At 38.1% G+C, this 131,897-nt stretch overlaps 3 protein-coding genes across 5 annotated transcripts; 1 reads left to right on the plus strand and 2 right to left on the minus strand.

Annotated features, from left to right (window-relative positions):
- Positions 1–28,599: 28,599 nt before the first annotated feature.
- PDCD6 (programmed cell death 6) lies at positions 28,600–58,006 on the minus strand. 2 transcript variants are annotated; one of them, XM_027869060.1, is made up of 6 exons: positions 57,809–58,006; positions 55,719–55,780; positions 40,583–40,627; positions 38,683–38,835; positions 32,674–32,783; positions 28,600–29,192 (listed from the first exon to the last, which is right to left on the minus strand). In XM_027869060.1, exons 1-6 carry the CDS (start codon positions 57,913–57,915, stop codon positions 29,094–29,096), a joined length of 576 nt encoding a protein of 191 aa, XP_027724861.1. In that variant the 5' UTR covers positions 57,916–58,006; the 3' UTR covers positions 28,600–29,093. The 2 variants fall into 2 exon arrangements, with proteins under 2 accessions (XP_027724861.1, XP_027724860.1); XM_027869059.1 differs by having other exon boundaries at positions 38,677–38,835; positions 57,809–58,004.
- Positions 58,007–61,765: 3,759 nt separating this feature from the next.
- On the minus strand, positions 61,766–102,698 carry SDHA (succinate dehydrogenase complex flavoprotein subunit A). Of its 2 annotated transcripts, none has more exons than XM_027868876.1 (15): positions 102,597–102,698; positions 90,899–90,985; positions 89,566–89,727; positions 88,842–88,985; positions 88,273–88,437; positions 85,112–85,260; positions 84,727–84,851; positions 81,222–81,390; positions 79,251–79,446; positions 78,053–78,224; positions 75,623–75,741; positions 73,129–73,240; positions 72,467–72,597; positions 64,211–64,324; positions 61,766–62,127 (listed from the first exon to the last, which is right to left on the minus strand). In XM_027868876.1, the coding sequence occupies exons 1-15, from the start codon at positions 102,657–102,659 to the stop codon at positions 62,041–62,043; spliced, it is 1,995 nt and encodes a 664-aa protein (XP_027724677.1). In that variant the 5' UTR covers positions 102,660–102,698; the 3' UTR covers positions 61,766–62,040. The 2 variants fall into 2 exon arrangements, with proteins under 2 accessions (XP_027724677.1, XP_027724676.1); XM_027868875.1 differs by having other exon boundaries at positions 90,899–90,988.
- CCDC127 (coiled-coil domain containing 127) lies at positions 102,658–118,850 on the plus strand. The gene is given in 6 exon segments (XM_027868877.1): positions 102,658–102,702; positions 102,705–102,797; positions 102,799–102,903; positions 102,906–103,015; positions 111,502–111,632; positions 115,369–118,850. Coding segments are annotated over 6 exon segments (1,146 nt in total). The 3' UTR covers positions 116,031–118,850.
- The last annotated feature ends 13,047 nt before the right edge of the window (positions 118,851–131,897 follow it).

Here is a 131,897-nt window from a genome sequence, read left to right on the forward strand (position 1 = left end):
GTGCTATTACTGAGTCAAAGGACATGTGCAGTTTAACGACTTCTATGTCATTGTTCCAAATTGCTTTCTGGAATAGCTGGACCAATTCACAATTCCACTAATGGCACTTTAACATACCAGTTTTCCCCCAGACCTTCCAGCATTTGTCATTTACAAAGTCAATTTGGGAGGACTGAAGTACTTCTAGCTATTGGGATAAATGAGATGATTTTGGAAGAAATCGGATGCTATATAGGAAATATGTTGGGCTTGGTTGAAAGAATTAGACACACCTCTGGGCTTAAATATATCAAAGAAAGGATTCTAGCAACAAGATAAGTCAAGCTCTACTTGTGCCTTGAGAAGACAGACCCTGCAGTGGACAGAGCACTGGCCCTGGAGTCAGGAGGACCTGAGTGCAAATCCTGCCTCAGACACTTGACACTTAACTAGCTGTGTGGCCCTGAACAAGTCACTTAACCCCATTTCCTAGCCGAGAGAGAGAGAGAGAGAGAGAGAGAGAGAGAGAGAGAGAGAGAGAGAAGACAGACCATTTGCACTATATCAAAAGGGAGAACAGAACCCAGAGGGAATATCACATGTCCCTACCTCCTTTTACCAGAAGATCATTTTGTGAACCTTGAAATGCTGAAGTCTAAGACTTCCAGCAGAAGCTGGTAGCAACGTCCCAGGGACAGCAGGGACCCAAGGACAAACTAGATACAATGAGCAAAAGCAGCTTCGATGTGTGTGACCCCTTTGCAATGGAAAGAAAACCATCTATGGACTTTACAAAGGGAGAAACAATCAGCTGCTCTCTAGGTACCCAACCTGCCACTGTGAGTAGGGGTTGGGAGAGTGAGCCCAACAAACGGGCTTCGAATGTTACCTCATTCAATCTTCAGAACAACCCAGTGAAATAGATGTTATTATTATCCCCATTTTACAGATGAGGAAACTGAAGCTCAGAGCAATTGAATGACTTGCCTGGGGTCACATGACTAGTAAGTATCTCAGGTAGGATTTGAACCCAGGTCCACTTGACTTAGAGTCCAGAGCTCTATCTACTAAACCACAAGGCGCAAAATGAATTGAGGCTTATGAAAAACGTGTTTTTTAAAAAGTGCTATTTTAGTTCTGTTCAGATCAAGAATAATAAGGTCTAGGCTCATTTAAAGGGTCCATATATTTCTCAGCAGGCTGTACTACCTACCATAACTTCTCCATTATGCCTCTTCATTTCTAATCAGCTTTCATTACATCACGCCCCAATGACAGGTACCTTCCTCTTCTCCCTGCTTCCAATTAGAATGTAAGTTCCTTGAGGACAGGGACTATCTTTTTTTATATTTGTATTTTCAGTGTTTAGCACACTGCCTTGCACATCTAAGAGCTAAGTAAATACTTCTGATCAATTAACGAAAGAGCAAAAGATTGTCTAATTTTAATCTGTCACAGAAACAAAGTAGAACTATTCAATTCCCATTCTGTCTTCATCTCCTTTTAAAGGAGGATTCTATTCAACCTGGAAAGGGTAGGATAAATACTATCAAAAGGCACTTGAAGCCTGAGGTATGTGATAAGTCATGAAGAAAGCATCCATCTTCTTATTTTCCTTTCAAGTCTTGTTTCAAAGCATTCCCTTTCTTACACACTCTGTAGCATTCAAATTTGCCTTCTAGCTGTACCCTTTACATAACACTCCATCTCCTGTCCCTCTGCCTTACTACAAGTGGTCTCTGGCTATGCTATATGCTATTTTACAAATATGATAAAGATTTTATTTTTTCACCTGGAAAATTTTATTTTTATAGAAGAAAGAAGTTAAGGTTGCAATTATATTTCTATTACTGGCTGGATGATCTATTAGTATTCCAGATTATCCTTGGGAATTGAAAAAACAAGAGTATATATTATTATTTGTGGATAACCATAGGCAGTGGAGCATAAAATATCAGCAACAGACATAGGTGGCCCACTCTAAAGGGGGCATTATAAACTTCTAGAAGTCAGGGGCCATGTCTTATTTATCTTTAACTTCCCCACAAAACCTAGTACAGCGCTCTGCACATAGTAAGAACTCAATAAATATTTGCTAAATCAATGAACCAGAAACTAAGGTGCTGTGGCATAATGAAAAGACTATTGGAGTGGGAGTTACCAGATTTGAATTTTAGCTCCAATTGCACTCATAAGCTGTGATATTTACAGATTCTAAGAGTTGGAAGGGGCCCCAGAGGCCATTTTGTCCAACCTATACCTGAATAGCAAAGTCCTCTACAGATTCTTGAAAAGTAGCTAGGTCTTCTGCTGAAAGACCTCCAGAGATGGGGAATCATCCTCAGCCATCCCATTACACTCTTAAACAGCTCCATTTCCCCTCCTTTTATAATCTGAGATGAATGATTATGTCTGACCCACCCTGCTCAGTCTTCTCTTCTCTGGAATAAACATCTCTGGTTCCTTAAATCAATAATCCTATGAAGTAGTTCAAATTCAGAGTGTTAGCTTTGAAGAGATAGAAGGAAGGAAGGAAGGAATGAACAAAGGAACGAAGGACAAGGGAGGAAAAAAGGAGGGAAGAGGAAAGAGGAAGGAAAGAAGGAGGAAAGAAGGAAGGAATCTAGAAAGGGGGAAGAAAAGAAGGAAAGAGTAGAATAAAGCTGAAGTCTGGGCTTGGTGAAGGATAAGCCATTTCAATCATAGATTACTAATGTTGATCAGATTTCTTCTCTTTCTCCACCTCCTTCTTCTTTGTACATAAGGAAGTAGGAGGAAAAGAAGATAAATTATAAGGGGTTATGAGGGAGGGAAATACACTATTAGCAATTAAAACAGCAAATATGAATGGAATGTGAACTCGCCCATAAAATGGAGGACAGTAGAATGAATTAGAAAGCAGAATCCAACAATATATTGTTTATGAGAGACACACTTGAAACATGAAGATTCACAAAGAGTTAGAACAAAGAGCTGCAACAAAATTTATTATGCTTCAAATGAATTTAAAAAGCAAGCATGACAATCTCAGATAAGAAATATACATGGCTAAAAGAAATAAACAAGGAAATTGCATAATCCTTAAAGGCAGTATAGACAATGAAATTCTATCAGTATTTAATATACATGCATACATATATGTGTATATGTATTCTCTATAGCCATTAAATGACATAGTATTTAAGTAATTGAAGGAAAAATTACTCAAGTTACCAAAATAGTCAGTTAAACTGTAATAGTTGGGGATTTCAGTGTGTCCCTTTCAGACCTAGACAAATCTAACAAAAAAATAAATTAAAAGGATGGTAAAAAACCTGAATATAACTTTTAAAAAGTTGGATATGATAGATTATTAGCGATTGTGGAACAGAAAATTAAAGGAAATATCTACATATCTATATATCATAGAGATATAAATGTATTATATATTATACATATGAACAGCTAAGATAAAGGGGCTATATATGTACATATGAACAGCTATATAGGGGCATCTAGGTAGCACAGTGGATAGAGTGCCAGACCTGGAGTCAGGAAGACTCATCTTCATGAGTTCAAATTCAGCTTCAGACACTTATCAGCTGTGTGACCCTGGGCAAATCACTTTACCATTTTTGCCTCAGTTCCCTCAACTGTAAAATGAGCTGGAGAAGGAAATGGCAGTATCTTCACCAAGAAAATCCCAAATGGGGTCATGAAGAGTTAGACATGACTGAAAATGACTCCACAACAACAAATAGATAGTTTTATCTATCTATTGATCTATCTATCATATACATACACACACATACACACACACCTATCTGTATCTATATCTATCTATCTTAACTGTGGTTGGCAAGAGAATAGGGACAGGTTATCAGATGTGTGATTTCTTCAGTGTAGAGAACACTTGAGTGAGGAAACTCCTTTCATCAGTGCAGATTTGCATCTTCTGTGCAACTTACATTCTTCGAGAGTTGCCCAGAACAGAGACATCAGACTTAAGGTCCAGGGGATGCATGCTACCCACAACACTTCCAAAGTATAGCTTGAACCAGATTAAAAAGTAATTGGAGGGGCAGCTAGGTGGCACAGTGGATAGAGCACCAACCCTGGATTCAGGAGGACCTGAGTTCAAATGTGGCCTCAGACACATAACACTTACTAGTGACCCTGGGCAAGTCACTTAACCCCATTGCCTATCCAAAAAAAGAAAAAAGAAAAGTGATTGGAAAATATTTAACAAAACAAAAATACAATAAAACATTGATAACATTAATATATAGTTTTCTAAATCAATATGCAGCCTCAGGGATCCTTATGTCCAGTATAATGGTCTCTGTTTCTCTTTGAATTTGACACCACAGGCCTAGAGGATTAAGAGGTAGACTGAGTCTAGAGTCACAAAGCCAGTATGTGTCAGAGGAAAAACGGGAAACAAGGTCTTCCTGGCTTCAGGATCTGTTCTTCATGCTGCCTGTCTTGTGTGCATAACATCCTGACAAAAATTGTGTGCTGGGGCATAAAAGGCTCAAAAAGAAATGTAGAAATGTGGAAATATTAAACAGATTCTTTATTGCTTATGCTGTTGTCGTTGTACAGCCACTTCCAGTCATGCCCGACTCTCTGTGACCCCATTTGGGGTTTTCTTGGCAAAGATACTGGAGTAGTTTGCCATTTCCTTCTCCAGATCATTTTACAGATGAGGAAACTGAGACAAACAGGGTTAAGTGCTAAGTTATTGACTAAAAGCAATAAAAATTTTAATCAATAAGAAGTCTTTGAAGAAAGGAATCAAACTTAAGTGAAGAATCCTAAAGAATTGGTAGTTCAAAGAGCAAATCATAAAAGAAATACATAATTTCATTTAAGAAAATGACAAGAAGAAAACATTGCAAAATTTTTGGGAATAAAGTTAAAACAGTCCTTAGGGGAAAAACATTTTCTATCTCTAACCAACAAAAGAGGAACAAAAGAGGAAAAGAGAATCATCAACAGAAGACGAAAGACTGAATCAATGAATTGAGCAAAAATTTAGAAAAGTGGTAAATCAAAAAACAACTAAACACAACAATGGAATTTCTGAAAATCAAAGAAGAAAGAAATAAAATTAAAAACATAAAGAATTGAATTTATTAATAAAGCTGGAAGCTGTTTTTTTTCCAGAAAAAAATAGAGAAACTGTTAGCTAATCTAATTTTAAAAAAAGGAAAATCAAATTGCTAATCTAAAAAGTGAAATATAAGAATTCACAAAAAGGAAGAGGAAATAAAGAAATAAAGTTGTATGAAAATGTTTGTCTAATTGCATGATAACAAAACCAATCATTAAAAAAAGATGACTATTAAAAAACTACCCATTTTAACAAAACAAAAAAAATTTAAATGTAAATAACTGAATCAGAAAAAAAACTGAATGAGACATAAAGGAACTCCCAAAGAAATCAATACCAGATGGATTTATAGTTAAATTCTATTAAACTTTCAATGAATATTGAATTCCAATATTAAGCAATTTGGAAAAAATAAGGAAAGAAGGAATCCTACCAAACTTGTTCTTTAAGACAAATATAGTAACTGATGCCCAAATCAGGGATAAATAAAGCAGAAAAAGTAAACTACAAGACCAATAACTCTAATGAATATGGACTACAAAGCAGAAATAGTGAAAACTATTTGGTACGGATAAAAAAATAGGAAAGTTGATCAGCAAAAGAAATTAGATACATGAGACCCAGAAGCAATCAAGTTACCTGCATAGAGATGAAAAGTGAACCTCTGGCAGCTGATGACATCACCAAGGGCCGGAATGTGGAGAGAAAAGACAAAATGGCTAATGACAGAGCCTTAAGGAAGACTTAGAAGGGACAAAACCACAGAAGCCAAAGGAAGACAGCGTCCAGGAAAATGTTGTGGTCAATAGTGGTAAAAACAGAAAAAGTCAAAAAGGATGAAGATTTAGAAAAGGCCATTTAGCAGTTCAGAGATTATTATTATTATCTTGGAAAGAGCAGTTTCAGCCAAGTGAAGGTAGTTGGAAGCCAGACGGGAAAGAATGAAGAAGAGAGGAGGAGGTAAAGAACATAGAGTTTGATGGTAAGGGAGAGAGTAGCTTTAGGACATTAACATGGGGGATCAGAAGAGTCGGGTGAAGATTTTTTAAGAATGGGGGGGAGGGGGATCTGGACAAATCTGTAGCTGGTGATGAAAGCTGGTGGATAAAGAGAGACTGAAGCTGGAAGTGAGGAAGCTGAGTGGTGTAACAGTAGAGTACCAGGCCTGGAGTCAGGAAGACCTAAGTTTAAATCTGGCCTCAGATACTTAGTAGCCCTGGGTGAGTCACGTTTGCCTCAGTTTCCTCAACTGTAAAATGGAAATAATAACAATACCTATCTCTCAGTGTTGTTATGTGGATCAAATGAAATAATATTTATAAAGCACTTAGCATTGTACCGGGTACGTAGTAAGCACCATATAAATGTTAGTTATTAATGATATTATTATTCTTATTAAGAAAGAAAGGGAATGACCAAAGGAGCAAACTCCTACAGGAGATTTTAGGTGGTAGAATCAAGAATACAACTGGAGGTGCTATCCATAATCAGAAGGCCCGATTTTTCATCATAAACTAGTGAAAAGGAAGGGGATGGGGGAGGGGGGCAGGGATAATAAAGATGGGATTTTAAATTAGATTTAGATTTAAAGGGAAAGTGGAATCTGTAACAATAGTGTCTACTTTCCTGGTAAAGTAAAAAGTTAGGTTCTCTGATACTGTTAGAGTAAAAAGTGGTCTCAAGAGTGGTATGTTGTTCAGTGGTTTCAGGTGTGTCCAACTCTTCCAGACTCCACCTGGGATTTTCTTGACAAAGATACTGGAGTGGTTTGCCATCTCCTTCTCCAGCTTTTACATATGAGGAAACTGAAGCATATAGGGTTAAGTGACTTACCCAGGGTCATACAGCTAATAAGTGTCTGAGGCCAGATTTGAACTCAGGTCTTTCTGAATTAACCCGCAGGGTTGTTGTGACACTCAAATTGTGATTATGGATGGAAAGTATTTTGAAGACTAACATGTGCTATAAACGTCATCTATTTTTACCATCGTGTTTTCATGCATATAAATCATTTTCCCAATTACATTGTAAGTTCCTTGAAGGCAGGGAGTGTCTTGTAATTTTTGGTATGCTCCACAATGCCTAACATAATGCCCTGCACGTAGTAAGTACCAAAAGAAAATTATTTATTTATGTTATTACAAAGGGAACGTGTGACCATTCACAAGAGTGCTTGTTTTTCATTAACTCCTAAAAGGTTTACCGGACTAGCAACCAGGCTGCCATATCTAGGTGAGCCACTAGGTGGTGCTCCAGATTCTAATCTAAGCTATCAATTTGTGTAACTGCTGGCATGAGTGTGAACTTCAAGTTTCAAGTTAAGTCCTAAGTCCTTTTTCAGTCTTCCTGCACATGCATTAATGGGACCTGTTCAGTCCTCCTAACTCCCAGTCTGTCCTCATGCTGCTGTACTGCCTACGTGGACTTTTAATTAATCTAAGGGTATTACATCAAAATTCCTCATTCTCTTGGCTTTTTTTGTCCCCATTCATAGAGGATTTTAGTTTCTTCCCCTTATCAGGATGACCTAGAAATTACTCTTCACTCACATATAGATTAATATACATTCTACCGGGGCAGCTAGGTGGCACAGTTGATAGAGCACCCTCCCTGGAGTCAAGAGGACCCAAGTTCAAATCCAGCCTCAGACACATAACACTCTAGCTGTGCAACTCTAGGCAAGTCAATTAACCCCAATAGCATCACCGCCAAAAAAAAAAACAAACAACATGCATTTTACTACAATGAAGTGAAAGTACAAAAAAGCACAAATTTTAAATCTTCCAAGTGGCTGAACACAGCCACACCAGGTAAGGCTGTTTTTTGGTTTTTTGTTTTTTTTTGTTTTGTTTTACCATCTCTACCCCCTCCCCCCATCCTGCTTACGTGTCTGGTTTTCACCTGAACCCCTTTTGATGGAAGTCCCATTTAGTGAAGGTAGTTGGCACACTGGATAGAGTGCTGGGTCTGGAGTGAGGAGGACCTGAATTCAAATTCGGCCTCAGATACTAGCTGTGTGACCCTGGGCAAGTCATTTAACCCTGTTTGCCTCAGTTTCCTCATCTGAAAAATGAGCGAGAGAAGGAAATGGCAAACCACTCCAGTATCCAGTATGCCAAGAAAATCTCAAAATGGGGTCACAGAGAGTTGGATATGACTGAAATGACAGAACAACATCTACTGAACCATTTTCAAAGTCTCATGAGAAAAGGAGAAAAGTGCATCATCACCATTCTCCTCCTTGAAAAGTTATGTTTCAGAAATCCTGTGCAGTTTCGGGATGAATCCTCAGCATGCCAACTCTAATCCTCAGAGATTCCCTGTTAGATCCTCATGTGGTTGACTACCTTCTCCTGAAGCTGGGTTCCCAATCTTGATCCATTGAACCCACAGCCAGTGAGGTCAAATGCCCAAAGGGCTGCTGCAATCATAAGGAAAGCAGCTTTCTTGTAGCCATATGCATGACCACCCTCTGAAGGGATGCTGCCAACTTAAGTTAAGAGATAGTTTGGCGAAGTGGAAAGAACACTGAGTTCGGAGTCAGAGGACCCAAATTTGAATCCCAGCTCTGCCACTTATTCCTGTGTGACATTGGGCAAGTTATTTCATCTCCTTAAGCCCCAATTTCTTCATCTCTAAAATGAATATTGTTGAGTAATACTCCAGGGTAATTTGCATGACTTTGGAACTGATAATCAGGGTCAGGATTTGAGTAGAGATCAACTTACTTAACCCAACTCAAATATCTCATTGCATGGAGGGAATTGGGCCTGGGACAAGCATAGGTAGTCAAACAGGCAGACTTGACCTAGCTGTAGATCTGAATCATAAAAGAGGTGAAATAGCCCCTAGGGCATAGGCTTTCACCACATAGGTATGTATGTGGTCTGTCCTTCCATTTTCAGTGAGGATGGAGGACTTCACCAGTCATGTCTTGACTTGCTTGTGAATTGGATCTAAGTGAGGCCAGCCAGCACAAATGCCGCTGGTATATCCCCAGCAAGGAAGAGGCCACACAAGCTACCTTTCTGTGGCAAAACAGCAGGCCACAGCAGAAGTTACGGCCACCACCATTAGGAAGAAAGCAATTCAGTAGATTGACATCAGCAGACTAAGAAATGCTATCAGCAGCTCTGCAAGGAAACAGCAAATTGCAGCAGGGTGTTCCAGCTGGATCGCAGCCCTGGCACGAGGAGCTGGAGGACTATGAGTGTTCCCTTCTCCCATCAGTGGCATAGAAACCTATGGGAGCATGGACCCTCTGGGTACATGGAGGGAATTCCTTAGTCATTCTAAGCAATTAAGGCCGTTTCTTTGATTTAATATGATCTCTGATTTGATCAGGAGAAAGGAAAACATCACTGGGAGTTTGTGAGCTGTTGGTTTTAATAGGTGCCCACGTAAATCATGCCTTAGACCCAGCTGTCATTTTCATAGACCCACATATGAAGGATGCCTAGACTACTTCTACATACATTTGTTGAGGACTTAGTATGTGCAAGACATGGCAGGCACTGTGAAGATGCAAAGACCTAGACTTTTCTCTCAGTGCAATCTTGTAGGGAATATAAGACACACACACACACACACACACACACACACACACACACACACACCACACTGCAAGGAAGCGTAGGATAAGTGGCACAAGGGAGGGATAATCCAGTGCTGTTGAAGGTCAGAAGGAAGAGACATTACTCCAAACTGGGGTAGTCATGGAGGATTTGGCATTTGAGGTGCTATGTAGACATAGTCAGAAACACATCATTTCAAATCCTGCCTTAGACGCTTAGCAGCTATATGTCCCTGGGCAAGTAAGTCAATCTCTCTCAGCCTTATCTTCCTTATCTGTAAAATGGGGATAACATATAATATTATATATTAATATTATATTAATTATATATTAATATTATATAACAATATATAACGTGAGGAGTGATAATTACAATAATAATAATAGCTAGCATTTATACAGTGCTTACTATGTGTGAGGCACTGTGCTAAATATTATCTCATTTGATTCTCACAACAGCCCGGAGAAGCTCTGTTATTATCCTCATTTTGCAGTCAAGGAAACTGAGGCAAACAGAGGTGAAATGACTTACTTGCCCAAGGTCACATAACTAGTAAGGACTCAAGGTTGGATTTGAACTCGTGTCTTCCTGACTCCAGGCCCAATGCTCTATCCACTGTGCCACCTAGCTGCCCAATGAGATACATGTGAAATACTCTGAAAACCTTAAGGCACTATATATACATTTTAGCCATTATCATTATTAAAGGATGCATAGTTTTTGTTGTTTTAAAAATATATTTATTGATATCTTTTCATTTTTATATTATCTACATTTCCCATTATAATGCTCCTTCCTCTCTGTCCCATAAAACCATCCCTTATTGTAAAGGATAAAAAAGAAAATAAAAACAGTTCAGCAAAGTCTCTGCAAAGAAGGGGGCAGGATCTTCTCATATCTCCACTCTGTGGTAAGATTTGGTCATAATTTCACAGTATTAAGATAGATTTGTTGTTCTTTCCCTTTGTTGTAGTCATTTATTTATTGTTTTCCTGGTTTCACCTACTTCACTTTGCATTTGATCCTATTAAGTCTACCCCTGCTTTTTTTTATTCATTCAGGATAGTAATATTCCATTACATTCAGGGACCGCATGCTAGGTTGCCCAGTGGTTAGAGCACCAGGACTGGAATCAGGAACACCTGAATTCAAATCTAGATGCAGATACTTCCTAGCTGTGTGACCCCAGACATGTCATTTAAACCTTGTTTGCCTTGGTTTCATCATCTGCAAAATGGGGATAATAATGGTACCTACCTCCAAGAGCTGTTATGAGGATCAAATAAGGTAATAATTATAAAATATTTAGCACAGTGCATGGCACAGAGTAAGCACTACATAAATATTATCACAACTTGTTTAGCCATTCCCCAATCTTTGGGCATATAATTTGCTTCTAGTCTTTGCTACTACAAAGAGTGGTGCTATAAATATTGTGGTGTATGTGGGCCTTTCCTTTCATCGTTAATATTCTTGGAAGTAAATGCCTAGAAGTGGAATCTCTAAGTCACTGAATGTTAGAGTCACTTTCTTAGCAATGTGTGCCAGATTTCAATAAGCAGGAATGGGTTGTCAGAAAATGACATGGGAGGTGGGGGGGCAGCTAGGTGGCGCAGTGGATAGAGTACCGGCCCTGAAGTCAGGAGGACCTGAGTTCAAATTTGACCTCAGACCAGATACTTGACACTTACTAGCTGTGTAACCCTGGGCAAGTCACTTAACCCCAATTGCCTGAAAATTAAAAAAAAAAATTAAAAAAAAAAAGAAAATGACATCAGCAAAGGTACCAAGGCAAAAGAGTGTGGTTTGTGTTTGGGGAATGACAAATAATCCCATGTGGCTTAAGTTTGATGTATATGAAGGGGAATAGTGAAAGGAAGTTGGAAAAAATCATAAAACTGTGCTGCCTGAGTCTACTATAAATTTATGTTGTGTAATTTCAACTGGTCCCTCACTGCTGCAAGGCAAGTTTTTTAAATACCTCTCTAATTAATTTATTATCCCACTCACCACAGAGGCTTTTCCAAATCTTTTTATCTCTCCTCAAACCTTCCATGGCTCCCCTTTACAACACCCTCTCAGCTGAGAACCTTGTCTCATATTTCACCGAAAACATTGAGGCCATTCACCATGAGCTCCCTCTTTTCCATTCCTCCTAATCTCACATCCCCCAGCTGTCGTCTGCCACTGTTGCCACCTTCATCCCTATCTCACAAGGTGACCCTTCTCCTTGTCGAGGCAAACCCCTCTACCCGCACAAGTGATACCGCTACATCTTCCCTTCAGATTGCTTCCTTTGTTATCACTATTCCCTTGCTTATCTTCCATCTCAATAACAAAGTCAATAAACATGTATTAAGTACCAACTATGTTTCAGATACTGTACTAAGTCTTGGGGATACAAATATGAAGAAAGACAGCCCCTGTCCTCAAGGAGCTTACAATCTAATGGGAGAAGACAACACACAAAAAGAAATTGAAGGGGGATGGAGAAAGCACTCAATGCATGAGCACTGGGGAGAAATCAGAGAAGTCCTAAAGCAGTGCAACCAGGTGGGAAGTGAGGAAATGTGCATCCTGAGCCCCTCTCCTCCAATAGTGTTTTTGGTGTTCAAGATTCCACCCTCTAAACCAGGGGTGGGGAACCTGCGGCCTCGAGGCCACATGTGGCCTTCTAGTCCTTGGATATAGCCTTTCGACTGAGTCCAAGTCTTATGGAACAAATCCTTCTATTAAGGGGATTTGTTCTGGTTTCAGTCAAAGGGCTGCACTTGAGGACCTAGAGGGCCTCGAAGATGCAGGTTCCCCATCCCTGCAGTCTAAACAAAAGAGCAGAGGGTAATGATGAGGTATTGTGACATTTTAAAAGTTTGAGAGACATAATTTCTGGGCAATTTAATTATTTTATTAGTAAGGCTAGCGTGTTATTAATAAAAGAAGCCAGTGGCATTCTTGAATGACAAAGACCTCTCACGGAGGTGGGTTCACAGTTTATATGCCCTTAGAAAAATAGATGTTCATGAGGGTGGCAATTAACTCTGATTGGTTAGCAATTAATGAGAAAATTAGTATTACAATGAGATGTGAGCTCATTTTAATGAGGGGCTTGGGGGTATTATTTGGATCACTCAAGTCTTGGTTAAAGAGACTTATCAATAAACATATCAAAGAGGGAATTCACTTCTACCCCAGACTTCTCTGACCAAACACAATGAACAGGAATTCACCAATTCTCTCAGCCTGGTTGGGTAAGTCTTTGCCTAAGACTTCCCATACTGGTTGATTTCTGGATAAGGAAGTTGCAAAGAGGAAAAACTTTGGTTCTGATTCAATAGTTAGTTATTAATAGGAGAGAAACAATCCTTTCTCTCAGTATGAGTACCAAGGCTAATCCCATCTTGTAGGATGATAAGGCTTTCCCAATAATGAGCTTCCTGACACATGGTGGAGAAGTCAGGGGATTTCTTCCTATCTACTGTTTGCTCCCCTGCCTACAAACATACCTGTGTCTCCCAAATCCACAGAACACCCTCATTTGATCCATCCACCCTGCTAGTTTTTATCCCATCTCTTCTCCCTTTTATGGCTAAACTCCTTGAGAAGTCCATCTACAATAGGCATCTCCATTTCCTTTCCTCTCTGTCTCTTCTTGACTCTACAGGCTGGCTTCCGACCTCTTCATTTGACCAAAACTGCTCTCTCCAGGGTTCCAAAGATCTCCTAAATGCCATATCGAGTGTCCTTTTCCTAATCCTCATTTTCCTTAACCTCTCTGAAGCCTCTTCTTTGTGATCTTCCCTTTTCTCTAGATTTTTGGGACACCACTCTCTTTTGGCTCTCCTCCTACCTCTCTGACCACTCCTTCTCTTTTGCTGAAGCCTCATCCTGATCATACCCTTTAACAGAACATGTCCCTGAGAGTTCTGTCCTGCTCTTTTCTTCTCTCTCTATACTACTTTACTTGATGATCTCATCAACTCCCATGGATTTAGTTACCATCTCTACACTGATGATTCTCAGATGTATTTATCCAGCCCTAACCTCTCTTCTGACTTCCAGTCTCCCATCCCCAAGATCATCATCAACATCTTAAGCTCAACACATCCCAGACTGAACTTGTTATCTTTCTTCACCACTATCCTCCCAAGCACCTAGGCTGGCAATCTCAGTATCATCAGCTCCTCCCATTTTCACCCCTACCACCCCACATCCAAGCTGTTACCAAGGCTTGTCAACTTAACCTTCATAACATCTCTCATACATGCCCGTTCTCTCACCTAACGTTGCCACCAATTTTGTACAGCACTCATCCCCTTACATCTGGACTATTGCAACAGCTTTGCCGGGTGGTCTTCCTTCCACAATTCTCTCCCCCCCCAGTCCGTGCTAAACTGTCAAAGTTATCTTCCTAAAGGTAGGTCTGACCATGTCATACACCCCTTACTCAATAATCCAATAGCTCCCTATCACCTCCAAGAACAAATAGAAATTCTTTGTTTGTGAACAGGCAGACTTTAGAAAAACCTAGAAAGACTTGTATGCTTTGATGCTGAATGAAATGAACAGAACCAGGAGAACGTTGTACACAGTAACAGCCGTGTCATGCAATGACTGATATTGATAGACAACCCCTCTCAGCAAAACAAGGATCTAAGACATCTCCAAAGGCCTCATGATGGAAAATGCTATCCACATCCAAAGAAAGAACTATGGAGTTTGAATACAGATTGAAGCATACTATTTGCTATTATTTTTCTTCTGTTGTATTTTGTTTCCTCTTTCTGGTGGTTCCTCCTATTGGTTCTAATTCTTGCTTACAACATGACTAATATGAAAATATGTTTAACAGGAATGTATATGTATAGCCTATATCAGATTGCATGCCGTCTAGGGGAGGGAGATGGAGGGAGAGGGAGAAAAATTTAAAACTCAAAAGCTTATGGAAGTGATTGTTCATAAATCAAAATAAATTAATTTTGAAAAATTTTTTTAAAAAAAGAAATTCTCTGCTTGGAGCTCAAAGCTATTCATAACCTGACCCTTACCCTCTTCCTCCTTTCTAGTCTTACATCTTATATTATTGTTGTTTAGTGGACTAGTCATGTCCAACTCTTCTTGACCCCATTTGGGGTTTTCTTAGCAAAGATAGTGGAATGGTTTGCCATTTCCTTCTCCAGCTCATTTTCTATGTGAGGAAACTGAGGCAAACAGAGTTATGTGATTTGCCCAGGTGTCTGCCTGTGGTCCTCCTGACTCCAGGGCTGGCACTCTATCCACTGTGCCACCTAGCTGTCCTTATACTTTATATACCCCTACATAATCTACAATCAGTGACACTGGCATCCTTGCTGTTTTCCCCCAACTACAGGCATTTTCACTGGCCCCCATTCCTGGAACTCTCTTCCTTCTCATCTTTACCTCTTGGCTTCCCTGTTTTCCTTCAAAGTCCCAGCTAAAATCCCACCTTCTGATTTTAGTAAAACATGGAAAGACTTACATGAAATAATGAAGAATGAAATTAATAGAACCAAGAGAACATTGTGCACAATAACAGGATTACTGTTTGAAGAATAACTGAATGACTAAGTTATTCTGAGTATTATAAATCCTTAAATCAACTACAAAGTGATGTGGTTTAGGGGTACTAGGACCCCAAAATCACAACATGCAGGTCCTGCCCAAAAGAATTCAACCCAAGCCTTCTTTCAGCCAAAGACAAGATTAATTGGCTTATTGGGCAGACTCTTAAGGTATCTGAACATTAGTAAGCTATTGGCTAGATTTTAAGAATCTGAGCAGTGGCTAGATATACTGGCCAGATTATAAGAATCCCAGCAGTGGCTAGATTTTAGGAATCTGAGCATCTTAATGGAGATAAGGTGGACCTTATATACAGAAAGACTGTGGGAGGGACCTAGGAGTGGACAGTAAACTGGGGTGAACAGAACTCCTGGACCTGGACCTTGTGGCCAAGGGAGAATGGAGTTTAGCTAGGATTAAGGGTGGGAAATGGCCAGTGGCCACATAAGGAGGTAAAACAAAGGAAGGCCAGGCTAGATTAACAGAACTGGGAGACTGGGTGTAGCCACAATGAAAGGCCAGTTGATGGGATTATAGCCTCAGGTGAATGCCAAAGATTTGGCCATGAAAGAAAGTCCAGGGTTTTTCCTTTCTGGGATCTAGATCCCAAAGGACCTATGAGAGAAGATGCTATGTACCTCTAGAGAATGATCTGATAAATCTCAGTGTACATAGTATGGTTTTACACACACACACACACACACACACACACACACACACACAGGGTTTGTGTCAAATGATGGCCTTCTCTAGTTGGAGTGCAGTAGAAGGGAGGCAGTTCAGAATTTAAAATGTAACAAAAATAAATTAAATTTAAAAATAAATAAATAAAATCCCACCTTCTGTGAAAAGCCTTTCCCAACCCCCTCAATTGCTTCTCTGTTAACTTTCTCTACTTTATCCTGTATAAAACTGGTTTGTACATAGATTTTTCATGTAATCTCCTCCATTAGATCTTGAACTTCTTGAGAGCAATCATTTACCTTTCCTTGTATCCCCAGGACTTAGCACAGAAATTGGCACTGAGAAGAATGATTATTAATAACCTTTAGGGAGATCCAGAGTTTGCCCCTTTTTTCTAAAGACCATTAGGTCTTTTAGAGGTTTTTAGCCTCTGAAGGAGAAGGATAGGACTGATGATACCAGATAGAATTAACATTCTCCTCAATCTAAATATTGTTACCCCACCCAACCTTACAAAGAATTTAATCTAAAGTGAAATTCCCAGTTCATTATCTTCTGCTCTGATGTGGATTGGGGGGGGGGGGGGATATGGATTCCTTGTCTACATTTCTCAGTGGCTGGGGGTGATTTAGAGGTAAAAGACATGACCAAAGTTACATCCCTGGTCCTTCATTAGAATAGATCAACTTCTCATTGTAAGATTCATTCTTTCTCATTACTTGTTAACCAGTCAGCGTTGATTGCCACCCTCAGGAACAACCACTGTTCCAAGGGCATATGAACTTTGAGCCCATCACCATGATTGATCTTTGGCATTCAGGACTGTCACTGACCGTTTTGTTAATAAAATGCTAGCATTATTAATAAAATGATTAATTACCCAGAAATTATGTCTCTCAACATAGGGGAGAGGGAAGGGGTTGTGAAACTGCCTGTAGTTGAGAGATAGGGAGTCTTATTCAAGAAACAGCAAGGATGACAGTGATTGTAGGTTAAGTAAGGATATATAAGGGTATATAAAGTGTGAGTGCACTAGGTGGCACAGTGGATATGCCACAGCACTCATTAAGTGCTTAATAAATATTTATTGACTGATTGAGTAAAGAGAGATAAAACCAGGAAGGCAGTTTGGGGTCAAAGATTTTTAATAGCAGCACAAGGAATTTGGACATTACTGGGGTGGCAATGTCTCAGAACCACTTAAGTTTCTTTCTGTTTTGGTTTTGTTTTAGCAAGAATTGAAGTGTGGAAAGTGGCCTTTTAGGATTTCTCTATGGGCAGTACACAGAATGGATTGAAAGGGGTAGTGAGACTACTCTGGAGGCATTATACTAAATGACCTCTAGATTAATCCTTTTGGATTCTGATTCTGATATCTAGTATTATCTTTCCCACTTTCCCACTCAGGTGTGTCATCTGGAAATCTTACTTGCACATTGTGGAAGAAGGATACTCCATGCCCCCTATCCACCCCACTCCTTTTAGAAATATTAAGAAATCAATGTTCTTATTATTCTAATAGGAAGACTTTGGACGCACCTGAATGAAATAAGTTGTTTTTTTTTTTAATTACTTAATCATATGCAAGGGAGAGTGTATCCTGAAATCTTCTTGTAACATCCTTTTCAAAGGTCTAACCAGCTTCCGAAGAGAAACTAAGTGAAAGTTCAGAGAACTCAGATCCTAGCAAAGACAGAACTACCCTGGGAGCTAGGTGCTGTCATTATCCTCATTTTCCAGGTGAGAAAACGGAGGCAAACAGAGGTTGAGTAACTTATCCAGGGTGAAACTACTGTTGAATCTCCCTCTATGCTGAGATGGGCTTATGAATATTCAGACTGTGAACTCCATGAAAGCAGGGACTGTGTTTTTTTTATCTTTCTTTGTGTCCCCAGCGCTAAACGCTGTGGCTGGCACATAGAAGATAAAAAAAACAACTTTTTCACCATACAGATCCCTTAATGGCTTCGTCCTAACCAGGGAGAAGCTTTTTCTGTATTTTTGACTTTTGTTTACATGACCTCTCAGCAGTCAAGGAATGGAGAAGTTCCTTCTTGGCATTCTTTTCCCCCCAGATGGAGTTCTGTGGTTTCATCTGCATGCAATGATGGTTTAATTAATTAACAGCTTCTGCCCAGGTTTTCCTTAAGCAACCCTAGCCACTGGCTTGAGTTCTGTACTAGGTTACAGTCAGAAAGGTGAGCGCCAGGCTGACTCAACACTGTGGCATCTCTAGTCTTTACCCCTCATGGAGGCAAATGGACCTCAGTTGGAAGCCATTACCCACTCCCCTCCCACCCAGCCGCCACAATTTCTCTGTTCTCACTCACCCCTCAATACAGAATTTCTACACATGGCCTTGAAGCATTATCCTTCACAGCAGAAGAGAAGCTCAAACAGAAAGCTGATTTTTATCACTATATTCACTATTTTCTTTTACTGTGGTATTTTATATAACTAATCACTTCAAGTGGGGTTGAGCAGTGCTAATTATTTATTTTCTTGTTTAAAAAGTGACTTGGAAGAGAGGGTGAACTTCCTTTCAATTCAATGATTCAATTCCATTCAATTCAATAATAAACAAATATTTATTACTCATGTACTACGTGCAAGGCACTCTGCTAAGTTTAAAATAAGCTAAAGATGAATGAGTCTCACTCTTTGCTCTCTAGGTATTTACAATTGTTAGGGAAGAAATATCTCCTTTTTTGAGTTCATGTGGTAGGTAAAAGCTGCTGAAATAGTTCTACCATGATGCAAAAATTATAGAGGCAAAAACTTAGGTTTTATTATACTTTAACTCATATTCAGAGAGGTAGAAAAATAATCCATGAACCCTAATTAGGATTCTAATAAGGCTTCTTATAGATAAAATTATATCAGAGTGACAGAGGAAAAAAATTCTTTTACATATTGCCATCTTATACATTTTCTTATACCATAAAAATTTTTTTTAAAAGACAGATTAATAATCCCATGCTTCTTTCAATATCATAAAAGTTAAATAAATTTAGTTAAGTAAAGTCATAATCTCATACATCCCCTAAAGAAAGAAACCTAGTTAGACTCTATAGATAAACTAAGTCAGATTACAGATTAAATTACATTTAGAGGGTTCACAAATAAGCCAATTGAGGGGCAAGATTTGCGTGTCACCAAGATAATTGAGAAAATAAGGTGCCAGGGAAATTCTTCCTTACACAGTTAGCTAGGGGAGATAACAATAAATCACTTTGCGGAGCTCAAACTTCCCTATGATTTTTATCAGAGAAATGTCAAACAGTCTTCCCTTAACACTATTATTCCATGAGTCAGGTTTTGGTCAGGTGAAGTTAATATTAACAGAAGATAGACTTTCAGTTAACCAAAAGTTGCAGAAGGAATGACACTGCACCCAAAATAATAAAATTTAATAAAAGAAAATAAAAAATTCCCATAACACAACCTAGTAGGGGAAGATAAATTCTGGAGAGTTACATACAACTAAAATACGAAATAAAATATGGCAATTTCTTAGGAGAAACACAAAGAGCTAGGAGAGGTAGGAGGAAGCAGAGATTGCTTCTAGCTAGGGCAGGGGAAAGGGCAAAGAGGGCATTGAAATAGTGCATAAAAGAGTCAGCATAATACGATAAAACAAACTGAAACATCATGAAATCATAAATTCTTAGAGTTGAAGAAGATCTTAAAGGTGATTCCCTCTCCCTCCTCCCCCTTTTACAAAAGAGAAAATTGAGATCTAAAAAGGCTCAGTGACCTGCCCCAGGTCACAGCAAGTTAGTGGCAGAATTAGTACTAAAACCCAGGTCTCTTGACTCTGTATTATGATTCTTCACTTCGGAAAGAAAACTGAGAGGTGATAAAATCAGTCTATAAAGTGAAGAAATAGTATGGTTAGGGGTAATGAGACCATATTCATCAAAATATGGAAAACTATATTACAATGCTTGTTGATGGATTGACTCATTGGGTTTAGTCATTCAACAAATTCCAAGTGCATCTAACTACCACATCTCTCCATCTTGGCCCCAAGAAAGTGATATGAATCTTTCTTAAATGCTTTACTGAAATCTACATATTCTCTGTCTAGAGTAGGAGTTCTCAACCTTTATTGTGTCATGGACCCCTTTGGCAGTCTGGTGAAACCTACAGACTCCTTCTCAGAATGTTTTTAAATGCACAAAATAAAATAGGATTACAAATGAAACTAATTACACTGTAATAGTTACAGACACACAAAAAAAACCAACCCAAAACAAAAAAAATAACCCAGTCCTGTTTCCCAGGTTTAGTTTAGAGCAGAAGCTCTAAAAGTACGGTCCAGGAGCCCCTGAATGTCCCTAAGACCTTTTCAGGAAGTGTGCAGAGTTAATTAATTGCAAGTATCAAAGAAAGCCTTTCTTTAGTGCATTCTCTACCAATGGTTGAGGAATAATAAATCAAATAGCAACACTATTAATTAAAATAGAATACCAAATAAATATCAAAAGAAATGTATTCTTCCTCTCCCTACCCCTGCCCCGCAACACAGGGCTGTATAATCCCATATTGTGAGAGGGATCACACATAACAACATAATAAACAACTCATGCCTCTAAGATTGCAAGCTAATGGAAAACCTCAAGGTTCCTACTCCCAGCAACCAACTGAGCCTCCCTACTGCTACACTCTTGTTAGCTGCTTTTTCTTTCTGTCTTTGGCACCTAGTAACAAGTACCATGAAAATCACCTAGGAGCTTTGGCAAGCCCTAAGGGGGGGACAGGAAGTTGCTGACAGATTTTGCCCTCTATTCCTGCCCATTAGACACAGATTTTAATCCCCTTTATAATTAGAACAGGAGGGCAATATTTGTCATTTGAAAGAGGTGATGAATGAAAAGTCCGAGAGAGAATTTCTGGATAATTGATAATCAAATTATCAATTTGATCAATTATCAATCAAAATATCAATCAAATTATTAATTAGGCTAACAAATAATCAATAAATTGAGGTCAATAGTCTCTCTTATAATCAAAGACTCTACATGGAGGTCACTGAATGATTAAACACCTTTGGAAAAGGAGTTGACCCTGACAGGTAAAAATAAACTTCTGATTGGTTAACAATGAGAGAATGAATATTATAATGAGAAGTAGACTTTTTCTAATGAGAGGCTGGGGGACCTGACTCTGATAATGTCAACACTCCAGGATCATTCTGCCTCCAGCAATCTATACAAAAGAATCTATTCACCCAGTCTATTTAAGTTGAACAATGATGGGGTTATAGTAAGAATTCCACCTAGTCTGGGCAGGGTGGTAGTGTAGTTGTTTGGCCTTAGTTTTTGACATCAGGACTATATTTAGGCTATGACATCAGGAAAGTGATGTCATGATTTGTAAGTGAACTGGATTTAAGTGAGGGTGGGCTGTGCAAAATCACCAGCCTCACTTTCTCCTCCAGAGCCATCTGGGTCCACTGGCAAGATATAGATCAGGATGATTGGAGATGGCCCCAATCTGGGTAGGGTGAATTTTTGGGCAAGGTCAGAAATGTCCTTGAGAGACTGAGCTTTGAATGAGAAAGCAAAAAGTGGATAGTTGGGTACTGTATAAAATTGGTTATTAATACAAAAAGAAAATGATCGTTTTTCTCAGAGGAAAATTTAAAACAAGTCAAATCCTATTGTAGGGAGACAGTATTTTTTTTTCACTGACCAAATTATAGCTCCAAATCATTCAAGCTTTGCTGCTGACAGATAAGTATATTAAATGAGGTCTAGGCAGATGAGTGGCAAACAATGACTTTGCATCCTTAGGTCACCTTTTGTCCGGGCTTAAATTCATTTGCAGCTAAATCCCAGAAGACCTTGGGAGGAGATAAAAGTGACAGATCATAAGTTAGGTAGCTTTCTCTGACTTAAGGCTTTGATCTCCAGCCCATACACAGGGGTGAAAATGAAAGGGGATTAAGAGGATTTTGGTGCTACATTTTGGCCAGTCAGTGAAAAACTTTTTTCCTTACACTACTTTACACAAAGTAGACACCTCCAGCATTTGTTTCAAGAGTTGTTAAAGCAAGAAAATGTGAATAGGGTTAAGAAGCTTCAAAAAGGAATTTTTAAAACTATTAATTTTTATTATCTAGAGCTCAGGGCCATTCCTCAGTAACTTTTGGTTAACTGGAAGCCTGTCTTCTCTTAATATTAATCCCACCTGATCAAAACCTGATTTGTGGAATAATAATAGTGTTAAGGGAATATTATTGGCATTCCTGAGATAAGAAACTAAATGAGAGGAAGAATGGAACACAGCATCTTTACAATCTCCCAAATATATTTTATTTGTGTAAAGATTTCCCTGATACCAATCTTCATGACATGTAAGTCCTTTCCTCTCAAATAGCCCATTGTAACTCTTCTAAAATGTAGCCTTGTAGTTTTGTAAGTGTAGGATTTTGCAAACTGTTTAATCTGTAACCTGACTTAGTTTACTTAAAGAGTTTGTTTAACTAGAGGGATGTATGAGATTATGATTTTGCTTAACTAAGTTTGTTTAACTTTCATGACTTTTGAAGGAATCATGAAATTGTTTTTCTTTAAGTTTTACAATCTAAGAGGAATGTTTATTGTTGTTCAGTTGTGTCTGCCTCTTCGTGACTTTGTATGGGGTTTTGTTGGCAAAGATACTGGAGTGGTTTGCCATTTCCTATTCCAGCTTATTTTGCAGAGGCAAACTGAGGCAAACAGGGTTAAGTGACTTGCCCAGGGTCACAGAGCTAGTATCTGAAGCCAATTTGAACTCGGAAAGAGAATCTTCATGACTTCAGGCCTGGCACTCTATGCACTATGGCGCCACCTAGCGGCCCAAAGCTACAACTATTTATTATTAATGCACTTAATAAATGCCTCGTGACTGTTTGACTCATAGGGTGCGGTCATTCAACCACTTCCAAATACATCTAACTACCACAATTCTCCATCTTGGCCCCAAGAATATGATATGAATTTTTCTTAAATGCTTTATTGAAATTTACATATTCTCTGTCTAGAGCAGGAGTTCTTAACCTTTATTGTGTCTTGGACCCTTTTGGCAGTTTGGCGAAACCTACAGACCCCTTCTCAGAATGTTTTTAAATGTACAAAATAAAATAGGATTACAAAGGAAACCAATTACATTGAAATAGTTATCAAAATAGTTTAAAAAACCAAACCAAAACAAAACTATTCATGGTTCCCAGGCTGAGAACCCTTGGTTTTGAGTAGAGGTCCTAAAAGTGTGGTCCAGGAGCCCCTGAGGGTCCTTAAGACCCTTTCAGGAGGTCTGCAAAGCCAACACTGTTATCATAATAATACTAAGGTGTTTTAATTTCTAATACAGTACATATCAATAGATATGACACACATTAACAAAAGATTTTTGGGTTTTCCAAGTATATCATCTGCAAAAAAAATTAGCCTGAATTTTGCTGTTTATTCCCTTAATTTCTTTCTCATCTTAATGCAGGTAACATTTCTAGTGCAATATCAAATTAAAGTGAAGAAAAAAGACATCTTTACTTCACTTTTGAAGTTATTGAAAAAACTTCCAGTGTTTTTTCAGTACAAATAATGCTATTAGTTGTTAATAAATACTTTTGATCATATTAAGGAAGGATGATCTTAAACTTGTAATTTTGTTTGTTTTTGGCATTTGTAACAAAATGAGTGCTCAAAAGAATTTTGTACATCTTTTAATGTAATCATGTTTTTGGTAATTAATGATAGTTGTTTGCTTCTCTAACAGTCTCTAAAAATCTAGTAATCCTTTCAAAAATAAAAATAAATTTATTCTAGCTTGACTTATTTTTGATTAAGCCATGTTGGCTCTTAATAATCTTAATGTTTCCCTTTCTAGTTTAAAAAATTCCTTTAAAAATGTGTCCTAAAATGTTTCAGAAATTGAACATTGTTCTCAGGGCACTCAAACTGTAATTGAAGAAGACAACATATATAAAATGGTTCAGATTCAGGGTAAATGGAAAGGCCAATAGTCTTTTGGATGCACAAATTTATTTGTTGAATTGCTGGTATAAATCCAACTTGGTCATAATGAACAATTTTTTTGTATGTAGTGGTGTTGTCTTTGCTAAACTCTTTGCAATATATTCATACAATAAAATCACAGGTCCAATCCTTATACCTAACAGTATTCTTCATTAACAAACAAAAACAAAAACAAAAACACAAACCGATATGAGCAGGGCATTTGACATTAAAACTTGTTTAAAAAAAATAAGATAAGTAATTACAAATAGCAAGAAAAAAGTCAGCAACAAAATCAGTGCTTACATGCTTCTAGGGGTAGACAATTATTGGTTTTCAAAACTTTCATCTTGCTTGAGGGTCATTGTGAAAATGAAAGAACGTCTATAGAACATCACACTTCAAAGGAAGAAACAAGCATTTATTCTTAATCTCCTACTAAAGGATAAGGGCAGCAAAATGACTCATAAACAGAGTGCTGGGCCTGGAGTCAGGAAGACCTGAGATCAGATCTGGCCTCAGAGACTTATTAGCTGTGTGACTGAGCAAGTCACTTAACCCTGTTTGCCTTGGTTTCCTCATCTGTAAAAACAGAAGGAAATGGCAAACCATTCTAGTATCTTTGCCAAGAAAACCCCAAATGGGGTCATGATACAGCTGAAACAACTGAACAACTAAGCTTAAGCAAATATTATCTCATTTAATCTTCACAACAATCCTGGGGGATAGGTACTATTGTACTATTGTTATCTGCATTAGTCAAATAGCTGTAGTAAATGTCTGAGGTCAAATTTGAACTCAGGTCTTCCTGACTCTAGGCCCATAGACTAGAATTCATGTTGATTCATTAGTGAGTTGGCAATTTGGGATTGTGACAGCAGAGGAAGCCCTTTTAGGCTGGCACATTTAGAAGGGAAACATCGAGAGGATCCAGACATATAGTCCTACCTGGCTTAGGGTTGAGAGTATTCTGGGCTATGGTCTTTTCTTTTGTCATGCCTGTGCTGCATGGAAGAACAGGCAGTAGTTAATGGAAGGGAGATTAAGGTGGGAGGGAGGAGTCAGATCCTGCTCATGAAGTTGCAATGCCCTAGGAGACTGTATTACCCAATAGGAGTATTTGGACACAATAGGGAGATGTACCATAGGGAAATATGATGGATTTAATACAACTATTGCTCTTCTTATCCAAAGTAAATTTAAAGAAGAGCAATAGTTGTATTAAATCCATCATATTTCTCATTAATCTGATGTCATTTTCATTTTTTAAATAATAGTGTATTTTGTATTTCCTTAAGATTTCACCTTTATAGTCCACAGCCCACAATTTTAAACCTACCTCACTAGGGTAGGGATCCCCTTCTCAAATAGCATGGTGTAAGCTGAAAAACTTGTCACCTACTTTTTTCAGTTGTACTTTGACCAATAAGTTATATTAACTAATGTTCATTAGATGTATCTCTTGAAAAGGTCCCTCCCCACTTCCCCCATTTTCATCTTCCCAGTATAAATCATTGAGTATTACATGCAAGACAATAAGTGCTGTAAAAGTTTTTGGTTTTAATTATTTATTTTTTTGGCTATAGGTCAGAGATCCTCTTCTATCCACAAAAGCACCCTCCTTTGGAAAGGGTCTATAGTCTTCTGGTCTTCTTTTCCCACATTTTGAGAAAGATCAGTTAACCATCACAAGATAATGGAAGACAATTCTTGACCAAATTACTAAGGTATTGGATGACAGAATCAGCATCTAAAAAGATCTCAGCAAGATGGAACAGTGGGTCAAAACAAGGTGATTGATGTAAAGTTCAATTACACAAGCACAAGAATCAGGTCTAACAAAATTAAGTCATTAAAAAAAAAAAATCATGGAATCTGTTAGTAAGGACCTCCCAAGAGTTCAACCTATACCCAAGTAGGAATACCCTTTACAAATGCCTAATACTCCATCCCCCAAATTTGCAAATGACAACAAGCTGGGAAGTAGTTCATAGCTAAACAAATTTAATGACCCTAATTAGAATTTAAAAGGATTGATAGGCTTTCAACCTTTGCCTGAATCTGAGAATAAATGAATATACACATACATGCATTCACACACACAGACACACACACACACACACACAGTCATACATTTGGAATCTTTCAAAAATTTTCTCAACAGAGGGGTGACTAGACAACAATTGATCTTCAAAAGATCTGGTGACATTAGAGGGCTCCAAGCTCAATGATTCAACAGCATGATATGACTGCTAGAAAAGCTAAGATAATATTAGGTTCCATTAAGAGAAATAGTGACCAGGATTAACAGAAAGGATAGTCTTGTTATATCCTACCTTAGTCCACATCTGAAGTGTGTTTTCAGTTCTAGACACATACTTAAAGGACATAAATAAGCTGGAGGGCAGGTAACCAAATTGGCGAATAAACATTGGTTAAATGGACTGGGGATATTTATCTTGGAGAAGTAAGACTTGGCAAGGGTTGTGGACATCATTAAGTTATATGAAGGGCAGTCTGAGAGATTAGACTTGTTTTGATTGGCCCCAGATAGTAAAACTCTGAACAATGGGTAGAAATATAGGCAAACAGAGGCTTAACTTAAGAAACAATTTCCTAACAATTAAAACTGCCCAAAAGTGGAATGGGCTGCTTTGGCGGCTATGTTGAGGGTATTTGTCCAGGGACAAAGTATCGTCTTAGGTCCCTTTTAACTGAGGCTCTGTGAAAGTAGCTCCAGAAGGCTGAACTAGGTCACATACAAGTTATAAGGCAGATTCACTCAATTTGAGAACTTTCCAATGAGCAGAGCTATTCAACAATGGAAAGAGCTCCCTCATGAAGTAGCAATTTCTCTTGAGACTCAAGCATTCTCATAAAGTCTAAGTAATCAGGGGGAGGTTAGGGATTTTGTAGAAGGGATATGATCTGGGTGTAAGGTTGGATTAGAAGCCTTCTGATGTTCACTTCTGCCTAATGATTCTGTTAAATAGAATATGTACAATCTGAATGTTTAAAGTATGAATGAATGTGAGATGAAGAATTACTTATTTGAAATATTACAGATCTTAAAAAGCCCCATATATCCCAAAATATTCATAGCAATGCTTTTAGTAGTTTAAAAACAAAACAAAACAAAAACTAAAGAAAACAGGTTATTGAGTAGGGAACAGCTGAATATACTCTTAAGTGTTATTACAATATTGTTATGCTAAGTGAAATGACAAATATGACTGCAGAAAATGGCTATAGACTTGCATAAACTGATACTAACTTAGGGACCAGAAGTACAACATACCCAATGATGATGATGTACACAATGATCAACCTGGGTTGTTGGGAACAGATGATGAAATGCAGTTCCTTCCCTTTGGTAGAGAGGGAGAATGTTGCAGATATTGGCAATGAAGTCATTACTGTGACTGGTTCTGCTTAACAGATTTTCTTTCTTAAAAATGAGGGTTCAAGGAGGAAGAATTGGAGTAGGGGAATGGAGCAAAAGCATTTTTGTTGTTTAGTTGTTTCAGTTATGTCTGACTCTTCATGACCCCTTTTGACGTTTTCTTGGCAAAGATACTGGAGTGGTTTGCCATTTCCTTCTCCAGCTCATTTTACAGATGGAGAAACTGAAGCAAACAGGATTTAAGTGACTTGTTCAGCGTCACACAGCTAGTGTTTGAGGCCAAATTTGAACTCGGGTCCTAGTGACTTCAGGCCTGGTGCTCTACTCACTCAACCACCTCGCCTAAGTGCTTCACAAATATCATCTCATTTGATTCTCACAATAGCTCTGGGAAGTAGGTGCCATTATTATTTCCATTTTACAGTTGTGGAAACTAAGGCATACACAGGTTAAGCCCAGGATCAGACAGCTAGTGTGCGAGGCTGAATTTGACCTTAGGTCTTCCTGATTCTAGTCCTAGCACTCTATCTGCAGCAGGTGAGGTGATATCTACAAATATCTTGTTAAAACAAAAGGCATCAATAACATTTGGGGGGGGGGGTTAGGCAATGGGGTTAAGTGACTTGCCCAGGGTCACACAGCTAGTAAGTGTTACATGTCTGAGGAAAGACTTGAACTCGAGTTCTCCTGAATCCAGGGCTGGTGCTCTATTCACTGCATCACCTAGCTGCCTCCTAACATTTTTAAAAGTTTTAAAAAAACCCCACATATGTTCAAATTTTGTGAATTTTCGGAAATGACAAAAGATTTAGATCATGAAGCGTACAGACTGCCATGCGTTCCTACAGATCCTTCTCTAGAAGTTGCATTCATCATACAGCTAAAGCCATCTTTGCTACTAGGGCCCCCTAATCACATGTCAACAACAGCTTATACTTATTTCATAGAGTAAAAGTAAAAATATGGAAGCATGGTGTTTTACAAAAAAGTCATGCTGGTTACAAACACAGAAATTATAGTCTGATGCTTCAAATTATAAGAGTGTTCTACATCTCTACTCTCCCAGCTTTCATCACTGAATACGATTTGGTTGTGGGAGTCAATAACCCTGACCAGGCATGCCAGGAAACCTCTGTCCATGTAAAGCTATGCCTCTGAACAGCCCATAACAGCATCTCTGAAGCAGTGATAATGTCACTGAATATGGCAGAGAGAGTCTGCCTATCCATTTTTTTTTTCAATTTTCTATGATTCAAAAGGTGTGGAAATAGTGGAAAAACATGAGTCTGTACCATTTCCTTTATTGCTTACATTACATATTAAAATGGATACAATAAACCCCTTTAAAAAAGTAAGGCACATGAAAAGCCTTATGTGCAAGTTCCATACTATTTAAAATTCTGATTAATTAGTAGAAGCATTCTGACAAGAGGAATGGAGACATCTACAAAAGATATGATGCATTTTTCATGCAGGATACCTGAAGCAAAGTTACACATATTCTATTTCATGGCACAAATGACCACAAACTAAATCCATTTTTGCATATGGAGAGCTACATGGCTATAGTTACTAGGGTATAATATTAATTAGCCTTTTCACATATATACAGTTAGGATTTTGAAACATAAACATATCAATTGTATAAAATCTGGGAGGAAGACAATCTTGAATTGCATCAGCTTTCTTTTTCATGATGTAACGAGATAAGGGATTTGGCATTTCCAGTCTTTTTTTTCCATAACAGTCCCATTGATAACCTCAAAAGGTGAGTGTTATACAATACTGAAGACCATGGAAAGATACTGTTCATAAGACACTTGAATCCAGCCATCCTGATCGGTATCATAGCGCCGAAATATATCTGTCAACCTCTGAAAGAGAAAACAGATAATGAGATCATGTTATTTACTAACCCAATTGAGGAGATTTGGGCACAGTGTAAAGAGCACTGGCCTTGAGCATCAGAAGACCCCAGTTTCAAGAAGTGGCTATGCTGCTTGCTTAGGCATTTCTCAATTTAAGTCTTAGTTTCTTTAGTAGGAAATTAAAAGGAATACTTGCATTACTTGCCTCACCAGGTTGTTATGAAAATCAAGTAAGAGAATGTGCCCATAAAGCACTCCAAGAACAGGAAAGTATTCATTAAGCGCTTATTATGGGCTTAAGCAGCCGCTACTGCTACTGTGACAGACACCTGAGTCCATTCAGGCCTTAAGTAAACTGGAACCCATGAAAGGTCTGGAAATCAACCCATCTAGTCAGAGATCCTCCAACCCAGGGTCAAGAAATCTCTGGCCTTTAAGAATTTTATCCTGTTAGCAGGAGATCTGTATGAAGTAAAATATTCTCATTTATGTCCACTGTAATGACACCATATAAGGAGAGTATATACCTATGGATTATGAAACAACAAGGGTTTCAGAAGAATCCTAACTGCGAGTGACTCAAAAGGACATGGAAACACACCTGGCATGGCTAGGCTGAGTGCACCGATTGCCAAAGAGGACTACTGTGGAATCAGTAACACATGGCAGCAGCTCTTAAAATACGGTCCAGCATCCCCAAGGTCAAAACTATTTTCATAAGAGTAAGATGTTTTAAATTCTAATATGGTAAACCAGGATGGATGAACAAAAGCTCTTGAGGGTAAGGGGAGGTGTGGGAATCCTTAACAATATTGGAAGGAGTAAAGAGGTCCTAACACTAAAAAGTTTTTGAACTGCTGATACGAAGCATCTATCATCATGGACATGGCAAAGGAGATGGGTTTTCTGGGTAGCAAAATACCGAAGGAACTAGAGAAAGGCCTCTTTTGTCCTGGTGTTGTCTATGGACAAAGAACATGGACAAGAAGGCACAGATGAGCCTAAATCTTCACAAGGTCTTCCTCAGTGGAGGAAGTGCCCAAATTAGATAACAGACCTACTAAAGGCAGTAAAGAAACAATGGACTTCAGGAACGATATCCTATTAGGTCACAAAAATCTGTTTATGGGCTTCTTCTTCCCTCTCTTCCTTCTCACCTCTCAACTTCCTTCTCTCTTTTTAACAGGCCATAATACGGGTTTGTTAGGTTAATTAACTTTAAAGCTTTACATGAATGTTTTTTGGGTTTTTTTTTTAGACAATTAGGGTTGACTTGCCCAGGGTCACACAGCTAGTAAGTGTCAAGTGTTTGGTCTGAGGCCAGATTTGAACTCAGGTCCTCCTGACTTCAGGGCTGGTGCAGTGTGCACTGTGCCACCTAGCTGGCGCTACATGCATGTTTTTATTGAAAGATGAGTGGTGTGTTTTCTATTTCTCCTCAAAAAGGGGCACACTCCTATCTCCTCCTGCCAAAAAAAAATTCTTTTAAAAAAAATTTATGTGATATTATCCTCAACTGATTGTATTTTCCTGTGGGCTCCAACACACAGCCCTTGCAGATTCTTCCAGAAAAAGATTAGTCAGTTTCTAGATGAACTGGTGGCCAGGACTACACTTTGGAGTCAGGGAAGTCTAGCTAAGTTAACTTGCCCTGAATCCAATATAACAGATACAAGTGGCTTCAGGAATCCCTCATGGGATCCCAGATTGGTAGAATAGCTGTACTACCACGGTCTCTCAGTGGTCAGAACATCCTCATTCAGGAACATCTGTAATTTATTTTTACAGGTGAGAAGTGAGTAGATAAGCTGTCTAAGGATACTAGTCTTCCATCACATGATTTTCAGTCAAGTGCTCAGAGGAGCTTAAGAGTACAATACGTTACCTCATTTTTTGTAATTCAACTTTTTTTGCTAAGACACTTCATAGCACATCTCATAAAACACATTCAAGAAACAATAATTCAACATTAAAAGAACCTTATAATGCAGAAAACAGGCAGGTCAGATCCCTTTCATTTGGCAGACAAAGTTAAAAAAAAAATCTGATTCCATAAGTCACTGGTAGCAACAAAGAGAATAACACAAGTTATTTTTTAGCGTATACACCCCTCACTTATGTGTTAACCTTTAGTAAGGAGGGGAGATAGGTAATGAGCATTTATTAAGCACCAACTCTGTGCCAGGGCACTGTGCTAAGCCATACAAACATTATCTCATTTAATAACATAGTTGGATATACAACAGATTCTCACTTTTCATGGATTCTGCACTTGCAAAATAGTTCACATGCTAAAATTTATTTGTAACCCCAAAATCAGTACTTGCAGCACTTTGCTTTATTCATGGACATGCAGAAGTGTAAGTTGCCCAGCTGAGGTCAAGTAAGTCTGATGTTTTGTCTTCTCGATTCAACTCTTGTACTGTAAACAAGTGCTCTTTCTGTGGTATTAGTGCCATGTTTTTTGCAATTTTGTCCTTATTGCTGGTGATTTTGTTGTACAAAATGGCCCCCAAGAGTGGTGCTTTAGTGCTGTCTAGTATTCCTAACCACAAGAAGGCTATGATGTGTCTTACAGAGAAATGTGTGTTAGATAAGCTTTGAGCAGGTGTGAGTTATAGTGCTGCTGAGCTTAGTATTAATGAATCAACAATGCAGTACATCCAGAAAAAGAAAGAGGAAATTCACTGATCTGTACATGAGGCCATGCCAGAGAGTGCTAGTGAACATTGTGTAACCTGAGGCTCACAGGAACCTAACCCAGTATTTCCCCTGGGAGCAATGGTTCAATATTGGATAATTCAGTGTCTGTGGTGACTTTATAGAGCATTAACTACAGCAAATGATGAAAATCAACTGTATGTACACATATATATGTGTTCACAATTGTATATGTTCACTCCTACACACACCCACACCCACTTTTTTTAGCCAATTCTAGAAATTTTCAGTTTTAATAACCTACAATTTCAGGTGGGAATATGCAACTAACACTGAAAGATACATTAAAAAAATCCTCATGGTGTATTGGTTTATAACTTGATCTCAGAGGAGACAAGCACTGTAGTAGCTGCGTTAGCCTGTATATCTTTATTTAAAAAGTAATTTGTAGAACTGAATACTTCACAAAGAAGTTGAAGGGTGGTCTATAAGTTACTGAGAAGTCTTATCTTCCATGAATTGTTTCCACTGAAGCTCAAATTCCAAGACTGGCTTTATCCCTACATTTCTTTCCTAAATTTCAAGTATCCCAATATGGTTTCAAGTCTTCATTGTGCATTTCTTACATTATTAATAGTCTCTTTACAGTCAATACTAAGTAATCAATAAAATATTTCACAAATAAATTGCATAAAAATTCACTATTGCTTTTTTACTTTTCTTCACTTATGCATTTAACACTTCTATGAATGTAACTATAATTCATTTGTGTATGTATGAAAGCATGTATTATGTATATATACATGTAAAGTTTCTCCTTAATTACCTGTAAAACAATGCAGCCTTGAATGAAATCATCAAAAGCAATCTGTCCTCTTCCCTGTCTGTCAAATTTTCGGATAAGGATATCATGAAATTGGTCAGATAACCGATAACCTTAAAGAAGAGAAAATAAAATAAGCAGAGTACCAGGAAAAGTTTAAATTAGATATGTTAATCTTTTCTAAAATCACTAATTTTCTACACTCAAAAAAAATCTCCAAAGGAAAAAAAAAACCTCCCAAACCAAAAACAACCCCACAACCAAATCAATCTCCACACCCAACTTTGAACAAACAAAAAGAAACAAGTTTTGCTGAGTTGGGTGGAGGATAAAATTGTTTTTGTGTTTATTATACATGTGACCATAAAAGGGCCTAGGGGCAGAAAGGTAAACTAATGAATGAAATCATCAACCTGTGATATCATTGGAATGGCAATTACAAACTCTGAGGTTTTGAAACTACTTCTTTATTTATCAAATCTGTAATTCTTTGACACAAATTCAAATCCTGGAAAAGTTAGTGGTTAAAAAAAATCTTCCCAGAGTAGAGAGGAAAAATGAATCAATTATTCTCTGCAGAAAACCAATGGGAATAACTTCATTCCAATTACTGATGTCAATTTACTCATCCAGGCACTAGATGGTGCTATCGTAGATTAAAAAAAGAAAAGAAAAGAAAAGAAAAGAAAAGAAATTTTAAAAAAAGCCAAACACAGGCATGCTAGCTGAACTGGAAAGTGAACCCGGGAAATATGAGAAGGCAAGATAAAAATAGCCTTCTGTTTAATATACACATCAAAAAAATACTGATTAGTCTCCAGACGCAGATGCTGATATAATTTAAGTAGCTATCAAATCATGGGTTGTCCTAGTATAATTATGACTCTAAAGATGGGCTCTGCAAATTTATGAAGCCCAAACCAAATACAAAGCAAAAATTTTTTCAAGAATCTGGTTGAAGCAACTGAATCCCTCCCCCCAAAAAAGTAAAGATAAACTAAAATTAATAAAATTTTGATAAGAAGAAAGGCTAATCAGAATGCTTCATATACTTCCAACAATCGTCAGGGACAAACAAAAAATTGAGGAACGCTGATTTAGTTGCTGATTTTTAAAATTATGGTTTGACAAGAGTTACCAGTCACAGCTATGGCTGAAGCCTAGAATGTAAGCTAGGATGCACTGAATATATCTTCTGATATTAGAAAATCAGCTCTTAAAACAGTCAAGATGAGTATACTTGTAGCCAGCCATACCTTGGATAAAGGCCTGAGAACTGTATCTTTAAGAGAGAAAAAGCATCTTACCTATTTTTCCCTTTTTTAAACTTTTATTTCCACTATGTACATTACCGTTGTACTCTTACTTATTCAGAAGACAAGCTCCAGATGCCAAAATATTTGCATTTGACTTTCAGGTTCATGGGAATCTTTGCAAGGATAAGTTATACCTATTGTCTGAGTGAATTTCACAGTTAATTACCTATATGATTAGCATAATCACATCACTGATAAAGTATTAAACATGCAAAGAAAAATATTTATATAATACCTCCAACAAGAACTCAAAGCACTTTACTATTTCCGACAGCAGGTTCAGCCTACTGCCTTGTACATAATGTGAACTCAATGAACATCTGCTGACTGACAACTATCTTGAAGCTTGTCCATTTCTCCATAAGGTAGCTAGAGATAATAATGCTGTACTTTCAAAATCAGAACACAAATACCAAAAAAATGTGGCACATTAAACCACGTAACAGAAGCAGGAGAATGAAGCTGATTTCTCCCATGTTCATCCAGAGGTCAGAGAGATCAGCCTCACCATATTTAATGTCCTACATACTTCCTACTTAGGCAGCAGGTGATTGTAGTGAGACATACTGTACCATTTGCTTACTTGGAGAAATTAAGATCCCCCTCCAACACACATCTACTAATGCTAAATCCATATAGCTAAAGTACAGCCCTGACCGCGTCATTCCCATGCTCAAGAAGCTCTTACAGCTCCCTCGCAACTCTAGATAAAAGAAAAACTCTGGTATATAAAGTCCTTTACCATGTGGCTCCCACTTATCTTTCTAAACTGATTTCAAATTATTCCCCTTCTTACAATTACATTCTAGTCAGACTGGCCTCTATCTTCTGTTCCTCATGCACAATAATCTATGTCTTGGCTCCAAGTCCTTAACCAGGCTACCTCCCACGCCTGCAATGCACTTTCTCATCTTCACCTCTTAGAATTCCCAAATTTCTTCAATGCTCATTTCAAGGTCAGCATCCTACAAGAAACCTTTTCTTATCGTACGCCATAAGTATCTCTCCCAGTACCCATATATCTAGGTATTTATATGTTATCCTGGATAAGAAAGAGAAAGAGGCATGTGAGTACTTCAGCTCATTCCTATTCAAGTATCTATGACTGTGTTCCCACTTTGCTCCTCCTCCAGTATGAATAACTGAGAAACAGAAAGATAGATTCTTTTCAAACTAGAAGTTGGGAAAATGAACAAGGAACACAAAAGCTACTGAGGAAATATGCACAGAATTCAGTTATGTAATAACTAATGACAGAAATAGGAAAGATCTGTACTTTGAGACTTCCATCATGAAATTAGCCAGATCAGCCTGGCTGCATTTATGTGAGTGCTAGATATGTAGTAAAATCACTTCCCTTGACCTGTACCAGTGGGGGTTGTTGTTTGTCTTTCATTCCCGAAGAGGACCATAACCATCAGGGAGGTGATGCCATGACATGCACTTGAATTGGATTTAAGTGAGGGAGGGCTGTGCAAGGTCACCAGCCTCACTTTCTCCTCTGGAACCATCTGGGTCTAAATGCCAGATAGAGATCAGGGCTGGAGAAGCCCTGGATGCAGTGGGAGACGTTGGCCTTGGACAAGCTCTTTAACAGGCTTCAGTTTGACTGAGGCAATGCCTAATCAGAGATCAAGCCTAGGTAAAAAATGACGCGAAGAACAGCCTCTCTTACCTAGTCAAAAAAAAAAAAAATCAACCTGAGAGGAAGACCTTCAGCTCAGGGCTTCTGGCCAAAACAGAAACAACTGTTATTTACATTCAGTATGAGCTAATCAGGGCCCAAACAGTGACCAAGCAGGGCTTGGCCTGGGACCGATTGCTGGCCAATCAATGAGAGCCAGGGTGATTTGGTTTTAAGGCATGGTCCTTAAGAAGGAAATCTAGTCCATAAACCCCAAGATATCTTGCAAGGTTTCAGCAATCAAAATTTATATTCCTTTGGGCAGAGCACCTGTAGGTAAGGGTATGATACCCTATGTGGACAGAGGGAAGGGAAAGGGAGAGGGAGAGAGAAAGAGACACAGAGAGAGAGAGAGAGAGAGAGAGAGAGAAGGGAAGGGGAGAGGGAAGGGAGAAAGAGGGAAGGGGGAAGGGAAAGAGGAGGGAGGGAGAGAGGAAGAGAGAGAGAGAGGAAGGGAAGGGGAGAGGGAAGGGAGAGAGAGGGAAGGGGGGGAGAGAGGGTGAGAGACAGGGAGGGAGAGGGAGGGAGAGGGAGAGAGGGGGAGAGAGAGAGAGAGAGAGAGAGTGAGTCAGAGTCAGAAATAAAGAGGGGCGGCTGGAAGTGAAGTTGCTGCCCCCTCAGCTTCCCCGTGCAAAGAATAGGGATAATGAAATTTGTATTCTCTACCTGATAGGGTCCTTATGGGGAAAGCATTAGAACACTACATAAATGGGAGATATTATTGTCAAGACAGGTATAAAATAGAAAATATAAGAGGAGCTCCTGGAGAGCTAGGACTGATTTTGCCTTTCTTTGTATATTTAGCACTTAAGCATGCTGCCTGGCACATAGGAGGTGTTTAATAAATGCTTGTCGACTAATCCTTATTTAATTTAAGTTTCTTGCTATAATAAAATCAAATATGGTCTTCTAATAAGTTTTCTTTATTTATGGACAGAGAAAATAATTTTTCTTAAGCACCAAAGCTGAAGATGCTCATAACTAAGTTAGAATTTCCATTTCCTTCTAATTACAAAAAATCAAATAGCTTTTAAAGAATTCAAGTGTGAAAGGTAAAATAATCAGGAACTCTCCTTTCAAAAAATGGGGAGATTATTGAAATTTCTTAGTTTCTAAAAACACTTTCTATATTTGGGGGGAAGGAATAGGAAATGGGAAGAACAGACTTAGAATAACCAAAAACAAAGGTTCAAACAAGAATTTTTTTTTTTAAAAGCAAAAAAGTACACAACAATTCAGGTTTCAGTGAAAACTACCACTTCAAAGATTCCCACAACGTGAATCAGGCCTACCTGCAACCTGGTGACCAAAAGAATGCTAACTTAACCAGTACACTCTCCCTGGTTAGTCATCTACACATAAAATTTTCAGTAACGTCCGTAGCTTTGTGGCATGTAGGTAAACATTCAGTGAAGCCAGAGGGATGGACAATGATAACTGATGTGGTACATTAATAATTCAGTTAGACTTTAGTCTGAAGCTGCCTCTCAAATAATGCTTACATTAAGGACCGCTGGCCTAGCACTTTTCTCCCTGATCTTTCTCAGAGCATCATGTTCTCTAGCAGTGTGCTTCTCCTCACAAACCCAGTTCCTTCTGCTCGCTTCTCCTGACCAGCATGGGAATGAATTATCGCTGCTTTTGCTAAAGCTCTTGCCAGGCCAAGGCCACCAGGAGGACACTGTCCCTAAGGGCTCCAGTCCTTTCCAGTCCCTAGACTAATTTAAGTTGCCTTAAAAGGCCACTGATCAAAAGCTTACTACATTTAAAGTGCCATGCTAAGTGTGGGAATACAGAGATAAGACATGCCCTCAAAGAGTTTGCATTCAAATGTTTTGTTGGTCACTGCAGCCCGGTTGGCCAAGCACTTCCATGTGTTCTCTTTCTCTTCTAGTCCCCACCAGACAAATCTAGTTCCATTTTAAGGCCCCTGATTCTCATGTGGAGATTCCGTGGCTGAGTCCCCCAGAATGAGATGAAAAGTGCCCCTCACTCCAACTGAGGCATGCATGCACCAGGCCAGTTTAGCCCTCTCACCCCAACCTCTATCTGTTTCTGTTTTGTATAAACGAATAAATATCAATGCTACACACCTACATTTAATACCCAGCAGCTAGAATATTTAATTTTACTTGAACTCATCTTTATTATTTTTCTAACAACATTTATGAAAAGCTTTTAAACTATATACGTTTTCCTAACATAGAGCATGATGAACTGCGCATTAGATTACAAATTGCATCCTTGTAAATTTTTTAAATTTAAAAAACAAACTGAGATATGCCATCTTGCCACTAAAAAACTTTGGGCAAGTCGTTAATTCTTGGTTTCTTCATCCAAAAAACTCCATCTCCTCCCTAGCTAACTCACAGATGTATGAAACTGCTTAAAGCTTATAAAGCACTTTGAATCATCCAGGAAAGGTACTATGTAAGTATTTTTCTCAGAGCAATTCAAAACCAAAATTCTTTTAAGACACTCAAGATTGACATACATATATACACAAATGTATGTATGTATGTATTTAAGTAAGTGCGAGATGTTCTTGAGAATGGGAAAGAACAAAAGTTCTTTACTTCTTATTTTTAAAAATAATTTTATTTACTAACAAGTAAGCCCTGACAATTCAGAAAAGTTTTACCTAGTTAGTTTTCTAGTATGTATTTTAAATGGCACCACAAAACTAGATTCCAATTCAACCTCAGATTGGTTGCCTACAATTTTCTTTTTATTCCTTTGTTTCAAATTGTTTACAAAGCCACCATTCTCAATTTCATTTAATCACTCAACTTCACAACAAATGAAAACTTTGTATAGCCCTTATCTCATTTTGGACAAAACTGTATCACAGTAACTTATATCTCATCTCAAGATAATGTCTGGAATGTAAATAAACAAAAATTTAAATGAATTTGAAATTAAAGCCCCAAAGTCAACAACAACAACAACAAAATGCTAGTAGGTTCCAAAATGAAATATGCTATACAATAAGAGTAAATGAATTACCAAAACCTGATAACGCTAGCTTTAGTTCATTTTTGTCAATCATTCCAGAGTTGTCTCTGTCATATGTCCGGAAGACATTCTGCCAATCTGTGATATACTTCCAAACTCCAGTGAATTCACTAAAGTTCACTCCTGCTTTGTTTTCTCGGTCAAACATCGCTAAACCAAAAGGGAAAAAGCCACAACAACAATATGTTAACAAACATCATACCAGAACATGTTCATACTGCAACAGAATCAGTTAGGTTGTGTTAAGGTCAGTCTAAAAGGGAAGTTCATGATTACCAATAATTTCAGTCTCCTAAGACCAATCTTTCAGAGAGAGAGAGTGAGAGATGTGTTGAGGTGACCACATCTTTGTTCTGCTAGCAGAAGAACATGGTACTTAACAGGTTGAGATTATGTGCTTGATTCCTAGATAGGTTGGTTAACTTTGAATAGAAGAAAAATTGTGTTCCCTGGCGGCTGGCCCAAACTTCTATCAGTTATAAATATGTACGCTTAACCATAAGAAAAAAAGGAGTGAATGAACATACATAGCTCAGGATACACATACTACCTCCACAACCCCTTGGAGGATCAACTTGAGGGCAGAGACTATCTTTTGCCTTTCTTTTCATTCTCACTGCTTAGCAACAGTGCCTAACACATAGTAAGTGCTTAATTAAATGCTTTTTGACTGACTCAATATTCATGTCCTCCTAGAAGAGGGTTAATACCGTAAAAATCAAATGCAGGATATAGTTCCCATTAGAAGGAAGCCTTTCTTCTGCTCCTACAGCAGCTTCTGTAGATATCCTACAGAGACATAAAAACCCTCATCTACAGTCTCTATGTGTGCAGAGCATTAGAAAATGGCCCAAGACCACACAGATAACTGCCATCCTAGCTAGTGTCTTTATATATAGCACTCCTTGTTGGGGAATCACAATAATCCTGTGAGGTTGATAAGAGAACAAATTCTATACCCACTTTACAGATGAGAAAACAGAGACTCTAAGATCTGTCTGAGGTCATCCATCTACAATGTGGCAAAGCTAGCAGCTGAATGCAGATTTTCTGACTCAAAGTTCAGTGAGTGTTCTTTCTAATTTTGGTGATGTCACAATTACACACACCACTATGTACTTGTGCCTCAAAGTACAATGGAAAAAAAACAACAACAGACAGTGAGTCAGGATGCTTGGATTCTAGTCCTGGCTTTGTAACTAACTCCGTGTGACCTCTGTCAAGTCATTTGCTTTCTATAAGACTTTTCTGATTTGTAAAATTGGGGGGCGGGTACGGGGGAAGAGTGGAGATGTGTGTGAATATATTTCTTAGGGTTGGGGTACCTTCTAGCTCTAAAAATCTAAGGCACAAAAATCAAAGATATGATTACAAATAGGCACAGAATAATCAATCAATCGGCACTGTTTATACTTCCCTGCCCTCTTCTACTTGGGGAGATACTGTATATTCACAAATAGAGATACAGGACATACACAAATAAATAAAATGTGAATTTTGAAGGGGGAAAGGATCTTAACTGGGAGCATCAGGAAAGGTCTCTTGAAGAGGTGACACAAAGGGACTTTTAAAGGGAGTTGGCGATTCAAACTATAGCGTTTATTTAGGGGACTGTGAAGGCGAGCACTTCCAGATGGGGGACAGCCTATGCTGGGAGGTGGGAAATAACCATGGTAACTGACCAGATTTGGGTTGAGGTGTGCATGTATGTGACGGTTGAAGAAGTCAAGTTGATCTTTCCTTATTGTCAGTAGAAATAGGGACATCAGGAAAAATGGATGTAAGGAGAAAAGATGAGCTCAATTTTAGACATGCTTCTTTAGCCTTGGGGACATGGCAGATAGCTGAACTCGTATACAAATGAATTATCATATGATGAGGCACAATTTTTACTTACATATGATTGATCTGACAGTCACAGGATTAAACGGAGTCCATGTGCCTAAAACAAACAAAACAGTTTGGACTAAACACGATGAAAAATCATTTTTACAGGAAACAGGTGGAATATTAGCCAACTCAGATCTACAATTTACAAGATCTAAGACACTGACTTCATTAACTTTTGAGCTAAAATAAGATGACAGGACAACTTACCAAGTTAAAATGTGCAATCTTCTTCTCAATATATCTTAACCATTTACCACCAGGACTGTTTTTTGAGCGAATTATGTCCCTTTGTATTTTTATATTGACCAGAAACAAAAACATTTTTTAAAGGGCAGGAGGGGAGAGATTCCTACAGTTACTTTTATGGGCAAATCCATCTAAAACTGTTTCAGGAAATTATTTGATTTGCACATACTCCTCAGTTGTAGGAAGTTATATGAGATAAAATCATCTAAGATTGTTATATCTTGATTTCCAGTTTTCAACAAAATTACTGGCCTACAAAACATTTACTATTGGGGCAGCTAGGTGGCACAGCGGATAGAGCCCCAGCCCTATATTCAGGAGGACCTGAGTTCAAATCCGGCCTCAGACACATAACACTTACTAGCTATGTGACCCTGGGCAAGTCACTTAACCCCACTGTCTAACCCCCCCCCCAAAGAACAAACAAACAAAAACATTTACTATCAAAAGATCCTTACTCATTAACATCTATCAACTTTAAAATTGAGCCCTCCTCAATTCTTACTTCTTCTAGGGACAACAGGTATTTTTTCCCTCTGTTACCCAGTCTCTACCTTTAAACTGCTGAGAGAAGCTGTGCTGAGGGTCAAAGAAGTTGGCTAGGCTGGGTTATATATTCTAAAATAAATCTGTGATGATGTCTATGTGGATACTCCACCCAATGTTATAAATCCCAATTTATCCACACTTGCTCATTCTGTTCAGCTCTTGCCCATGTCTCCTCGTGAACCGCCCACAACATACCAGGGCTTGGGGTAGGGTGACTTATTCATTCTCTTGAAAGTCAACAGGACAGAACCTCCTTCATCTCATCCACTGCTCTCACTGACTGACACACCTATTTCTGCTAGGACATTTCTGTGATCTCATTTTACTCCACTTCTAGTACACAATTCTTTTTTATTTTTGTAACACCCTAACAGCCTATTTCACACTCACATTGCATCTCTTCATTGTTTTTTATTTGACTTGCAATTCTAATCCCTTGGAAACTAAACTGTTTCATGATTTTAAGTCATATGTCACCTTTGGAAGAATATTGTTTAAAAAGATGGGCTTTCGTTTTGGGGAAAAAAACTTGACAGTTACTAAAAATATTCTCCAAGACCATTCAGGGCATCCTCTTTCTTCTAACTCAATTTTGGACCCAGCTTATTGTCTCACAAGATCTGTCCAAGGATTATGTGCTGACTGACCAGGTTTATGGGCTGTCTGGCCACCTAGATAATGTCATCTGAACAATGAACATGTTTTACCCGTTTGTCTTTTCCACTGTGGATAACTCAGCCAACTTCTTTTAAGTGATCATTCTCATTCAGGAGAATCTCTGCTGTCACAGGATTTGATGTTATTAACAACAAGCAGGAAAGCCCAAAGGCCTTTATCACATAAAGGCATTCACTCCTCTATTTTTGTTTGTTTAGCTTTTTTCTTTCAAAAAAAATTTTTTAACACCCACACCCACCCACCAATTACATGTTAAACAATTTTTAAATATTTGTTTTTTCTTAAGTTGAGTTCCAAATTTTATTCCTCTCTCCATTCCTTCCCCCCTTCCTGAGAGGGTGAGTAATCAGATATAGGTTAAATATGTGCAATCATGTAAAACATTTTCATATTAAGTCATTTAATACAAGACGACTTGAATAAAAGAAAAAGTATGAAAGAAAGTGAAAAACAGCATGCTTCAGATTGTATTCAATCAATATCAGTTCTTTATCTGGAGGCAAATAGTATGCTTCCTCATTAATCCTTTGGGATTGTCTTGAATCATTTATATTGCTGAGAATAGCTAAGTCACTCACCGTTCTTCATCAAACAAGACTGCTGTTACTGTGTAAAATGTTCTGGTTCTGTTCACTTCATTTTGCATCAGTTCATGTAAGTCTATGCAGGTTTTTCTGAAATTATCCTGCTTGTCATTTCTTATAGTACTATAATATTCCATTACAATCATATACCACAGCTTGTTTAGCAAGCATTAGAAAAGGTTTCATTTAGGAAGTAGTATTTGAGTTGAGCTAGGAAGGCAACTACAGATTTTAAGGCAAAGGTTAAGGAAGGAGTGCATTCCAAGCACAGGGCACTAGCATGGAATGGAGACGGGAGATGGAAGGTTGTTTGTGTGTGAGGATCAGAGAGAAGGCCAGTTTGGTAGCTTGAAGAGTATGTGCAGAACTTTTTATCTCTTTTCCATTTCTCAGTACCAGTCCTATTTTGTATAAATAGGACAAGAGGAAGCCATTTGATTTGTATGCCTTATCTTTTTCTCAAAAGCAGACCATTATTTTAAATTGTTCTGATTCTTAGGAAATTTCTCTTATACTAAGCTTGAATTTGCCTCTTTCGTGACCTGTTGTTCCCAGTTGTGGTTTGGGGCTAAATAAAACAAGACTCAACCCTCTTCCACAAGAGGGTCCTTCAAATACTTGAAGACAGTTATAATATGCCTGTTGTAGTTAGTCTTCTTTTCTCTATGCAAGCCATCCTTAGTTCCTCTACTAATCCTTACTTGACATTATTTTGAGGCCTTTCACCATCCTGCGTTTTTCAGCTTATCAAAGTCCTTCCCAAAATGTTATGCCCAGAAGTGAACAGAGTATACCAAATGCAGTCTGACTAAAGTACAGTGAGGCTTTTGCTGATATACTTCTCAATGCAGTAGTCAAAAAACTGAATTAACTTTCTTGGCTACATCACACTGTTGAATCACTGCCTTTGAAGTCCCCAAATCTTGTTATATGAGTTGCATTCTTTTGTCTCTATTCAACTTGTAATTGTGAAGTTGAGTTTTTGAACAAATGTAGTACTTTAGTCTATATTTACTGTCACCTTGTCTGAAGTCACGACTGCCACCCCTGCTTTTAAAACTTCATCTAAGGCATAATAAAATTCTGCTTCACTCCCATTTTAACTCCGTGTTTCTTTCAAAAATGAATTCACAACAAATGAAGAAATAAAAGCTTTTGCTCAACTACACACTAATAAAAACAACTTAAAAGAAATAGATTAATATTTACAAAACTATGAACTGTCCAGATTAACAGAACAAGAAATAGAGAATTTAAGTGATTTGATCTCAGGGAAAAGAATAAGCCACAGACGAACACCCAAAGGAAAAAAAAAAACCACAAACAAATAAAACCCTCTGGGATTAACTGGATGGACTGACAAGTGGATTTTATCAATCATTCAAAGAATAAGTACACATACCATTAAAATAGCAAAAGAACAGATTCTCCCATTCCCTCTTCCCTATGTATTTATTTTTTGCTAAAAAGACTGACTTATATAAAAAATACAGGCTTGATTTGATATTAAGGAAACTATAAACAGAATCAACCAAATCATTTAGAAGAAAAAACAGTATGACTCTATCAATAGACGCAAAAAGTTTTTGGAAATATAACACCCATTTCTATTAAAAAAGAAAACAAAACCAAACACATACACACAATAAAAACAAAAAACCTAAACACCTGAAAACATAGGAATAAATGATCTTTTCCTTTAGTTTCATAAGTATTATCTACCTAAAATTAAATGTCAGCATTATATGAAATGGGGATATACTAGAGTCCTTTTCAAAAAGACCAGGGGGTAAACAAGGATCTCCCTTATGATCATTATTATTTAATAAAGTTCTAGAAATGCCAATTATAGCAATAAAACAAGAAAAGAAACCAAGAGAATAAGCATAGGCAAAGAACAAAGAAAGTTATTGATTTCTGCATAAGATATGGTGTTTACTTAGAGAAGCCTAGAGAGTCAATTAAAAATTAAATGAAATAATAAATTCAGCAAAATTGCAAGATATAAAATAAATCCACAAAAATTATCAGCCCTTCTATAACTTATTAACAAAATCCAGGAAAAAGAGATAGAAAGAGAAATTCCATTTAAAATAACCACAAAACGTACAAAATACTTGGGAGTCCATCCTACCAACACACACACACACAGAAGAACCACAAGAATATAATTACAAAACACTGTTTACAAAAATATAGACATAAATAATTGGAGAAATATTAACTGCTCATGACTGAGTCAACCTAATAAAAAGGACAATACTACATAAATTTACTATTTAGTGCTGTACTAATCAAATTACCAAATAATGATTTTATAGAACTAGAAAAAACAAACATCAAATAAAATCCATCTGGAGAAACAAAAAGTCAAAAACACTCAAGGGAAATAGAGAAAAAAAAGTGGGAAGGAAGCCTAGCAGTACCAGATCTCAAATTATAATACAAAATAGCAATGAAAATGCTTTGGTTAAATCATTTAAAAAATAGCGACTGATCAGTGGAACAGATTAGGTACACAACATACAGAAGCAAATAAATCTAGTAATCCAGTGTTTGGTAAACCCAAAGATTATAGCTACAGGAATACGAACTCAAAGGGAGAGAATTTGGAACCCAAAGTTTTAAAAACAACTGTTAAAAATTGTTTTTACATGCAACTGGGAAATAAGATACACAAGCAATGGGGTATAGAAATCCTGCCTTACAAGAAAATAGAAGGGGAAGGGGAAAACAGAAGGGGGGGGAAGATTAGGGGAAGGAATATTCAGAATGAATGCTGTCGGGGTGGGGGGAGGGGCGAGATGGGGAGAAAATTTAGAACTCAAAATTTTGTGGAAGTGAATGCTGAAAACTAAAAATAAATAAATTAAGGGATAAGAACTCACTATTCGACAAAGATCAATGAAAAGCAATTTGGCAGAAAATAGGTCTTGACCAATATCTTAAATCATATACCAAAATAATATGTTCACTTAACTCTAATTCAGTTCATAATTCTTTTCAGGTTTCTTTAAATTCTTTCCTTTTGTCTTGACTCAGATACATGACTCAGACATAAATATTGACAGCACAAATTGGAGGAATAAAGAAAAAACTATCTTTCATATCTATGGAAAAGGGTCAAAGCTCATGACCAAACAATAGCTAGAGATCACAGAAGGTAAAATGGACAGTTACAATGACATAAAATTTTAAGTTTTTGCATAAACAAAATAAATATAGTTAAAATGATCAAGTTAACAGTTAAATGGCCAGAAAAAAATCTTTGCAGCAATCTTCTCCAATAAAGATTTCATTTCCAAGATAAATAAGAAAGTGAGTAAGAACTACTCCTCAATTGAGAAAGAGTCAAAGGATTTGTATGAACAGGTAGTTTTTAAAGGAAGACATTAAAACTATCTGCAAACATGTGGGAAAAAAATAATCTAAATCACTAATAATCAGAGCAATGCAAACTAAAGCAACTCTGATGTTTCACCTCACATACCTATCAGAATGGAAATGAAATCAAATTCTGTAATTTAAAAATCAGGACACCTGTTCTCTAATCTGGTGGTCCCTTTCCCACTGTTCACAATCTTTCAAAGAGATTGACAGTGACTTAGTAATCAAAATGAGTAGTTATTTAATCCAGTACATGAGGCTATATAGTTCATTTGGGCCTGGTGACATGAGCCCACCAAAAGCAGTTGGGTGACTTATTAAATCTCTACTTATACTGGATCTCAATCCAGAACTCTATCAGAAGTTACTGTTCATCTCTTCCCAGTCTCTTTGAGGAGCAGCTAGGTGGCATAAGTGGATAGAGCAACAGCCCTGGATTCAGGAGGACCTGAGTTCAAATCTGACCTCAGACACATAACACTTATTAGCTGTGTGACCTTGGGCAAGTCACTTAACCCCACTGCCTAGACAAAAAAAAAAAAAAAAAGATTGCTCTCTTTGGCAGAAAAACATGAAGGAAAATAAAGAGTTCAACATTGTTCAAGCCTTTTCTCTATCCTTCATCACTGTTCAATCTAGTCCAAGCAGCAGTCTGATTCCTTCTTTCATACTTTTCTCCAAATAGATTTTTAAAAAACTCTTTTTGTTATCCTTAACTTTTCTGATATTACTCCAAGAGGAAGAAGACATGATTTTCTTGATTCTGTTACCTGCTTTTTCTTCTACCTCTCAATACATTTCTTTTTTTTTTTTTCCCTCCCCACTATGAAACAGAGGTAGCAGAAAAAGCGTTATAATACCTCAGATAATGGAAATCACCATCCCAGTTTATAACACAGAAGAGAGCTCACTTAGTGAACAGGGAACCAGGGAGTCTGGTTTTCCAGGATTGTTCTTCCATGGAGGTTCCAGGAAGCCTGGCATGAAGTAGATTAGTGCTTTCTCTTCTGTCTTTCATCTAGGAGGTAGGGAAATAGAGGTGGGAGATGGGAGTTAGTTGGATGTCTTGATTCTGAAAGGATTGCAGCTCCAGGAACAAAGGTGTTTCTCCTAGGGATTTCATCCCATCTATGGCAGATGAAGGGTTGAGAGGTATGGAAGAGCAGAGAGAGGGTGAGGGAGCCCAAACCTCCACAAGCATGCTCAAGCCCCTAGTTTCATGGTTCTGCTAGCATCTAGAACTGCTACTTCCTCTTGAATGGGCATTGCTGCTGGCAGGGTGAAGGGCATGGGGGATGTTTCTGCTGTTACTGCTGTGTGGGCATGGCTCAGGGCACCTAAGAAGACATGGTTCAAGTTGGGTTCTCTGGGCATCAGTTTCTTCATCTCAGAAATGATGTGTTTGTACTAGATGGCCTCCAGGACCTTTTTCAGCTAGAAGCTATGATCTTATGGTCCAGATTCTTAAAAAATGTTTGTTGAAAGAATGAATGAGCATAAAAAAACGAAATTCAAGTTGGTTGCTGAGTTTCTTTTAAATTTCTGCAATAGCTTCTTTAGACAACTCCCCCCTTTCTTCCTCCTTGTAATTATTTGTCTACAGAATTTTATTACAGATGCTTTTCATCCCTTTATGCTGAATTCCTCAAAATAATTTTAGCCTATGCAGTCTTACCTAAACCCATTCTGAATGTCTTGAAATCTGGTCTCTTAAAATTTAAAAATGAATGTCAGATTATGTTTTCCTCTCAGATCCAGAACATACTTTCCCCTAGTTGGTTCCTTTACCTTTTGAAGGTTCCTATCATTAAGGGAAATTATTATTAGCAGCTCTGCTTTGGGCAGCAACAGAACTCTAAAAGATAACTAGAAAATAGGAAATCACCCATTGTTACCATAACATGATCCACTGTAAGCTTGTGATCTCATTTTCTAACTCATTTATTTCTTCTTTCTCTCTAGTCGGTCTGTAGTATGCCCCAATGATAATACTGTTTCTGCCTCCACTGATCGTCACACCTAAATGTTTTTTCCACTTTGTTTCCCATACTTTGCCTTTTGAATTTCCTTATCTGCATATATCTTCCTAGTATACAATGCCACTCTGTTCTTTTTTTACCTACTCCTTTTTCTTCTGAATATGGCACATATATTTCTAAAGCCAAATTCCAGGCAAAGATTTCAGTCTATCAATTTCAAATGATACCTATGACATCATATTTGCTTGAGTTGGGATGTTTGGCTCCTCTAGCTTGACCACATTTCTAACATTTGCATATTAATAACCCCAAGTCATGGGTTTTTACTACTGGCTCCTTTCTTTTTTTCTTTTTTCTTGTTAACTTCTAGGAACCTACACTACTATTCTAAGTATATAGTAGCTATTCTTTACGTACCTTGGTGGCAGTTTTCTGCTTCTCCTCCTGTTTACTTTTCAATTTAAAGTCCTTTTGACTACATTTGAAAGACCCCAAACAAATCCATCATTCCCAGCCTTTATTAGGCAGCCTCTTTCTCTGACAAAGAATATATCATTCCCGTCTTTTAAGTTACAGTTTAGACATACCAAGCTCATTCTCCGATACAATCCTATCACCCAGCTGGTCACTTCCCACATTATCTTCTCCTTTCTGAGATCTTGTCTTCAGTTGAGAGCAGTGATGAGAACACAGCCTGTATGCTGAGGGTCTTCAGTGTCTAATCTTCAGCAATGCTGTCCAGGTTCTTTTTGACAGCATCATTTGTTCCTACATGACTCACCATAAGTCAGTATGAATAAATGAAGAAAATATGTTTAAAATGCTTCCTATGTACAAAGCACTCTGGATACAGATATTAAGGCAGTACCTGCTCTCAAGGAGTTCACTTTCTAACTCACAGGGAAGCTTTCAATTGCAAGTCAGTGGAAAGGACCTTTGATCCTTAGGCAGATGGTAACGTGTCTTCTTTAGTGTCATTTCCAATAAAAGGATGGCAGTAGTCATCTGGTTTGACAAGCCTTGAGAGATTCTCTTGAACATCTTGGCTATATAACCAGGAAGACAGAACTCTTTATTACTCTTATGAGGCCAGCAAATTGGTATGTTAGTATACTCTGAGCAGGGGATTCACTAACCACTATTATTCATCTTCTCTTCTTCTGACCCTTAGGGAATGATTTCATACTTGTGAGCACCTATGATGTATAAGCTTTTGCTTCTTCAATGTCTAGCTCTTTCTCCTTCAAGTACCTTATAACTGGTCTCATATTTATTATTTTTTTTTCCTAATTTAGCAAATATTTTGAACTGTGCTTGAGCAAGTAGAGGGTCTGATGGTATAGTCAACTGATGACTGCCACATTAACAATAGCTGTTTTGTGTTGATACAGACATGATTATTTTCATTTTTTCTGATGTTTATTTGTGCTAGCCATATCTTGCATTTTCCACTTCCTACTTGACAAAAGTATTCATGTTACGTAGGTGGAACGCATCTGTGTAGTCCATAACATTCAGCTTTTTGAAATTTCTTAGTCACAAGCCATATTTTACATCATATTTCTCACCATCTTCTTCTATGCCACTTTTACATTGAAGCCATCAAGTATATATTGATTTCATCTAATATTTTCATAAAATTTCTCTTCTTCATTTTCTTTAACAAATGCCAGCTACCCATAATACAATTAGAAAAACCATACATTTCCAACACTATTGTTTTCTATCATTTTTCATTGAAAACATATACATTTCTGCTATATTATAAGTGCCTTACAGGCTGGGGAACTAAAAACCATTTGTAACCCTCTTACTAGGCAAAACAACTACCTTATAAATGAACTTTGGGAGCACAATTAGTGGTTGGATAATATATATAAATCAATTTCTTCAGACTATTCTCCTAGTCTCAATGTTATCTCAAGGGACTAGGGTAAAAAAAGAAATAGTATCCCTTGAATATAAATCAGGTGTTTTTCTGAAAATGCTGGGCTAAAAAGATTTTTTTTTTTTTGGCCTACAGACACAACATTGATGTGTCTGTCCATGTAGCCCTTCTTTGAAAAAGTTCAGATATGGAGTCTGAATGCAGTGTGAAGCATACTATTTTTAACTTCATTTTGTTTGTTTTTTCTTTTGGTTTGTTCTTTCACAACCTAATTTTGCATGATTCCACATGTATAATCGATATCAAATTGCTTACTGTCTCAAGGAAGTGAAAGGAGAAGGAGGGAGGGAGAAAATTTGGAACTCAAAATTTAAAAAAAAAAAAGTTAAAAAAATTTCCTTTACATGTAACTGGGAAAAAAAGAAAAAAAAAATTTTTAAAAGGAAAAATTTCAGCTAGTCAATGTTTACCTATTTTTTAAAACTAGATTTTTAAAAACTATTTAATTCTTACCTAAAATAAGTCCTTGCTGTATACTTCATTTTCAAAGGAGAAAAACCCTGGAGATTGGGAAGTGTTAAGTATTGTCCTTATCAGAGGTCACTTTCATGTAAATATCCACATATGCTGGAAATTTCTATTTTTGTTGCTGAAGATTTCATTATACTGTAATAGATGGATTTTAAAGAAATATTCAACTGGAATGCAAATATAAGCAAAAGATTACTGGTGATCCCTTTCAAAGTTATTATGGTATTCAATGAAACTATTCATTTTTATGTACTTCTACTGATCTAAACTGTACCTAAACTGACACATGAATGAATTTATAAGTGTACCTTTAAGAATCAGGAATGAATGAGATAAACATCTTCATTCTTCTTTTTAAAAATGGAACTTGGCTGGTCATGATGTGCCTCTCAACTACAGCGAAAATGACAATTCCCCACATTTCACTGGCTATATGGTTACAGTCTCCAAGTCTGAATGTTTTCCTTTCCAGAAATGGAAACTAATCTCAAAGGCATTACCTTTAACTTAGTGGCTTACTTCTTTTCCCTTCAGTCACATAAACAACCTAATTCAAAATCAGGAATTTGGCATGTTAATACTTATTCCCCTAAGCAATCCTCACAGACATTGCTCAACTGAACTCCCTACCCCTCTAATCAATACAGACTTTGTTTCATTTTCTCATTATATGGTTGGGATTCCAGATTTGAATACTAATTACTTATCTTCCATTTTATGTGAGGTAAGATAGATTGACTAAAGAGGAAGGTTTTTAAAATCAGGAATTTTCTCTGCATCTTTAGTTCAAGACTTTATTTTCACAAATTACTATGGCTAAAAAATTCTATCAGTTGAACTCTTAGTCAAACTCTTAGTGATGATCTCTGAATATTGCTAGGGTGGTCCCTGAAAACAAACACTGCCAGATCCACACTGCAAGTTGTTCCAACTTCATAGATCTTGCCCGGGCTTATGATATTCTGGCAGAGCCTCTGAGAACAATTCCACAACAGGGCACCAGAGTCAGACCAGAATAGAGGCCTAATTCCATTAGCAATTAAGTTAAGCTAAATCCTAGTCTTTTTTTTTTTGCATCCATTATGAAGGGGAAGTTGGCATTGTAACTCTTCAAATGGGAGAAGATAATAAGCTCTCATTAACAGGTAACTTATGAACTCTGAATCTCCCTCTATTTCAATTTAGCCTTTAGAAGTGGGCCTTACACTACTACACAGCATAGGGACCACAAGCAATAATGTAGGAAAGAGACAAATGGTGTAACAACGTGTGCCAGATGGAGTGAATGCAAGAATATATAAGAATATATTGAGAGAAGGTTCTACATATGTCCCAGGTTTCATTCATTTCTTTTTATGATGGGATCTTCTGAAGAGGAGAAACCATCTCTTAATATAAAACACAATGGGCCAATCCACAAGTAATCAATAAAGTTAAATAGTAATTTTAAAAAATTAAGGCAGCAAATCACTAAAATGCCCCCTAAAATTATATGTTTTATTTACTATTATGGAAAGCTATAGGATGATCAGAAAAAAAAATCAGTTTAAAAGAATAATTTTTCCCCTCATCTTAATGTTAAATTCCTCATTATCATAATGTTAAATACAAAAGGGTTAAGTAAAAATTCCTAAACTCTTGGAATAGCTTACAATAAATCTTTTTTAATGGAAAGCAAGTGAACAGTCTTCTTTTGTCTTTCTTTATACCGACTGACCTCATCTTTCCTCACAGTCATTTTTAGTAAACTTTTCTATGGAAACAAGTCTTATAAAAGGGCCAGTGTATATTAGTATGAGTTCACATAAATTATTCAGGATTGCTGTAACCAGATTTAACAGGGAAGTACACACAGTCCCACACATTTAATAACAGTAAGTGAGCATAACTAGGTTATGTTACTTTTAAAACTACAAGTTTCCACTGAATCAACAAGGAATCGACCTAAGTCAATTGTATTGAAATGTACTAATAATATCGATTTTGGTACGAGAGTCCTCAGTCAACAGGCATCTGTAGCAAGGATTGCAATCACACTTAATATAGAGATGGAAGAGAAGAGAATGTGATGTGGGAAGAAGTATGAGAACAGAACAGAATTTGACTCTGTGGCTACTGGACCAGTTGGTTTGAGACACCTAACTTCGTGTAATTTAAGCTCTGATGGTCCTAATACAGATCAATTCTTGTGAAAATATAAATCAACTGAGACCTAATGAAAGAGTATCAACTAATCAATTCAAAATAATCACAAATATTGGGAAAGTCTCTCAGTACCAAAGTCCCTAGGAACATTACCTTTGTATAGGTATTGACCGCATAATGTCTAGATATATTGTGCACAGGAACCAGGGCTAGCTTGCCATCTTACCAAACATTCAACAGATGATATTGAAAAATGATCCCCCTTTGCTTTGAACTTCAGATAACATTAAAGATAGTTTCCAAAATATAGAGGTCAATTTTTTTGTACCCGTATGATCATTACTTTTCCCATAACTACTGATATCAGTTACATTATAAGCAAAATGGACCAGAATTAATGATAAGTGGGTTATAAGGAATAAAGAAAAGAAGAATCAACAGGCAGTAACGTTCTGGGGATCAGTGATAGAATTTTAACTTGAAAATGTACTGAGGAAGAAAAAAAAAACTTATGCAGGAACAAGTTACGCACAAGTTGATTTTCTAAGAACTGACATGAAAATATAAGACCAAGACCCATTCCCCAAATAATAAATGGTCAAAAGACATGAACAAATAGTTTCCAAAAGAAAAACTGCAAAATAACAGCCATATTAATGACTGTTCCATATCACTAAAGCACTAGAGACATGCAAATCAAAACAATTCTGTACCCAGTAATTTAGCAAAAATGACAATCAGACCTCCAAGTCTCTTTTAGGCCATTTCTAGACCAAGTCGTCCTGCTTATATCTCCAATCAGGCCACCCTCATTAACCCCTCCCTCCAGAATCATTGAGTCACTCTGCCCCTGGGACCCTGCACCCTGATGAGCTCCTGTCTTATGTTTCCTGGAACCAGGATTTCCTGGCTCTTCCCAGTCATTCCTTTAGATCATGTCCTTTACACCTGCCTATACTCTTCCTTCTTTCCCTTTTAGCTCAAATTTCCCCCTTAGAATGTAAGTTCCTTGAGGGTGGGGATTGTATTGTCTGCTTGTATTTGTATTCCCAAGTATGTAACACAACTCCTGGTACATGCTAAGTGCAAAATAAGTACTTTTCCCCTTAATTTTTTCATTCATGTTGCAAGAGCTGTGGAAATGTATGAATTAGTCTAACCATTCATTCTGATAAACAATTCAGAATTATGTTAAGTAACTGAAATGTCTATATCTTCTGATTCAAAGATCCCACTACTCATAACCCTCCAGGAAGTAAAAGATAGAAAGGATCTAATATACACCAAAATATTTATAGCAGCATTTTCTGTAGTAGCAAAGACCTGCGATCAAAGTATTTGTTGTTTGACTCTTTGTGACCTCATTTGAGGTTTTCTTGGCAAAGATACCACGGTGGTTTGCCATTTTCTTCTCCAGCTCATTTTACAAATGAGGAAACTGAGGCAAATAGGGTTAAGTGACTTGCCCAGGATCACACAGCTATCTAATGAACCACCTAGTTACTCTGAAATCAAAGTAGAAGCCCATTAATTGGGGAATGGCTAAACAAACAGTGGTGCATGAATGTGATGGATTATTGTGCTGTGATTAATAATGATTATGAAGAATGAAGAGAAGCATGGAAAGACTTTTATGTGCTGATGCAAAGTATGCAAAACTGGGAAAACACAAAAACAAAAGAATGAAATAGTATTGTGTATTTATATATGACTATAAATAACTGGCCCTTAAGAAAAAGAAAAAATATACTTTCCCCCCTCCTTTGCAGAGTTAGAAGACTAAGGCTGTGTAATATTGAATATATTGCCAAACTAGGCTAATACTTTGGTTAATTTTGGTGAACTGTTTCCCCCCTGCTTTCTTTTCTATTTTTTTGCAACAAGGAATGGTTTTCTGGAAAGAGAAAGAAGAATATATTTGGAAATAAAAGTGATGTAAAAACAAAAGGTTATCACTAATTTTTTAAATGAAAAAAAAATCATATACATCTGGTAGTTCTCCTATCTTTAATACAAATAAAAATGTCATGAGGACCACCATTGTAACTACTATGTTAATATAAGTTGTCAGTCACCTCTCATCAAGGGAAGAAATCTTTCAACTCTAGAAAATTTCAAACTGAATCAAAGCTTAACTGGCACACCTTCAAATGAAAGGCCTCCATAATAATAGTGAATAGGTTGAAATGCATGTATAAGAGACTGGTCAGTTAGTGAAATAAAATTTCTCCAACTAGACTTACTACTTAGGAGTTTAACTGCTACCTGATTAATAACTACTGTCCTTGAAGAGGTTCAGAATAAGAAGCTGGAACCTCATATGAAAATAAATGGAAACAAGACAAAACCGGACCTATAAGAATGAATTACATATGGAAACCCCAACAGTAGTTTTATTCTTCTTATCCTAGATTAATAAGAGTCCCCAAAATGACTGTACCTGATTAGGAACCCACTCTCAATATCATCTGATATCCCCAATCATTTCTGTAGGAACTTAACCCTGGAGCTTCAGCAGTTTCCAGAGCAACCAAGTTCCCTTAAATGGGCCACATCGATGTCCTCCAAAACCTTCAACAACTTGCTCCACCAACGTTACTTGAGAATCCCATTGGTTCCTTCTGTGGCCTGATCAAAATCTCTTAAGAGTCCCTAAACATCAGGGCCTACATAATCTTTTTGGCTCTAAGATTTGTTTCTGCAGTTAAACGCCTTACTTTTCCCTTAAAATTTAAATATACTAACAATTTTTCCAAATACTTCCCAATTTTTGTACATCTAGTACTTAACTAGGTGAACAGACTACAACTGCATTTATTAGGTGTGTTTACTATATGTCAAGCACTATGCTGAACAATGGAGAAAAATACACAAAAATAAGACAATTCCTGTTCTTGAGTAGCTCACACTCTAATAGTGGAAGACTATGCCTATAGGCATTACATAAATGACACAACTAAAGTATCTCAAAATGGAGACCATTATAGTAATCAAGAAACTGTCACCAATTCCAATCAATCCCAAAATTATCTGCACAATATACTTTGGTTTTCTCAACTCCTTTTCACTTGGAAAATAAAACTAAGAAAAAGACATACCAGAGAAAAAGTTAAGCTTGCAGTTTAAAAATCTCACTACCTACTAAGTCACACTTACCATTGGATAATGCTTGTTGAAGTTCATTGTCAGATATTACTCCACTCCTGTCTTTATCAACCCTATGAAATAATTGAAATATGTTACAGTGATGATTAAAAATTAAAGAAATATAACAGAATTGCTTTATACTGCCAAAGACAATTAAGTTCTTAAGTTATATAAGTTTATTTTTCTTCAGAATATAAGTTCAAGTCTTCAATTCTAGCACATTCCCACTAAAGTTTATTTAGCTTTCCTATTTCAAATTATTTATCAGACTACCTTCTCCCACCTTTTCCACTCTGTCCTGGTCTTTGCCAATATATTTCTCAAAAGAAGACCATATTCTCTTTGGCTACCTCAGAAGCAAAAATATATAACTATATCTGTATATCTATACACACAGGTAAATAAATAAAAAATTCATTCAGATGTGGTGGCACAGGCCCTATAATCCCAGCTACCACGAAGCAGATTCTTAAATTTAGGAGTTCTAAATTGCAGGGGACTATGCAAATCATGTGTCTATACAGCGTTACTAACAAGAGGCCCAAGAAAGAAAGGAAGGTCAAAGATCACATGCTGGATGAGTCCTGAGATCATCTGGACAATAGTACCTTTACTCCAGCCTGAGTGAGATGGGGAGACCTAGTCTTTAAATAAAGAGAAAGAGAAAAAGAGAGTGAAAGAGAGAGAGAGAGAGAGAGAGAGAGAGAGAGAGAGAGAGAGAGAGAAAGAGAGAGAGAGAGAGAGAGAGAGAGAGAGAACTGTATTTCAAGTTCTTTTGTTGGTTTCTAGCCACTATACTTTCTAAATCACAGACCACTTCACACCTACCACAATCTCCTTTTCCAAACCCTAATTTAAAAAATCCTCACTTTCAGACAAGGAGTAATTCAGTGACAACTACTCCCTTAAGATTTCCCTCCTGAAGACAAGGGGAAGCATTCCCCACACCAAGAAAATAGAAAAATGATGAAAGCCACCAACCAAAGCTGTTTCTCTATTTTTTTTCCTAGATCTCAGGCATATAGTTCTAATCATTACAGAAAAGCAAGGTTTTCTTCTTCTAAATTTAGCATTCTCCAGGTTCTGCACTGACTCTCGGCCAAGTTACACACAACTGAGAAGAGGACCTGGTGCAGTGGAAAAATCTGAAGTGAGAGGATCTGAGTAAATCCAGACTCTGCCTTTTATACTACCTTTGTGACCTCTATGGCTTTAGATTCCTCATCTATCAAATTAAGAGTTATCAGACTGGGTCATCTCTAAAATGCATTCCAGCTCTACAATCCAACGATCTGGAAATATCACAGCACGTGAAGATTTGGGGTTGAAATCACAGACACACAGGGCAGTCAATACTTGAGTTGGAGGCAAAGGTGCTGAACTTAAGAGTTTAGAGGAGCTGAATTAAAATGTACACCATTAGTGACCTTGGGCAAGGCACTCTAACTGCTCTGGGCCTCAGCTTCCTCACCTGTAAAATGAGGGGGTTGGGCTAGGTGGCCTCAGAGGCCACTTCCATCTCTTAATCTAGGGCACTATGGCCTGTGGGCACTGGACCGGCTCTCGTGAGTCCAGTGTGAGGCCGGGAAGAGGGAAAGCTGAGACGCCAAGGATTGGAGGGCTCCGCTCTCTCCTACACTGCACTCAATCCCGCACGCGTGTACTGTGTGCACTGCGTGTGTTACGTGTAAGGGGGCACACGCAGAGCTCTAGGGGGTGGCAGGGGACACGAAGTTTGGACGAGGCACAGGTTCCTGTCCCTGCCCCCCAAGGACGGCTAGCGCAGGGTAGCCCGGAGGTGGGTTTGAATCCCAGCTCTGCCACTCAAACTGCGTGCCAGCCTCGCTGGGTCTCAGTTTCCTCATCTGTAACACGAAGAGGGCTGGGTCAGGAGTCACCCCCTAGGATCCCGTGCTTGAGGCGGGTGCCGAGGAAGGGGGGCAGAGAAGCGGTGCTGCGGCCCCGGGGGGACCGCAGCCGAGGCAGGACCCCCGGCCCCAGCCGCCTCTCCGTCCAGCCCGGGCTGGGGGTGGGGGCGGACCCTCCCGGGAGCTCGTGGGAAGAGGGGAAACCCGGGGCAGGGGCCAGCGCATCCTCACCGCTGAAAGACGTTCCACAGGAAACTCTGGTCCGGGAGGGAGGCGGCAGCGGCAGGCCCGGGGCCAGAGCCGCCGCCGGGGGCCGTCCGGTAGTGGTAGGTGGCCATGGGCCGGTCGAAGGAAGGGTAAGACGACAGCAGCGGAGCGCGAACTGGAGAGAATGGCTCAGCGGGGTTCCTTCACTTCCGCTTTCTTCAACGGGGGCGGAGGAGCCGGAAGAAAGAAAGGCCACTTCCGGGGTAATAGCCACCTCCAGGAAGAGGGGCGGGCGGTACGTCACATGACCAAGCATCGCCAGTCTCCTCGCGAGGGCCGCGTTGCCTGGCAACGTAATGGCACTAGGCTGGAGAGGCGGCCCAGCCCGGGGGAAAGGAAGTCCTCGAAGACCCCAGGCCCAGGAAGCCTCGGCGAGGCGGGGTAGGAGGCGGCCTCGGTCTCCCTGGCCCCGGGTGGGCGCGGCAGGGCGCGTCTTGCTCTATGAAAGACCGCTTTTTTCGAGTCTTGGGGATCCGAGTCTGGAGCCAGATACTCCAGGATCGAGTTCCGGCTCTTCTTTGGCCTTCCCCTCCCCAGGCCTCAGTTTCCCGGCCTGTTACAGAAGGCCGGGAGGGAAGTGGGGGGTGGTGATCAAGACCCCATATTGGGTTGTGACCCGAAGTTTTAAGAAGCGTTGAAGGGGTCCAGAGTGGAAAAAGTTTAAGAAGCCCCGGTTTTTAGGTGATCTCTAAGGCCCCCCAACCAAGCCCTGACCTTGACCTGACCTCTGCTAAGCAAAGCCCCCACTTTTAGAAAGCCACCTCCCAGGCTTATAGAAAAGGGAGTTCAAGGTTGAGGAAGGACAAGGGCCAAGTGTTCATTCGCTGTGGACAGGGAGGCCCTTCCTGTGGCCCCCACCCCTGATGGAGGGTGTTGTACCCTCTCTTGCAGTCTGGTTAAGTAACTCTGCTGGAATTTACTCATAAATAAATGTTTTCTGGGGGGCTATTTATTTTGATCCCCAGCCTGGTAGGCTATCTGGTAAGGAGGGAGAAACCTGAAATACAGGTCAAGTGATTCACCCAAGGTTACACAGCTACAGGCAAATAACCTAGGTTTAGAACCTGTTTTCTGACTTCTAGGAAGCAGTATGCACCTTCCTACCAACCCAAACATGTACTAAGAAGTCTTATGAATCTTTTACCCCAGGAGCCAGTTTTACCTATTGGTAAAATGCAAAGGCAGTGAGTTTTCCGGTTAGATGTGGATTCAGGTCAAGCTTTTGACACTTCCTGGATGTGACCCTGAATAAGCTTGATCTCTCAAAGCTCTCAGAAGCTAAGACCGGAACTTGTGGAGAAGTCAACCAGCATTAGTGGGAGGAGTTTCTCCACCTAGGAGTATTCTGTTCAGTGAAATTAATTCTTATCCCTAACATGCAGATGTAGAACCAAATTAGATGAATGTAAATTGCAAACCTTAAAGTGCAATGTTAATGTCATCTCTTATTCCACCATACTGCACAGCAATTCCAAGTCATCTGACCTGGCTGTGCAGAATGTCCTATTAAACTTTAGATGCTTTAGAGCCTGGCTCTGGAGGAGAGTTGAGAAAATTCTCAAAGATTGGAGGATAACAGGTGTAGAATACTGCATATAGTGTTATTTATATGTTGGCTAGTTTTAATGAATCTTTTATTTCTTTTATTGTCTTGTGGCATAGCTTGCAAGAGAGAGGGGAGGGAAGGCAAACTATCCTGGGAAATAAAGGTAATGTAAAAACAAAGTTATAAATAAAGATTAAAAAACAAATAAAAAAATTTGTTTATTTTAAAAAACAAATTAAGCTTTCAGGTATGCCTAATAGTGGACATGCAAGATAAGTTTTTAGCAGCCTCTGAAAGATTAAAAGTGAAAATTAAGGGGTATATGTGGGGAGAAGAGGGTGCTTAATGGCCATACAAATGCAAACCAAACAAAATATGGAAATGACACTCTTGAAACCCCCATTTTTATAGGGTCATAGAATTTTGTGCTGATGAGTCCAAACCAGGTCCTGGGACTCCAAATCCAGTGCTTTTACCGTAGGGCCAATGCACCAAAATTCCCTGGGGCTCTTTTTGCCAGATAACTTATTGATTCATAGCTATTAGTGCCAAAAGAGGAGTGATGGTAGAGTTACTCTTCACTGGAAGTAGAGGTTTCATCACCTAGGAATGTCTTTCTCTTGCTGGGTATCACCTCATCATTGTACCATCCTAGTTCAAAAGCTGCTTCTTGGGAAACTTAAAAAATCTAACCCTTCTTTTAATGTCTAGGTTAACTTCTAGTTATAATCCAGTCCAAAAACAAGATTACCAAGTGGCACAGTAGAAAAAGTCTGCATTGTGTCAGAGGATGAGCTAGAAGATCTTCAAGATCTCTCTGTAGGATTCTGTAATTTTAAGAACTAAACAAAATGTAAAAATAGGTATTTTTTTGTTCCTTTTGTATTCACTTAAGAGGAACTAATATGCAATTTTTCAAATGGACCTGCAGCGCTCCCTATATTGTGGAGTAACTATACTTTCTTTTTATAGTCATTCTCTGCTTGCCATTTGTAACTTCTTTCAGGCCACCTGACAGTTTTGCTAAAAATGAACCATGATCATTGGACTGGTGTTTCTAATCATTAGGAGCTGTGTTTGAGTGAATCTTTCTGAGTCCTTCTCTTTGCCATCTTCACAATTTAGCTCACCAAACTATGTTGCTCTCAGAGTGCTCAGCTGACATCCATCCTTTGCAAATATCTAACCTAAGGGAATTATGTTACAGTAAGTACAGCTATTGTGTTGATAGATGGGCTGTATACCTAGACTTCACTGTCGGTGAACCTACCTTTCCATTTAATTTTGAGTATTATTCACAATACAGACCTTCTCGTGTACTTGATTTGGCACACACTTTTAACACCTATGTGCCATTTGAATGTTTACAAAGCATTTTCCTCACAACTGTTGTTAATTAGATTAATAAGGACTTCTTTATATTAGAGGCAAAAAAACAGAGGCTGAGTATTTAGTGACTTGCCAAAGGTCTCACAGAAGTGGGGGAGCCAAGACTCAAAACTGAGATGGTCTCTCTCTCCAAATGTAGTGCTCTTTCCAGTACTAACATGAAGTAAAACAATTTCCTGTTACAATTTAAGGCTTTTAAACTGTAGTCAGTAGATACTCTGTTTCAAGTTTCTAGTATCTGGATAATCTTTGGGGAAACTTGCAAGCAGGTGCCTCATTCCCTTCTCTATGACTGTCAACATACTCTGCCATCCTTGAGCTTAATGCTCTTTCTGCTTGTCATATTCCCTACCCCAGCCCAATACACCCTAGTGAACTCCAAGCTTTGGAGATATTAAGTTGAGAAACCTCAGCTTTTAAGATTGCAAGTAACATCTAGCCAGAAGGTTATGGCAGGAAAAATTTCTTGGCAAGGGAGGTGTTTTTTCTCTTAAGAGTAAAGTGGAAAGTTACCTCTTTTGAACTGGAGGAAAAATGCAAAAGTCTGAGAAGTTTTTGTATTCTCAACATAGATACTCTATGTCAGCATTCTCAGAGGGATGGAGGTGGATCCTGTGGGGAATGACTAAAGTAGCAGCTTGTGAAAGAAGGCAATCATAGAAACAGTTCTGTGAGTCCAAGTACCAAGGGCTGGCAGCTGTCCTCAAGTACCAGAGCTTATTGACTTGGGACACTTGCCTTTACCTTTAACAAAACAAAAGTACTGAAGGTTGCAGTTATTTTTCATCTGCAGTAAGGAAGCAAAATTCACTTTTATTTAAAATTTAACATTACTGTGTTTCTGAATTTCAATGTGATATTATAATCACAAGGTTACCATACTATCTATATACATTGAACAGAAAGATATGCCTAATAGGAGACATGCAAGATTATTTTAAGCAGCTTCTGAAAGATTAAAGAATGAAAGAATTTAAGATTAAAGATTAAAACTTTAATACGTTTTATTTAAGATACATGCTTGATTTTATCACTTCAAAAAATAAAGCATAGGAAAGCTTAATATTTCCTAGTTTCAGTTTTACAGATGAGCCATTAGTCATTAGACAGATAATAATTTGAGTCAATCACAAGTACTGTTTTTTATACCTGACAAATTAACAGAATTTTTTAAAAAGACCACTATGCTACATACATATACCAGACTCGATGAGGCATTATTATACACAATTACACAAACTGATCTATAAAGCTAGTGAACTCAATAAGAGCGAATAGCAGGTGGAACTGTGGCACAATCAGCTTCATTTAAAGTTTTGTCGATTACAGGCCTATATTCCAAAGAAACCTAAAAAAAGAAGAATGAGACATCAGCTTAGACTCCATACCATATACTATCCATTTCATTAAAAATTTTTAACAAGTTTCTAAAAAGAGGTCTTCCAGTTATGAATCTCCAAACGATTCTTGCCTTCATAATCAATTCTGACAAGTATTAACAGAATTATCAATTAGTTATATGGAATGCAAAAGATGCCCAATAAATATCTGTTAATTGACCAATAGTGAAGAAATTCCATTCAGCTTTCACAGACTGTTTATCTATATAATGAACATTTCCCACACAACTACTCTTCAACATTCAGTTTTTTCTGTATTCAACTGCTATTGATTGAATTATATGTTACAGGAGCCTCGAGTAATGATATCTTGTAAGGATAATGCCGAATAACATTCTCTTATCACTATTTTTGCTGAATGTCTGATTTAAAAAAGAGATTCCATATGAAATTCTTCTATTAAAATCCTACACTTACACCTTCATCATGGTGGAGATGACCCCAGGTTCCTGAAATCAAGGTTAGTAAATCTCAACTTCTGGCAAATTCAACAGAGTTGGAAAGACTTGTGAGAAAAGACCAGCAATGGGCCCAAATTACGAATGGCCCATCAATGTCTGGAGAGTCTGTTCCCCAGAAAGTTGGCCACCAAGTAACGGACATTTTTGGACAAGGCAACTCATGAGGGTCGTTTATTAAAGAATGGAGGAGCTTTGATCTGCATGGGTGTGGAAAACATCTGGAGTACTGAAGCAATTTTAAATTCTGGCAGATTACACCCAAACACACTGAAATGTAACTGAGCTTTAATCTTCTAAAATTGTTGGCATTGGATGAAAAATCCAACTTAATACAGGCTTAATGGATGAGATATACTGTTGATGATAGGCAATCAATAAACATCTATTAAGCACTGATTATGTGCCAGATACTGTTAGTAGGCACTAGAGATACCTTTCTAAGACAATTTTCATTATATGTGTGTGCATGTGCATGTATAATCACAATTTTATAAGAAAAACCTAAAAGTTTCCTTAACATAAAATATCTCATTCTAAAATTTAGAATAGAATAAGGGGGCTACAAAGGATCCAAGGTCATCTAGTCCCTCATTCTACAGGTGAAGAAATGGCATTCCCAAATGATGAAATGACAGGTCCCACAACTAGTTAGTGGCAGGTCCAGGACCTGAATACCAAAATCCCCGATGTTACACCACACTGCTCAACGATAATTCACAAATTTTTCAATAGTATTTTGTTATCCCTAGCCCATTGGGAACTGATGAGCAATGGATCATAGGCTCTGGGATTGAGCCCCCAGCTAGACATATGACTCCAAGTGAGTCACTTAAAATCTCTAGGCCTAAGTTTCCTCATTAGATAACACTGGTCCAATAAACCCCACAGGGTGATTATGAAGAAATATTTGGCCAACTTTAAAGTGTTAGGTAAATGTGAGTAGTAGTTGTTATGTTTGTGATAGGAATTCATTCTCCAATTTTTTTCTTCAACATTTTTAAAGTATTTTAATCTATACAGTTAAAAAGTTACATAACCCCTCGGGGCTAACATAGTTATTTTCCCTCACACACTTGCCAATACATATTAATATTGGAGAGCACAAAACATTTTCAAAAGGTTTTAAGTCAAACTAACCAAGTATGATTTAATTATAAAAATCCCACCCTGGACAGAAAGTTAGGAAGAAAGTATTTCACTTTGATACAGAAAGCTAATTAGAGAGGCTACAGGGCTGACAGAAACCGTAACTATTTATCATATGACTTTCTTTAGTGCTTGATTGTAAATACAACTCTATAGAATCAAGTATGCAAGCTGTTTTCTGTAGCAAAACTTTATAATACAACTCAAAATATTTTTATTTCTCCCTCAAGTAGAACTGATAGCTAGGCATCTGTTTGTTTGTTTGTTTTTTAAAGGACTATGAATTATATTCCAAATCCTTGCTAATTGTGATACATCAACATTTATTAGGTCCCTACACTTGATATTAGAGAATGGGAATGGAAAATTACTCAGAAGTCCTAAAGGAAAGGGTAAAACATTAGCAGAGTAAATTATCACATACCTTTCCTGTCTCGATATCCACATAAGAAAGTGTGTGCTTTCTCCAATGTTCTTCAAATGGTTTCTTTTGTTGTCCCTCAATTGGCTTAGAATAATCATACTCATCAATCCTTACCTAAAGATATGAAAACATTATTTCCAGAAAATATCTTCATTCACTATAAGCTAATTTAATATTCTTCTTTCTTTGGAATAATTAACAAAAAATAAACCTGATAAAACTAAGAATATACAAGACATTAATTTGAATATAGGTCATGCTTTCCCTCCAAATCTGACCTGCTATACAAAACCTCAAAAGGAGTCTATCTATAATCATGATGGATGGTAATAAAGATGACATATTGTAGTATGCTTGGGGAAAAAGAGAACAATGAAAATTTAAGGATAAGAACAGTGATGACAGAAATGAATAAAATCTTATTTGAATTGAAAGGTAAAAAATGTCATAGTAATTTTCAAATGTGGTAATTGTCATGGAATGCCCCATGTTAGCACAGTCCTGAACATACAGTAGGTGCTTAATAATTGCTTGTTGATCAATCACCATGAAAGCTATCATATAAATAAACATACCCCACAGCATATTTCTGGCTTTTATTTGGAAATAGAGGTACTTTCAGCGATTCCAAATTTAAATATTAATATTCTCTCAGTGTTCCCACACAGCTATGAGTCATGGGATACCACTATTTTCAGTGAATCAAATTGCTGGTGATACAAAGGGCAAAGACATATGGTAGATGTGAATAGGCTCTAGCAGTGTTAACTTGTTACTGAGTTATGTTAGTTGTGTTAACTTGTGGCATAAAATACATCATTAACAAAATTTGTGACTGAAAAGAGATGGGTTAGCCATATAGTGAGAATGAGGCATAACATGTATTTCACCCACGGGCTGCCATGGTATTTATAAAATATTAAAACGCTTTAACCTTTTTTTTGTGTGTCACAGATCCCCTGAGTAGTCTGATGAAGCCTAAAGAACTCTTCTCAGAATGTTTTAAAATACATAGAATAAAATTTATAAGATTACAAAGGAAAACAACTAAATTCAAACACAGTTGTTTAAATATTTAAAAACAGGATTAAAAGGATATCTGTTTTCAAAGAACCAGGGGGTAGCAGCATGCAGTGAATTGTGTGTATAACTTATAAAGGATTTACTGAAACACATGGACAAATATAAAACCATGAGAAGGCATGAAGCAGTGGAAAGGGTGGGTTACAAGCTGCACTGATAGAGGAATTACTCAAAATGAGATCACAAATCCATCTAAATGTGATAATTTCATTTATTTTTCAGTGCATAACTATCTTTTCCTATTAAAGAAATCTGATTTTAGGGGCACAATCTATATTTAGAATACACGAATATTCAAAAGTTCTACTCTGAGAATCTGTCGTGTCAATAGCAGTCCATATTCAACTGAAAACATGACACTGATACATACTGACCATTCCCCAAAAGATATTTAATTAATTTAGTTATTTCCAAACGACTAAAAAGGCTCAACTTTAGTCTCATTATCGAAAAGAAAGCCAAGTATGAAAAAGAATACTCTCTGATCTGGGGACACTGGCCTTCTTGTTTCTAGCACCTGACACTCCATTCTCTGGCCTCTAAGTATTTTTGACGGCTGTACCCCAGGCCTGGAGCTCTCCTCCCTCCTCAGCTCCACCTCCTAGCTTTGCTGGCTTCTTTCAAGTCTCAGCTTCTTTGAGAAGCCATTCCCAGTCCTGCTTTTTTAAGTGTCAGAGCAAGAATTCAAACTCATAAACTTTGATCCTAAAATCAGTGCTCTTCCACTATACTATAAATTTTGGCATGGGACAAGACGTTTGATAATTGTTCAATGATGAAGGGAATCAGCAAACAACGTAGAATGTAACTGGTAGCTAGATTACGTTCAAGCCTGTGGTACTAAAGGTGTTCAGATTTAGGAAATATGGCAGGAGCTCTGTGCAAAAGTCAAGCTACAGACAGGGTTTAACAGAATGAGTGGGGAAAAGGTCCTACCTCTGAAACAATACAGAACAAGTCTGCTTTCGAGAGAGTCTAATGTTTATGACATTTACCATGTTTCTCCTTAGTCTTCTCCTGTCAAGTGTATTTAGAAAACTATTAAAGTGGGGACCAGATCTTAATTCTCTTTATGTCTTCTCTCCCCAAGCCCTGTGCCCCACACCTCACTCCCATCAGCACTCAGCATAGTGCTTTGCATTTACTAAGGGCTTAAATAAATGGTTACTGGCTGAATGAAAAACAGAATAAGCTGCCTTTGGTGGTAGTGAACTGATGATTACTTAATGTATTTCAGCAGAGGCTGACTACCTGCCCTAAATGCTACAGCAATGATGACAGGAGTGAGATGGTAAAGTAGATGACGCTTAGGACTCCTTCAACTCTAAATTTTATGGTTGTATGACAGCCACTCTGAGTGATGTAAGAAACTCTTATGAATGCTTCCCCCAAGACATTATGAGGCATTATTATAAGTCTCCCTTCCTGTAATATTTGTAGTTTGTGTGTGGAAGTGCACAAGGTACATTCTGGAGATTGAACTGAGTTGCAATAGTTTCATTTAGTCCTACAAATCTTGAAATGTTAGTGAAAGAATCTGAGAACCATAGTTTGAATTATTCTGCCCTTTTATGTCACTAATCTTCTATTACTTGCACTAAGTCAAAGGTCAACCTCACCTTTAAACAAATAAAACACTTCTTGCAATTTTGTTTGTATCTGTTTGGAACATTCTTTCTTTATAAAAGAGTGCAAAGATAAATTTTAGTCTAGCCATCTTTTAATGATTAGCCACTTTCTAATGGTCATTAATTCTCTGTTAATTAATTAATTCTCAGGCTGAATTGATGAGTTTTCACTGTAGAATTAAATCCATTTTAATTTCTACTTAACAGATATGACATCACAACCTGGCTTTTTCTGTTGATGGTTCCAGATCAGTGTTGGCCAATAAGAATAATAATAGGCTATACTGTAGCACACATAAGCACTTCAGAGAAAAGATGAGAAAGAGATGATGAAAGCGAAACTAGTCAAATTTAAGGAATATAGACAATCTGGTTTTTGTGTGTATTTTTTTTTAAAGAGGAGTTATAAAATGGTCATGCCATTTTTTAAAACAACTTAGAATTATGCAAAAAAGTTCACAGCCTACATGTAGCCCAGAGATTCCATAACTAAGCATATATCCCAATTAGGTCAAAGAAAGATAGAAAGGTCCCTTATAAACAAAAATATATGTGGCATCACTGTAAAACAGGAATAATAACAGCATCTACCTTGCAGAATTGTTATAAAGAGAAAATGAGATATTTGTAAAGCTCTTTGCAAAAACTTAAAGCTCAATATAAATGCTATTATTATTATTAGCCAATCCAAATGATCATTTTTTATCTACTTACACATTATAAAAATTTAAAGTATAATAGTACCCAGTGGCTCTTTTCCTTTGCTGTTACCATCAAAGGTTTGGGGATCTTTCTTATAGCAACAGAAATTAGAGGTATTACAGGGAGGGAAGATTATAGTAATATTCTATTAAATGTTTAAGGTTCAGTCAGGATGGACAACAAAAATTGCCAGCAATAGGAACTAATGATATGTTCTGATGGATAAAATGTTTCCATCGCAATCCATCCTTCTCCTCTCAGCATGTGTTAAACACCTACTATATTGCCAGGTTCTGCTAGTCACTGGGACTACAAATATAATGGATGAAACAACTATTACTGGCAAGGCAAGGGGACAAGTATATATACAAATACATAAAGGAGATAAAAAGAAGAAATACAAATGCATACAAAATAATTAAATAGAAGTGTGTGTGTATATATAAAAATATACACACACATAACATATATACACATATATGTTATGTGTGTGTGTGTACATGCTTCACATAATTTCACTCTTCAGAGGCAATACTTTAATATAACCAAATCAGCTAAGTTGTTTTCTTAGCCTATTATTTCCTGTTGCCTGCTCACCCTGGAATATCCCTGTACAAGTCCTGCCTCCAGCCCCTTTTCCCATTGGTAAGTTCCTCCAGGAGACCCCATTTTGTGCAAGGGTCCAGGCTACATTACCTCCATTTTCTTCCAGGCCCTTTTCCTCACTTTTTGGACTTCAATTATCCTGTGGCCCTGCCCCTTTTCAATTCCTTTTTATGTGTTGTCTTCCCCCATAAAATATAAGCTTGAGGGCAGACTGTCTTTCTTTTTGCCTGTAATTCTATCTCTAGCGCTTAGCACAGTGCCTGACATAAAATAAGGACTTAATAAATCCTTTTTTCCTTCATTTCTTCTCTGACTTCTGTTCTAACAATGCTGTGGGACAGGTGAAGAGGGGAAACAATGTCCTAAATCAACTAATCTATTCAAAGAAATTGACATCCTTTAGAGAAGTCCTATTTCAGTACAGCCTCATGGCTGTACATAAACTTGAAACTGAATTTTAAATCTATGCTATCAGAGTACAAACTCTGACAACTTTTATCAGTCTAGAAGGGTTTGAAGTATAGGCCAAACAAAAGTGCTCATCACCAGAAGGCTGATCACAACAAAGTGTGAAAGAATAAAAATACAAAATGGCCCTTAGTTCTTTGGTCCCTTTCTGTCTCTATCATGACAGTGGAGGAATGGCTGGCAGAAAAAGGTGAAGAGATTACTAAGAATCAGTTTTTATGGGTAACTATTGGTACCCTAAATGTGAGATGTTTGTTAACAGGTTGACACATTAATAGATGAACTGATTTGTTTCAATGCTGATGTTTTTATTATAAAGAAAAACTAAGTTGCAGCTAAATGGAAGGGTAGCTCACAAATTCCTTTCAGAGATGAATAAAAGAATTGATGGAACTGTTTTATTAATTTTGAACCCGAGGAAACAAAAAATAGCATTTAATGGGATATTTGTTCATCCTGCCTTGTCATACACATGAAAGATACAGGCAAAGAGACCAACTTAAAGATAATTGCAGCTTCTGAACCAACAATCTGGTACAAGAGATGAAGAAGCAGAAACATTTCTACAAAGACCTCACTTGGATAGACAGTCAATAAGTTGGTCCATTAATACATGTGGTTAAAACAGGCAATAAAGATGAATTAAAAACCTGATATAGAGTTGAGAAGAAAATAGCCTGAACTGCATCTGGGAAGTTATGCAGTGTTCCCAATGCTCCCAAGTTACTCCCCAAAAGCCCATCTTTTTTGACACAACTATTCTCTCTGTAATGCTAAATGATATCATGAAAAACTATGATCTTGGGGGCAGCTAGGTGGTGCAATGGATAGAACACTGGCCCTGGAGTCAGGAGGACCTGAGTTCAAATGTGACCTCAGACCAGACACTTGACACTTACTAGCTGTGTGACCCTGGGCAAGTCACTTAACTCTAACTGCCTCACAAAACCCCCCCCAAAAAACTATGATCTCTGAAGATACCACTTACACATGATCCAAAGAACAATGAAAAGATACATGAAGGGTTCAAATAAGCTCCAGTTATCAATAATGATTTAAATGCAAGAGAATGGTGTTAAAAAACATGATGGACAGATATGATTGTCAAACAATGTAAATACAAATGAGAAATCATACAAGGGCAGCTTGAGTGTTGCACTGGCATCCATAAAATATTAAAAGGTGGAAGGTGAAGGCTTCCAATGAATCTTAAAACTGACATGATCTCCAATCCAGCAAAACTGAGTATAATCCTTCAGGGTAAAAAACGGTCATTCAATGAAATAGGGGACTTTCAAGGATTCCTAAGGAAAAGACCAGACCTGAACATAAAATCTGACTTTCAAATACAAGACTCAAGTGAAAGATGTAAGAGGTAAACAGGAAAGAGAAATCATAAGAGACTTATTAAGGTTGAACTATTTACATTCTTGCAGGGAAAGATGATATTTGTAACTCATGAGTCCTTTGTCAGTATTAGGGTAGTGGGAGGGAAAAAAATTATATGTATGTATAGATAAATAGATAGATGAAGGGGTGATGTCTGGAAAATAAAATTAAGGGATGAGAGAGGATTATACTGGGAGAAGGAGAAAGGGAGAAGTAGAATGGAGTAAATTATCTCACATGAAACAGACAAGAAAAGGCTTTTACAGTGGAGGGGCAATGGGGGAAGGTGAGAGGGAATGAATGAATCTTATTCTCACAGGATTAGGCTTACGGAGAGAATAACATACACAATGGGGTATGGAAATCTTTCTTACCCTACCCAAAAATAAGGGGGGAAGGGGACAAGAGAACAGGGGGTTGATAGAGAGGAGGGCAGATTGGGGGAGGGGATAATCAGAAGCAAACACTTCTGAGGACAGACAGGGTCAAAAGAGAGACTAGAATAAATGGGGGGTAGGATAGGACGAAGGGAAATATATTTAGTTTTTCACAACACGACTACTATGGAAGTGTTTTGCATGACTACACATCTACAGTCTGTATCGAGATGCCTGCCTTTTCAATGAGGGTGAGTGGGGAGGGAGGAAGGGAGAAAATCTGTAACCCAAAGTTTTAAAAACACATGTTAATTAAAAAAAAAAAAAGATGTTTAGTTTCTTATAATCTAGCCACTGCTCAGATTCCTAAAATCTAGCCACTGCTTAGATTCTTATAATCTAGCCAATAAGCCAACAGCTCTTACTAATGTTCAGATTCCTTAAGAGTCTGCCCAATATGATGGATGTTCTAATAAACCTTGTCTTGGCTGAAAAAAAAAAAACAACAACAAAAAACTGACACGATACCAAAAAACCAGGAAGTCTAGCCTCCTTATCCAAAAGCCTCCAGGTCTTGCTACCTTCCCCTTCCCTCCAAAGTAATTCATAGCAACCTGTAGCTCAGGAACCAGACAGCTAATAAAAATAAAATTTCCCAAATCACCAACATATTTGGAAAAATAAATTTTATTTTTATTTACTTAACACTATGTAGGTATTTAGAGTTATCATATATAAGTACTAAACTAAAAAGCCATACAAGTCAAGACTTCTAAGTGGACAGGAACTCATACATATACTACAGTTACAAATGAAGAGAATATATACTAGCAATGCAGTTGGCTAGGACATACTTGTCACATGAAATTACTGAATCTCAAGACTTGGATGAGACCTCAGAAGTCAACTACTTCAATCTCTATCAGAACAAGATTTCCCAATGTAACATACATGTTATAATATTATTCATCAGAAATTTTATATAGAGCACAAAAGAAGCCTGTAGTTTATGGCACATTTTGCCTAGTGGAAAGTTACTGAAGCACTAAGACCTGCTGCCACCATCTGGACACATACAGTCTTGAACTGTGATTGTAAAACTGAAATTTTTTTAGGTCCCTTGTAGCTATAAATTTCTTAGATTAGATATTATGTAACCCAGTGGCTTCATTTTTTACAGATGAGGAAACTGATGCCTAAGGGCACTCAGCATCTTCCACAAAGTCAGTCACACAAGTAGTAGAAGAGCCAGGATTCAAAACCAGGTGTTCTGTCGTTAAATCCAGTGCCCATCTGCATTTCATGAAAGCAGTATTCTGCTCTCTAATTTACCCTCAAATAAGGAGGAGGGATATGACATGATTATTTGGATTCTGATCTTTTATCATCCTTAGTGCCTTACTGAACTTACTGTCACTGGCCAGGATGAAAAGAAATAAGCAGGCTGTACCTTTAATTTTGACCCTTTAAGGGTCGAAAGGAAGGAAGCAAGCAAGCAAGGAAAGGCACAAGGAAATAAACATGTATTAAGTGCCTACCATGTTCCATGTATTATAGTATGTGCTTTTACAAATATTATCTTATTTAATCCTCAAAACAAATCTTGGAGTAGGTGCTATTATTACCCCCATTTTACAGTTAAGGAAACTGAGGCAGTCAGAATTAAGTGACTTGTCCATATTCACACAGTTATTAAGTTTCTGAGGCTGAATTTGAATTCAGGTCTTCCTCACTCCAGGCCCAGTAAACTGCTATTTAGCTTCTTCTAAGGGAGGCAGGGTAAAGTGGGTAAGGGTAAAGTGAGTTATGCCTAGATTTTATTGAAAAAAAGCAACTGCTACTTCAAAGCAGAAAAAAATGGCAGTAGGCAGTAGTGGCATGGAATTTCAAGGAAAAACTGAGATTCTCCTTAAAATGCTAACGGAGGGATAGAATAAGGAAAGGTAAAATATCCACGTAAATGTGATATGCAGATCACTTAAAATAACAGAAACAAACTGTACCTTGTAGTCTTCTCTGGCATGAGCTCCACGTGACTCTTTACGGGCCTCAGCACCATAAATAGTTTGCAGAGCACACAACATTAGATTCTGCAATTCCAAGGTCTCCACCAAATCAGTATTCCACACTATTCCTAAAAGCCACAATGGGATTTCAGAAAACATTCTATTTTCATCAGTCAATAAACATTTATTAAGTGCCTACTATGTGGCAGGCACTGTGCTAAGAGCTTAGAGATACTAAAAAGAGGCAAAAGACAGTACCGGCGCTCAAGAAACTCACAATCTAACGTTGGAGACAACAAGCAAACATCTTCAGAAAATTCTGATCTATTTCAGATTTAAGTATTAAAACACCCTAGGCTCCTCCACCATTTGGGCCAGTGTACTTGACGGCCTACAAGTAGTAGATGGACAATATGATTCAATAGTTTGTGGACAGCTAGAAGGCAGCTTCATACACCCCTCACTTTTTAGTAAGGTGGAAAAGTACCATCTATCTCTACTATACTCAGGAGTCAGTCACATTTCTTTATGTAATAAATATAAAGACAAGAGCATCTAGCATATTTTAAGATGATATAAACAATGATCTCCATTAAGTCAGTCCTCTTTGTGATCTAAGTAGTCTAAATCCTGTGAAACAGGAATTTAAAACCCCTTACCTCTGTCAAATGTCTTCAGATGCTTCAAGTCACCGTAGAGCTGGCTTAATTTCTGGCAGCCTTCCTGTAATATACTTCCGACACGGAACACAGCTGCGTGACTCTGCATGGACTGTGGACCAAAGGAATGCTACCGTTAAACACCCTAAAAACATCTTAACATCCACACTGCGGATGAAGGAGGTGACCTACAAGCGTGAAATCATCATGCATTCTATGGTTTTTTCCTCAACCAAAAGTTTGTTTTTTCTTGTTGTGGATACCTCTACCTTGATTAAACACAAAAGTACTAGTTAGTCAGGGTGCTCATGGGTATGTCTTCTCAATTAAAAGAAAATGCAGGTTTTGGGTAGTTTTTTTTTTAAGTTTCTAAATGTTCACCAAGCTATATAAATACAGTCTCCACAGGAAGCTTCTGTGTACAATGACTTGCCTTTCAGGAGTTGGGGTGAGTGTGTGTGTGTGTTTGGAGAAATATCACAGAAGTATTTAGGAATAACTGGGTGATTATTAGTGTTGCTAGCCTTTCTGTTGCCATATGCATGACTATAAAATCAGAAATTGATTTTGCCATGTGTTTAGTGGAAAGCCAAACTCATGATTTTATCGTCATACCTTGCAAATCAGCCCAGTATGGCTATATATAGGAAGTCAGGTGGGGCAGTGAATAGAGCACTGAGCTTGGAAATGAGGAAGACACATCTTTCATGAACATGAATCTGGTCTCTGACACTTACTAGCTGTGTGACCCTGGGCAAGTCACTTCACACTGTGTGCTCCAGCTTCCTCATCTATAAAATTATCTAGAGAAGGAAATGGCAAACCACTCCATTATTTTTGCCAACAAAACCCCAAATGGGGTCATGGACAGTTGCATACGATTCAAATGACTGAATAACAATAACAACAACAAAAACAACAACAATAAAACAGTTATGTATGCTTTAGATGTAAGCTACGTGCCCCATTACCTCTTACTATATACTCAACCTTATTCAGAGCAGCCCTATTATTCCCCGACTACAGTCCAAACTGACCGGCCTCTCTCTTAGCCCATTCCATTATGCCCTTTGCACCCTGACTCTACTCTCAATAAAATGACCTATATCTTTTTACTCCACAGACTATTATGCCTAAGAGGATATTAGAAATTCTCTTACCAAATCTCTTCATTTTATAGATGAAAGAAACTGAGGCTGAGAAAAGCTAAGTATGCAAGGCCAATATAGCTAGCAAATGGCAAGTCACAACTAGTACCTAGCTTTTTTGATTCCAAGCCCAGCAATCTACACAAGACAGCACCTCTTTGCTTTAACAAAAAGCTGGCTTTGTCCTGAGGATGTCATATCCCTCATAACTGTCTCTACTGGTGTCCATTCTTTCCTCTAACTGACAGGGCCAGGAAGAAGAGATGACATGACTACAAGGTTTGATTTATTTCTGACATTAAGATACCTGTGAACCACATTTAAATATTTTCCATTCCTTTGTTCACCTTTCTCAAATTATTTTCAATAGTCAGGCTTTCCTGACCTTTCCTCTTCCACCATGCCTAAAAATCCTTATTACTAAAAAAACAAAAAAACAAAAATTCATGAGATCTGTTCATACCATTTTCCCCCCAACTTTGTCACTATCATCTGCTGACCTTCAGGTCAGTATCCCACCTTCTTCAATATTTCGTGAGTCTCCTCTATTCATTGTATGTTCCCACCGCTACCACCACCATCACCACCATCATCAATATTCATGTTTGATGACCCCTCTAATACTGAAACTGTACTTTTCAGAACCCAAACTTTAACTTTCTAATCACTACCTTTTACTTCTATCAGTTTCTCACTCACACTAAATGGCTACTTTCGCTCCTTGGGGACCCTTCACTATTGTCTCATGACATCTTCTCAACACTCACTTCACTTGCTACCTTATCTAATCTCGTCTTAATGGCCTGACACTTCAATGGTTAACTAGCCAGTACTTTAAAATCCCTGACCTCTCCCCTCTTTCTTCCCTAAAGCTGATGTTTTGTCTTTGGTCTCCTAATCTTCACTCTTCAATAACCTCCATCACCGAGTTGGCTGCTTCTACTTCTGGGCAATTGGATGCAATCACAGGAAGTGAAGAAAATGAGCCAATCTGAACAGCCATCAATTTAGGAGGCAAAATTTTAGCTGAGCTCTCACTGATACTTGAGAATATTTCTATTATTGATTCTATTTCCTAATCTTCAGAGTGATTATTGTAAGCCTCATCCTCTCTTCTTCATCCTCTTCTCTACACCTACGGATGACAGCCCATTTCACTCCTCTGTTCTGTTCCTCATATATATGCACAGTAATGAACACACATAGAGCTAATCAACAGATTACAGGTAAATGATGTATATGAAAAATACTTCTCTATTACTACCATACTGTGGGTAATATGTATTCAACAAACACTTTTATTGGATTCACTGAACAGCCAATTACCACAGTGTGAAGGCTCTTACCTTTTGCATGTTGAGCCTCAGCTCTGATGTTCTTATGTTTCCAGAAGCAAATCTTAATTTGTCAAGATTTGCAACAGATTCTTCCCCAGCATTTGATTTAATTTGAGGGACTTTATCACCTATTAAAAAAAAATTTGGCTTTAACCTTTGAAATATAGGCATTCACAAAATTTTGAAGAAAACGGCATTAAAGTATCTAGCATTCAGAAAAAAAAATCAGCTCGAAGTTTAAAGAGCACCTATTTATGTTTTCATTAGTCAGAAAATTATAAAAATGGAGAGATCTCAAAAGACAACATGATTCAGCTTCCTGCCTCAAGAGAGATAAATAAACCCAAAGAAATCTTTTTTCTATTGAAGGACATGAACTCACAGGAGTTTAAAAAAAAAATTGGGGCCAGAAAATACTAATCGACTTTAAATTTAATAAAATCTAAAATATTCGGCTTTTTTACCTTTAGATTATGTATAGTCAACATAAAACTAAAGTTTGTTGTATTTAATGCTTAAAAAAAACCCCACCCCACTTTCGTTATACATAAGGGGAGACAGAGACACACACAAAAAAAATAAAGACAAAGATACAGGTACATAGACAGAAACACAAAGACACTAAGAAATGTTTACATACCCAAACAGAAGGTACGAGAAGAAAGATGAGAACACTCAACAGCTTGTGTGACATGGATGGTACTCATATCAGACTTAGGATGCTAGGCATAAAGTATAACCTCTTAATCACTCCTTGAAATGCTAATGATTTTTTAAACATGGAAATCACCTTTTCTGTACTGAGATGGTTTTTCTGCTAGAAGACCTCAATTATTTTCAAAATAAAGGTCTGCTTTGATAAAATTACAAAGGTTCTTCACTTAGGTGAAATTCTAGAACTTAAGAGTTTTGAAATTTGTTTTTGAACCTGCAGGTGAGGGTTGATTGCTATATTAAAAAGAAAGCTAGGTGGCGCAGTGGATAGAGCACTGGTCTTTAAGTCAGGAGGACCTGAGTTCAAATGTGACCTCAGACTAAACACTTGACACTTACTAGCTGTGTGACCCTGGGTAAGTCACTTGACCCCAACAGCCTTTAAAAAAAAAAAAGACACAAACAAAAACAACAACAACAACAACAACAAAAAAGGTTTTCTTTTCAGTTACCTATTCTACAGCATCTACAATTTTGCTATGACTTGAAAATAGCATTATTTGATTGCTTTGATCCTCCCCCCCCTTTACTATTAGTAGTAACTACTGGCAACTGGAAACATAACTCATTAGCTAGCACTATTCTTTCTAGACAAACATAAAACCATTAAGATTTTTAAAAAATGGATAACCAATGAAAATTTATTACAAGGAGTATTATGTGTTAATTCCTCCGATTTGGAAGCAAGGGCATTCTTGAATCTGCTTCCTCATTTTTAAAGGAGAAAAATGATCATTTTCTAAATCTATAAAAGTAGAGTTATACCACAGTTTACAGAGTAAAATAATCACAGAATAATCTCACCTTTTGATGCTTTTTAGGATACTGTCTAAATGATAAATTATGTCAATGATTCCCAACTTGGGGCTACCCTGGGGCCTTCTCAATCATTACAAAGGATTTATATAGACATTTTCTTAATCAAGGGACAATGACAATATAACTCTCTCATGTAGAGACCTGTAAAATTCTGACATTGTAAAGAGATCATCCTACTTGAAAAACGTTGAGAGCTACTGAAATAAGAGACCCCTGTTTTTCCCTATAAATGCATTAGAATGGAGAATTTTAATGATTGGTATTGATTGCTGAGTAGAAAGAATATTTTCTTCAGCAAAACTAATTGGCAATTTGGTAGTATGTAAAAACTACAGGCCCTGGAGGACATCTCATTAGGGTTGCCAGCTGCCTCGTATTTGACCACTTTTGACAGTATTTTACCACATGGGTTCTCTTACTGTGAACAAGTTTTAAGTGTTAATTTTGGTAATCTTGTGTCTGAGCTTCTGATATTGGTTCTGTAATTACTTTCCAAAAAAACTTGCCTTCAAAATTGTAAATTCTTAATGATATGGAATATTTCAAACCCAACAATTATACAAAAAGAAACAAAGGTAAAGAAAAGATACATCTTTAACCATAAGAAAACCCTGGTGTCTATTCCTAGCTTGGCTATTAGCAAGTTGTTTGAGTATGGGCAAACCATCATTTCTCCAGTCCACAATTTCTTCGTTCTTAAAATGAAGGAGGTTGAACTAGCTAATCTCCAATGTACTTTCCAAATCTAATACACTAAAATTCTATAGTCACTTACATTCTGAAACAACTTAGCCTGTCTGAGCCTTCATCTCCTTATCTGTAAAAATAAGGGGGTTGGACTAGATAGTTTCTAAAGTGTCTTCTAGCTTTAAATCTATGAGCTCATGATTGTACCAAAACACATACCAGGTTTGCATGTTTCTGCAATACTCAGGGCACAAGCACGACCAAAGACAACCAAATCCAGAAGAGAGTTTGCTCCCAGTCGATTAGCACCATGTACTGATGCACAGGCTGCTTCACCACAAGCATAAAGACCAGGTACAACTTGATCTGCACCATTCACGTGTTTAAGAACCTGTTCAAATAACAGAATAACTGATTTAAAATATTATGTTCTATTTTAAAAAAAGATTTAATAGATGTGTGTCTGTGTGTGCGCGCGTGAGCGATCGCATGCATACACACACACACACACGCACACACACACACAGAGTCAAAACATCAATTAAATATTTTGTATGCCCGCATTGTGTTTTCCTCCCTCAGAGGTTTCCAAACTTATTTGGCCTACCAACACCTTCAAAAAAAAAAGTACTCAGCGCCCCCCTGGGGTTAAGGTTAACCTTTATTTTGATTCAATGCCCCCCAATTGCATCTGAGGCTACTACCACCCCCCTGGATTGTGCCAGTGCCCCCCAGGGGGTATTGCCCACTTTGGGAACCTATGCTAGGCATACTTATCAATGTCACTGGGAAGCGAATTACCACTGACACATAGAGCACTGACAATGCCCCTAAATTAAGACACAGCAGGCCTGATTGTATTTCTGACTTTTATTTGTAATGTTTTACTCAACATTTAATATGTTGGTCTTATTTATTTCAATTTTATCTTGTGATACCATAAAAAATACTCAAAACTAAACATCACAGAATACACATTTAAAAAGCAAAGTCATTTTTAAATGATAAAAACAAGCATTTATTAAGTGTTTACTATATGTAAGGGACTGTGTTCAGCACAAAAACAAAATGAATAGCAGTACTTGCTATCGAGGAATTATTCTCAATCTAAATCACAAATCTTTTTGTATGATGAACATGGCTGCTACACTGAAAAGCCAACTGTCAATATCTACTAATTGTTACTGAAAAATGAAAATCCTTTAAAAAAAAAAACTTTAAAAGTTTGACTTACAGCAATTTAAGGTAATGATCTCTGAACACATAAAAGTTGGTAGAATAAATATCCAAACTCATCTAATTAAATAAAAGAATTTTTATTAAATAAAATTCTAAGTTGATGTCATCATTACTTTTTAAACATTTTAAGTTAAATCCTTTTCCTTAACAGGTTCAGTTCTTAACTTTAAATCCTTACCTGCCCTTTATAGTTTGTAGGAATGCCTCCCATATTATAATGCACAGTGGGGAGTACAGGAATTGGTTCCTTGGTGACATCCACGCCAGCAAATATCATTGCTGTTTCTGATATTCCAGGCAAGCGAGTTGATAGCTGCTCAGGTGGTAGGTGGTGTAACTGTAGATAGACATGGTCTTTTTCAGGACCACAGCCTCTAAACAAAGTAAAGGCTTAATTTATCTTTCAGAATAAAAACAAAGATAAATCTTTGTAATGCCACACATGCCAGTCTCCCAAGTTTACAATTTGAGGGTTATCTTTAATCAATCCCCTTCCCTCTCCCTTCAGTAAGTTACTATTCAATTAATTCAACCTGTAAATGTTTCTTATTTCTGTCTTCTCTAGATCCATTGCCACAATTTGCTAATACAGGCCCTCATTACAACTATCTAGACTACCTCAAAAGCCTCTTAGAAGTCTTCCTGACTCTACTCTTGACCCTCCAATTTATCTTTCATATTGCTACCAGAATAACTATTTTGCACAAATCTAGTCACTCCTATGCTCAAAACTCTTCAGTGGTTCCCTACTGCTTTCGAAGTAAAATTACTTTGCTTAGCATTCAAAGTCCTCCACATTACTTTTCCAGCTTTATCTCACATTACTCCCTTTCCATGTACTGTAGTTTCTAACCAATTGGTATTTTCTGTCTTCAAACATACCCTTGTGTCCACATGCCACCATACCTTTATTCACATAGTTCTTGAAACCTGGAAATGCCCTCTTCCCTCTACCTGCTCAATTCCTATTCATCCTTTGAAACCCTATTTAAATGCCTAAAATAAAGTCTTCTCTGATTTCCTGGTCAGTAATAACCTTTCCTCTCAGATTTCAAATAACATTTTGTTTTCTAACTCACTGTACATTCCATGAGGGCAACAGCAATGTCTTATCCAAATTATCTCTTTTCCAGTGCCAAAAATAATGTTCTGAACAAAGTAAGTATTAATATTAATAACTTAAATGAATGAATTTTATATTTTAGTCAAATTTTAAGGGATTGCCAAAATTCTTCTATGTATTAGAATGTTAACTGAAACGAGTCAGATTTAAAAATGTGTTGGGTCTGTTTAGATACTTGTGTGGAAATGCTATAGACCGCCAAAGCAGGCAGAAAGAAAGACTCAGGGTTTGACTAGTTATTTAAAGGAGATAATAAGGATTTCCATAAGACTAATATGCAGCATATCTGGGTCTTTTTGAGAATTTTGGGGCTCAAGACAAGCTGATTTAAAGATCTTATTGGATCTCTTGAGAGATCAAAGAATGACAAAAAGTAAGCTGAGAGAAAAATTCAGCAGACCTGGGCCATAGAGAGGGAACAAATACCTCTCTTCAAGGCAACTGCTGTATCACAACAGACTCTTATAGAAACTTATATTAGGTTGAATATGCTCTGCATATAATATAGTTTAGAACTCTTTGCATAAAAATGCCCAATTTTATTTGAACAATTTCAGCACTTGGTTGTATGGAAAATGCACTTATGTAGAAAACCTCATTCACTGAAAATGCCAACTAAATATGAGCATATAAAGAATGAGAAGTATGGAAAGCTAACAGTCATTAGACCAGGAGTGGGAAACCTTTGGCCTCGAGGCCACATGTGACCCTCTAGATCCTCAAGTGTGGCCCTTATAACAACGTTCTGTGAAGTTTGGATTCAGTCAAAGGCCCACACTTGAGGATTTAGAGGGCCACATGTGGCCTCAGGGCCAAAGGTTCCCTACCCTTGCATTAGACAGAGAAGAACCAAACAGAAGACATTTCTTTGTGATTATACATAGTAATGGCAAGAACAAAGCCCAATTATGCAAAATTAAGTGATATTATGTAGGATCAAAATTTATAAACATGAAATTCATTCTTTCTATGCATTTCAAGTATTGATCAGAAATATATTTAGACATCTCTGAAAATTAAACAAACCTTCCTTCACGGATTTCAATGGTCATAGAACGAGATACAACATCCCTGGAAGCCAGATCCTTTGCAACGGGTGCATATCTTTCCATAAATCTTTCACCTTGACTATTAATAAGAATGCCTCCTTCACCACGACATCCTTCTGTGATAAGACAGCCAGCACCATATATGCCTGCAAAACAATAAAACACAAACACATGAACAAATCATTTGCAATGAAAGGATCATAAGCTCTGAAATTTCAATTTGAATATACTCCTTCAAAACAAATTTTGGAGAGGGGAGTTAGGACAAAAAGAATAGAAGTAGTATCAGGCAGAAAACAGAATTAAAGAGAGTGGAAGAAAGGTGAAAGAACAATACTAGGTTATTAGAACAGAAAGATAATCCAAAACTGGCAGGAAGAAAAAAGTTTAGGTGGCCACGGAACTAAGTAGTGAGGAAGAAGGAGGCACACTTCATTAAAAATTTAGTGTAATGATTTTAAAAAGTCACAGTGCCTAAGAAATGTCTTGAAATTGTTTTTTCTACTTACAACATTCTTTTATGAATGACTTCTTTTAGATGAGAATAAAACTAAAGATGGAAAATTCATCTTTATTAAAGTGAACAACTAGATTGTAATTTAATAAAGACTACATTAAAAGTCTTCTCCATACCTCCTAACCCCACAGAGGACAGAAAAATATTTGAAATATAAGTAAAAAATTTAAAACTTTATTAGTTAACCAGATGGTTAGCATATATTTATTTTTTAAAATTCTGAACTTAGTAAGTGGCAAATAAAATGAGCATTTCCATATGCCAAGTATAGCAGAAAAAGAAAGGATTTTATATGAAACTACAAAAATCTATTATACAGACTGTCCCAAAAGTCTTAGTGCAAAATGGTAACCTCCTTTTAAGTTTATAATAAATTCAATATGGAACTTTCAAAGCTGTTCTGCTTTTCTATGTTTTTTTTTTCCTGGCCTTCCTTCTGTTCTCTTTTATGTATTTAAAAATGGACCTCTCTTCTTTTTCTTTGGCAACCCTATTACTAGCATAACCTTTAAAACAAAAATGAAACTTGCTATTTTTAATTTACTCCCTTTTTAGTTTTCCTAATTTAAAGTAGTTTTCAATAGTGATTTATATTCTAAGAATTCAAAAGTTGTGTTAGAATACAAGCTCTGATCTATTACAGGGAGAATTTAGAAGTTTGACTTCTATCTTGGTAGATAAAGAATAGCCAAAATCACCTAATTTCCTAAAGGTTTAAAAATGTGAACACAACAGTTTACTATTTATTAGACAAAATGACCAAAGAAAGGAGGAACTTGCTCTAGTTACTAAACATATTAAAGAGTCAAGATATTAGAAGACACCTTGTTTTCCAGAGCTAAGGCGCAGCAAGCAAGCTGTGTCCTGAGCTTGGCATAACAACAATCCTTCGTTCTCACCCTCTGGATGATCTCAGCCACAGCAAAATCCCAGAGTTGTTTCATATAATTATTGCATAGCTTTGACCAGCACCAGGTGTTCTCTGAGTTCTGACGAACACCTGGAGTATCTATCTTCTAGTCATGAAGCCCTGCTATGAATTAAATTTGTCACATTGTTGCTATTACCCCTCATTGTCAGGGCTACAGCTCACTGCACAGTCATTAGTTTAAGTACTGAGATTTAGCCACACTAAAGCAGAACCCCCCCCCTTCCCCCAAATGCCTGCCCAGGCACATGTGTATTTATCTGCCTTCTTGGCTTGCAAGTCTTTCCCCTCACTTTGAAATTAAACTTCTGTTTGTTTACTGACTCTCCTGTCTCTAGCCTGCTCTGTTCTGCTCTGGCCACCCACAGGTTAGAGGCCAGTTTGGTCTAGTTGACAGTTAAATATTATTAACATTGTTCAAAAAACTAGATTGTAAACTCCCTGAGGACAAGAACTTAAAAAAAATTTCTTTGTGTAAGTAAGGAGGATTTTATTATTTCTTTTTAGATAATAATTCCAGGATCCTAGATAATATTTCCCATGAATTATGGTTGAAAACAACTTCTACAGCACAGTCGCAGTAAAGATATAGGGGTGACATAATGTATGTCTGTGCTGTGCTAGGTCATAATGATATTGCTGAAGTTAACCTGTGAGCTTAATGTTGGCAAGATGCCTTCTTTCTGTGCTTCTCTATAAATCAAGAGAGCACTGATCAGTAAGTGGGGAACCCATTTTGGGATTTGGGTAATGCATAGAGGAATGCATGTACCTGCCTTGATCGGCCCACACCGAGGCTTGGGGGGAATCTGTGCTTGTCTCAACTGGCCCCCACTGAGGCTTAGGGGACCAATAAGGAGTTGTAGCTCCTACCATTCTCTCCCATCCCTGCAAGAAGTGTGATCAGGGAATACTGTAGGAGCTGGTGTTGCCATTATCAGCAACCTTCCTTTGAGAAGACTAGACTAGAATAAAGTAAATTTATTTAATCCCTGTGAAGCTGTCTTGCTGTCTTCCTGTATGACAAGATCAAGAGTGAACCTGCCAGAGGCTGGAGCCTAAAAAACTCCAATGCCTTCTGTGTGGTACCTGTCCTTACACTTTGTATATTCCACTGCTTTAAACACTGTAAGTAATCAAATGTGTTGATCTGATTAGATTCAATTCACTTCACCAAATCTTTATTAAATACCTATATGAAAAGATCAGTGCTAACTGCTGGGGAATATACAAAATTCAGATAAGACATGTCCTCCGCTCTCACGTATGAAACAGGGAAGAAAATTGGATATGAAGATGGCCTGCATTCAAATCCCAGCTCTGCTATTTACTACGTGTATGGCCTTGGGAAATCAGTCAATCTCTCTGGGCCTCATTTTTCTCACCTATAAAATGAAGGGGAATAAATAATCTCCAAGGTCCCTTCCAACTCGAAATGCTATGAGAATTACAGATGTCACCATTAGGAGAAAGGCATACTAACAGCAACAGAAAGGTGAAGCCTGATACTGAGGGAAGCAGAGCAAGCATAGAAAGTAACCACAAGAATCTGAAAAAAGATTTTAATCTGAGGCCATTTACCGCAGTGGCGAATAGCCTTACACGTCTCAACAGCCCCTGAAGTGAATCACTATTCGAGCAGGGCATAATAACTTATACTCACAATGACCCTGACTCATCCCAGAGAGTTTCAATTACATGTTCATCATGGATAAATACACAATGTTTAATACGACAGGAAATCATAAAACATTTTAGAGCTTTCCCATTAAACATTCTGGCATTTAATTGAGTAAATTTGCATTCTTCTGAAAATTCTGTTATATGGAAACCTTTATTATGGATGGATAAATTATATCAGAGTATTTTTTAAAAATCCCAATGCTAGAAAAAGGTCTTTATGAGTTTGCAAATCTTTGAGACTTAGAGTTAATCTTTCTTAATTTATATTAAGTTAATGTATATCAAATGGTCTTTTTAAAAGCTTATACTAAGAGAGATTAACCTTTACATTTGATCAAGTTAGTCATTTCATACCTGTGGGATGGAACTGTACAAACTCTAAGTCTTGACAAGGAAGGCCTGCTCGTGTAACCATAGCTGTGCCATCTCCTGTGCTTGTATGAGCAGAAGTACAGCTGAAATAGGTACGCCCATAACCCCTGGAAAACATATTTAAAAGATATTAGGAAGGGACTTTTAATACAGAACAGTTAATATTTCCTAGTAATGTAAGCAAATAACAGAGGGAACTGTAGTACTTAACCTACATGGTACATAGCTATGTGATCTTGGTTAAGTTTATTTTTACCTATAAAAGTAGAGTTGAACCAAATGATTTCTAGGTGTCCTTCTGAGCTCTATGATTCTATGAGTGAAATTACAAAATCTCCTCTACCTGAAACAGTTTTCATATTCTTACCCAGTTGCAATAACTGTATTCTTTGCTCTTATACGATGTATGGACCCATCTTCTATGCACAATGCAATCACCCCTCGGCACTCCCCATTTTCCATCAAGAGATCCAAGGCAAAATACTCCACAAAATAGCTGGTATCATACCTCAGAGACTAAAAATGAAAAATATTATTAAAACACTTTCAATTGCACTTTAAATGTACTAAAAATGTTACTAGTACTAGCCTACATCTCATTTGGATCAGTTGAGGCAGTAATTAAATTTAGGGCTTTCTGCTGAATTTTTCCAGCATGAATTTAATATGGCACTACTAAAATTAGAGAAAATACATATGGGAACAATATTATGGCTAGATAAGGGACATGTGGTAGGAATTCTTTCAAAATAGAGGTATCTCAAGTAAGATACATTAACAATGATAATAATACTATATTGCAGGAAAGTATTATTTCCAATCCTATGAACTATAGACATCTTAAGATAAAGGAAAGCACTCTCCTAGATTGTTGGAGGTTAATTATTTCTACACTAAAGAGGCATCTGTCTACTCTGCTTAAAGATATTTTTAGATTTGTTGTTCCCATAAGACTCTTTCATGTCAACAACACTATATTAACATACACTCTCCTTTTTCCCCCTCCAACCTTGTTCTCTTGTTTCCTTCTCGTAGTTTCAGGAGGGCCAAAAATTTGAGCTAGAATCCAAAGGTATTCGGATCCTGAATCTGGATACAGTTAAACGTCACTGACAAGCAAACTTAGCTTAATACCTTTGGTCACAGTTCCTAGTGCTGGTACAGGATCTTCACCTGACTGGTAAGAGGGTATGAACAGAAAGTATACTACAGACATCAAAGCATGTAGCTGGAGTACTCAAGTTAAGAGGCAGAGTGAAATTTGTAGTTGCCATTTAATATGAACTGAAAATTTCAAGCCCTCTATCTACTTATCTGACCTCAAAAAGGTGCAGAGGATTGATAAAAATCGAGTTGAACCCAGATGACTCTGTTTTTCTATGATCTACAAAGCTTTATTTTAGATTTAACAAAAGTATATTGCAACACAAGTTAATTTAGGTGCTGAGAGATAGAAGAATCTTAAAATACTTTTTTTAATCTTAATTTTTACTAATCAAAAAAACCCCAAACTTTTACTAAGAAAATTTACGAAGCAACAAAACATTGTTGCTTTGAATGTAACTTTTCACAGTGTGAGAACTTTCTAATAATGGTCTCCAAAGTGGAGTTTACTAGACAATCAATCAACAAACATTACTAAGTTCCTACTATGTGCTAAGCACTGTTTTAGGTGCTGGTGATAAAGACAAAAAAGAAAATTAGCTCTGTTCTCAAAGAACTTACATTCTATAAAAAAAACAAAACACCAAAACAAAATATACACATATAAGTACATATAAAATAAGTATAAGGTCATTAAATAAAAGATAGCTAATGAGAGCTAATATAAGTATTTGCAGGTATCAACTAAGGTATGAGAAGAAAATATTAGAACTTATATTTATATTTGTATAAAAACAAAAATTTAAGCTATACTATTATTTTTAATACGTGGATTTGTCTCTCGCTCGGTCTGCACGTCAGCCTAGTCACTTTTGTTACATAGCGCCAGGGACACAGCAGGTGATTAATAAATTTTTATTGCTTGCTTGATACATACATTCCCGAGGAAAGAGTGGGATAACCACAGCATGGAGGGGTGAGAGTTACGCTGTCACTCATCTGTTCACTTTCCGCATAGTTCAATATATTATAATTTATGTATGGCCACTTAAGAGTATTAAAGGATTACATTACTTAGTTTTAACTACACTAATTCTCATAAAATGGAAAATGGCTAAAAAAGATTCTTGTAAAGACACTGCAGATTGAAGATAATGCTTCTAACATGAAAAGAAGCTTGGCATAGTGCCTGGCACACAGCAGGCACTCAACTGAGAAGTGAACAATAAAATGGCAAAGCTGATGCTTCTCTTACTCCTAGTATTAGGTCGTGGTAGAAGGATTATGAGGAAAAAACCATGATCAAATGAAATATGACAAGAAGTCAGCCAAACAAATTCAAAATGATCAAGATTATCTGAAATATGGGCAAATATCCAGTATTATTATTGATTAATTTTGCTCAGTGTGTACTGTACCTTGAGATAGTACCTAATAATATTATGAAGCTATCTCAATTAGCAAGAGGTTTAAAAATTAAGTTTTTGCTGTCCAAAAACAAAGTTCATCATGGATAGACTACATGTGTGTATATACAAACACACGAAAACCAGAATTTTCTAATCTGTTAATAAAATCTTTCAAATGAAGTTTCAGTAAGCTTTGAACCCAACTGTTAAAAAATAAAAATGAGAACTTCTGAATAATTTTTAACAACAAACTACTGGCATGAAGTTTCCCTGATTAACAACAGGGAAGATATATATTCACAAGTTTTCAACTGTATAACTACATTTCAACTACATAACCGGTGGAGGGGGCCAAAAAATTAGTATCATAACTTAGTAATACGCAGAGCTAACAAAGGATGACTTTTATTCTGAATCTATGTATTTTTGTGAAGTATATTTTCTCAGCTAATAACCATTAAGCATCAAAATAAACTGTACTTAGAACCAGACCACTGGATCACTGTATCACTAAGTATTAAACCAAGATTTTTAAAAACAATGAAGCATATTTGATCACACTGAGTTCAGTAAACATGCCAATAATAGTACTGTAGTGAGATCAAAGATTTTTGCACTGTTAATAAAACAAGAAATTTTTTTATCTGATTCTTTTTAATTTCTATTCTTGCGTCTGTTTTATAATGCATATATTAGTGGAATAGTAGGTGTCTTTAATTCATGAATACATATGGAGAATACATACTCCCAACATTTTTAAAGGTATGTCACCAAAAAATTTTTGGAAACCACTACATAACTACAAGGTTAATAAACTTTTATATTTCTAGTAGTTTTTTTGCAATTTTATTCTAAATCACTCATGTATTTTTATCCAGGCCCCCTTATGTCACTAATATAAGAATTCTTAACCATTTTCTGTATAACGGACACTGGACCCTTTTGGAAGTCTGGTTAAGTCTATGGACTCCTTCACTTGTGAGATGGCTGGCTCTCATTTCAGGGGTTTTCTTACCCTTCCATACAGAGTGTGCAACAAGGAATGGCCTGTTCTGTCTGCCACACAACAGCATCGATGAGCCTGTCCTCCTTTCCCAAACTTTAGGCTCTGTCCACCAAAAGCTCGCTGATAAATTTTTCCTTCTTCTGTTCTACTAAATGGCATGCCATAATTTTCCAACTGTAAGAATGTTTCCAAAAACATTATTTTCAGCTTTAGCATTCAACAAAATCCATAGACTATTTGCAACAGAAACAAATCTAAGCAACTTCAGTAGAAATTCAGGAAAAAAACAGATAAATCATTCCAATGTTAATGTTTTAGTCAATTATTCAGTGATGTCAATGAAAGACAACAAAGGGAAAGAGAACAATTTTCTTATTCAAGATAAATTATGAAGTTAATGGAGAAAATATTTCTTTGTTGAATCAATTCACTATTTCTTCCCTGACTAATCATCTTTTCATACCTTAAATATTTAATAAATATCCTTCTGTTTTAAATTAATAGGAGTTAATAATATACTATATAGCATGCAGTAACATAATAGGGAAACAGCATAAAATAATGAGTTTTTGTCTTACCTCAACTACTGAAGCAGGTGCTTGCTCTGTCATGTAATGAATTGCATCCTGATCACCCAACCAATCAGAACCTTTCACAGTGTCATAGAAATGCCATCTCCAGTTGTCTTCTTCCATATTGCCCAAAGCAGCATTGATTCCTCCCTGAAAACAAAGAAAATTTTCTTAAAAGTCATTCACAATATCCGCTGATCTAATTTTACTGGGATATCCCTTTGTTCTTCCAAACAGAAACTTAATTTTTAAAGTCTAAAATTTTACCTTTATGATATTCATAGATATTCTTCCTGGTATCATGCATATTTTAGTATTTTTGTCAGTTTATGGCAAAACACTCCTTATGATATAATGAGTCTACATGTTTACATGAACATCAACTAAAGAATACACGGATTAGGGGCAGCTAGGTGGCTCAGTGGATAGAGCAGTGGCCCTGGAATCAGGAGGACCTGAGTTCAAATCCAGCCTCAGACACATTAACACTTACTAGCTTACTAGCTGTGTGACCCTGGGCAAGTCACTTAACCCCAACTGCCTCACCAAAAATTAAAAAAAATGCATGGATTAAACATGGTTAATACCAGGTAATCATAAAAATGAACACCTGGCTGGTTAGTGCTGCACTGACCTCCCCTTACAGTTTTTTCCTAATGGAAAATGGTTTTTTTTAGTTCCAAACTCATTCTATTAAAGATTTAAAGTTTAGCTATCTAGTTTCCCTTACCTGTGCTGCAACAGTATGTGACCTGGTGGGGAAAAGCTTTGTAACACATGCTGTATTGAATCCAGCTTCAGAAAGTCCAAAAGCAGCTCGTAAACCGGCTCCTCCAGCGCCTACTACCACGGCATCAAATTCATGGTCTACTACAGGATACTCTGCGGAAATCTACAAAGAAAAGTTAACCTATTAAATATTAGATTCATTATGCTATTAAGATCTTAATTATTACTGTATTTCAGTGACTCTCTGAATTAAAAGCCTTTAAGAAACAAACAAAAAAAACCCCTGTGAATTTTATAAACTACTTGAATAGGACTGACGTGAACAAAGCTTTACACACCTTAAACTGCTACATAAATCTGAGTTGTTGTTGTTAATAATCACCAAATTCAGTAAACATACTAAACATTTTCAGGATAACATAGTGCTACCAAGGATGTGATAAGTATTTTGAGCATGAAAAATAATCCCCCCAAAAGAAACCACTAACCTCTCTCCCTCACTGGGAAAAGGTGTGCACCAGGCAACCTTCAGGAGCTAAGTTGTCAAAATACTAAATATGTCCTCAACCAGAGTAATCTAAAATTTTTATACGAGAAGTTTAACCATGGGATTTTAATTTTTGTGGGAAAACTGGGCATAAAATATTTACTTAAAGCAATTTAACATACTATTCCCTAGTATCTGCTAGAATCCCAATGATGTGAACTTCACTGTTTGTTACTGTCCCTTTTCCCCACAGGAGAATTATCCACAAAACTATTCTTAAACTGACTCTTATTCTAATTACTGCAAAACCCAATCATGTTTGAGGGAGATGCAATGAAACTGCAGCGACCAATCTGTCTTAGAATCTATTAAATGATTCACCCTAAAGTTATATTAGTATGTTTTTAATAATTCCCAGAGATGACTAATAATCAACTCTTGGGGCATCAATTTTGCCAAACAAGTGAGAAGTAACTTTCAAGCAACTGAAGCCATGCATCTTCACTGTGTAGAAATTAGTGATATTTGAATGTAACTAAATTTAATGCTCATCCTTTGAGGCATTTGAAAACATTAAATACAATGTGCCTAATTTCATTGAAGGACTGATTTATTAACTTACTCTTTTAACCAAGCAACAATGTGAATCCTCAAAGTAAAACTAGCTCTAAGCAGTTTTACTTAATTATCTTCATCTGCTATTTCTGTGATCTTTCAGTTTTTGGATCTATATACTGCCCCTATACCATCAAATTCATATATGCACCAATACAATCAATACTATGATAAAAACTAATTCCAGGGCAACATTACAATACACCAAGAACACAAAAATTAGTGAACTTACTGCACTTGAAACCTTAGCTGATGACTTTTTTCCTCCATTGATGGTAAAGTGAAAACTTCGAGTGCTGGACTGGAAAGCTGCGGGCCACTGCTGAAACACAAATGTGAAAATACTAAGAGTTTTGAAGGAAGAGATACTGTTAACAAATTATGTATTTTAAAAGCTACAGGAAAAAAAATGTTAAATTAACTCCAAATTGTCTACTTTAAGCCTACTAGCTAACTTCTCCACTTAGTTCTCATTCATTCTCCTCCAGTACTTAGTCCTTCTTATCACTTTGAATGCTTGAGAGACTCAGGAGTAGTAGGGTTTGATCTCAAGTCATTTAAAAGGGTCAAAGGGTACAAAGACCGAATAACCTAGATCCTATCTTCCTACTCCCTTTTGCCATTGCTGAGAAAAGTTCTGATTGTAGTCAGCCTTATTTTCCTCTAGGAATTTCACTAATGAGTTAGTAAAATCTGTTATTTTTTCTTTGAAAGACACTTGAAATACTACATGACTACTGTCTAGTAAAGGTTTATTGATCAAAAAAAAATGAGGAAGGCTTTTATTTTCATTCCTTATTGACATTCCCTTACAGACTAAAGAGGAAAAACATACCCCACTGAGACTTTTCAGATTTTATGCTCAAGTTTCAGAGAAGGAAGTTGTATAGTGGAAAGAACACTGGACTTGATATCAAGAAAACTAGTTATTACCCCAGGCTCTGCCACCATCTATATAACACTAGATAGAAAAAAGTCCTTAGAAATTATGTGGCCCAGCCCTTTCACTTTAATGTGGGAACTGAGCCCCCAAATTAAGTCTTGTCCAAGGTCACTGAGTAAATAGCAGCAAGTACAATACTGGAACCCAGGTCATTTATAAAGTGCTTACTTAGCTCAGTGCCTGGTATACAGTTGGAACTTACTGATAAATACTCATTCCTTTCTCCTTTTGAGGGCAGGTAGGGCTTCTAAAACTTTGAGGGCATTTAAAATGGCCAAAGGGGACAAAAACTTGAGTAACTCCTCTCTGTGTCTAATTGATGCATTTCCACATAACTGAGAAGCAATCCAGCACTGAGGAAAAGGCAAGTGGATTTGGAGTCACAGTATTTGGGCTCAAATCCTACCTTTATTACTGACTGTTACTATTAGCTAGATGATGCATTAGCCACAATTAATAGTTAGGCAAGCTACCTCACCTCTTTGGACCTCAATTTCCTCATCTGTAAAATGAAGGGATCGGACTCAGAGGTTCCCAAATCTATTTGGCCTACCGCTCCCTTTAAAAAAAAAAATTACTCAGTGCCTCTGTAGGGTTAGGTTAACCCTTATTTTTATCCAACACTTCCCAACTGCACCTGAGGCTACCCCCCCCAGGGGCTCCCATATTGGGAGCCTATGCAGATGGTCTCTAAGGTCCCTTTTCAATTCTCAATCTATAATCTTGTGATCCTTATTGTATTCTTAAAAGATCCTCCTATTACGTTTTAACTTATTTCATGAAGCCAGGGCTCTCCAGCCTTTTTTGGTCACACATTCCTACCAGTAAAAACTTCATGAGCAAGCACTTCAATGTTTACATTTACATGTTATAGGGCTGCAAATGTATATATACAAACAAATATACAAATAAGGAATTTTAATAGGAAGGATGAGATAAAAATATGTGATTCCACAATTAAAAGGAAGCTATTACTGAGGAGGGAAGTGACATGGTCAGACCTGCACTTTAGAAAAATCACTTTGGCATTTATGTCAGTCAATAAACATTTATTAAGCACCTACTGTTTGCCAGGTATTGTGTGGAAGATGGGAGTGACTGAGGAGAGAGTTGATATAGGAATATCAAAAGAGATGAGAATGAAATAAGGTGATAGCTATGAGATTGGCTAGGAAGGGACAGATGCTAGGGATGTTACTATAGAGGTAGAAACAAAAAGATGTGGTAATTGATTGGATATGTGAGGTGTGAAGGTGAGAAGTTGAAGATAATACCAAGGGTTCCCAACTTACTTCCTGGTTCTGCCTATTATACTTTGCATCAGTTAACATAGGCCTTCTCATGCTTCTCTATATTCATCATATTCATTGTTCCTTTAGCGCAATAATATTCCATTATATCCACGTACCACAATTTATTCAGCCATTCTCCAAATGATAATTACTTATTTTGTTACCAGTTACTTGTTACTATGAGAGCTTCACTGAAATAAATATTTGAAGAAACCCACCACAGAAGCAGCTTTGTTACTAATGAACTTCTCCAATTCTTCTAGTCATGAGAGCAACAGAGGCAGATCCTAACTGCTGCTTCAGATAACTCACAATTCCACCAGCAGTCCAAGAACCAGCAAAGGCACCTGATTCATCACCATTTCTAAATATCTTCCTGGTGAATTAGCCACTGACTATAATTATTAGAGGTGTTTGAGTTGGCAGAACAGTCCCTGCCAAAGGGACTGTTCTTTTAGCCTGGCTGCTGAGACATCACATTCTGGGGCAAGACTTTTACAATGGCTGGTATTGCCTATATCAGCCTTGCACCACTCAAAGTTGCCATCTGTGAGCTTCAAGGTAGCATCAACGGGCAGTGCCAAACCAGGAACAGAGTGAGGTAGTGTAAATGACAGTGAGCAGAGTCCATGTTTGGGGAGAAAAAGGGATGAAGGGGAAGATGAGCGCTATAGTCTTTGTCCCTGTGGTTCAGCAGACATGAATATTCCTCTTCAGCTTTTCGATACTAACTTCTCTGTAGTAGTGCTCAGGCAGGGAATCTCTCAATCAGAAAGTTATTGCATTAGTCCAGGAAAAAGGTAGTGACAGCCTGAAGTAAGACGGTAGCTTTGTGAGTAGAGAGAGGGGATGCAAGAGATGTTAGAAAGACAGAATTGAAAAGACCTGGCAATTAAGTGAATACAGAGGTTGAGGATGTCTCTTGGTTCTGTTTCAGACATATTACATTTGATTCCTATGCTGCAGAGGTAGAACTGGAGTTTCAAAGATGGAAGGTCATATCTGGGAGTTATCTTCATTAAAAATGGCAGGTGAACCCATAGGCATTGAGGAGACCACCAAGAGAATATGTAGCAGGAAAGAAGAGGGTCCACGACAGAGCCTTAGGACACACTCACAGTGAAGGAGTGAGGCATAAATAATGATTAGTAAAATCGAGTGCCCAGAAAGGTAAGGCAAGAGGACTAAGGGTGTCATTAAAATACATCTAGGTGAGAGTAATCCAGTAAGGAAGTAGGACTGGGGTGGAGTGAACAGGAATAGAGGATATGTGCTGGGAAAAAACAAAACAAAACACCCACACAAAAAAACCCAACTACATAAAACAGGAAAGGAATCCTTTAGATTATGTCAGGTATTAAGTAAATTCCCTAGGAAAATACATGGGTGAACAGTAACTGAAAATGCTACAAAAAAAAAAAATCAAAAAGGATCAGGATTGAGGAAAGGTCGGAGATTTGGAAATGAAGAGATAACTGGTAACTTCAGAAACATCCATTTCAGTTGAGTCAAAAATTAACAGCAGAATGAGCTAAGACTTCTTATAAATGTTAGGGTTTTGAAAGCAATGTTGTCAATAAGTAGAATGAGGAAGGGATAGGTCTAGGGGCATATTAGAATATGATCTAGGGAAAACAGAAATACATTACTCAAATTATGGAAAATAGTGATTTCTTCTTACTCCCATATTAGTTTTTTTGATGCATTTTGGGAAGAATATAATACTGAAGGAAACATTCTTTTATGAAACTCAGAAGGATAAATAAGGTATTTTGTCCAAAACTGAACTCATTTTCTTTCCCCCAAGTCCTGACTTTCCCAGTGTTGTCAAGGATAACACCATCCTCTCAGTCATCTAGGTTCACAATCTTTTTCACACTGCCCCTATCCAAACAGTTGCCAAATTCTGTCATACTACCTTTGTAGCATCTCATAGACACACTCCTTTGTCACTCTGCACCACCCTGGTGCAAGCCTTCATCACCTGAGGCCTAGATTACTACAATAGCCTGCTGGTGGCTGTCCTTGCCTCAAGCCTTTCCCGTTCCAGTAAACTCTCCTCTCAGCAGACCAAGGATCTTCTTAAAGTGCAGCTCTAACCATGCCATATCCTCATTCGACAAGCTCCAGTAAATACTGGTATCTCTTTGTTGTTTCTGAACGAGACATTCCATGTTCTGACTACAAGCACTCACTGCCTCTCTGTCCCCCATGCCTGGAATGCTTTCTCTCCTCATCTCTGCCTCCTGGCTTCTTTCAAGACTCAGATAACATCCTACTTTCTGCAAGAAACCTTTCCCTGTCCCGCTTAATTCTACTGCCTTATCCCTGCGGATTATCTCCAATCTATCCTGTATATATCTTGCTTGTACATAGGTGATTGCATGTTGTTTACCCCTTTAGATTGTGAAGTACTTGACAGCACAAACTGGTGGTTTTTTGTTTTTGCCTTTCTTTGTATCCTCAGTGCTTAGCACAGTGCCTGGTACACAGGAGGTGTTTAATAAATGCTTGTCAACTGACTGTTTTGGGCTTTTCTGAATAATGTTAATAATCATCTCACATTTACATACCACTTTAAGTTTGAAAAGAGCTTTCCTCACAACAACTTTCTGAAAGGTAGTACAAATACTATTATCCTTTTTTTACAGATGAAGAAACTGAGGCTCTGAGAATATAAGTAATTTGGTCATGGTCACACAGGTGGACTCTGGGGTAGAACTGAAAACTCAGAGTGGTGGAACTCAACTTTCTTTCCACTAGGCCAGCCTGCTCTTATGTTGTAAAATACTGCTGCATGGGTAAAAGAAAAATTTTAATGAGTCAGGCTTCAAGAGTCTGAAACTCAGAAACTTTTCTCTCTTAACTTAGTTATCTAGTTATTATCTACTTGTTATACTTATGTAACTAGGTCAATGCTCCCCTAGGAGAAACTACCAGGTAGTACAGGGTATATTCTGAAAAGAAATCTACATTTTAAAAAATTAAGACTTTGTCAGGTATCAAGTAAATTCCTTAGGAAAAGATATGAGTGGACATTAACTGAAACCAGTTAATTATGTTACATGAAAGCAGCTATAGAAAAATGTTGAAAATGCATTTTAAAACTATGGTAGTCATTAAAATAAGGTACTGGCACTATCAGTGCATTACAATTGCCCAAGTCTTTCCAAGGAATAATAAAAACATGCTAAGTTTAGATAGTATCTGTTGCAGCCTACTTTACAGGAAGAAAAAGGGCCAGGCAAATTGAGTAACCTTCTTGAGATTATACTGCTAGTTAGTGATAGTGGGAAAAGAAACCAGTGCTTCTGGTTTCTGGTAGTGTAATATTCTACTACTTATTTACAAGATGGATCTGCAAGGTGGCTATACCTAGGGTGGGTCTGAAAATCCAATTCTGTTATGATCCTTCATGAATTTTAAGCAAATTTTTATTGATATCTTCTGTTTCTTACATCATCACAATCATCCCAAGTGAACTTTCTATTCCCTCTCCCACTTTCATACATTTTTTTAAAAAATCTACTCTTCAAAGAAAAAAACCAGTCCGGAATTCTGATTCAAAAATTCCTTCTGAGATAATGATGCCATCTTAAATTTGTAATAAGCAGTTTACAAAGACTTTACACATACATTTTCTCATTTCATCATAACTTGGTGGTGTACGGAATTAAAATTTCCACTTTTCTTACAAAAAAGAGAAACCAAGGCTGACAAGCTAAAAATCACAAAACCAATGATACCAAACTAGTAAGTTGCAGAGCAAGGTAGCAATAAAACCCAGGTAGTCTGACTCTGAAGCAGGCTTTTCCCCCATAATGCCTCCCTAAAAGTGTACACATGTGTAGTAACCTCTTAACAGTTACATATGTATATATTACAAAAATTTAAGTTTATGGCTTACAGAATGAATTTGCATGGGAGAGTCAGGAATTTCAATAAAGATGAAATCACCCCTTGGATATTCAAAAGGTAACTCAATGTGTATTTTAGCATCAGTCTTCATAGGCTCATATAGCCTTAGATCTGAAAGCTACCTTCAAAGCCAACCTCCTCCTTTTAGAGATGACAACACTGAGGCTGATTTGTCTAAGGTCACATAGACAGTAAGTGCTAGTCTAATCTTTTTAGTTCAAATATAAGCCAAACCTCATATTATATGTAGGTTCAATTTAAATTTTTTGTATTGCAGAAAAAATAATTGTCAACTAAACAATTAGATTATTTAATCTAGCATGATATGGCACAACTAGACCTTATTCTAATATAACGATAACTTGTTTTTCTCTATCTCTCTGCTCTCCTTTGCTAGTGCATCATTTGTTTCCAATTTAATATACACGGGTAACCTCCCAAATTTTGTACTTGGTTTTCTCTGTATTATCTTTCTTGTTGAGCTCACCAACATTCATGGTTTCAATTAACACCTCTAGAACACTCCCAATCTTGATCTGGAGTTATAATCCTCTTATTTCCAACTGACTGCTGGCATGAACAAAAACTGAACTTTCCAATCCTTATTCTGTATTTCAGATGGTGTGCCACTGGTCTTCCACCCACCTAGACTCATTTTCTTGGAGTTAGCTTGAAATCTTCCCTTTCTTACCCCACACACTGAATTAACTGCAAAGTCCTTACATCCCTTTCCCTGACGTGAGTCTGAACACCTGAGTACTTAGGTAGCATGTGGATGAGTGGCAGCTTTAAAAATATGTTTTCTCACAAAATAGAAATTGAAAGAACCCACCGATCACCGCCTGAAAGAGATCCCCAAAGGAAACCTCCTAGGAATATTGTAGCCAAATTCCAGAGTTCCCAGGTCAAGGAGAAAATATTACAAGCAGCCAGAAAGAAACAATTCAAGTATGGTGGAAACACAATCAGGAGAACACAAGATTTAGTTGCTTCTACATTAAGGGACCGTAGGGCATGGAATATAATATTCTGGAAGGCAAAGAAGATAGGATTACTACCAAGAATCACCTACCCAGCAAAACTGAGTCTAATTCTGCAAGAGGAAAAATGATCATTCAGTGAAATAGAGGATTTTCAAGCATTCTTGATGAAAAGACCAGAGCTGAATAGAAAATTTGATTTTCAAATACAAGACTCAAGTGGAACATGAACAGGTAAACAGGACAGAGAAAATCTTAAGAGACTTATTATGGTTGAACTGTTTACATTTCTGCATGGAAAGATGATATCTGTAACTCATGAGACCTTTGTCAGTATTAGGGTAGTTGGAGGGGAAAAAATTATATGTACATATATACAGATATAGATAGAGGGCACAGGGTGAATTGAAAATGAAGGGGTCATATCTGGAGAATAAAATTAAGGGGTGAGAGAGGATTATACTAGGAGAAGGAGAAAGGGAGAGGTAGAACGGTAAATTATCTTACAAAAAAAACAGAAAAGGCTCTTACAGTAGAGGGGAAATGGTGGAAGGTGAGAGGGAATGAGTGAATCTTATTCTCATAGAATTTGACTTAAGGAGGGAATAACATACACACTCAATTGGGTATGGAAATCTGTCTTACCCTACAAGAAAATGGGGGGGAAGGAGACAAGAGAGTAGGGGGATGATAGAGAGGAGGGCAGATTGGGAAAGGGGGTAATCAGAAACAAGTACTTCTGAGGAGGGTCAGGGTCAAAAGAAAGAATAGAATAAATTTGGGGGATAGGATTAAGGAAATTAAGAGTTAGTTTTTCACACCATGTCTACTATGAAGTGTTTTGCATAACTGCACATACATAACCTATATTTAGTTGCTTGCCTTATCAATGAGGGTGGGTGGGGAGGGAGGAAGGGAGAAAATTTGGAACCCAAAGTTTTAAAAACACATGTTTAAAAAAAATGTTTTCACATGTAACTGGGAAATAAGAAATACAGGAAATAGGGTACAGAAATCCAACCTGCCCTACGGGGAGAGATAGAACGGAAGGCAGACTAGGGAAAGGGGAATTCAGAATGCATGCCATCTTGGGATGGGGGGAGTGAAAATGTGGAACTCAAAATCTTGTGGAAGTAAATGCTGAAAACAAAAAAATAAATAAAAATTACCATTAAAAATGTTTTCTTTTTGTGCTCATGTTAAACTACAAATTCAATAATCAAACTTCCAGTAGCTGTAATAGCCATTGCCTTAATTCAAGCTCTTCTCTTCTCTCTTGGTTTACCACATCTGACCATCAGGCACTCCACTTTCAGTCCTGCTCTCCTAACAAACTTAACCTTGTTTCCATCACCAAGAGAGCATGCTCCTCATGGAACTCACTCTTTCATATATGTTCACACTGTTCTAAAAGTCTAAAGTCCTTATCTCATGATTTAAAAACTCTTCACTAAAATCTACCAAATTGTTTACTACCCTACAACTACTAGCTCTCTGGCTCTGAGGGATGCTTACTCAAAGACCTTCATCTTCTTGTCCTCCATCCATTAACTTTCTTCAAAACAGCATCACGATAGCCCTAAAAGACTCCCCTAAGTCACACTAACTACCAAGAATTCTCTACCTCCAAAAACTATTTTAGAACCAAATAATTTGAGAGTTGGAGAGAACTTGACCTAATTCACTCCACTTTGCATTCGCAGCTCTGATTGGCTTCAACTCCACAGAAGAAGATGGTCCTTCAGTGGGTACCTCCTGGTGGCTCTCTCCACTTCTAGCTTCCTTTTGGGTATTATCTTCCCCCATTATATTATAAGCTTCTTGTGGGCAGAAACCATCTTTTCTTTTTCTTGTTTTTATCTCCAGCACTTAATACTGCATCTGACACATAGTAGATGCTTAGTAAATGTTTACGAAATAGAGCTGAATCTCAGCACCACTTAGCCTAACCTGTACCTGAATGATAATCTCCTCCATTACAAGCAGACCATTTTTCTTTTGTGTAGCATAATTCTTAGTAAAATTTTCCTTGCATCTAGTTCAAATTCACCTCTTTGTAACTTAAATCCTTTGCTCTTAGTTCAGAGCCCTGGAGTCAAACAGAACAAGCTGATGATCTTTCTTCCAGGTGACAGCCAAAGACTTGGAGAGAGGAATCAATGATATCTCTTATTATGTCTCCTCTATCCTGGGCTAAATATCTATTATTTTTCAACCATTCCTTATATATAAATCCCTGTGAACTCCAGCTCCTTCGTCACCACCTAGCTACCAAAAGGCTATTCCTAATGTCACTCCCCTGCTCAATAAATTTCATTGGCTCCCCATCACCTATGGGATCAAACATAAACTACTGTTTGATATTTAAAAATCCTTCAATACCTGGCTCCAACCAACCTTTATAGCCTTATTATAATACATCCTCTTCATACACTCTTCCATCCAGCCAAACTGGCCTTGCCATTCCTCCCCAACATTATAACTTTTATACAGGCTATCCCTCATGCTTGGAATACATTCCTTTCTCACCATCAACTTAAATACCAACTCATACATGATCCTGATCCTTGCAGTTGCTAGTACCTCTCCATCTTCCCAAAAAATTGCCACATAGTGTATAAAGTGTCTTTCCCTATACAATGGAAGCTTCTTGAGGCCAGGTAATTTTTTATTTTTGTCTTTGTATTCAGAACCCAGGACTGTGCTTGGTTAAATGCTTGATGATTGGTCTTCCTTGTTGCCTATCCCTGTACAATTTATCCCCAGTTTATCAACATCCTTCCTAAAATGTGCTGTCCAGATATTAGGCCTGAACAGGGCAGAGTACAATGGGGCCTGTAACTTTTCTAGACCTGGAACTATACCTTTTTTAATGCACCCTAATAAGATTATATATTATTGTCTCATAATGATATTGTAATTCACTAAAGCACCTGGTTCACTTTCAAATTAATTACTGGCTAGCTACACCCCCCAATCTTGTAGATTCAAATTTGATTTTTTTCAGAAGCCATGTTAAAGATTCTACATAAATCCCTATTAAATTTCATCTTATTTGGCCCACAGTTCTAGTTTGCCAAGCTCTTTCTGGAATCTTACTCTGCCACTCAGGGTGTTAACTTCCCTTTCCAACACAGTATCATCTATAAATATGGTAAGGATACTTTTATCTAAGTCATGATAAGAAAAATATTAAACACCACAAGAGAGATCCCTGGGGCACTTCACTGAAGACCTCCTTCCAAGTTATCATCACCCATTTAGAGACTACTTTGGGAGTCTGGTCATTCAATCAATTCCAAATCCACCTAAATGCACTAATTTCTACTCTATATCTGTCCAGCTTTTCAACAAGAATTCAACAACTATCCCGAGTTTCATAATTTATATTTCATAATTTAAATACCATTTAAATTTATATATTACAGTAATATATTCCTCCATTAGATTGTGAGCTCCTTTTGAATAGGGATTGTTTTGTTTTGCTTTTGTTTGTACCCTCCGTGCTTAAAACAGTTCCTGGCTCATAGTAAACACTTACTGAATAATATATACAACAAATACTTATTAACTATGCAGGGTATTCCAAAAGTCTCTGTTCAACTTTAGGCTATTACAACTTAAAACTGAACTAAGACTTTTGGGACACCTTACATCCTATTAAGTGGCCTCATCTGGAGGGTTTTCTTAGCAAAGATATTGGAGTGGTTTGCCATTTCCTTTTCCAGCTCTTTTTACAGATGAAGATCTTTGCTTGGGGTCACACAGCTAGTAAGCGTCTGAGGCAAGATTTGACCTCAGGAAGATGAATCTGCCTAACTCCAGGCCTGCACATCTCCTAGCTTCCCTCCTGCTACAGCTGACACTTAATGAATAATAAATGCTTATTAACTATGTAGGATATTCCAAAAGTCTTAGTGCAACTTTTGGGTATTAAAGCTTAGAACTGGGCTAAGACTTCTGGGACGCACTGTACCTGATTCCTCCTTAAGATCACTAAATGAAGGCAAGCGCTCTCAGGAGAGCTGACTTTATCTCCCGACGACAAAAACGACACTGCAGTTTTCCCAAGAGCTACAGAAAACCTGAGGCCATCCATAACTCCTCGGCAACCTGGAAAGCCCTCCCCCCCACGCCGGCTGGCAGGGCACAGGCCGGCAGGCCACGGGGGCGGGGTGCACGGCCACCAGGAGCTGCTGCCCTCCAACAGGTCCACGCTGGGTCGGGGTCTAAGAGGGATGTCCGAGGGGCAGCGGAGAGAGCACTGGCCCTGGATTCAGGAGCACCTGCGTTCAAATCCAGCCTCAGACACATAACTTACAAGCTGTGTAACCCTGGACAAGTCACTGAACCCCATTGCCTAGCCCAAAAAAAAGGAGGGATGTCAGTGGCCTCAGGGCAGCCAGCGGGGTGCCCCGTGTCGGCTCCGCCAGCGTCCAGGCCCCCGCTCCCAGGCAGCGCCCTCCCCGATTCCCGCAGTCCCGACCCCAGGGCCAGGCCCTACCTCCCGCGGTGACCTTCATTAGGACTTTGGCCTCGGTGTCCCGTCTCGGGCCGCCGCCCGCAGCACCACAGGGCCTTGCTCCCGAATCTCCCGGGGCGCCCCCCCACCCGGGCCCCCCCCCCCCCCCCGCTCCCCCGCCAGCCCTCGGGCTTCCCCTCGGGATGCTCCCCATCAGGGCCTGGAGGCGATGCCGGCTCCACCCGGTCGCTCTGGGGCCGCTGGGCCAGTAAGCCTCCTGCCGCGCTGCACCCCACCCGTCGCCTTCCGTCCCCGGGGCCGCACCGCGCACTCACCGCTCGCGTCAGAGCCAGCCGCCGGCCCAGCAACAGCCGCGAAGCCACGCCGACCCCCGACATGTCCGCTCGCAGTTGCAGGTGACTGCCCCAGTGGAAACCTCCCCCCACCGCCGCTCGCCAGTGCGTCTGCGCGACGAGGCCCCGCCCCCGGGGAGGGAGGGGCAGCCCCGAGGGAGCGCCCACCCGAGGCCGGTGACCCTGACTTAGAGGGCAAAGCAGCGGGCGGCGGAAGATAAGGAACGGACGGGACCCAGATTCTCGCGGCTTGTTCTCGCGAGAGCCGTTCGCGTGCCTCTTCTCAGCCGCCGCCAAGACCCCGCCGGGGACGGTTTCGCTCGTGAGCTTCCTCAGCGGTGCGGGCGGCCCCGGCGGCGGTGGCGAGCGAGGGGCCGCGCTCCGGGATCCTCGCTGCCCGGGTGAGTCCCCCCGCAGCCCGGGCAGCGCCACTCTCCCCCTCCCCCTGCCCAGGCTGCCCCGACCTCCCAAGCTGCGGGGCGGGCCTAGGCTCTGCCCTGCGGGGGGTCGGGAAGCCGAGGGAGGGAGGCTTCCGGGCCCGATGACCCGCCCACGTGCTGCCGCTCCGGACGCGGATTTGAGGGATTAAAAAGACAGGGTTTGGGGCGCCCCCACCCCCGTGAAGCCCGCGAGAAAGAAGAGGGGACTGAGCCCCGTTTTGTCTTTGGGCGGAGGATTTTTACGGCTCCTGTCACTCACGTGGCCTCACACCATATCCCGTGTTAGTGCAGTTCAGTTCAACAGTCATTTAAACTCACTAAGTCCCTACTTTGTGCCTAACACTGAGCCAGCCCGGAGTGGGGCAGAAGCCCCGGGCTGGGCACGGGTGGGGAGATGGTGGGGGCGGGGAGAGACCACCGTACCTGATCTTCTGGGCCATGGGCGAGTGCTAACTGGGCCACGTGAGTGAGTCAGTTTTCTAGGTAATGAAAGTTACTCTATTAATTGCAGAACAGCTCAGTAAGCCCCGAGGGAATCGCTGTGTATTACAGAGCAGTAATCAATGGTTATAGTTATGAGCCTGACTCATTGGAGGAGAGCTTATATTATTTTTTACCTGGCCTGCAGGTGTGTAATAAATTTTAGAAAGATTCTCTTCCTGGAGGGGTCTATTCTAAAGTTATCAAGAATATTGCTACTCCATTGTACACAGTAACAGCCACGTTGTGAGATGACTAATATTGATAAACTTAACCCTTCCCAGCAATACAAGGAGCTAAGACATCTCCAAAGGTCTCGTGAGGGAAAATGCTATCCACATCCAAAGAAAGAACTATGGAGTTTGAATGTAGATCGAAGCATACTATTTGCTATTTTTTTTCCCTTCATCTGTTGAGTTTTGTTTCCTCTTTCTGGTGGTTCGTCCTATTGGTTCTAATTCTTACAATATCACTGATGTGAAAATGTTTAGTAGTAATGTATATGTATAGCCTATATCAGATTGTGTGCTGTCTTGGGGAGGGACATGGGAAGGGAAGGGGAGAAAAATTTAAAATTCAAAAGCATATGGAAGTGATTGTTGATAAATCAAAATAAATTAATAAAAAAAAAGTATTGCTACTCACAGCACCATATTGGTTTTAATAAATGATGTAGTATATGCTGACTGCCAGATGAGTGGTACAGACAGTAAAAGAAGGTGGATAGGTCACTTCTGTCTGTGAGGTGTAGAAAAGCAGTAAACTTAAAAACATTCAGGCTTAGAAGGGCTGTTAATAAAGACACCCAGATAGTGTTTGGGGAAGACAACTGGAGAGAGGTCCAGGGTGTTGAGACTTTAGCATGTGTTGGAGTAATGGGAGATTCTTCAGAAATTGTAGCATAGATTTAGAGCAGGAATGGGCCATAGAGTTTGTACAGTTTCAGCCAGACTAAGTGATTTGTCCAAGGTCACACATAAGTGGCAGAATCAGGATTTGAACCTGGACTTTCTGATGCCAGATCTCTTGCTTTTTCATTGAAACATGTATCATCCTATACTGTGATCAGTAGTTCTTTTAAAAGGACAGGAGAATAATTCTTTTAAAAGGACAGACTTTTATGGAAAATACAAGCATTTATCATTCACTAAGTCAGGCACTGTGCTGAGTGCTGAGAATGCAAAGAAAGGCAAAAACATAGCCTATTCTTTGGTTTGTGGAGAGTGAATTAAAATCTAGAAGACTATCTCATTAGTGTAGGAAAGAGGTAATGAGGGTTATATGAGTGGAGAGAAGGGGATGGATTTTAGAGTAGTTGGAGATTCAGAATGAACAAGATTTAGCAGCTGATTGAATATTGGATCTGAATGGTATTAAGAGTTGAAGATGCCTCCAGGTTTGCAAACCTGGCTAATGGCAGGATGATAGTACCCTCAACAGTAATAGGAAAAGTGGGAAGAGGTTTGGGTTTCAGGGAGAAGAGAATGAGTTCTCTTTTGAACATTTGAGTTTTAGGTATTTGTGGGGCATTGTGATGGAGTAGATGAGATTTGAGCCGAGTCTTGAAGGAATCAAAGGAAACTGAGAGGCAGGGATGAGGAGGAAAAACATTTCAGGCATGAGGGACAGCCAGTGAAAAGGCACGGAAACAGGAAATGGAATGCAGTATGTGCAGAACTGTAAATAGCCAGTGTAGTTGGGTCATGGAGTATGTAAAGGGAGTAAAGTGGAAGAACATTGGAAAGGTTGGAAAGGGCCGGGTTGTGAAAAGTTTTAAATGCCAAAGAGAGGACTTTACATTTGATCCTGGAAATTAGAGGAAAGCACTAGAATTTATTCAGTAAGGGAGTAACATCATCAGACTTATATTTTGAGAATATTCTCTTAGCAAATGGAAACAGGATAAATTGGAAAGGAGAGAGACTTGAGGCAAGAAGACCCATTAGAAAGCTATTGCAGTATCACAGGAAAGTTGACGAGGGCCTGTACACTTAGGGTGGCAGTTGTGGGAGCAGAGTGTGTGTGTGTGTGTGTGTGTGTGTGTGTGCGTGTGTGTGTGTGTGTGAGAGAGAGAGAGGTTTGTGAAAGTAAAAATGACAGGATTTGGTAATGGATTGGAGATTTGGGATGACCCTGAAGTTGCAGGCTCAAGTGACTGGGAGAATGAAGGTATCCTTCATTGTAAAAGAGAAGTTCTGAAGAAGGGAGGATTTGGTGGGAGGAGAGATTATGAATTCTGTTTTGGACTTCTCCCTGGGTTTTCATGATACTGCTTTATGCTGCCTCTCTAATCATATCTCCTCCAGTGCCTTTCACAGGGTCATTATCCATAGTCCTTTCTTCCCCACCATCCTCCAATTCCTGAGTGTAACCCAGGATTCTGGCCATCTCCATGTCTGTCTCTGTACTCTTGGTTATCTCACAGCTCCACAGATTGAACTATCTTCTATGTAGATGACTCCTAAATCTACATTTCCAACTCTCAGCTCTTTCCTGAGCTCCACTTCTGCATTTCTAGTAGCCATTACTACTTTTAGCAGCTCATAGGTGTCTCAACCTTAAAATGTCCAAAACAATTCATTATCTTTCCCCCTAAATATGCCCTTTCTCCCATCTTCCTTATTTCTGTCCAGGGCACTACATTCTTTTTGTCACTTAATTTGGTAACTCTGGAGTTTTTACTTTTATTTACCATAATTTCCCCACCTGCCCCCTCATGTTACCAAAATTTGTTGATTCTTTATCCTCAAAGTCTGTGCATCCATCTTCTCTCCACTCACACTAGACTCCCTGAATTAGCTCAATTGAAAAGACTCCATTAATTTAAAATGTGCTATTTCTGTGAGTTTGCAAGACTTTTCTTATAATCAAAAAGGACCAATTGATCAAGTTCTCCCACTCATTTTCATTCCTGTATTTGGTGGCAAATACATCTTCAAATGAGTGATTATGTATTACAAATATGAGTAAGGGAAAAGGAAGAACCTTACACAGAAGATTTATGTACCCAAATGAGAATTATTGAAGGGTATTCTTTATAGCTGATGGAGGTTACAGGATGTACTGTCAATCATAAAGTCTTTGTGCAGTGCAATTTGAGGGACACATTCAGGGCAACTCACTTAAGATGACTTCCCAACTTTTTCCTTTTACACAGAAAAAGTTACTTTTGGTGTATGGTAAGGATATTCCTTTGAATTTGAGGAATCTGTTATTAGTTGGGAAGCTAGTTGTTAGCTGTTACCTGGACTCCCAGATCTATCTATGTTTAGGGATCTTAGAGCATTGTCTTTAGTTGAAAGGTGGAAGGAAGATGAAAGGGAAAGGGAGAGAGAGCCTTGACTCATCCTGTCCCTATCTGCCTTTGAATTTATACTCAGAGATATGAGACTGCACTTTATGGTCTTAGCTGGACTCTGAAACACTTGTACAAGTAATCATGAACTCATGCAAAAAACAAAGTTGCTGATTTGTTTGTGGCCTGAATATCTGATTTAACTTAACTTACCTGAGCCATAAAGTTTCCAGACCATAAAACATAGTATAGATACAGTGAATAAATTAACATTCACTCAGGGCCTTTTATTCATTACTTTCTATACTAGAAGGAAATGGCAAACCACTCCAGTATCTTTGCCAAGAAAATGCCAGGGGCAGCTAGGTGGTGCAGTGGATAGAGTACTGGCCCTGGATTCAGGAGCACCTGAGTTCAAATTTGGCCTCAGACACATAACACTCATTAGCTGTGTGACCCTGGGCAAGTCACTTAACCCCATTGCCTAGGCAAAAAAAAACAAAACAAACCAAGAAAACACCAGATGGGGTCACAAAGAGTCAGAAACAACAGCAACAGAGCCTTTTGTTCAATACTTTATATACTAGAACATTTTTTCATCTATGAGTTGTGTCATCAATTGCCATGGGCAGTTAGAAGGTGAGGTGGATAGAGTGCCAGGCCAGGAAGACTCTTCCTGAATTCAAATCTGTCCTTAAGACACTTAATTAGCTGTGTGATCGTGGGCAAATCACAACCCTGTTTGCCTCAGTTTCCTCATCTGTAAAATGATCTAGAGAAGGAAATGCAAACCACTGCAGTATCATTCATTGCCAAGAAAACCTCAAATAGGGTGGTGGAGAGGCTGGACACCACCTAACAACCACAACAAACATGTTTTCTGCCCCTCAGGCACTCTGTCCCATCCAAACTAGCCTAATTTGTGTTTTCCTCACATGACATTCTGTCTCCAGTCTTTGTGTGTACCTTTGCATTGGCTTTCCTCATGCTCTGAATACTCTTCTTCATCTCTACTAGAGAAACCCCTAGCTCCCTTTAAGACAACTCAAGTGCCCCCTTCTTCAAGGATGCCTTTCTTGATTTCCCCAGTTATTTTTGTGCCACTACTTCCATAGTAGACATGCTGTGAAAAACTAACTTCCTTAATCCTATCCCACCCACCCATTTATTCTATTCTTTCTTTTGACTCTGTCCCTCCTCAGAAGGATTTGCTTCTGATTACTCCCTTTCCCAGTCTGCCCTCTTCTCTATCATTCCCCTACTCTCTCCTCCCCTTCCCCCCCATTTTCCTGTAGGGTAAGACAGATTTCCACACCCAATTGAGTGTGTATGTTATTCCTCCTTAAGTCAAATCCTATGAGAACAAGATTCACTCATTCCCTCTCACCTTCCTCTGTTTCCCCTCCACTGTGAGAGCCTTTTCTTTTCTGTTGTTTTTTTTTTTTTTGTGGAATAATTTACCCCGTTCTACCTCTCCCTTTCTTCTTTTCCTAGTATATTCCTCTCACCCCTTAATTTTATTCTACAGATATGACCCCTTCATTTTCAACTCACCCTGTGCCCTCTATCTATCTATATCTGTATATATGTACATATAATTTTTTCCCCTCCAACAACCCTAATACTGACAAAGGTTTCATGAGTTACAAATATCATCTTTCCATGCAGGAATGTAAACAGTTCAACCTTAATAAGTCTCTTATGATTTTTTCTTTCCCGTTTACTTCTTCATGTTCCACTTGAGTCTTGTATTTGAAAATCAAATTTTCTATTCAACTCTGGTCTTTTCATCAGGAATGCTTGAAAGTCCTCTATTTCACTGAATGACCATTTTTTCCCCTAAAGGATTATACTCAGTTTGGCTGGGTAAGTGATTCTTGGTAGTAATCCTATCTCCTTTGCTCTCCAGAATATTATATTCCATGCCCTGCGGTCCCTTAATGTAGAAGCTGCTAAATCTTGTGTTATCCTGATTGTATTTCCACAATACTTGAATTGTTTCTTTCTGGCTGCTTGTAATATTTTTTCCTTGACCTGGGAACTCTGGAATTTGGTTACAATATTCCTAGGAGTTTTCCTTTGGGGATCTCTTTCAGGCGGTGATCGGTGGATTCTTTCAATTTCTATTTTGCCCTGTGGTTCTAAAATATCAGGGCAATTTTCCTTGATGATTTCTTGAAAGATGATGTCTAGGCTCTTTTTTTGATCGTGGCTTTCAGATAGTCCAATAATTTTTAAATTCTCTCTCCTGGATCTGTTTTCCAGGTCAGTTATTTTTCCAATGAGATATTTCACATCATTTTCTAATTTTTCATTCTTTTGGATTTGTTTTACAGTGGCTTTATTTCTCATAAAGTCACTAGCTTCCAATTGCTCTATTCTAGTTGTTAAGGAAGTATTTTCTTCAGTGATCTTTTGGACTTCCTTTTCCATTTGGCCAATTTTGGTTTTTAGGGCATTCTTCTCCTCATTGGCTTTTTGGACCTCTTTTGCCATTTGGGTTAGGCTATTTTTTAAGGTGTTATTTTCTTCAGTATTTTTTTGGGTCTCCTTTAGCAAGCTGTTGACTTGTTTTTCAGGATTTTCTTGCATCACTCTCAGTTTTTCCTCTACTTCTTTTACTTGCTTCTCAAAATCCCTTTTGAGCTCTTCCAAGGCCTGGGACTGATTCATATTCTTGTTGGAGGCTTTGGATGTAGGAGCTTTGGCTTTGTTGTCTTCTTCTGGTTGTATGTTTTGATCTCCTTTGTCACCAAAGTAAGATAATATAGTCTGACTCTTTTTGTGCTGCTTACTCATGATCCTGGCCAATTACTTGAGTTTTAAACTCTCTGTTAAGGTAAAAGTCTGCTTCCAATGTGAAGAGTGTACTGTCCCAAGCTTCGGGGGTTTGTACAGCTGTTTTCAGAGGTACTTCTAGGGACCTGTAAATTTTCAGTTCTTCCAAGGTGGTATGATAAGGGGTGAGGTGTTTCCTCTCCACAGCCACAAGCTCCACCGCACCAGCTTTCCTCCTAGCCCCAGGACCGCCCCTCAAAACTGTGACCCAGATCCAAGCACCGGTAAAGCAAGAGATTCCTGCCTCAGGACTGGCAAAGAGATTCCTGTAATGCCCCTCTGATGAGCCACTCCATTTCCCCTCAGTCTGAGGGCCTGAAGCTCAGGAGGCAGCTGCTGCCCCGAGGGCACGCTTGGGACTTGTGGCTGAGACCTAGCTCCTCTCTCACCGCAGTCACAGACTTTTCCCACTGACCTTCTAAGTTGTCTTGGGCATTCCTAGGTTGAGAAGTCTGGAAACCGCCACAGCTGCCCACGATTTAGTACTCTGAGGCCTGCTTCAGGGTCGCTGTGGCCTGCGATACCATGCCAAACTGTGCTCTTCTCCCAGCCCAGCGCGATATACCTTTCTGATCAACCATCCAGGCTGACTTTGGCTGGAAATTTGTTTCACTCTGTCTTTTTGTGGGTTCTGCTGCTTCAGAATTTGCTTAGAGCCATTTTTTTAGGTATTTGAAGGGCTTTGGGAGAGAGCTTAAGACCGTCACTGCTTTCCCTCCGCCATCTTGACTTTGCCGAGACTTTCACTTTTGTATGTGTATCTCCTTGACAAAGTAAATACTTAATAAATGTTTGATTGTTTGAGACCCTAAGAGAAGCAGGGAGGACAGTACTACTTTGCCCAGTACTCGGAGTTTGTAGTGAGAGAAAACTATCACCTAGAGAGCAATGTGGATATTCAGGTTAGAGCTAAGAATAGATTATAAGAATATTTACTAGGAAATTGAATCTAGCAACTGGCACACCATGCTTTCCAATTGATATAAGACTTTCTTTGAAATGAAGAAATAGGAAAAATATGGAAAAAGGGAGGGCACAAGTTCTAGAAGAAAAGGACGAGGCAATAATACCAGGTAAAAGCCCTTTTGCATTTTACACCTACTTCCAGGGAATCCTACAGTATCTTTCTGCTTTAGACATGTAAGTCAAGAGAATCAGGAGAACCCTCCAGGTTCTTCCAGTCTGGTGAAAACCAGCCTTATCCAAACTCCTTGTTTGGGGACAAGTAAGAGGAAGGGCTAGCCCAAAGAGACAGATCAGGCCAGCTGGAGTCCCTGAAGAAAAGATCAGATCCCTTCTCTAGGAACAGGGCCTTCCCCTGCTCTACACGACATCTAGCTTCCTAGTGTCCTCAGAGGGCATCAGGGCAGGGAGATGCATTCTCTTTTATCGTTCTTCTAGTTTGAGAATATTGTGACTGGTTTTCAGAAGTGGAATTGGGAGTGGTTATTCCAGAGAAGAGAAGACATGGGGGGCCTTGATAACTGTCTTTAAGCATTTGAAGGGCTGTCCTGTGGAAGAGGAATTAGACTTGTGATTTGTCCCCACAAGGTAGAACTGGGAACAATGGATGGGAATTGCATAAACAAATTTAGATTTGGTAAAAGGAAAAAATACTCAACCATTAGAAAAGTATTTATTCAGAACAGATGCCTCAAGAGGAAAAGAATTCCCCATTGGAAGTATTCAAGCAAAGTCTGGATGATCACTTGTCAGTGATATTGTAGACAGACTTTTTGTTCATATAGAAATTGGACTAGATAATCAATGAGGTCCCTTCTGACTATGAAATTCTGTGATTCTCTCTTATAACAGTAATGTTATTTTTTTAAAGGTTTATCTCCATGAATAACTTAAATGACCCTCCACATTGGAATATCCGGCCTAATTCCAGGGCAGAGGGTGGTGATGGAAGCAGATGGAATTATGCTCTACTGGTTCCCATGCTGGGATTGGCAGCATTTCGTAAGTTTTTTTTTTTTTATAGTTTTTGGATTTTCTGGGCTGAAAGTTTTGTGCACTGTTTCAGTGAGAATTATTTTGTTTTTCAACTCCTCTTTGGTCCTAAAGTAAAAGTGAGTGAAGTCGATGGGGAAGGCAAATACATGGACCATGAACCCTTGAAAATTTAGTGTTTAATATTTGAAAATCTGATCTTTGAAGACTTAACTAAAGGGTAGCTGTTTCATGAAACAGTTCCTTTCTTCAAGGAGCTTACATTCTATTGGGAGGAAAAGCACATACACAGAAAAGTCGATACAAAATATATACAAAGCACAATTCTCAAGGGGAGGACACTAGCAACTAGGGAATCAGAATAGGACGTCTTGAGAAGATAGCACCTGAGTTGAACTTTGAAGGAATTGAAAGATTCTGTGAAGCAAAGGTGAAGAAGAAGTGTAATCCAGGAGTGGTGCTAGCCTTTTGTGAAGGCTCAGAGACTAAAGATAGGCTGTGATATATGGTAAGCCAGGTTGGCTGGAACAGTAATTTGCAATAAACCTAGAAAGTTAGGCTGAACTGTGACTTCAGAGGACAGATGGTGAAGCATACCTCTTGGCAGAGGTAGCAGACTTGATTCAGAATGAGGTTCATTTGTAGGCGTTTGATTTACTTTGCTTGATTGTACTTAATTATTACAAGAAGAATTCTGTGGTACAGATGAGAAATTGCAGTGTGGTGTTCAAAAAAAAATCAGCGAAACATTTTAAGATATAAAATTAAATTTAAAAAAATTAAAAATAAAAAGGACTTTATATTGAAGGACATCATTAAGGACTTTAAGCAAAATGTATGACTGGAACTTCTTCAGCAGTAGTCCTCAAGAGATCATGAGGGCCTGAACAAGAGTGGCTGTATACCAAAAGGGGACAGTAGTAAACATGACATCACTTGGCAACTGATTGAGTATGAGGGATGAGGGAGGAAGAAGAATTGAGAGTTCACAGTTTGGAAGAACTTGAAAGAAGATGGTTCTCTCATTTGGGATTAGGAAAAGTAGGAAGGGTTAGCTGAAAGTTCCTCTGAATTCATAAGAATACTTTGTCCCATTCTTAGGATACTTATTATATTTTGCCTTGTTTTATCACTGGATGATTCAATTCAATAAACATTAAGTTTTAATAATAATATTAATATTACTTATAATAATATTCTTACTATTTACATAGCAATGTGTCATTCTGATACTGTAAAGCAGGCAAGACTGCTAAGTAGACAATGTGAAATCAAGGGGGCAGAGAAAAAGATATAGAACTGGAGATGGGCTTCTAATTTTCAAATACTTATTAATCACAAAGCTTCAACTACTCTGACACTCACTGTCTTCCTTTGGGGCATGCTTGTTGAATTGATTTATTCATTCATTCATTAATTCAGCAAACATTTATTAAGTAACTGTTTTCTGTAGAGCACTATTTTAGGAGATGCCTTCCAGAAATTTATAAAACAGGTATAAGATACAAATATAGGTGACCGTAATACACAAAATTACATGATTGCATGTGCTGTGGGAAGATCACAGAAGAAGATTTTTTATTGATTAGGGAGAACTTGATGGTGGAAGTGGCATTTTATTTGGATTTAAAGGATGTGTAGAAATTCAGTAAGTGAAGAGGGAATGGAGGATATTCCAGGCGTAGGCAACCATGTGAGCAAATGTGGGATTGTACAGTGCTTTTTTGGGAATTAGTAATCCATTTGACTGAAGCAAAGAGCTTATGAGTATAAAATAAGACTGGAAAATTTGTGAAGGGCATTGCATGTTAAAAAAGAATTTTAAACATTATTTGGTGAGCATTATGGAACCATTGAACATTTTTGAGCATTTTATCAATATGACCAGAACTATTGCTGAGGAAAATTATTATGGTAGTGGTTTGAGAAAATGGTTTGAGAAAGGACAGAAGAGTCAGTTGTCATATTCCTCGTGGGTGTTAATAAGCATAAGTTAATAAGCAAGTAAGGGTATGGTAGTGGAAATAGAAAGGAAGGAACAGCTGTAAGAGGTATTGTGTAAATAGGGTTGACAGGATTTGGTTAATATTAGGTATGATAGGTGAGGAAGAAGGGAGAAGAGCCGAAGATAACTGGTGACACTGCCAGAAATGGTGAAGTCAGAGGAGTAGTTTTCTGTAAAAAGAGAACAAGTTCAGTTTTGGGCGTGTTGAGTTTGAGGACCTTGTTTGGACACTTGGTTGAGATGTCCTGGATGAATAAATAATTATTAAAGACAGTGAGTGCCACTTGTGGATGCTGTGGTTGATCTCACAGCACTGAAAATGTGAACCGTTATTCCTTTTGAGTCTCCCATGGGTAGGTAGGACAGGGAAAGAGCTTGTGTTTGAGCAGAAGAAAAATGAACTGCATTTTTACCTAATAGGTAAAACTCCCATGCATGTTTACCTAATAGGTAAGACTCTTATGTTCTCTGTGGGTGCATTTATAGAACCTCCATTTCTGTTATTCCTCAGGGTGTGAAGTCCTTGTCTTCCCAGTTTAGAAAAAACTAGAATCATGAAATTATTGTGACTAATGATGTCCTAAGTTGTACAGTCATAGGGTCCCTAGGATTTAGAGCTCGAAGGACATTAGATGTCGTTTAGTCCAGCTCCTTCGTCTTATAGATGAAGAAAAGAAGGCCCAGAGAGGTGAAGTGGCATGTCCAAGACTACTTGGGCAGTAAGGTAATTAATAAGTAGCAGAGTCAACGTTTGAACTCAGGTTCTTTCATTTCAAACCAGTGTTCTTTGCTGTTATTCTTCTTAGGATAATTTGTCTTTCTCCTGGGATAACTAAGTAAAGCTAGCAGTTGATAGAATTATCCCCTCTTTCCATAATATTTGTAAAAGGGAGAAATGAAGGAAAATTTGTGCCTTGCAGCCAATAATGTTTGGTGGTAGAGTTTGTGGCTCTGGAGTCACAGGGCTTAAATCCAAATTCTTCTGATATTTAATTATCGGTGTGATGTTGGACAAGTCACTTAACTTCTTTCGGTCTCAGTGGTTTCATCTGTAAAATGAGAAGGTTGGACTGGATGGTCTCTGAGGTCCAGATGGTTTCTAAAGTCCCCTTAAACTCTAGATATGTATTATCATTTGATCCTATGAGATATTCTCCTCCCAGAGCACAGTCATCCAGAATTTTCCTCTAGCTTCAGTGGTCACAGCTGGGTTGATTAGGAGAGGATGAATTTGAATTTAGGTAGTAATCAGCTGACCATGAACAGAAATCGGTAATAACCTAGCCATATTGTCTTTTAATATCTTGTCTGTTTTATGTTGGAGCCAATGTAACCAAGTGGTAGTAGGATTCGAAGCAAAAGTAAACAGTGGCAAACAGCTAAATTCCATTTATATTTCTTCCCCCAATACAAAAACAAATTACACCCAAAACCAAACAAACTTTTTAGGTAGACTAATAGGAAATTTGCTTATCTGCATTGTCATGCTCCTCAGTGAAGGGCAGAGAGCCTCTGTTTGCATTGCATATAAAATTCTGTTATGTTACATACATTCTGTATGGTAACAATTTAATGCAAATGCCTTCCTTATACTAACACCTAAAATCTTCATCATTTGTTGAAATAACATCCTGTTAGGTTCCGCTTTTTGATGAATGTTAATTTTCTTTAAGGAAAAAAATTCAGAGCTTCAGCACTAACTTTTCTTTTGTCATTTTTGCTTTTTTTTTTAAATCTTAGGTTGGATTTGGTCTAGGGAGTCTCAAAAAGAAATAGAAAAAGAAAGAAAAGCCTACCAACAAAAAGCAATTGCTTTCCAACAGGATCTTGAAGCTAAATACCGTGATATTATCTCAGAAAATCGTCGTGCAGTAGCTCATTTGTCTGTGGAGCTTGAAAAGGAGCATAATAGAACAACTAGCTATCGTGAAGCCCTCATCTCTCAGGGTCGAAAATTAGTAGAAGAAAGGAAACTTCTGGAACAGGAACGTGCGCAGGTAATGCAAGAAAAGCAGCAGCTACAACCTTTGAAAAGTGTGTACCAACACTGCTTGGAAAAGGAAGAAAATTGGCAAAAAAGAGCTGTCCTTTTGCTGAAAGAATTTGAAGAAGCACTTATAGAACGACAGAATATCTACTGTAGTCTGGTTCTCCCTCGGACCAAGCGCCTAGAAATCGAGAAAAGCTTGTTAGTTCGAGCATCCATCGATCCAGTTGCTGCTGATCTAGAGATGGTATCTGGTTTAACAGATATATTTAAGCATGACACACATTGTGGAGATATGTGGAATTCCAACAAACGTCAGAATGGGAGGCTTATGTGGCTTTATCTCAAATATTGGGAATTAACTGTTGAATTGAACAAATTTAAGAGGGTGGAGAAATCCATATTAGAAAAATAAGAAAAACATGGAATAGGAAGGCTTCTCTTATTGACTATGAATGGAGTAAGACCAGATTGACATTCTGGGGTTCTGGTTTTCCCAATATCTTTTCTTTTTTCACTGCTGCTGTTACCAATATACTGCCATAAAAGCAGAATGTCTTCCTAGCTGTGGATTAGCTGGCATGCTTCTGAAGGTTGCCAACTTGTAAAAGTAGTTGCAGTTTACATTTCTTTCCCTGAGGAGGCAACAGGTTAACTCCCTACTGTACTTGGCTTGCAGCTGTTAAAAAAGATACCGACTCTGAAGCTTTTCCTGTGCCACTGGTATTTTAAATAACAGAACACCATTATTTTTTCCTACCACCAAATTAGCTTTGGGAAAGAATTATAGTCTATTTTTGTTGTTCCCTTAAAGTTATGGTTTCCTTTGAACCATTTAATCTCATAGCATATTTTTTTCCCAAAATGAAATCTAAAAATTGTCGGATTATATGCAGAATGGTACTGTAGTTGACAGTGCAAAATAATGCTATTTATCATATTAACACAGCTATATCATGTTACTTAAACTTTCTAGTGTTTCCTGCATTCAAATTTATGCAATATTAAATGAGATTTGGATTGTTTGTATTCACTATGCAGATTTTAGTTGTGTCATTAGTGTTATATGAAAATTGATACTAGCATGAACTATCAAAAAATAGTCCTTTAAGAATATGAATCATATTTTATATGTAGAGCACTTTATGCTTTATGAAATATTTATGTAACTTCCGTACAACACCACCATTAGGACAGATGTTCTCATTTTATATTTGAGGAAACAAACTTGAAAGGTTATTGAATCTGAAATAGCATGGCTAGTAAATGGCAGAGCCAGAGCCCTGGTCAGTACTCTTTCACTCAAGCGCATTTCCTATCCAGATAGGGGTAAATAAGAGAAACTGTAACAAATACGAACTTTATCACTTAAATTCATATTTAGGGTAATGCTTCCCTGAAGAACAACAAGAGGGCTATTAGTGTTCTACAACTGTGACCTGGTCATAGAATGACTTTGTTTGACTTGGTATTCTCTTTCTTGGTGTTCAGTATCAAAATCAAATTGAACGATTATTATCAGCTTCCTCTGATCGCATCAGTTTTATTTTGTTTTGAGAAAGGGCATGCATTACCAAGGTTAGCACAAGGGGAGGAAAATAAGATTATGAAAGTTTTTCACAATGCACATTTCTAGAATGGTATATAGAACTTTGGGTAAGCATTGCATTTAAGTTGGCTTTAGGAAAAAATAGCTTTCCAAATGGCTTAGTGCTTTTTGTTTCGCTGGGTGCTCAGAGTCTCACTTGTTTACAGAGTTGGATCACTTTACCATCACTTAGCATAAGGCTAAGTATGAAAATGATATTTTTGGGTGGATATGGCCCAAGAAGTTCACTGTAATCTTTGTATTCCCCAAAGTTTTGTATCTGAGATTCTCTAGTCAATAATTCCATTGGTTAGCTATTTAACCTTAAACAAGTCAATTAGAATTCCAGACTCTTTAGTTGGAAGGTACCCTAGAAGCCATCTAGTTCATTTTGTCTTATCAATTCATCCTCACTCTTCATGTCTTCAATAAATGAAGAAAATTAGTCAGCTTTTAGTTTTTTACTCTGTTAGATGATCCAGGGTGACTTTTTAATCCTATGCTATCTTCCTTCAGTTATTCTCTTCTAACATCTAGCTGGTGTATGCTCATGGACTGCAACCTAATTTAGATACGAGCCCAAATAAAACAAAATTAAGAATAAAATTAATTAGGAATTAATATGATTGTGTGCTGCTTCTACAAAAAAAAAAATTGTAGTAGTGTCTTCCAGAGTCAGGTAGAAATAACTTGGATTTTCCTTGCCCCTGTTTCCCTAATATGATTAATTGAGAATTGACATTATTTTACTGATCTTCTGCAAAGAACATCTGTAATGAATGAGATATCTATATAATCCAATAAAAATAAGAGTATATGATATGAACATTTTAATTAGTAAAGAAGAAAATAATAGTGGACCAAAAATACTTTTGTAGTCTTTTTTCCAAAACTAAATGGCAGTGTAAGGACTATACATTAAAACTTTGGTGAATTTGATCCTGAGAGTTGTGACAACGATCAGTGAAGTAAAATATAGAGAAATTCAGCAGAATATAGAGAGAGCCTTCTTGTAGCTCAGGGGGAAGATTGGAACCAGGGATAGCTCAAGACTTTTGAGATGGAAGTGCTGCTGGCATGCTACAGACAGGATAGTAAATTATCAAAATGAGAAACATGGAAGATATCCTTTAATAGAAATGGGAGAGAGGGAACTAAATATCATAGCATGTGACATTTGATTATTTTTAAGTGAAGAGGTTTTGGGGTAAATTATATATGTATAGGGTGATGGTGTGTTTCTTTGTGGTTCAGACTGTTTTCTAACTATCCCATTGTAAAAGTGCCCATTTCAGGGTGTTTTTGTGATGTAAAAGAGGTGAGCACCAGGACTAATCTCTTGCTATTTGCAAAAATAAAATTAAAAGTAGACAATGATTCTGCAGAGTTATACGGCTGTTTTTCCCCCTAAATAACATTTTTGCCTGTGAATTACTATTTTTTCCTCAAATTCCTTGTCAGTTAGGAATGGTAAATACAGTTTTCTCATTAAAATGCCATGGAAGTGGAAAAACTGCAAACATTATACCCTCTGATGTCACATACTGTAGGGGAAAATACTCACAAGAACATTTGTTATAGTCCTAAAGCACTTGTATTTTTCTTCTTAAAGAAGTGTGGCTAATTAAAATGTATCAGTTATCTTTATTCTTTGTCAATTTTCTTTCTGTGTGCTTTTTTATTTGATTGCTTAGTAGTTCTAAGATAATCTAATATAATCAATTGAAAAGCACAGTGAAGAGAAAAGTGTTTTTCCAGCTCTATGTAAATATTTTGATTGACATTGCTTTGGAATTTACATCTAGATAAATGTCTCCTGAATCTGCCTTCTCCTTGATACTGCTACTACCATTACTGTAATTCAGTTTCCCATTATTTCTTGCCTGGATTATTATAGTAATTTCCTAACTGACTCCCTGCCTCTCAGTTAAAAATATACATCCTATACCTATACTTACCCTCAGCTGCTCACAGGGTTAAATCTAACTTGGATCTAACCATCTCACAAAACAGTGCCAACTCCATGACCTTGAACTCTGAAATTCTTCTCACTGATCATAATCTCCTTTTCATTCACCTTTCTCCCTGCCTCTTAAATATATTGTTCAGCTTCACCTTTATTCTGATCCTTCCGTCCTTCCCTGTTCTCCCCAATCTAGCCCTGGACTCACTTTCTTCCATTTCTCTTGGCCCTCTAGGAAACCAGTTTAGCTATGCATTGCCCACCCTTAAATACCTTGTCTACTTATCCAGCTGTTTAACAATAAAAGCCCTTCAAAAGCTGTTTGACTGCCCTGGGTGGATTGGGAAGAAGAAACGGGCTGGTTAGCTCAGTGGATAGACTACTGGACCTGGAGTCAGGAAGACCTGAGTTACTTCCTGCTAGCAAAGTGACCCTGGACAAGTCTTTTAACCTCTGTCTGCCTCAGTTCCTTTATCTGTAAAATGGGAATAATAAAATCTCTGGATTGTTGTGAGAATAAAATGAGGCAATATTTATAAAGCTGTTTATAAACCTTAAAGCACTATATGAATAACTATTACTTTGACTAGAGTCCTTAAAATATATATTATATGTATATGTGTACATACACACATATGTATTATGTATATCTGCAATTAAGCATTTATTTTCTCTCCCCACCTCCAATTAAAAAAAAACAAAACACAAACCTTGACAGAAATATGCATAGTCAAGGAGAACATTTTATAATAGTTATATAAAAATGCCATACTCTTCATCTTGAGTCCATCACCTCCCTGAAGCAATATGGTTAGCATTCTTCATTTGCTGATCTGCTAGAATTATGGTTGGTCATTACATTGACCAAAATTCTTCAAAATTTCAAAATTGTCTTTATAATATTCTTGTTATATAATATTGTTGTTATAAGTCACCAAGTTATTGTTATAAGTTAAGTTACTGTTGTTATAAGTTACTCAACAATATTATTTTTATGTTGTATAAGTTATTCTGCTTCTGCTCACTTCATGATGCATCAGTTTCAATAAGTTTTCCCAGGTTTCTCTGAAACCATCCTTTTCATAACTTCTTACAGCAAAATAATATTCCATTAATTCATATGTCATAATTTATTCAGCCATTCCCTAATTGGCAGACACCTCCTCAGTTTCCCGTTCTTGGTCTGTACATTAAGTTGCTATAAATATTTTTGTACGTATGTGTTCTTTTCCTCTTTGGTCTTGGAGGGAGAGGTAGTAGAGGTATTGCTGTGTCAGAGGATAGGCATGGTTTAGTAACTTTTTGGGCAGTTCCAATATTGCTTTCCAGCATGGCTGGACCAATTCACAGCTTCATCATCAGTGCACTAATGTACTTATTTTCCTCCAACCCTTTCAACATTTGTCATTTTATTTTTTGACAGTTTTGCCAATCTGAGGGGTATGAGGTGGAAACTCAGTTATTTTAATTTGCATTTTTCTTAATGTTTTGGAGGATTTTTTTCATATTGCTATTGGTAGTATGGATTTCTGCCTTTGTAAACTGCCTTTTCATATGTTTTGACAATTTATCAATGGGGAAATGCCTCTTATTTTTATAAATTTAAAGTTTCTTATATACGTATATATCTTGGAAATGAGACTTTTATAAGAGAAACTTGCGGCAAAGATGTATTCCTAGTTGACTTTTCCTTTTAAGCTACATTCAAACTATCCCTTTTTAAAAAATTTGTTTTTTTTCAATGAACAAATCTCTATCTTCTCACCCTTCCACTTCTTTCCCTGTGTCTCACACTTTACTAGGAGTTCCCAAACTTATATGGCCTACCCGCCCCTTTTTAAAATAAATTACTCAACACCCCCCAGGAAATCTACTTTATTTAACGTTTTTTTTAATTTGTGATGTTTCAAAAAAAAAAAACCAAACCATTTTTTAAAATGATACATCTTAAATTTAATAATTTATTGCAAATTTGTGAATTTTCCTGCATTGAAATTTTGATGATGCAATATTGCATCATGTAACTGTATAGTATTTTGTTGTAAACAAGTAATTACACACACATATTCCTGCTGATGCATGCTGGACTTCCTGACAATGCCTGACACACTGGCCTGTTAACATTTGCTTGTTAAGATCTATCTGTTGGTGGACTTGACCACTCATGGGTTATACCTTGTATTTTGTGTGTTTATTTGGAAAATAATGTAATCACTACAACTTTTAACTCTGTTACACAACAGATGAAACATGTATGAACAGTTTTTCAAAATTTTCTTCTCTTCCCTTTCCTTATGCTTCCATCACCCCCTTATTTTTATTCAGTGCCCCCCAATTGCAGCTGAGGCTACTATCCCTACCCCCATCGTTCCAGTGTTCCACCAGGGAACCTATGAATTATCCCCTGTGTTCATCACCTCTGTCTGGAGGTGGGTAGCATATTTAATCATAAGCCCTTTGGGACTGGGATTGGTCATTGTGTGGATCTTTTTTCCCACTCTCTTTTTTATAAAGAAGAGGGAGGTGAGAAAGGTATGGCTTAGCTCCAGTGCTTTAGGTTTGATGCTATCTGCTGCTCCATGCCTCTAATCCCCTCAACTAAAACTCAGTCTTTCTTTCCTATCTTTTCTTTCTATCTTTTCTGACTCTTTCGAGATCCTCCAGAGCTTATTTTGCTTAGGACTAACCTTTCCTTTAATCTACTCTTCCTCTTGTTCCCTACTTTCTCTTCTCTTTCTAGACTTTTCATGCTGAGTGAAATGTATTGCTGTACCCATATGTGAAGAAAGGCTAGATATTGTAGATGGGATTAGAGCAGCTGGGTGGCACAGTGGATAGAGTGCCAGACCTGGAATCAGGAGCACTCAACTTCCTGAGTTCATAGCCTCAGACGTGTGCTAGCTGTGTGACTCTGGGCAAGTCACTTAACCCTGTTTGCCTCCGTTTCTTCATCCGTAAAGAAGGAAATGGCAAACCATTCCAGTATCTCTGCCAAGAAAACCCCAAATGAGGTCACAAAGAGTTGGACACAACTAAAAATGACTCAATGGGATTAATGCTTTGGACCTCTTAGCTCGCTTGTAATCTGTGATAGTTCTATGATTATAAGTGATTTCTCCCTCTTAAAAATTGTTCAAAAAGCATGTTCAACCCTTCCTTTGTACTTAAAATATTCTGCTTTGTTTTGTAGGATTTTTTCCTGTATATTTAACCCCTCTCCCTAATTAGAATGTAAATTTCTTAAACACAGGGGCCATGTCTTATTTTAGTTTTGAATTCTGAGCCTAGCACAATGTTTCATTATAATATGTTGAACAGTTTGGAGGACAAGCAGCTCAGATTTCTTACTCTTTGTGATTTTATATTTTTTGTTTGTATCTTGCCTGTTTTCCTCTTTGGGAAATATCAGAATCATATACTTGTTGTTTAAGGACTGAAGGATAGAGGGGAATAGGGAAGGAGAAGCACAAGAAGCACATTAGAAATAATAGTGGATAGGGAAATAGGGATGTAGGGTAAAGGGTTGAAGGAATGAATTCTATCCCTGGGATCCTTAGAGAAAAAAAGGAAAGAAACTGGCCAAAGAGCAGGCCCAGACTGAAATGTTCCCATGGTTTTGAAATGTCAGAAGTCCCAGACCTCCCAGTTCCCCATCCTAAGCTGGCTTCTAATGACCATCTTCTCACTGCCCTACCCTGTTGAATCTCTTGCCCCAGGCCACAAGAACCACCAGCATCATTGCCTTAGAGCAGGAGGAATTCCCTTCTCTCCAAGCCAGGCTTCATCAAGAATGTGTTCTTGGCATCCCAAGTTGGAACTCGGAACTATTTTTCTTTTAGAAATAGTCCTAGTGCTGCACTTAGAAAAGTTTAGAATGTCAGAGCTGCAAGGGATCTTAAGATTGTCCAATCCAGCTGCCTCTCTTTACAGATGAGGAAGTAGAAATGTTAAGTGAACTGCCTGAACAGCTTAGTAAGTGGTAGAACCAGAACCAACACTTGGCTATTTGGACTGTCCGGAAGGAATTTAAAAAAAAAAAAGTTTTATTTGATAATTAATACTCCCTTGCCTTTGCTGAGAGGCAGTAAATTTATTTCATTTTCAGTTCCTCCCTGTACTCTTAAGTACACTATGTATGTAACCTTTTCTCCTCATTTATTTTCTTTTTTTGTTTTGTTTTTGGTGAGGCACTTGGGATTAAGTGACTTGCCCAGAGTCAGACAGCTAGTGAGTATTATGTGTCTGAGGCTGCATTTGAACTCGGGTCCTCCTGATTCTAGCCAGTGCCCTATTCACTGTGCCACCTAGCTGCCCCTCCATTTATTGTCTAAGGAAATCTTTCAGGCACAAGTTTGTTGTCGAAGTACTTCTTTAAAATCTTTGTTTCCAATGTAAGAAAAAATATACTGTTGCAGGATAAGCTTTTTTTTACTTTCATGGGCATTTGAAAATTTCAGGGTAATTCCAATTAGATGTTTGTTTGTTTGTTTGTTTGTTTTAAACTCCCCCTCTGATCAGCTACTCTATCCCCCCTCCATCTGTTGGGCTGAGAGCTCCAGAAGCAGCTGCTGTGCCAGGGCTGCCCTGGGACTGGGGCCCAATGGAGCTCCTCTCTCACAGAAGTCCAACAGACCTTTCCTACTGACCTTCTAAGTTGTCTTTGGTGTTTGTGGGTTGAGAAGTCTGGCAGCTGCCACAGCTGTCCATGATTCAATCCTCTGACACCTGCTCCAGGTTTGCTGAGGCCTGGTCTTTGTGCACCTCACACTGCACCATGCTCCTTTCCCAGCCAGGCTCAGTAGACCTTTCCAATCAACCATCTGGGTTGTCTTGGGCTGGAAATTTGTTTCACTCTGTCTTTCTATGGGTTCAGCTGCCCTAGAATTTGTTTAGAGCAATTTTTTACAGGTATTTGGAAGGATTTTTGACTTGTATTCTTATAAGCTTGACTCAGTTCCCTATATATTTCAGAAATGAGGCTTTTATGAGAGAAACGTAAAAAAATTTTTTTAACAGTTATGATTATTGTATATTTCCTTTCATCCTGTTTTTCCTCCTGTTTGCCCTACTCTCTCTCCTTTCACCATGTCCATCCTCAAAAGTGTTTTGCTTTGAACTACTGCCTCCCCCAACCCTCCCCTATGACAACATCCTACCCCCCTTCTTTTCTTTACTTCCCCTCCCACTTTCATGTGGGGTAAGAGAGATTTCTATATCCAGCTGAATGTGTATGTTATTCCCTCTGAGTCAGTTTTGATGAGTGTAAGGTTCAAGTTCAGCTCCCCAATCTTCCCCTCCACTGTAAAAGCTCTTTCACGCCTCTTTCATGTCAAATAATTTATCCCATTCTGCGTCTCCCTTCTTCCTCCTCCCAGTGCATTCCTCTTTCTCACCTCTTAATTTTATTTTTTTTAGATATCATGCCAACATATTCAACTCACACCCATGCCCTCTGTCTATGTGTACTTCTTATACCCTACCAATGAGAATGTTCTTAGGCGTTACAGATATCATCTTCCTGTCTAGGAATGTAAACAGTTTAGCCTTACTGAATCCCTTATGATTTCTCTTTCCTATTTACCTTTTAATGCTTCTCTTGTGTCTTGTATTTGGAAGTTATGTTTTCTATTCAACTCTGGTCTTTTCATGAGGAATGCTTGAAAGTCTTCTATTTCATTGAATTTTCATTTTTAACCCTGAAGGATCAGTTTTGTTGGGTAGGTGATTCTTGGTTGTAATTCTAGCTCCTTTTCAGAATATCATATTTCCTTGCTCTGGACATCATGATTCTTTTAGTGAAGCCTAGGATAACATTAGCTTTCCTGGCTGTCAGTTTCACGTTGTCGAATCATATTCAGTTTTGTAACACATTAAAACCTTCCATAATGCCATCCACTTGCAGAGAGAGAACTGATAAACTTTGAGTGCCAATTGAAGTGTATTTTCTCTTCACTTTATTTTTCTTCCCTTTTTTTTTTTGCAGCATGACAAATATGGAATTATGCTTTTTGGGTTTTTTTTCCTGTTTTTGTTTTTTGTGAGGCAATTGGGGTTAAGTGATTTCCAGGGCCGGTGCTCTATCCACTGCGCCACCTAGCTGTCCTATGGAACTATGTTTTGCATGACTTCATAAATTGTGTATCAAATTACTTGCCTTCTCAATAGGTGGGGGAGGTTCTGGAGGGAAGGAGAGAACTTGTAAATGAAAACAAAACAAAACAAAAAAGAATAAAACAAAAAAGAGAACCAAACCAAAAAGAAAAAAAAAGCGACCCTCCATTGTTTCAGCATTGTGTTGCCTCTGGCATGAATTTCATCTACATAGGGTCTGGTACAACTTCTGTTCCCAACTTTATTTTCTTAAGTGACATTTTGACTTCATCACATCACATCGAGGTCTGTAGTTCCAGAGCCCTAACATGCTGTCTCTACTTTCATCAGTAATGACAATAGTAATAGGACCATAGATTTAGAGCTGGAGGGGTCTTTAGAGGTCATCTTCTCCAGTTCCTTTATTTTTCAGATGAGAAAACTGAGAACCCAACACTTGAAGTGACTTGTCTAAGGTCACATTAGGTAGCAAGTAGGAGAGCTGGGATTTAAACACGGGTAAATCTTTTTCTAAATCCAGTGCTCTTTCCACAGTACTGCCCGGGGTCTCCACACTTTAGAAATATCAGAACTTTTGTTCTTTTTTTTTTTTTAAAGTCTGCTATCGTCCAGTTTCATCTATAAATGCTATTGTGATAATATAGCTTATTTAGGTCTCACCCCTAGTTTTCTACAGGAATGCAGCCAGGTGGGAAATGAAAAAAGGGGCCTGCATTACACTGGAGGAAAACAACTTATTCACAGAGAAGAAATAACAAAATAGATAAAATTTAAATTTGGTAAAGCTCTTAACAAATTTTAACACATTTGATTCTCATAACAACCCTGTGAGATAGGTGCTATTATTACCACCATTTTATAGATGAGGAAACTGAGGCATAGAAGTTAAGTGATTTGTCCAGGATCACACAGTATGTGTCTGAGGCATGATTTGATTTCATCTTCCTGACTCCAGGTCACTACCCAGCCTAGCTGCCACCAAGTACAAAAACCAACAAAACTGGTGTTGGGAAGTACTAACAATTGGTAGGACGTGTTGATCTGAGCTTTGAATAGAGAGGTAGGGAGTCCAAGAGGCAGAGGTGAAGAGGGGCACCATTCCTCGGCAGTGGAACAAGCAGTGTAGGGGCACTAAAGTGGGGGACAGGGAGCAAATAGACTAGTTTGGCTGAGCTCTGTCACCAGGGTAGGAGTAATCAAGTCTGGCACAGTAGATATAGGAAGACCTGAATGCAAATCCAGCCTCAGCTACTTACTAGCCTGTGACCCTGAGCAAATCACTTTATAACTCCCCTTGCCTCAGGTTCATTATCTGTAAATGGTTGTAATAAAAGTCCCCACCTCCCAGGGTTGTGAGGATCAAATGAAATATTTGTAAAGCACTTAGCACAGTTCCTGGCACATAGTAGGTACTTAATAAATGCTCATTTGCTTTCTTTCCTTACTTTCTTCCCTGAACAAATCTCTTAACCTTCAAATGCTTTAGGCAACTCTGTAAGATTACAAATTGCAGAGAAGGAACTAAGCTGCATTTATGGTAGGAATTTCTGCATCCTGATGTTCCTTGGATTGGGATCAAATGAGATAATATCTATAAAGTGCTTGGAACAGTGCCTGGCACATAAATATTTATTCCTTTCTTCTTCCTTATATCAATGAACTCACAGGACCAGTCTCTATCCAATTCTAGTTTTGGAAGTGTTCTAGATTTTTGAATTTTTTTTGGGGGGGGGATATTGACACTGTCCAATTTGATAAAACATTTAGAGTACTCAAAATTAAGATAATGTTTAGAGACAGTCTAAAAACTATCTCATTCTTAGCATCTCATTTATCCATTTATTATTGTACATGCATTTTGTGCTACTCTACCACCATGTCCATCAAAACAAGAGGAGACAATAGAATTAAGGGTCAGTTTCAGTTTTTCTTTGTTTCTTGAGTTGTCAGCACCAAAAAATTCATGACCTAGTGGCCAACCCTCTGGTAATGAGCTTTTCTGAATCCAACTAGGTTGACCATTGTACATAGCAATCTTTTTGGATGAATGCATAATTAATCATGTTAAATTATTAATGAAACTTTGTTCCACAAAACATTTTCATACTTACTGAAATTGTTGTTTTCCTTTCTAGGTCATACTCTAGTTATTAGCTGCTATTACAATGAATAACGAGGGAGCACACTACTAGAGCTAGGCTTCCAATGGAAAATTTATTTCTCAGTGTTACTAAGAGAATGGTGATGTGACATCCGTAGTTATTGCTACTGATCAATCAGAAATCCCTGTTCAACATTTTTTCTTTTCTCACTTTATCATGCCAGGAGCTTTGTCTGCATCGGTGATCCTGAAACTGGATGGCTTTGCTCCACAACTGTTCTTTGATTTAAGCATTAGCAACACATATGAGAACATAAGAAAGTTAAATAAGCACACTGTATTGTAACTCCAGTTTTATGAGAGGAAAACAAGCTGTCTTTAGGAAGGTACTGCTCTACCATATTGTGTCGTTGGCAGGATAATTATCTGGAAACGCAACCACAATGCTCATTACTATGTTATATGCTCCAGCCAACCCAGACTTCTTATGTCTTGAAAAAAGCTCTGTATGTCATGGTTTCTGGGTCATGGTTCACACCATTTTCCATGCCTAGAATGTCTTTTCTGCTTCCATTGATAGCTGAATTCCTTCCCCTCCTTTGATGCCCAAATCAAAATCTATCTTCTTCTTGAAGCTTTCCATGTTCCCTAATTGTAGTAATAACTTTCTCCCTCTAAGTTTATAAAGTACTTTGTTTTATGCCTCTTATGCACTGATCATATAATATTTTGTATTACAACTATCAAAATGCTTGTGTCTGATAATGAACTACAAATTCCAGAAGGATAGGAATTATGTCTTATTATGAATAAATAAATAAATAAATAAATAAACCTTTGTCAACTGTCTAGTGTGTGCCAGACACTGCTAAACACTAAATACAAAAAGAAGCAAAAGAAAGTTCCTTTCCCCAAAGAGCTCACACTGTAATGGATTACCTACTTTGTACTTACCTGTGTTGTATCTTTCCCAAAGCCCACCATAGTGCTCTGCAAACAGTAGGCAACAAATAAATGACTGTTGTATTGGAGGACATTAGAATTATTTGTAAGAAAGATTAATAAGACTACCGGAATAACTGTACTATCCTGGCATTATAATGTAGACTTTCAGATTTTTTTCTAACTCTCACTCATTTCTTCTCAGTTTAGAATTCCTTATTCTATGCTATGCTAAATTATCCTCTAATGTCTTCTTACTTTGAGTGGTGTAGACACAGTGCCTAAGTCAGGAAGGGCTAAGTTTAAGTCTTACTTTTGCCACTTATTCGCTGTTTGATCCTGGCATGTGACTTAAGTTTGGGTAACTCTCTAGTTCCTTATCTACTAATTCAAGCAAAGAAATGGTTTACAGTCTGAGTTGGTAGAAGGAGTATCCACACTGGAAGTTCCCACAGTGAAACAATCACAGATCTTTCAAGTTACATTTAATTGGCTAAAATTCTGATTAGCTCAAATGAGTGAAGGGGAAAGCGACAAATGGTGGAGGGGATGTGGAAAAATTGGGACACTGACTCGGTGGAACTGTGAACTGATCCAATCATTTTGGGGAGCAATCTGGAAGTATACCCAAGGATTTATTAAACTGCCTATACCCTTTGACCCAGCAATACCACTACTGGGTCTGTTTCCAAAGATGATTAGAAAAAAAGGACAAGAATTTATATGTTCTAAAATATTTATAGCAGCTCTCTTTGTGGTGGCAAAGAACTGAAAATTGCAGGGATGTCTGTCAATTGGGGAATGGCTGAACAAGTTGTAGTATATGATCCTGACAGAATACTACTGTGCAATAAGAAATGATGAGCTTGATGATCTTAGAAAAACATGGATAGACTTGCATGAAATAATGAGAGAAATGAGCAGAACCAAGAGAATGTTGTATACAGTAATTGCAATATTGTGTTCAGAACGCCTTTGAACAATTAAGTCATTTTCACTATTATAAATACCCAAATTAATTACAAAGGACCTATAAAGGAAGATGATATCTGCATACAGCGAAGGAACTGATAAATAGAAGAAACATATGTCTAATGGTAGCCATCTCTATGGCAGGTGGGGGGAGAGAAGAAAAAAGAAAAAAAAAGGTTACATGATAACTTTATCATGTATTTAAAAGGAACAGTAAGTTGTACGTAATAGATTTGCAGTCTCTTGTGCCAAAACAAAACAAAAACCCAAACATTTAATTGGAAGAACCACTAGAATGGGAGGAAGAAGGCCAGAGATGCAATGCTCCCCTTGCAATTAACTCCTCGTCTGGTCATATAAGGTAAATCACTTTACCTCTCTGGGTATATATTTTTACCTCTCAGAAATAGCAGGCTTGGCCTAGATCATTTAGATCTAACCTTCTGATTCCATATCTGCTAGGCTTAAATGATGTTCCGTTAGGCTACAAGACAGTCGTAGAACAAGAAGTCTCCATATGCAGCATTAGAAAGTTGAAATTATCAAATTGAGAGCTGTTCATCCTAATTAGCTTATGTCTTGAATAAGCCAGACTGAGGGTTTTTTGCCCCCACTCCCGTGCTATTCAGCTGTGATTTGGTAGGATGGCAACAATTTTTGTAATTGTCTTTGCATTAAGGTGACTGGAGAGGGGTAATAGCCTTTTCATTTCACACACAGAAGGAATCAAATGAAAAATAAATTGAAGGCTACCAATCTAGCTAACATGTATCCTCTTAACACTGATTCATTATGCCACAATCTGGCATTTTTCCCCTATTTCCTTCAGTGATATTCTGAAACTCTTAATTCCTTGATAGTGCTGCTTTATTATAAAATCTTGCTTTCTTTTATTTGGTTGTCATGTATTGTGTGTTTATCAGTTTACAGAAGTAGAGTGCTAGGTGATTTTCAGTCCTGAGTAGCTCAGTACCTGAGCTATTTTTGCTGTCTGCCTCTTCTTCCTTCTCTTCCTTCTCCTCTTCTGACTCTTCTTACTCTTTCTCCTCCTTCTCCTCCTCCTCCTCATCATCATTACTAACATTTATATAATGGTTACTATGTGTGGGGCACTATGCTAACTGCTTTTAAATTATCTCATTTGATCATCACAACAACCCTTTGAGATAGGTGTTTTCCTCATTCAGACAGGGAAAGTGAGGCAAACAGGTTGAGTGCCTGATCCAGGGTCACACAGCTACTATGTGTCTGAGGCTGGATTTGAACTCAGTTCTTCCTCACTCCAGACTCAGCGCTATGCCACTTAGCTACCTATAGCTGCAGAGATAGAAAGGACCTAAGAAACCATCTAGTCCATCTCTTTCATTTTAAAATTAAAGAAACTGTGGTCCAAGATGATCAAAGACATGCCTAATGTCACATAGGTAGTAAGCATCAAGGTGGGGATTTGAATCCAGGGCCTTTGCCTCTTTCTCCATAACATTATGTAGACTTGTGATTGTATTGATGTGGAGAACTTCTGGTGTGGGAACTCTTTCCACTAATGGAGGAGGGCAGAGGAGTCCAAAAGGCATTGTGGTAAAGTCCAGAGAGTCAGAAGTAGAGCCAAAAAAGGAGTAAAAAGTGGAAGGTTCGGGCCCTTCCTCAAAATGGAGGTTTCAGGAGGAATTCATCATGGGGCTGCAGGGACGGGGGGATCTTATGGAGTAAGAGGGCGGCTAAGACATGGTGGTGAAACATGGAGAGTCAGGAACGGTTGGCAGAGAAATGAGGTCTAGGTGCTTGAGATACAGAGCTCTCTTTATCGTCAAAGAGTGAATTCCAGGTATAGGATTGGGGGGCAGGGGAGCGGAGTCTGTGCAAAGACTCAAAAGTGGGAGATAGACTATCACTTATAGGGTAACAGCATATAGATTGGTTTGGCTGGAACACAAAATTCATGGAAGGAATTCCTGTGCAATGAGCCAGGAAAGGCTGTCTGGAACCAGATAGGGCTTTAAATGTGGCCCTGAAGTCAGGAGGACCTGAGTTCAAATCCAGCCTCATACCAAACACTTGCCACTTACTAGCTGTGTGATCCAGGGCAAGTCACTTAACCCCAATTGCCTAAAAACTAAAAAAGCAAAAACAAAAACAAAAAAATCCAAATGGGGTCACGAAGAGTCAGACACAACCTGAAACAACTCAACAACAACAACTTTGAGAAAATCACCTCATCCTTTTGAGTTTGTTCTCTCATCTATAAAATGAAGGGTTTGGAGTAGGTAAGTGTACCAGCCGCGCCGACCTTATGCCGGCCGCGCTGTACTCTCCTCCTATAAGGAGCAGGCTGCCAGAGTCATACTCACTCATCAGTCTTCAGTCCTCAACCAGATAAACACACAGAGACGAGCCATCAGGAGGCGCCAACACCAGAGCTTTATTCAGAGGCCATCACAGCAAGCCATCACAGAAAGCCCAAGCAGCAAGGCCAGAGCAACAGAGCAGGAGCCAAGAGAGCGAGCGTGATCTGACCACGCTCGTTCCTAAATACCTACCTAGCCCCTCCTCCCCAGCCTGCTTACTAGCCAATGATTGTAGGGTCAGATACCGGAAGGGGCTGTCT

The sequence above is a fragment of the Vombatus ursinus genome, unplaced genomic scaffold, assembly GCF_900497805.2.
Source record: "Vombatus ursinus unplaced genomic scaffold, bare-nosed wombat genome assembly UNPS02014791.1, whole genome shotgun sequence".
Lineage (NCBI taxonomy): Eukaryota > Metazoa > Chordata > Mammalia > Diprotodontia > Vombatidae > Vombatus > Vombatus ursinus.

What these genes read in the sequence shown, in the direction of transcription:
- SDHA (XM_027868875.1), bottom strand. Translation starts at nt 102,659, where the DNA reads ATGTCGGGGGTCGGCGTGGCTTCGCGGCTGTTGCTGGGCCGGCGGCTG. An exon ending in CAGCTAAGGTTTCAAGTGCA is followed by an intron (nt 89,728 to 90,898) that starts GTAAGTTCACTA and finishes TTTTCTTTGTAG; the next exon opens with ATTTCCGCAGAGTATCCTGT. An exon ending in CACATACTGTTGCAGCACAG is followed by an intron (nt 88,986 to 89,565) that starts GTAAGGGAAACT and finishes CTTTGTTTTCAG; the next exon opens with GGAGGAATCAATGCTGCTTT.
- PDCD6 (XM_027869059.1), bottom strand. Translation starts at nt 57,915, where the DNA reads ATGGCCACCTACCACTACCGGACGGCCCCCGGCGGCGGCTCTGGCCCC. An exon ending in GACTGTCAGATCAATCATAT is followed by an intron (nt 38,836 to 40,582) that starts GTAAGTAAAAAT and finishes CTTTTGGTTTAG; the next exon opens with CGATGTTTGACCGAGAAAAC. An exon ending in GCTAGCGTTATCAGGTTTTG is followed by an intron (nt 32,784 to 38,676) that starts GTAATTCATTTA and finishes CTCTTCTTTAAG; the next exon opens with GTTATCGGTTATCTGACCAA.